The following is a 116,296-nucleotide window of genomic DNA, read 5'->3' on the forward strand; positions in this document are numbered from 1 at the left end:
CATGCATGATCGCTAGCTCCAACTTTAGCTTGCAACAGAGTGCGATAACGATCAAGTCAATTAGCTGGTACTACTACTTTATGTGTCTATCTCATGTAGTTTAACTCCACTGATAAAACTTGTCTTGCAAGAGTAGTAGCTCCCTTATTTCTCAGAACTAGTGGCAAATTAATTAATTTCTACATGGAATCACTCCATGTTTGTTAGATTAACCTGGCCGTTGTGTTAAAGGACTCACAAGACCCAACGTCATATTACTGGTAAATCAAGGCCAGGTTAATCTAAATAAAATATTTATAGATTTATCATCAATTCTCGAAGTTTATACAGTTTAACATCATAATATTTCGTTTTTAAGATTCATCTTTGATAATTATTTTTATAATATATATAATTCACATGTTATTAAATTATATTTTTAATAGAAATTGATGATACATGTTTGATTTGGGACAAAACTAAAATGACAAGTGATTTAAAACGTATAGAGTACATTAGTTCTAAACCAAGCGGAAATAGAAAAATAAACCTAGCAACATGTTCATGACAAAGAAATAGTGTCAAATATTGTAGTACTAGCTATACTTAACTAGTAAGTACCTTACTTCTGAAGTGTGATATTTAGTCTCTACAATTATACTTAGACCGAGGTAATTCTTTAATGGATAATTTATACTTTGAATGCGTGCACAATCCTAGCTTAGTAGTAGTCTTTTTGAAATATATATAGTTAAACCGACCTAGGTTGTGTGGCTTGGTCAAGAAATATATATATCAACTAATCTTCAGGAACGGACAAAAAAAAGTCGGCATGCTTTACAATTTTTGTACAGTACAATGTTATATGATAGGATTGATAGCTAACCTAACCACAGATCGACACACACCAACGGAGCAACACATTTATATACTACTATTATTTAGGTGAAAACAGACGCACAAAAGAACAACATTAGATGATAAATATCTTTCAGATGCAGTGTTTATTTTCAGCGTTCATACCAAGCTACAAAATACATCGTACGTCACAACGGCGCAAAACGCCTTTGCAGGATTCGGGCGATCGTCTTTGATAATCACTCGATGCCACATTCATTCACCTGAAGCAAAATCCAACGAGCTGACATTTGTGTTCTAATTCGCCAAAAAAGTAGCTAGCCGGCTAGTACTACTGTCCAACAGAGCCCGGAAGCAACAAATACTAATGGCCGAGCCCTCAACATCAGAAGTGGTGTAGCGATGCCTTCATTTATTAGTTGAAGGTCCAAACCATAATTAAGACGCCATATGTATTGCAGAGTTGCAATTGGAAGATACGGAGTAGTAGAAGTAGAAAACTGAAGCAGAGGCTCACAATATCGTTCGAATTTCATCTTTGATATTTTGAAGGTACCATATGGTTTGTGTCGAATTTCAATCGAAATTCATCAAATCCTGTGAAATTTGCAAACTTTATCACCTCATGCTGCTGGGCTCGTATTTCAACTCAAAAAAAAAGGGCATGTTCACTTTGATGTCATTTTCAACCTTACCAAATTTTAGTAAAGTTGTCAAAAAAGTGGCTACATTTAGTTTGCTGCCAAATTTTGATAACTATATAAGAAATGCTGCCAAAATTTTGGCAACTATGCTAAAATTTTGATAACTTGCCAATAAGGTTTTTTTTTGGCATCAAAGTGAACATTCCCAAAATTGCAAAATGCTGGACTATACTACGTAGGTAGAAGTGTTGGGCGGGCATTCATTTGGAAACATTTTACTCACTGGGCCCAAAAAGGCCTCTGAAGAATGGGCTTGATCACAAGTCCTCCTCTTCAAGACCTGCTCAAACTCTCCTGGCTTCTAGTTTTACCCAATGAAAAACACACCCTCATGACTAAACATTGAAGCCTGGCGATGAGACAAAATGAAAAATGGAATTGATATTCACTATTCTAGATCCAGTGAAATTAACCAATAATATGCGGGCACTATAGTGCTGACGTTTAGTTAATTCTGAAGGGCAAGGAGAAATAATTTGGAGGATCTAATTCCAAATAACTGAAAGTGAAATTCCACTGACCGTTTGGAGTATCGTCACTGTGCAGAAACAGCTAACAACAAAAAAGACGCAGCTGTATCAAAAGTTACAGAAAAAAGGAGAGGTGGAGAGAGGAGTAGTAGATGCTTCGTGCATCCGACGGAAACTACCAGGACGCCGTCCATCCACCACAGTGAAGACGACGTAGGAGCGTGCACGCGAGCTGCTGATTCTTCTTCATTCTTCTCAGATTATTTACCGGTTTACTGAAACGAATAACAATCCGCTCAATAACCATGTAGACAAATGTACGGGAAGAAATTTTCAATGCTTTTTGACGTACCGTACGTAGGATCGAGCTAGCACTGCGAGCATTTGAAGGCTCCTCTTAATAAGATAGTATATATGTGCAGGTTGGCCCGCAGTACATTCGATACCAGCAGGTTGCGAGCTTGCGATGGTCCAGGCCGAACTGAACTAGATCAACGGACCGGTGCATGTGAGCAATTTGCGTGGATAGTCATTGTCTCTACATCGATTTGTTACTATTTCCTCCGTACCAATCGGTCGCGTTCACGATCCACCGGTCCGGAATTTACCGCGCGTGTGTGCGGCAAAGTGCTCCTGTAAAATAGGATTAACTAACAATTTAATTACGTACGAGGAAAAAAAAAGAACTGAGCGTTACGGACAAATTAAAACGATCGAATCCAAACAAACATGAACCATTATTTGCCGATCTACTAGAAGGTTGTTGCAGTGTAGCTTTCAGGGCATGTCAGTATATCACATACTGTGACATGAAAGTATGGATCGATGGATGGGATGATCGAAAAGACGAGAAAGTAGCAGTCGATGTGGTCATGTGGAATTGTTAAGTTGATTTTTTTTAGACTGAGGATGCATAGCCTGAGAACAGACAGCCCATCGGAGTGTCCTCTACTCCCTTACGTTTATCCCAAGTTCCCAACCCCATGAATCTGACTTTTTTCAAGCTAAATAGAAGTCAACGGGGCAACATTATTAGATGCATGATTAGATCGAACAAAACACCGCGAGAGAAGTGCAGCAGCAAATGCGCCCGCCCGCTCCTGTTTGCATTGGTTGATAGCTAGCTGTGCGCTGGACATGAGAAAGACTTGGAAAGTTCGTGTTAAATTCGTGCAAAACTTCCTACTACGTTAAAATTAGGCTGCAAGCATGCCACGTTTCATCGGCGCATCGATCCAATAATTGCGATTTTTTCCCCGACTGCAGTTGGACAAAACAAATGACAACTAACACAGTTGATGATCACACTGTCGCGCAGTCGCACCGGCCACTAGCAAGATCGAGGAAGCAAACAGTTTTTTCTAAAATCTGCAGGTACATGAGCAATGCATATATGCATTGCAGCTGGAGTTCGACCAGGATATAGGAGTCATCGACAAACACCTCGATCTCCAATTGATTGGCGTGTAAATGCGACAACGATAGATACATAATACATACAGATCCCCTCTGAGGCTGTGACGCATAGTCAGGTTCTCTTCTCACCGACGTCCATGTACTCCTCCCCAGATCGATCAGCTCCCGTCCTGCTAGCTAAGCTACACATACTACTATGCGTTAAGTTTCGGCTCCTTCACTCGTGATTGCATGTGCCACCATGTCCCCAGACTCCCAGAGCGATCGAGGTACAATTTTGTACACGCGTGCAGGTGCAGATGGAGAGAGAGAGAGAGAGAGAGAGGGAGAGAGGGAGAGAGAGAGAGAGAGAGAGAGAGAGATGAGGCACCAACCACAGGTACGCCCGCTGCAGGAGGGAGTGAGAGGCCCCGTGCGGAACTGTGGATGCATATGTGTGTCCGCCGCACGGAAACGGATCTGTGTATCATCCTGTAGAGAGATGGAACCTGGAACCAGTCGAGACTGCGTGGTCTGCGTGTGTGGTGTTTGCCCCTGAAATCGCTTGCCGCTTGGCGTTGTGGCGGTCGGCCGGCATTCGCGGATTGCGCGGTTCGGGGGGGGGGGGGGGGGGGGGGGGCAATCGATCGACAGGGCAAGGGAGCGCATGCCGGCCGTAATCGTTCAGGACACGCACGGAGCGGCACGCACGTACGGCCTACGTGCATCATATCGATCGATCCGTCGATCTCGGACGGTGTGGCAAATGCAAGTGAGGGGCGTACGTGGCACGAAGGCCTCCGCTCGATCCATCGGGTATTCCCGGCTGGTAAATTCTCGGCTAAGGGGGTGTTTATATTTTGGGGGGGGGGGGGGGGGGCTAGCGGTGTAAAATTTTGACGTGCCACATAGATATTATGTAGGGTGTTGCATGAAGTGTTCGGACACTAATAAAAACACTAATTACATAATCCGTCAGTTAACCGCGAGACAAATTTATTAAGCCTAATTAATCCGTCATTAGCAAATATTTACTGTAGCACCACATTGTCAAATCATGGAGCAACTATACTTAAAATATTCGACTCGCAAATTAGTCGTAATCTATGCAATTAGTTATATTTTTAGTCTATATTTAATACTTTATACAGGTGTTTAAACGTTCTGTGATATCCCAGGGCTTAATAGGATTAATAGAATACTCATATCAACGAGTTGCAACTTCTTTTTCGGAAACCGATCTCCAAAGAACTCCAGGGTTAAGCGTGCTTGGCCTGGAGCAATTTGGGATGGGTGACCGACCGAGAAATTCTTCCCGGGTGCGCACGAGTGAGGACAAAGTGTGCAGAAAAGACATGTGTTGGTCTGTGAGGGCATTCTATGACCTATGAAAGCTATCAGATGTAAGCGGGCCCGGCCTGGGGGAAGGCGGGACTTTACAAAGTGGTATCAGAGCCGACTCTCACGGTTTCACGGGCAAAAGCTATCAGATGTAAGCGGGCCCGGCCTGGGGGAAGGCGGAACGTTACAAAGTGGTATCAGAGCCGACTCTCACGGTTTCACGGGCGCGTGTGTCACAGTTGCGCAGGCATGGTGCGCATGGCTGGTGTGGACCGGGAGTGGTCACACAGCATTAGATGTAAGCGAGCCCGGCCTGGGGGAAGGCGGGACGTTACACGTTCGATGTGACATGATGAAAAATTTTAGGGTGGGATCTATACAGGGTCTAAGTAAAAAAAAAAGAAGAAGCAGCCTTTTCTGCTTCTCATCATCATCGTGCAGCCCATAAGTTAATTATTGCAAGAGTATCAGAGGCCTTCATGCTGTCGACATTCTCCTCTCCCCGTAATTTGATATAATCGCGTACTCAGAAAGTCAACCCGTCTTACTGCATGTAGTATAACATAATGTGCATGGGCATCAGGGACTAACGAATGGTTCATGTCAGCGTGTGATGCAGTGATGGCCTCCAGAGTCCTGGGCATATGGAATCTTCAGTGGAAAGATCAGCCTCTCCTTCCTTTTATCTTCTTTAGAACAACCAAACACTGCGTCCCCATGATTTTCTACTATTTTCCTCAGCCCTGCAACAATCTTTTCAGGTGTTCGGCTCACCGATGCACCACGTGCCTTAGATCTACTACCACCACTGGGCCCTGGCTACAGGTTACAAGCATCTAAAATACGGTGTAACTGCGCTACAAATTAAACAATGCACTGTTAAGCGAACTGCTATTTTTCCGGCTGATCATGTCATTGCTGCAGGTGGCATGGCACGGGGCCTACTGGTGCAACAAGATCCGCTTGCAATATTGAACAGTTGTTTCTTTCGCTGGGGTCAACAACCCCTGTATCCATCGCTCATCGCTGGCTTGGGTGGCGGGTAGCTGGTGGAGTACTACTCCTGGTTTTTAATCTGTGATGCAGAGTCCAACGTTTTTTTTTTTTTTTTGGCAGATGGACTGTGTGCTGATCATGTGGCACTGTCTTGGTGTGGTGCCATGACGCAGTATGTAGGGGCGCGTCATTTCACGGATCCGCTGCTTTTCTCAGCTTTCATCTTTGTGTGCATATATGGCGTGTGTGCTGGATATGTACTGTATGTCTACATGTGCTCTGTTGAATGAGATATTTATGTTGGTTCCCTTGTTTCCTTCTGCCTGCGTGCTGCGATTATATATACTTGTTATAAGCAGTAGTGTTGCTGCATCAGGCAGTTGAAATTATAAGTCGTTGGATCTCAGCTGATAGCAGAAGCCATAATTTGTTTATTGGCTTCTTCTTCTTACAGATTAATCAATTGAAACTATCAATTCTTGTGTGACAACTGACAAGGCTTAATTTGGTGGTAGGAAGGGTACTGGTACATGCATGCAGAGAAGCCGGTGCCGGCGATCGAGGACGCCGGAGAAGGTCGGAATTTATGAAACAGTGGCTTGATTTGTCATACAACTCCAGAGCTGTATATGCATAAAAAGCTGGATGGACGAGGACCACAAACAGCTTGAAATGACACGATACCAGATTGCGGTGGAGCCGCGATCCGCCCGATCGTCCCGAAAATTTCAAGATTGGAATGAGGAGAGACCTGTAGTAGTAGTATATGAGCCTGGTTTATTACAAACTTTTTCTTCAAACTTTTAACTTTTCCATCACATCAAAACTTTTCTACGTATATAAATTTTCAACTTTTCCATCACATCATTTTAATTTCAACCAAAATTTCAATTTTAACGTGACCTAAACACACTCATGGTTGGGTCATTTGATACTAGTATTTGTTTGGGACACCAGTCATCTCATCATCCCCATAGGCAATTCGGCGTTCGGCACTGCAGAGAACATTCTTCTTTTCAGATCCGTGACAGTTGTGACATATGCAACAGTACTGTAGCGACTGATTTTTCTTCAGTAATTAAAGCCATGTAAGCTCGGAAACAATTTTTACTGCTTGCTGAGCCACCGTCGCAGGGATTTTTACCCGTCACATCGCAACGTGTGGGTATGCAGTACCGTCGGGCGTCGGCAGTCTCGTTGATCTCGAAAGAACGAAGAGCGCAAACGAGTGCAAGTAAAGAGAAGCGAAGCGACTCACGCATAGTACGCAGAATATAGTTTGCACTTTGCAGGACAGGATTATCATCAGGATTTTAATCGGCTGCGAAAGTGAACAAATAACACGGCCTCACGTACAAGCACTACTGGGAATCATATATACGAAACCTGTAATGGGCGATCGATCGCCCAGCCTACGGGGGTGGCGATCGGATAGGCCCCCCTCTCTTTCTCCACTGGTTTCCTTTTTTGACACCGCATTACTTTTCTATTTTAGTAAATTTATGCATCTAAAGTTTATGGACGTGACTACACAGCTAGTGGTAACTGGTTTGTCTATGATAGACACTATCCATTTATACTTCAAATACAATTTTCTCTAAAACTGCTTATCCGATCTACGATCCGATTATACCGTTGTGTTCGTAACAATTAAATATTTATAACAAGATCTCACATGATTATATTTTGATGAAAAATATAAATTACTTTTATAATATATCTAAATTACTTTTAGATTTCACTAAGTTACTTCTTAGACATATAAAAGTAATTCAATAAAGCCTAAAAGTAATTTACATATACTATAGAAATAACTTATAAAAAAAGAAAGTAACTTCTATAATATATGTTAATTACTTTAAAACTTTATTGAATTCACTTTTATATGTTTAATAAGTAACTTAGTGAAATCTAAAAGTAATTTAGATATATTATAAAAGTAATTTGTGATTTTTTATCAAAATATAACCATGTGAGATCTTGTTGTAAAGATTTAATTGTTATGAACACAACGGTGTAATCGGATCGTAGATCGGATGAGTAGTTTAAGAGAAAATTGTATTTGAAGCATAGATGGTAGGAATATTTTTTCTACTTGCTTGATCAATTAGTACTGTAGTAAATTAAGATTCTTCAAGACACATATCTGGACAATGGCTAGCGTCGCTCGTTATGACTAAATCGAGAGCGCTCTCGATTTAGATTTTGCGAAAGTTTATACGCCTCAAGTTTACACAACTAAAGTTTAGAGACCAAAAGTTTATAAGTCAAAAGTTTATATATCCGATTCAAATTTGAATTTGAATTCAAATATTTTTCATATATAGTATTTCTATACATCTAAAGTTTATATACCTAAAGTTTATTGACCCAAAGTTTATAAGTCAAAAGTTTATATACCCGTTTCAAATTTGAATTTGAATTATATCTGATTCAAATTTGAATTCAAATATTTTTTATATATAGTATTTCTATACATCTAAAGTTTATACACCTAAAGTTTATAGACCTGAAGTTTATAAGTCAAAAGTTTACATACACAATTCAAATTTGAATTTGAATTCAAATATTTTCTATATATAGTATTTCTATACATATAAAGTTTATACACCTAAAGTTTATAGATCCAAAGTTTATAAGTCAAGAGTTTACATAGCCGATTCAAATTTGAATTCAAATTTTTTATATATAGTATTTCTATACATAAATTTTTCTAACTTTTTGTTTTTAATTTTTTTTTGGTGTACTATAATAGAAAGAGAAGAATGGGAGGAGGAAGGGGAGAATGGGAGGAGGAAGGGGAGAATGGGAGGAGGAAGGGGAGAGAGAGGGGGAGTAGGGGGCGGACGGGTGATCGCTCCGCCTATTAGGCGTGCCCTCATATATACTCTTCTGTTTCTAAATATTATTAGATGCCGTTGATTTTTTTAAAATATTTTTGACCGTTTATCTTATTCAATAATGACGGAGCTCGTGGCCCCTCACCGGGAGACCGCGCAGGCCCCCCTTTGCCGGTTCGGCCGGGGGCTTAGGGTGAGATCTCAAGCTCTCTCTGTGTGTGGAAAGATCGCGTGCCAGGAAGAAACGCGAGACACGGACGATGTATACAGGTTCGGGCCGCTGGGAAGCGTAATACCCTACTCCTGTGTTTTTTGGTGGATCTGTGTAAGAGCAAGTTACAAAATATCAACCAGCCCTCTCCTCTCCCGGGAAAATCCAGCCCCCGCTCTTTGTGGGCATGGTCCTCCTTTTATATCTTAAGGGGATACCACATGTACCCTTCCCTTTCCAAACTGGACTTTTCTTCTCTTTATGGACGGAGATTGGTATGGTTGCCGTCCGAATGACACTTCGATGGGACAGCCCACACCTACCTCCACTCCCGGCGGAGACAGGCGCAACGCGGGATCGTGGCTGTCTGATGCTGACGCGACCAGTGTCAGACCGGTCACAGATCAGTCATTCTTGTCCTCTATGCGTCAGTTCAGCGATCTGCATGATCACCCTTCTTTTTGTAGCATCCTGCCTGTAATGGTTGGGATGAAGCCTGGTATTCATCTAACCAGGGCTAACGTGCCATCTCTAAGAGGTAACACGCTAGCTCCGGCTGGAGACGTGTGCCTAGAGACTCTCGTCTTGACGGGACGGGGCGAGGCGTGCGTCAGACCGCCAGTCGCCACCTAACCGTTGATCTGACCGGTCTGTGACTGGTCACAGACCGGATAAAAGATCGCGCTGCATTGCGCTGCATGCAGCGTGACACGCTTGACCAGACCGCAATAAATGCGGTTAGGTGAGCCCTACCGTGTTCACCCAACCTATGTACATAGTGCAAACCCCACAGGGGGTCGGGGCACCTCGGCCCTCGGGGTCGGGGCAGGAGCAACCCGACCCCCCCCCTCGGGGAAATCAGGAGGAGGGCGGACACCTCACCCTCGGGCCCGACGTCCCCGAAGGTGCCAGGCCACGTGGGCGATTCCATCTGCCTCAAGCCTCCGGGCGCAATACCCCCGGTCCCATATCACCGACAAATAACTTTTGTGAATTATGTAAAACTATATGTATATATAAAAGTATATTTAACAATACATCTAATGATAGAACAAGAATTAATAATTAATTAAATTTTTTGAGTAAGATGAACGGTCAAATATATTTAAAAAAATTAACGGTGTCAAATATTTAGGGACGGAGGGAGTATTATGTTGAGCTCGCTGCCCAAGTGTACCACCCCACGGTGAACCGCGCACGTAACACAATAACGCTCTGAGAAAGATTGGTGCCCTCACCATCAAACCGCGCGTGGACACGATTTCTCCCCAGATCCCTGGTTGGAATCGGTCAGGGTCTCTCTCTCACTCCCTCTAGTCCATATCCAAATAAGATGCTGCATGCTGGGTGCTTGCCACTTTGGTAGAACCTAACACATGATTTCTAAACCGAATTCACATGAATCGGCTCAAATTGGGTTAGAAACTGTGAGATAAATCCACATTGATCCAGTAACGAACCAGATCATGAAGACGTGGGTATTGTTCTTTCATGTTTTTTGCGTGCCCACTGGCCGTGGCCGGCCGGCCGGCTAACTTTCGGTCGGGGCGTTGTTGTTGCATGCGTCCGTACGCGCGTGAGGTGTCCCCGGCCCTGACCCTGACACCGATCGAGAAACAACGGGTAGGTGACGCCGTGACGGTGGTGGCCACTGGCCAGTGTAGCTAGCTGGATCGCGAGCATGCATGTACTAGACAAGAGGTGAACGTACGCACGTCGCGTTGTAGCTGGCTAGCTTGAGATCGGGGAACTGGTAACCATTATTCCCCACGTCGCGTAGGCTGAAATTGTAAAATTGGGTACTGAGCCAAACAATCTCCAAGTACCGTGGTACGACACGGGGGCAAATTGCGCGGTCCCTAAGCTAGTTCGAGTTGGACTTGGACGCGCTGCCGGCCGCGGCCAGATTCCGAAGTCCTCTCCTCCCCGTGTTACTGGAGTCTACTAGTGCCAGTCTGCCAGACTAATCGTCATATGTATTCACGGCGCATATGCTCCTGCTCGTCGGCCCGTGTCCTCTCCGCGCTCAACAGCCTCAACTCTCATGTCACTCATACGTACGTAACGCTAGCTAGCGTAGCACACGCCGTCGAACGTCACTACACACTTCAATTCACCAAAGAGATTAAATCTAAAACTCGGTACTTCTTCGGTCCCATAAAACACGTATCCCATGGTAGATTTACATTTTATACGAGGAAAATATTATATGTACTTACAAGACAGCTAGGCTTTGCTATCCTTAATGATGTTGACACCGCGCGATTAGAGACTAGCTAACATCAACGTCACAATCAACCAGTTCGAAATTAATTTGATTGGATGACGCTGGTATATGCATGTTGGCATCCACATGATCGACTCACTATAGCAATACGTACAAATAATCAACTCCTGAAGGTATACGAGCTGTTCGAATTCGATCGGATGAATTCAGGATGGGCAACAGTTTGTTCACGTTGCTCCAGCGCAGTGCGTTATTTCTAAATATGAATGCAATGCAATTGGCTCCCTTTCACGGGGTACAGTTAGGATAAGATTGGAACGCTCTGCATGGTGTGCCAGGTAGCACACGCTGCGCGCCTATCGAAATCCAAAACGTGTGTTTGTGCTTTGCCCGTTTTATCGAGAAGACGAGTACTCGTGTGCACAAAAATATATATATTCAAGACGTGTGGGTCTAGCTCCAGCTAAAGGGGTAGTACTATCTTAAGCTGCTGTTTTAATCCGGAGTTACGTACTAAATTATACCATATCGTGTCCACGTGTACCATTTGGTGCGTTATCAATTTTAGTACGTACTCCTCAATTCACGTGGCCAGCACTGTGCTCTGCGAACCTGCGATGGGGCACTTGTGGAGGCATGTCTCAGTTGTGGCGTTAGCTGATGACATACTTGATGACCGCAGCTTAGTGAGAGAATCATCTCACACGCGAAACTAATTGAAACGGAGTAGTGTTAATTACTCCATCCGGACTGATAATACTTTTTTTTAGACGAGAGTAGGATTAAACTTTAAAATATTTAATTGTAAATCATTTTTAAAATATTTACCTTTTAAATCTGGTGACTATACTCTTGTCTAAAATAATACTCTCTCCGTTTCACAATGTAAATCATTTTAGCATTTACCATATACATATTGATGTTAATAAATCTAGACATATATATCTATCTAGATTCATTAATATCAATATAAATGTGACAAATGTTAAAATGACTTACATTGTGAAACATAGAAAGTAAGTATTATCAACCCGGAGGGAGTATCAACAAGCCGAAGAAAATGGAGGGGAGTAAGGGAATATCGAAAGTAGAAGTGATTAGTAAAAAAAAAATGCAGTTGGGTACTCTGGGACAGCTAGCTGCTTTACAGAGAGAGAAGGGGTTTTGACGTCATGCTGGCATATGTGCTTCTATAAAAAAAATACGTACTTTTATTTTTCGAAATTAGCATATGTACTAATGTACGTCCCCGTGGATGCAGCGCGACGGTGACGTCCGCAAAACTCAATAAGCTTACACTGGAACTATTCAAGTTTGATATTATATCAGCACACAGATTTTTCAGGAGATTTTGTAGGTGCACCATATTTACTAGGGTAAGGAGTAGCTTAACTCAATTATAAGTTCTTGTGACTTTATTAATATTAAAATATTTTTGTAAAGTCTTTCAAAGGTACTTATATAAAATAAATTACGTGTTTATAGAGATTAGTGTACGAGAGTGTACATGATGGTGGCGTACGTTGTGTGTTTTAAAAGAAGAAAACGGTGACCATGAACTTGCACAATTAGCACGGTGAATGTCGCATGCCACTTGTAAAAGTTACAGAAAAAAAAGTTAGCCACTCCTATAATTGCCACCCATAATTCTGTACCAGTTGCGCTTCATCCGATCAATCTGCACTCCACTTAGGTTAGGTACGACGCACACATGTGTCGATCGTTCCAAAAGTCACCGATCGATAATCGATCGATCTTGGCAGATCTCGATCGTCTCGTCTGCGCATGCATGCATGACTCCTCCATGCTCGACCCGAGATCCATCGACACGCTACTGTGCGCCGGCCGGCATCTTCCGGGATCGATCGCTCGCCCAACTGCCCACGCGATCGAGCTCCGAGACAGGGGCGCACATATAATGGCCGGGGACCCGGTGCCATGGCCGCGCGCCGGTGGTCCTGCAATGCCTGCTGTGCACGGTACCCCCCCCCCCCCCCCCCCCGGCTGCCGCCGATGGATCGATCGATCGTTCGCCTCCTGCTGGTGGTAGTACTGGGATTTTCGGCGTTTTCACGGGCAGATCGGCCTAAAAGGCGTCCCCTCCCTCACGCCCCCCGTCCCCGCGCATGGTGGCCCGTGACATGTGAGAGATGAGACGGCCGGTTTTACAGCTCGACCTACCCCTAGCCACGTACACCGGCGCGCGAATCGGCGGCCACCGCGGGCCTCTCGCGGGTCGGTCGTACGCGCGCACGGTCCAGACCGCTGGCAAAGGGGCCAGCCGCGGCCGAACGCGAGGGAGCTAGCGTGTACCAGGGGCTCGCGGCGCCGGATCGTCGTCGGACGCCGATAATTTTGCGCGCGTGGCTGGACGTGTGTTGCTTTGGCGTGGGACGTCATTCGAGGGGCACGAGACACGGCCGGATCCAACGTCGGCTCGCGCTGTGTGGTGTACGTGTCTCGAGCGTACACATACGTACCGGTGAGTTTCCGAAGGGATTCTTTTATTTTTCTTTTTCTCAACTTCGGTAGCTTTTGTGTGGTCCTCGTACGTGACGCGCATGTGGGGCGCGCGTATGATGTGTTTTTCCTCTTTACGTACGTGCTTGGTGTGCTGCCGTGCTGGCATGCACGGCCTAATTTTAGCTTGCATTTTTTTATATATAAATAATGACGTATTAGCTTGCTTGCTAGCTCCTCCCCTCCAAAAAATACAAGCATGTCTACATTTGCAATTTTCCATGGTGTTTTTTTAGAGCAATGCTCCTCCAATTCATCCGAGCAATGTATTTGCTCCCAGGCAGTTGCATTGTAGGGTGTGATATTTCCTAACCAATTACTCACTCCGGTTTATTTTGTAAGAAGTTTTAAACTTTTTTAAGTTTAACAAAACTTATAGAAAAAATTTAGCAACATCTACACCATATTTTGATGTGTTAGAAATGTTACTACGTTTTCTATAAATTTAGTCAAACTTAAAAAAAATTTAATTATGAAAAAAGTCAAAACGTCTAATAATATAAAACAAAGGGAATACTATATTGTTAGGGGCATTAGAATAATTTTATGTCAACCTTAATTTCTGCTAAAACTCTAGTATTTCCTTCATCCTGTAGTAAGTTTATTTTTTCTATTTGTTCCAAAATAAATTTATACTTTAAAACAATCATTGCATTAGAGTTTGTGAGAGTAGAGAATATTTGTGATTTTGATAAAGTAGGGATATTATAGTGTTTTTATTTTGTATTGGTATGTATGAGATGTGTGAGTAATAAATTTTTTTGGACAAAGGTAGTAGTGTTCATATTTATGAATTGATGGCTCTTGGTGCTATCCTAAATCCATTGAGTTTGAACGCACTCTACTAAAAAATCAACCCAAAATCCTTAGGCACATCATAAAAATTTGTCAAATAGTTCGTCGGTACTAAGTCGTAGGTAAAGTTAGTTGCGCTTAATTTCCAACATGTTCTAATTTTTTTCTTTAACCCCATTCCTTTGGTGAACGCTCTCCTTTTTTTCTTTCTTTCTTTCTACCTCAGCCTCTTGCACAATCACTGTCTCCATCGTTGATGCAGATGGTCCAATAATTCGAAGTCAACCTTAGCAAGCACTTCTATCTAGGAATTATATTCCATCACACAACCGACATTATTCCACATTTTATTTGAGAGATGAGGATAACCTCACCAACGCACAACCCCACTCAAAACAACATCGAAACATGGTAGTCGTCATCAATTTTTCTCATAATTCGGCATGATCCTTCTCCTTGGCTGATGATGTATCATAGGACCACGACTTAGGGAAAGCAGCCAAGGGATAGTGATAGGTGTACCATGCTAAGATTTGATCTTAAAAAGGCTATGTGAGTCAAGTAACATAAGTATACAAATAAATTTGGATTGTAAGTTGGAAGTCCCATTCCAAGTCGAAAGTCTATTGAAAATAGCTTGGCCAACGATATGTGTACATTAACTTTAGATGGACACATTGAACGTTGCAATCCAAAATATGCGCACACAAAAAATAACTTCCATCCGGTGAAATTCAATAGCTTCGGCCACTGTTACATTGTACCAGCAGATGCCTTAAATTTCAAGTCCCTCCAGCCCGTTTCCACGTAAGGTTTGACAGCGCAAACGCACAATTCCATCCCTGCTGCGACAGTGTGCAACCGTTTTCCGTCCCCACAAAACGGGAGCAGAAATGACGCCGCCGCGCGGAGGTTGGAGGGAGCAAATCATCTCGTCTCGTCACCAAAAATCCGAAACGCCACAGCAGCACCGGCCCCGATCGAAACGCTAGGCCGGCCGGCCGCCCTCCGAAACGGCGCGAGATACGTTAACTCCCCTGTCGCGGGGAATGAAAATTACCGCCATGTGGACACCCCACTGACAGCCGGGCCCCACAGCGCCAGCTTACATCCATCGGGTCAAGGAGGCCCAGGACGTTTCCACGCATGGCCTTTGCCTCCGGCTTCGCCAGTTTACCGGGCAGCGAGCAGTAACCGGCGGTAACAGCACCGGCCGCCACCACACCATTGGCACGGACAAGCGACAATTACCGCGATAATAACAACGACGGCGGTGGCGGCGGCGGCAGCAGCAGCAGCAGCCGCACCAACCACCCTTAAGTAAGACGAGCGGAGGCGGGCCGCGGGCGAGGGAAAGGAGGAAGCCACGGGTCGCTCGCTCGTGGTAGTGGTGGTGGATCTGACACCCACTTCGCTACGACTTCCCCCATCCCTTCCTCCCTCCCTCCCTCCAGTCCTCTTCTCTTCTCCCCTCCTCCCACACCTCTCCCCTACCTCGTCTCATCGTGCTCTTCGCACCCGCGCGATTCCGCCCCACGAGCGCCGGCCTCCGCTTCGATCTCCGCGACGGGGGCCAATGCCGGCGGCGCGATGAGCGTGGAGGAGGAGGTGGTGGGGGAGGAGGAGGAGGAGGAGCTGTTCTACGAGTCGCTCGATCGCATCCTCTCGTCGTCGGGCTCCTCCACCTCGGCCTCGGACGACGATGGGGACCACCCGCGCCGCCGCCGCGGGTACGACGCGGGGGCGGCGGCCGCGGCCGCGGCGCTCGACCTGTGGACCTCCGAGCCGGCGCCCATCCAGGAGCGACGGCGGCGGCTGCTCCAGCTGATGGGCCTCTCCGGTGACCCGTCGCTCGCGCGATTCGAGAGGGGCCGATCGGCTCCATGCGACGCCGTGGGCCCGCTGCCGTCCTCGCCGGTTGCGCGGTCCAGATCGAGCGGCGCCACGCCGGCATCCGCCGCGAAACCCCCGCTCGGAGGAGGCCGCTTGCGCGGAGCCTCGTCCGATGTGTCAGATGCCACGTTGGAGGCTGTTGAGGAGGACCCAAGGTGCTTGATCAGAAACCTCGACGACGGCAGCGAGTTCCTGGTGAGAGAGGAGTTCGGTCTCCGTGAGGTCGGTACGGGGCGGCAGCTCACCATGGAGGAGTTCGAGTTGTTCATCGGCCGCTCACCCATCGTCCAAGAGCTCATGCGCCGCCAGAGCGTGGTCAATTCCAACTCAAACTCCAATTCCCAAAGTGGCGCTTCCACTCCCATTGAGAGGTCCAGCTCCGGCTCCAGCAATGGTGGGGCGCGCTACAAGCGGCGCAACAGCTGGCTCCGCAGCCTCCGCAGTGCAGCTGGCTCCATGGTTACATACACTCGTGACCGCCGCAGCAGCGACGAGAAGGATACATCCTCAGATAAGGGTGGGCATCGCTCCAGCTCGGCTACGGATGACAGCCAAGATGGTGTTGCAAACCATGGCCCGGACCGTGTTAAGGTTCGGCAGTATGGTAAATCCTATAAGGAGCTCAGTGGCTTGTTCATGAACCAGGATATAAAGGCGCACAGTGGGTCCATTTGGAGCATCAAGTTTAGTCCTGATGGGCACTTTCTCGCAAGTGCTGGTGAGGATTGTGTCATCCATGTCTGGGAGGTGTTGGAGTGGAAGATGATAGAGGAGAAGGGGTTGGAAGAAAATGGGGTCTTTGATCCAGAGTCGATGTTGGTATCCACGGCTTCAGAGGGAAGCCATCGGGAGAAGAAGCTGCGGGCAAAGGCAGTACACAATCAGAGATCAGTAAGCTCAGACCGGTTGATGGTGCCAGAACATGTGTTTGCACTATCAGAGAAACCCGTGATAACCTTTGCAGGGCATTCTGAGGATGTGCTTGACCTTAGCTGGTCCAAATCTCAGGTAACACTCAAAATGCTGCTATATGCTTGTCAATTCGAATATGCAAATATTTGTTTTTTTTGGTATACTCCTGTGATACATACTCTGCTGGATTGTAGTATGTGTGCCATCAGACATCAGGATAATAGTCACAATAATTAGGTCTTAACTCTTTAAAGTTAAAAACTTATGAAGCTATTGCCAAATTAGCAGTACCAATGTCTCATCTAACCTTGAGAAGTCATCTAGATCTCTGGTATACTGCAATGCTACTGAAAAGGGAAAAAAAGGATGTTGGAGATTTGAACAAATTGGAATTACACAAATTGATTGCTCGCAATGTTCTGTTATTCGCAAATAATTCTGTTAGATGGTTGTTTATAATACATCAGTGCAATTGTACCCTTTCCAACCTCTAAGTCATGTTTTATAAAGCATGCAACTTTTTTGCTGCTTCATGGTGACTTAAGTTTTTCATGTTGAGAACATCTAGAAAATCCAGCACCTGTTGGTCAAAGGATAAAACATTTTGAATGTCAGTTCATTCAGTTCCATATAACTACTAATCTGTTGATTTAGGTCTCTCTTTCACTGCAGTATTAAAAACTTTTCCATTGATAAATAGATTCAAGTTTTTTGATCATCAGGTCAAAGGAGATATTAAGTTTTTCAATAGATTCTGTAGTCTACAGTGTACTCCAATCAACAGAAGATATTTATTCCATCACTAATTAGTATCACCCAGAAGTGATTGAATGTCATGAGCTAAGTAGCTAACTATTTTATGTGTTGACATGACATGAGGTCAGTCTTTATTGTTCAAAGGTGTGATTTAATATTCATTATGTTTTTAGTGGAGTTTCAAAAGGTGAAAAAAATAGTGCACAAGAATATTTATGCACGGTTCTTTGAAAAGAAATATGTCCAGCCCCCAAATGCTAGATGCATGATTACAGTGTATAACTTCAGCAAATTTTGTTAAGCAACATAAAGAGTTAATTGAAGTTTGTCGCCTGCCAGATTATTGATGCCAATCTACCAAGCTAGAAGTCAATTTCAATGTGTTGTTTTACCTTTTGCATTAGACAAGTGGGCGCATATAGTATTAACGCAGTAACATTCCTTCAAGATATTGTATGACGTTCATAAGGCTTCTGTATGCTGTTTTAAGCTACCAGTACATGACTTGTGACATGCTCTTATACTGGTCCCCTAATTAGGTGGACATTTAACAGGTTGCTGTTGGGTATGAAATTATTGCTGGTGGGTTTAATGGAGATAAAGTTCATCTAGTACTACAAACTTAAAGCGAGTACAAATGGGCATCTCTTCATGTACCTTGTATAAACTTGTCTGCCTCCAATTCTGCACAAGAAATATAAAGTAGGATAGAAGAGGTCTCTCTTGGAAACAGCATTAAGGTGGATGTAGCTAATTAAGAATTAACCATCTTACTGAAAAACTTAAGGCCTTAAACTGTTAAAAGGTGGACAATCTACTTATAGTATAAAACTTGAACTCAGTCCACATGCAAGGCCAATCAACTCTCCAAGGTTTAGAAATCTAAACTTATGTTATTGCTTATCAGGCTCCGTCACTAAACTTTAGGAGTCTCTTTGGCAGCAAAACTCCGTGCTAGTTTGGCAGTCTGTTCAATTTGTATTTCTGATTATGTAGGCCTGTCCAACTATTTATTAGTGGAAATAGGTTAAGGAGATGATTTGTACCAAATTTTAACACTAGCATATTCCACCTACAAATGTTACGATGGACTCATTTGTCTTCAAAGTGCAGTTTTTCACAACCCAAAGCTAAATTTGTAGCTCAGGGACCTCATCAGACGTTCATGAAAGCTTTAAGGGTGTAGGAATATATTAGCATAATTCATTCATTTTATTATGATTTTGTTGTATTTAACAGTTACCCCAGCACCCCTTATCTCCACTTTTCAATTTCTGTGCAGTACTTGCTTTCATCTTCAATGGATAAAACTGTACGGTTGTGGCACGTGTCAAGCACTTACTGTTTGAAAACCTTCTCCCACAGTGACTATGGTAAGAGCATCGCTTTCAATAGATCAATATCTCTTCCTCACCCCATGTATTGTCCTTCTCTCATATCAATTTCTTGATTCAGTGACTTGCATCCAGTTCAATCCTGTTAATGATAAATACTTCATTAGTGGTTCCCTGGATAAAAAGGTTCGAATTTGGAGTATACAAGAACGCAAAATTGTTGACTGGATTGATCTGCATGAAATGATCACAGCTGCCTGTTATACCCCTGATGGACAGGTTTAACTTGCTTCTTGTTCTACAATTTTTCAGCAGGGGTTTGCTTGCTTTTTTTCATGTTCATTCAAACACCTTGTTTTTTACTCTTTGTGAAGGGTGCACTCGTTGGCTCCCACAAGGGCAAGTGCCATGTCTACGATATTTCTGGTAACCCTCCTCTCTCATTACTTAATTGCTGCACATGTAATCTCCCACATCTTTAACTTATTTATTCCAAGACCTGGTACTGATAGTTGGTACTCCCTCCTTTCCAAAAATATAAACACATCTAGCATTTGAAATTCGTACCAATATTTAAGCATTTCTAGCACTTTTTAGTATTACTTGTCCCATTAATCACCTTCAATTCAATTTTTTCCCATCTTATTTCTTACCCCCCAAGCATCCCTCATTTACTGGGAGGCACTAAAGTCTCTTGTCCTTAACCTTATTATGTACTAAACAACCTAGAAATGCTTATATTTTGGAAACGGAGGGAGTATATGCTATGTTAAGCTTCCATCTACTGCCATTGTCATATTATATAAATTGCCTCCTATACCTTGCAAACTTATTTTATTTTTGTCTTTTGCCTAGATAATATGCTTAAGCACAAGAAACAGATTGATCTACATATTAAGAAAAGGAAATCTAGCCAGAAGAAAATCACAGGAATTCAGGTGCTTACTCTGAAGTAGCATTTTAAATATGATACTACTTGTAGATCAATCTGAGTATGAATCAAATCGCACCAGAATTGGTTTTTCATTTTACTTGTTTTGTACCATTACTTATTAGTCGTTCTTCAAATAGTTTGTTCCAGGGAGTTCTTCAAAGGTCATCATCACATCTGCAGATTCACGAATTCGAGTTATTGACAGTTTTGAACTAGTTTGCAAATTTAAAGGTAATTAGTGTTGATCTTATTAATCCTGGCCACACTATTTGTTATTAAATCGTCTCGTATTCAGCTGGTGGTTGTTTTCATTTCCATGTTTGTAACTCATCTTGTTTCAGGCTTTCGTAACACCAACAGCCAAATTTCTGCTTGTTCAGCTGTGAAAGGGAGATATCTTATCTCTGCAAGTGAGGATTCCCATGTATATATGTGGAGATGTAATGATGATTCCGAACCAAACACAAAGAAGGGCATTGTTTCTATCACAAATACCCATGAACACTTCCACTGCGAGGGTGTGACAGTTGCTGTTTCTTGGCCTTGTGCCAGCAGCACAATGACATCTAGAGAATGGCCTGAGAATGGCCTGTCTGGATCTGAGCTTGATAAAGATCAGGAGATGCCTGATGCTCAGCACCAGAGCAACATCATCAGAAACACCAACCCAAATCATAATGGTGATACATCTGCGACTTGGTCTGAAGAACTCATGACACCAACAAAACAGAGCCCGCGGTCTAGTGCCAGCCATCCTATGGAGGGAGATCAAGCTCCGAGTCATTCGGCCTGGGGCTTGGTGATTGTCACAGCAGGCCATGAGGGTCATATCAGAACATTTCAGAACTTCGGCTTTCCCGTTAGAGTATAGCATATGGACCTGGATGCTGAGTCATCCTGCAGGAGTGTAGTTTTGTGTATAGAATACACGGAAATATATATTCAATGAGATGCACAGCATTGGGTTGGGGGATTGGATTTGGTTGCTCCTTGGTGCGCCTGCTTCAGAATTTGGAATCTTCGACTAACACATGGTCAGTACTCAGGTACTTGTGGTATGACATTCATTTTAGATATTACCTCAAATTGTACATGAAAGTGAATCCCTAGAAAGAGTAATGCTGTCCGCTGGTTGGAGTGACATCTTTCGCCCTCATCTTCAACCTTTGCTCCACTTTTTTTTAATACTCCCTACTATGTATTCTTGTAAGGGGAAAAAAATCAGTGCTACAGAAAAGAGATGCAAAAGAAAATTACGTATTGTGGGCAGTGGGCGTGTGGTGAAATTCTTTACATTGAATTTGTGGTGTCATGGAGTTCTGAGCTTGCGATACTTAACTGTTTAAGCTTCTATCATATGCTATTGGAAATTGGATGCATGCGAAGATAGCTTATAAAAACAGCATAATTTTAGGCCTACCTGGAACGCTTCTCTTGGTCATTTTCTGTTTTCTTGTAGTCGTGAGATTTATATACGGATAGACATGGACTTCCCAAACCTCATGGAAGTATACATGGTACACTTGTTCATATATATTATACTTATGTCTTAAAATATAACAATTTCTATTCCTACTATTATAAAAATTGAAGACATTTTCACAGAAATTTTGGTGCGTCATCTGTGTTATATTTTGTCCGTATCCAATTCGAATTTGTCGTTTAAATTGACAGAGTATTTATCAATTTATTAATTGTGAAAATTATCTTTACCTGTTGCAACGCACATATATTTTTGCTAGTCTAATATTATAATAAAAATATATATCTCAAAATATGACAACTCAATATTGGATTAGGAACAAGCTAGTACTACGAGCTTAATCGATTAAGGTTGGAGGAAAGTAGTCCTCTAACAAATACACAAGGTTAATTAGCAGGTGTAAGCACATGTCGGTAACCGTGGGAGTGAGTCATCCGTGAAACACAGACTCTGGGAGGCATCCGTGAAATTTCAACTAGAATCGCCTGTGTTTTGAGAGAACTTAAGATAAGATTAAGTGTAGGCACACAAAACAAGACAAACATTTAACGTATGATTAATTGAATTTTAATTTTTATACACTTTAAAGTAAATTTATTTAATATTTTTAAAACAACTTTTATATAGAAAGTTTTTAATAAAACAGTTTGAAAATCACATTAATAGGACAACTGAAATTGTGCACGTCATTTTGGGCTTTGTTCTAACCCAACCTATTGTATCGTTTGTCCAATTACAACATTTCTGACAATATTCGTTATGAAGTTCCATACAACCCAAAACGCTTTATATCAAATAGGATGATGCAGACAGGTTACAAGTAGGATTAGAAAAACAGAAAAAGAAAACATTACACTTTAGCATTAGTATTATCTCTCTGATCTGCACTCGTCTTTCCTTTTATTCCTTTTATTTTTTCATTGATGTTTTAGCCAAACAATGATGGGATATCAATTTGATGATCAAACTTCCGATGGGGACGGTGTCGGACGGGGCCAGGTGGCCAACCACCCAACCTAATGCCGAACAATACCGAGAGAGCTCGACAGCCACTATCACACACACGAGACGTGCCAGTCTCGCACTCCTCCGCCGACCGTGGCCCATCATCCCATCCAGAGACGGAATAGGAAAAAAAGTATATATATATATATATATATATATATATATATATATATATATATATATAGTAAATTTGTTTGGTGCTCCATGGTGCCCGGGCACCATTGTTGAAATTGAGTATATACCCAATTCAAATGAGCATGAAACTTTTTTAATTATTTATGTATTAATATTAACTACTTTACTAACTAGTTGAAAGCAAGTTTGAACTGAATTTGAACTTGTTTTTGTTAGATTTTGATTCTAGGTATATAGCATCCATACATATAATTAGTTAGGTATGTAATCATGGATTGTGAAATAAAGTTAAATTTGAGTTGTTTTGTTGATAGGTATAGGTATGAATCGAATTCTTATAACTAGGTATATACTCACAATTTGAAAATTTTGAAAAATTTGAGTGATTTTGTGCATTTGAAACCATGGTGCCCGGGCACCATGGTGCCCCATATGAGTGTCCTATATATATATATATATATATATATATATATATATATATATATATATAAAGCAGAAAGAAATACCCGCGAATTAACGTGGTGGGATAACCGTAGGCCGTAGCCGCGTCCATCTCGCCCTCGCCCCACCACCTACCAAAATTGATGGACACCAAAATAAATCCGCCCCCCTCCTCTCTTCCCCCAATCCGATCCGATCAGACGCCTAGTTTAGGGTTTCAGAGCTTTCTCCCCACCTCTCCCCTCCCCTCCCCCCCCTCTCTCTGTCGTCCTCTTCCTCCCGCTCGCGTCCGCCATTGACGCGGCGCGGCGCACGAGCTCCCCCTCAGATCTGACCAATCCACACCGCGAACCCTCTCACCTGACGCAACCCCGAATCTTGCCTGGAACGGCGAAGAATTCGAACACAAATCTGAAGCACACCGTCGTCACTAAGACCACACACTACATCTGATTTTTTTTTGTTTCTCCACACCCTGATTGTTTCTAGATTTTTTTTTATTCTCGTTTCGGACGCTTCATAAGAACAGATCTGCGAGCGAGTTCGCGGATCTTATCTATCTGTGTGAGAACCAAGACCCTTTTGTTGCCTGTGGACACGATCCGAACGAACTTTGACCTGAGGATTCGTTTGAGATCTGTTTGCTGCTGGTCTCGAGAGAATGATCAGGTCGATGGTATATTTCGGGAACACCTCCATCGGCGAGGTGGAGGTGTGGCCCAGCGGCGACGCGAGCCTGGCAGCGGCAGCGTGGGCTCGAGAGATCCGCGTTGACCGCCTTTCCCCGCCCAGCGAGCGGTGCCAGCCGCTCGCCGTGATGCATACCGTGGCCGTCGGTGCTCGCTGCCTCGTCATGGAGTCCAGGCTGCCCAAGGCAGCGGATGAGCCACCCCAGCCTCTCGTCGCCATGCACGCTGCTTGCCTCAAGGAAAACAAGGTATATAAATTATTCCTGACATAAAAAAAAGGAGATTCACGCAGTGAAAAAAAGGGGACAAATTCAACAAATAATGGAATCTCTCTAATTTTACATGGACATTTTTCAAGGAATCACACTAATTTTACATGATCGGGTTGAAGGAATATTTGTAATCTTACTTGGACAAGTTTACCAGGACATAATCTTAATAATATTTATTGTATTAATAAGCATGTTAATTTTATCTAAACAATCACTCGGGTGTGGACAAGGAATTTTCAAGGATGTGGACGGATGACTGAATGCACTGAAATTTGTTCAGTGCTGATACGGACTTAAAACTTACACAAGGAATCACTTTATATACGTTATGTTCTGTGGACTTGGACTTGCTTTTAATTCATTGTCATCTCATTAATAGAGTTTGAACTTGGCTTTACTGGGATTATTTGAGAGGAGTAGAGATTAAAAAATGCAGAAACCAGGCACTGAATGCTGTAGATTTTGGTGTTTAGTTGCTGGGACTAAAAAGCTGATGGTTGTGAGAGGTGGTTTCTGTTTGATATTTGTGGACTTAAAATGATATTGAGCATAATGCCCATCGTTAATTGCTACTGTTAGTTTTATTCTAACTGAACTGGAATTTAGATCATAATTTGTGACAACAACTTGAAGGAACATATAAGGTTTAACTGGTGCACTCTCAAGTGCTATTTGAATCTTGATTTTCACAAGAATATACTTGAAGAGCAGCTGAGCTAATGGTTTTCTAGATATTTTATTTATCCCTCTCAAGTGCTGTTTGAATCTTGATTTCACAAGAATATACGTGAAGAGCAGCTGTGCTAATGGTTTTCTTGACATTTATTGGGTTTTGTGGTTCCAAATAATTTTGTATTTAATGAGAGCTACTTTTAGTATTTTCAGTTCAACTGATGTTACTTTGGCATGAACATTTCCAACTTCATTTCTTTTTCTGTTTTAAAATTCAGGAGTGTGGTTTACAGCAGAGTCAGATTCCATACTTTAGAACCACAATTCTAACCTTTTTGTAGTTTCTTATACCCCCCTTTTCCCTGTTAAAACGTACAAGGTATATTAGTCTACAGAACTTCATGGGTTTGTTATAAAACTTCCATCTTTGTCTTCTTATCGAAAAAAATATTCATATTGCAGCTTTTAATTCATTCTTGCAGACTGCAGTTGTTCCACTAGGAGAGGAAGAATTGCATTTAGTGGCAATGACATCCAGGAGAAACCTGACAAATCACGCATGTTTCTGGGGATATAAAGTGCCATTTGGTTTGTACAATTCTTGCTTGACTATGTTAAATCTCCGGTGCCTTGGGATCGTATTTGACCTTGATGAGACACTGATTGTCGCCAATACTACACGGTCTTTTGAGGACAGAATTGACGCGCTTCAGAGAAAGTTGAGCAATGAGACTGATCCACAGCGCATAAACGGTATGATAGCGGAGATTAAGAGGTACCAAGATGATAAGTCTATCCTAAAGCAGTACATTGAAGGTGATCAGGTCTATGATGATGGAAAAATGTATAAAGTGCAACCTGAGTTGGTTCCGCCATTATCCGATAACCATCAACCAATGACACGTCCAGTTATACGATTACAAGAGAAGAATATTATCTTGACGAGAATAAATCCTTTGGTATGTGATTCATTAGTTGAATTTGCATTACAACTGTTTTCACGAGCATATATTGGTCAGCAGATAGATACATTGTGATTCCAGTTTATGCTGGATGTCTTTTTGAATTTTCCTTGCACATCATACCTCCTAGGAGTCTTATATTTGTGCTGTCTAGTATGCAGTTGACTTGTTCCTTGATCTCTCTCTCTCATTATCAAGAAAGGTTCTCTAGAATTTACATGCATTCTCTATTGGGAAAATAGAAGTTTGTAAGTTGAGCAATAGCAATGACAGTTCAGCGTGCCTTTTCACATTGCTTTGATGTGGCCTGACTTTGGTTGCATAAGTTTGTACAAAACTTCCAGGCTAAGGCTTTTTTTTTTTTTTTTTGTGTAGATAAGGGATACCAGTGTTCTTGTACGTTTAAGGCCAGCATGGGAGGATCTCCGGAGCTACTTGATTGCTAGAGGTCGCAAACGTTTTGAGGTCTATGTGTGTACAATGGCTGAGAGAGACTACGCCTTAGAAATGTGGAGGTTGCTTGATCCAGACTCAAGATTGATTAACTCTGTTCAACTTAATGACAGAATGGTGTGTGTAAAATCTGGTATGTGTCTCTTTTCTGATTAAGTATGTCATGAACTTAGTACAATGTTGTTTTCAAATGTTCCACAATTAGAGCTCTGGTCATGATTGCAGCTTCAATGCTTCCATCACCCTTTATGCATATTGTTTGATCCATCCTACTGAAGCTAACAGCGACTTTTTTTTTCTAGGTTTAAGAAAGTCCTTGCTGAATGTTTTCCATGATGGATCCTGCCATCCTGGAATGGCCCTAGTAATTGATGACCGACTCAAAGTCTGGGATGAGAAGGATCAATCTAGAGTTCATGTGGTTCCTGCATTCACTCCATATTATGCACCACAAGCAGAGGTAACGGTCATGCTCCATACCAATGCAAATAGTATCTTCTTGCTTGGACACTAAAGAATCTCCTTCAACTTTACAGGCAAACTGTTCTATCCCAGTTCTCTGTGTCGCCAGGAATGTTGCATGCAATGTTAGAGGGGGCTTCTTTAAGTAAGATTATCGGCTCTGCTAATGCGCTTTCCATATTATATATCATGGGCTCATGGTACTCTACTATCAAACTAAGTCGGACTGATTGACATAGAACTTTCATGATTCAATTTGCAGGGACTTTGATGAAGGCCTCTTACCAAGAATTAGCAATGTTTTTTATGAGGATGAAATCAATGAAATCCCATCTGCTCCAGATGTTGGCAATTATTTGATTTCAGAGGTAAAAAAATTGGTAAATGCAATGCTACCATGTTCACCTCTCAGTAATTAACTGTTCTTCTGATCTTCATTAGGATGAGAATGTTGCGGCAGTGAATGGAAACAGGGATCCATTGGCTTTTGATGGTATGGCTGATGCTGAGGTTGAAAGGAGAATGAAGGTTTGAGCTCTTTGCGCCTTTATCTGGATGTTTGATTGTGGGCTGACAAAATCACAAAAAGAAGAGACATCCAAGAATAATTCATAGAAAGCTGTTTTTTTTAACATTGGTTTAGATGTTGAACTCCTGAAGCATGTTGCATTATTTTAAGTAACAATTGTTGAAACATTTACCTAGTCAAGTACCAATGATATAACATATAGATTGTGCTGGATCTGTTCTTTCAGTTTGTTACATCTTCCGATCTTCCTGTATAATAGCTCCACACATCTTCCTTTAAAGCTGTATTCAATATATGACGGTAATAGAGATTGCAACAACTATTAATGTCTATATTTCTAATATTGTCTTTAAAACAGTAAAATGATAAGTTATTTTGTTAATGTGGCATCAACAAAATTATAATTTCAGCATGAGATACGCTTGTCATGAGCTATGTAACATTTAATGAAACATTCTGAGCAGAATATTCGAAAGGAAATTATTTGCCGATAGCTTCATATGCTTCTTTACATATACATCTGTTTTGAAATTTTGCGTCATTTCTCTCACATATTGCACTTGCATCATTTCTCCCTCACATATTGCCCTTCAACTATTTTTCAGGAAGCATCTGGAAATGCTCAAGCTTTTACTACAACAGCAGCTAACTTTGTGATGCCAGTACTCCCTGGTCAAAATTTCGTTTCATCTTCAGTAGCACCAGTAGCCCCATCCCTTGGCATGGTGCCTTTGAGTAATAATCAGGGTCCACCTCCATTCACTCAACCAGTTGCTCAACTGAGTCTCTCAGATCCACTGCAAGGCTCTCCAGCTAGGGAAGAGGGTGAAGTTCCTGAGTCAGAGTTAGATCCTGACACAAGGAGAAGACTTCTTATATTACAACATGGTCAAGACACCAGAGATCCTACACCTCCTCTTCCAGCAGTACCTCCTGTTCAAGTCCCAGTTCCTCCAGTTCAACCTCATGGAAATTGGTTTCCTGTAGAGGATGGCATGAATCCAAATAATCTAAACAGGGGTTCTGCAGGGTTCCCTTTGGAATCTGAAACTATGCACTATGATAAAAAGCAACTACCTCACCCATTCTTTCATGGTGGGGAAAACCCTATATCCTCTGATAGATTTAGTTATCAGAACCAGAGGTATCCCTCCCAGGTAGGCGATTCAACTTTTGTAGTCTCTGCAATTGCTATCAAGACATTTCTATACCACTCTGTAACAAACATTTTCTTGACTCAGCTACCGCATAGTGAAGATCATCGCGTTCTTCAGAACCATGCACCGTCAAGATACAGATCCTTCCCTGGTATTCTTACTATTTCCATTTGGAATTCTGATGTTGATCTTTTAGGGTGGTCCTGAGAATTAGGCAGAGACGTCGTGCATTTGTTGATAAACAAGGTCCTATTTTTTGCGAAAAGGAGTTTCTTAGGTTCAGCCACCAACAGACAAAAATGAGAACTCTTCAAAACATTAAAAGACAATGAAGTTAAGGTTTAGGGCTGTAATTTTGTTTCTAGCACTTGGCATTCTGGCTTGCTATACTATCTGTATGACCATATGAGTTTGTTGTGCTTTACTGCCTGTGATGTAGTAAGTTAACTTTGTTTGTTTTAGATTATATATGCTGTTGACTATGATTTTACAAACTCAAGTATAGGTGCACTCATTAATTCATTATGGCTTGTACACTTTCTCACTTAAACGAGTTCTCAAATATTTTGCCTAGATAATTGTTATGTAAAGTGTAACTTAATTTCCATAGTGGAAATTGCAATCGAATTCCGTAAGAACGTTAAAAAGCTTTTGTTCTTTGCAAAGTTGAGTATAGCATAAAAACTTTACTATGCTTAACTGTATCTCCATCCTGAAGGAGAGGAGCTAGCAACTCGGCATGTTTCTTCAAGTCAGAGAAACAACCAGATAGTACCAGGACAACACTTTGCTCGGCATGCAGGGAGCTCTGCTGGCATACTAGAGGAGATTGCTATGAAGTGTGGTTCTAAGGTAGTTTTGAACATTCAGGTCGCACCATACAATCCAGTTTATAATCATTGACACTTTTCATTGTTTTTAGGTGGAGTACAGGTCAGCACTATGTGATACTGCGGATTTACAGTTCTCAATCGAGGTAGATTGGAACTTCTATTCAATGTTTATTATTGGTATCTCTGCAGTAAATTTAGTTCCAAAAAATCAGAGCTCCTCTCCTGGACTTGTTGAAAATTGTAAGCTTACCTTATTTATATCCCTTTCTTATGTCTATTACCTCTTTCAGGTTTGGATTGTTGGAGAAAAAGTAGGCGAAGGCATTGGCAGGACAAGGAAAGAAGCACAGTGTCAAGCTGCAGAAATCTCATTAAGAAATTTAGCTAGTAAGTTTGTTTTTCCTGCTTAGTCTACAGCCTATTAGTTTCCTTACTGCACATATAACATAATGTTTTGTGCCATCAATCTTGTCGCAACCAAGACATTCGTTTTAAATAAAAGATTGACATGTTTACTTGGGGCATAGGGTGTGTTTTTTCAAAATTTGGGCACATAGCGCATTTCAGCTATTGCCACTTAATAGTGCTGGATTATTCTGTTTACATATGTTTCATTGAAGAATACTTAATCAGGTTATCATAAATCAGAGCCTGTTGACAATATACGGAGGTTCGAGTAGATTCATGAAGCTTACTGTGTAGAATGCTGGAATTTTCATGGCATTCAAATTTGCCTGCTTGCATGTTGTCAGTTTTCCTTTTGGTTTCTGGGATGAAAACATCTGGATGAAGCTATATTTCTGTAATTGATAGGTTGAAAAAAGCAAAACATTGTAACTCTTTTATTGTTTTGCGTCTTTTTGGAACTTCTTGTTTTATACAATATTTTGTATTGATTTGCCATGCCAACAATACTTGCAGATAAATATCTGTCATCTGATCCAAATAAGATGACTGATATGAAAGAAAATGGTTTTGGTAGCAATACAAACATTTTTGGATACCCTGGAAATAGTAGGGACGATGTGTTACCAATTGCAAGTACTTCAGAAGAAACTCGCTTTGTGAAGATGGGGGAGAACAATTCCAGAAAAGCAGGAGGTTCTATTGCTGCTCTCAAGGAACTTGTAAGTATCTTAGATTGTTGGTTGTTTGACACAGCTCTTTTTCAATTAATAACATAGTTGAAAATGTGTTGCAGTGCACAGCTGAGGGATATAACTTAGTTTTTCAAGCTCGGACATCTCCTGATAGTTCAGTAGGCAAAGAAGCTTATGCTGAGGTCAGTTAGCAACTATTTCCTCATTATTTTACTTAAACAAGTTGTTATAATGCTGGGGAGAATGTCTAGGATCATGCCTTTTTCTCAGTATATGTGTATGGTGCACAACGATGTATTAGCAGTATTGTTGTGGGACCTGCAGCATCATAATTGTGTCGCTAACTTTGGCTTTCAGGTAGAAGTTTGTGGGCAAATTCTAGGCAACGGAGTGGGAATAACATGGGAAGATGCTAAGCTTCAGGTTATAAGCAGCCCTCGTACTTAAGCAACTGTTTTCCTTTGTTGCTTTAGTGTTTCCTACTTATGGAAGAATAAGATCATGAAGTGTGTTCAAAGATATTTCTATTTTGCCTTTTGACTGACTGACCGATGTGGAAGTCAGGAGGGTTTTGTTCGTCTTTTCAGTTTACGTAATAACTTGAGTTATGTTTCACATTCAATTCTTGTTCCACTAAACCATTTCTAGCTTTTGGAAATGGAGCCAATTAATAATGTGGTTCTGACTTTGGAGTACATATTTTTTGTGTGTCTGAGGTGTGGGGAATAAAGGTTGTAAGTGGGATTTTTTTTTCTTGTTTTTACGTGCAAGGGACTACTTATAAAGGATAAACATGTTGTATATCTGAATTGATGTTTGTATGTTTGATCACTCTGTAGGCTGCTGATGAAGCTCTTGGAATGTTGAGATCCATGCTTGGTCCACTTGCTCAGAAACGGTCCAGTTCTCCAAGGTGATTGTTACTGGCTTTGTGCATGCAATAAATTTGATAATTATTGGCTATCTATATGGTTAGCTTTGTTTTCCATGGACATGATGGAATATCCTTTTCAGCCCAGATATTACAGCATTGCTAATTACAAGTTTTATGGTAGTGTCAGTTAATTTCCTTATAGGTGCTCTATCATTGTATCCATGTGCCCAATTCACGACATGTTTGGTTTATGCCCCCAATGAGCCAATCAAAATTCTGCGTGTATTTTAGCCTAGCAGATGCCACAACCACAATATTTGGTAAAAAGAAAGATCTTGTGTGAGCAGCCAAAATCTTGCATCTTGTGTGGACCGTTTGATTGATGCAATTTGTAGTTGAATCCCCATTTCTGCTAGGTAAATGGAAAATACAAATTGAGTTTGATAATATTGTCTGCCAATCCATGACCTTGATGGTAACCCGGGTTAATATGGATGCCTAGAGGAAGTGGAGGAAAAAATTATGGTGGCTGGCTTAAGCTTGTAATTTAAAATTAGCGTGACATGTGCAGGGGTGTGACTTTTGCAATACTCACAGATATTCTCCTGTTGTCAGATTGTAGTTTGTTTCTTCCTTTGTTTGTTTAGCCTATCCTTTGTGTCTTCTGTTTTAGTATAATTTAGATATATGTTTATTATTTCCTCAGGTCACTGGCACCCAGTTTTGATAAGCGCTTCAAGCCAGATTTTCCACGGGCAGTGCAAAGGGTTCCTTATGGTAGATATTCCCGAATTGAAGGCCATGTTCCTTGACATTTTAACGGATACATTGGTTCTAAACTCTGGATTTTTTAGCTAGATGAGACGTATCAACTTTGCAGAGAATAAAAACCATGACACCCGGTCATCTTGCGCGGCTTCTACTGGAAACATGGATGGTTGTGGATGCACCAAGAAATTGCAAGCAATTGTGGTGGCCATGTCTTCATGCTGATACTTGCTTTGGGTCTGATCTCACGTTAATTGACATGTTTGACTTGAAGTGTGCCCATCCTTGTGGATACCCAGACGTACCGCTTCCGTGGGGGCTTGTGCAGCTTCTGTCCTGCTTGGGGGAACTTCAATCCGTGGCTGCAGAGGCGCTGCGACCGTTTTAACATTTTGTTTGTAGGATAAGTTTGTAGCTTAGGTTTGGAGTAGGTAGCTAATTTTGTTGCGGTGGAAGTAGGTATTAATCCTACATTAAATCCCGTGTTTATTTTTTTAGGTCAATACTGACAAAAGTTCAGTAGCTAGATGTTTATTATTTGTTTCTTTATGTAGTCATTCTTTATTATGTTCTTGTCATTATTTGTAAAGATCTACGGTTTGTTGATTGTGTTGCCGGTGTAACCTCGCATCGCGGGGTGGCCTCTCGAATCTCTCGTATGTTGTCTCCTGCTGAAAAACTGTACACGTCTGCTGTGGTCGTGACTACGAAGTTCTTCCAGATGACTCCCACCTCCTGAATTTCCCATTATCTTTTACTTCCTCCGTTTTTTTTAATCGATGACGGCTATTAGCTTTTGAACACATATTGATCATTGGTGTATTCAAAAATTTTATGAAAATATATTTAAAAATTTTATGGAAATGTATAAAATATGAATAATACATAAAGGACTTTAAATGATAAAACAACTCACAACACAATAAATTATAATTACGTAATTTTTTTAATAAGACATTGTTAAATGTGTGATAAAAAATGAACAACATTATGTAGTACGCAATTAGTGCAAATATAAAAAAAGATAAGTCATACTTAAAATACTTTTGATAATAAAATAAGTCACAAACAAAATAAATAATAATTCTATAATCTTTCAAATAAAACGAATGGTTAAACATTAAAAAAACAAAACTCAAAACAACAAGTATTTTAAGATGAAGGGAATATTAAAAAGATAGGTAGTATATTTTTCTCTCTTTTTTTTCATTGTTAAGCATTGTGCTACCGCTCTGGTGGAGGCTTGTCCCTTCAGCTCTGGCAAGGTATGCCTATACGGGCTGTTTGCTTATACCAAAATCATAATATCCTGGCCCAATTAGGATGAATCCTGTGTGGCCTATAAGAGTCGTGTGCATATGTTTAGTAAGAGTATAACCAATTTATAAGGACTTATCCTTTCAACTATATCACTCCCAAATTAACCCTTTTACGTGAAGTGATGATGAAAATGTAAGTGGGGTGGTATGTGTAAGTGGGCTCGCCCGTTGGTTGGGTTGGGCTGCGCAGTTTTGGAGGGTGGACTGTTATAAATGGTATCAGAGATGACCCTCGCAGTTGCATGTACGGGTCAGTGTACAGGCATGTGGCCTAACGTAGGATCGGATAGATATAATATATTCTAATATTAATACTAATAATATATCTAGAAATTATGCCTAGATTTATAGCACCAGGATATGTCTAATACAATTGTAGTTGCTATATTTTGGGACAATTGTAGGTTGCTATGTTTTGAGATGGATGGAATAGTAATTTCAAAAATTCACTCTTGAAAACTATATCAAAATTTTGTTAGACTTTAGCAAAGAGTATCTAACGCTTCTAGAATTTAGTAGTGATAACAAAGTGAACATGTCCTAAAAACAAACGTTCATTAATACCACCCTAACAAATTTTGATAGTGTTCCTACTTCCTAGCACACACTTTTTCTGAAAACTTCTATCTAAACTTTCATCTGAAAAACTTCCTTTCAAAAAACTTTCATCAAATAACTTTTATATGAAAAAAATGTGCACTGATAATGCATGTGCGCCAAATAGCAATCATGGCATTTATCCTTTTCGAACCAAATGTATTAGACCACGTGTTAACCATAGGCGCTTACCGGCCCAATTATAATAGGCCGCACATACCACACTTTGGTAAAAGTAAGGTTTAGCTTAATTGCAAGAGCAAAACACCCCTCTTGGCGATGCGTCCCCACCAAGTACTCGTCGTTGCTAGCTACGCGATCACACTGTGCTCGAGCCCGTCCAATTCACGTGTGACAACCAAATAAAGTTAATTTAGTATACATCTCACGGAATCACATGTTTTTTATCACCATCAAAAACACTACTTACAAGTCACCGCGAACCGCGCAAGGTTTTGAGAAGCAACAAATTGCACGCAGCTTGCAAATCAAGCACGTATTAGCTACGTGCTGCTCTACCTCAGAACCTTGCGGTAGTAGCAATAGTCACCCACTGAGGCAGAATGCACGTGACTGAGGCAGAATGCACGGCAGTAGCAATAGTCACCCACACCCACTGCTATAGAACACCTAATAGGGGACGCCCCTATATAGGCCATTTCCCGTCCACCTGATATCTTAGGAAAGGTTAAAAATAAAAACCGGAGACTATAAATGCCAGCACATATAAGGTTGTCACGTTATATGTACCGATTTTCATAAAAACAACGAGTTAGGTTGCCACGTTATAAGGCACTATGGGTGCCACGTTATCTAGGGGTGCCAATTCTTTTTTTGAAAAAAACTAACACATCAGACCGCCGAACCAAGCTGCCTCAGTCCATTCGTGGATTCGCCCTTATTTATCTTTTCCCAGCCCATCTCCTCATTTTGTCTCACTTATCTTTTTTCCTAGCTGAGCCACAATCCATCCTCCGCCATCACCTTCTCGTTCTTCTCCCCCTCCTTCGAACTCAAGAAACGCTCGCCGGCATGGCGGCACGCCCTTCCCTTGGCGGGTAGCGTTGTCTCACGGCGGCGCCCTTCCCTCGGTCCTGCCTCCCCACGAGCTCGGGTGCCACGAGCTTGAGGGTAGCCAAATCCGGCTGCCATGGCCCATGAGCAACGGCGGCGGTGGTCCATATGGCTAACAACTACCTCTTCCCCATTCCCACCTAAAAAAAATTGAGATTACGTCGCCCTTCCCTTGGCCCTGCCTCCCCATGTGCTCGGGTGTGGAACGGCCAGATCCCGCCACCGCGAGCTTGGGGGCCGCCAGATCCAGCCGCCACAAGTAACGGCAACAACGGTTCACATAGCGCATGTACTTCTTCCCCATCCTCACCTAAAAAAACCCTCCTCCCGGGTCTCTCCCACCACCCTTAGATTTAACTATGGTATTTCTAGATCTGAGTGATGGTGGTGAGCGGCAACAGCATCCTCGGCCTCCGATGGGTGGTGGTGGCCTCCAATGGGCGGCGGTGACCTTGGTCTCTGATGGGACGAGACCTTGGAGCCATGTATTAATTTGTGATTTAGGGTTGGTTTGGTTTGTGGCCTAAATATGCCTTACCAAATTTTGTCAATGCCAAATTTTGGTAAGTTTTGGCATGACTAATTTTGGTAAGACAAATTTGTGTTTGAATTGAAGACAAAATAGTCTAAGTTCACTATTGAAATGGCCTATTTTCTTAGGCATACCAAAATTTGGCCTCAAACCAAATAGACACTAAACACTATTGAAATTGCTAAATATTGGTAATTCTAATTTAGGCTTCAAACCAAACCAGCCCTTAGTTTTTTATGAATGTTAAGCGTGTAATTTTTTAGATTAGTCGTGATTCATTGTCATTGGATTTGTGATACCGCTAATATGATGACATTTGGAAAATCTAGCACCTATAACCTATGTGATATTCTCAACCAGCACACATCTAGTGTTCGGTAGTAGTGGTCGTTGCGGTCCCCGTCGGCCACCTCACCTTCGGCGAGAGAGCCGGCGAGACGACCATCACGCCTGGGCTACCGACGGTGTCCGCCGCCGCAGCGTCGTGGGTGTGGCCGTCACCGACGAAGCCCGGGCAGAGCATCTCCAGCTCTTCCAAGCACACCGGCCGCGACAGCAGCTTCACCACCTGCCGCATCGTCGGCCGGCTGCACGGCTTCGCCTGCGTGCAGGCCAGCGCCACCTTGATGAACTTGAGCGCCTCCTCCTCCGGGTAACCTCCCTTCATGCTCGGATCCACCATGTCCAGCAGGCTGCCCTGTTCGTGCAGCATCCACGCCTGCAACAACAAAACATGATCGATGCTGTTCTTCATCAGCAGCGTAGACATGGTGGCAGAAATTATCAGGGTTCAGGACCTGACCTGCCGCACGAGAAACATGCCTGATCGAATGGTCTGCGACATCCTCCTTCCACTGATGATCTCAAGAATGAGCACTCCGAAGCTGTAGACATCTGCCTTCTTCGTCAGCTGTCCGTGCACGACGTATTCAGGTGCCATGTAGCCACTGCATGCAGAGAATAAGGTTTATTTCGATTATGTTGCATGCAGCTCGATCATTGCTGAAGCCTGAAAGAACAGCTTACGTTGTCCCAATCACACGTGTGCTAACATGACTAACATTGTCCGGGAACAGCTTGGCAATTCCAAAGTCTCCGATTTTTGGGATGTAGTTTCTGTCAAGGAGAACGTTGCTAGCCTTGATGTCTCTGTGCACAATGCTTGGCTCGTGCTCTTCGTGAAGATAGCTCAGTCCCTTGGCCACTCCCATACAGATGTCCGATCTTGTGCTCCAGCTGAGGTCAGTTACTCCAGCAGCTGAACCTAAATGTTGCAGGAGATTTGTAAGTACGTCGTTGCTCTAGATAGAGCATAATTGTGGAAATTTAATGGAGATCTCTTACCCTGCAATGCATTGTCAAGGCTGTTGTTCTCGACGTACTCGTAAATCAGGATCCTGTTTTGCCTCTGAACACAGCAGCCCAGCAACCTGACAAGGTTTGCGTGCTTAGCTTCAGTAATGCTCTCGATTTCGGTCAGGAATTCGTTGATCCCTTGTTCAGATTCAGCAGACAGAACCTTTGCAGCAAATGCAGTACCATCTTCAAAAGTTCCCTGTGTCATGGGACAGAGATTAGTTTCTGTTTCCATCCTGGCTTTTCGGCTGCTGATTTACTCCATTTCTTCCTACTCTTCGTGCAGCAGTTCAGATTTTTCAGTTAAAACGAACAAAATATCAAGTGTAAAATACGTAGTAGTATCTTGGCTACCTTGTACACAGTTCCAAATCCACCTCGGCCTATCTTGTTGCCATCGTCGAAGTTGTTTGTTGCTGCTCTGATCTCTCTATAGGAGAATAGCTGGACATTTTTCAAGTTCAGAAGCTCTGTTCAGAAAACAATACAAAGAAACAACGTCACCATTTGGAGTTTTGGACAAACCGCATGAGTTCAAACAAGCTCTCCAGAACTCATGCATCACGAAAACGTCCGCAAACAATTAGATAATCATCTAAAAATCGCCAGCGATGCATGACTAGAAAAGAATTTATACTACAAACTCCCAAGTCCTAACTGCTAGGAACTTGACATGGCTAGCATGAAAGAAACAAATTGTCAAATTGTTACTACCTTTGATATCTTCTTGGGATCCACAGAAGCATCTCTTCATCAGAGCCATCTTTCAAGCTGGAGCTGTGACCTGGATTCCTGGAGCAATCCTCTCTTTCTCAGGCCAAACGGGAGCTCCAAAAGAAAGGCCAAGAATTTGTTGAAGTGAGAGGAACAGGGTTTCCAAGCGAGCATTAAATCTTCAGAGGTGTTGGCCCAAGAAGAGAGCTCTATTACAGCAAGCAACAAGGTGAAGCAATGAAGCAGGGAGGTGCTTGGAAAGTGCCAAACAAACTCTTCACTAAGGTTTAATTAGGGTTCATTGATGGTGTACTGTACAAAAATACAGTTCATCAGTCCATGCGTCCCGATGGATCTTTGACCCCTCCCTGTCAACGAGCCACAACGGCCACTTGTTTTAGCTTAAGGGGTCAGGTCAAATTCCAAGCTGTTGCCTCTAGATGACGTGACAGTAACACTCCTAAAAAGCCTAAAGATTACGTTACCAATCTATAAGTGTCTGCTTGGCTAATCCAAAACTGATATTCAGTTTTTTTTCTTAGGATTAATATTTATGTTTTCATGATCGGAAAAAAATAAAATATGTATTTCGAACATCCTTGAAAATAAAACATAAAATTTAAAACCGTTTTTTTTAGAATTACACAGTACAACGCAGACACTCACAACGCACGCGCACTCACCCTACCCCTATGAGCATTTTCGAAGACTGGCCGACAAATTTTGGAGAGATTGAGGAAGTCACCACAGGCGCCTCGCTGTCGACGGGTACGTCGCCTACCACTGAAAGCACAACGCCGTTAAATCCTGGAAAGTCCGCTCCCAGGGGAGTCGAACCCAGGACCTCAGGTGCCACTGAGGCTCTTGTAACCATTAGGCTACAGGCCCTTTCACTCCCATATGAAGAAAAAAACAGAATGTATGAATAGTAGCGTATTGTTTATATATGAATTTATTTTTTTTCTTCTCAACATCTAGGTTGAATTTTTGGATAGATATTACTATACTATACATTATCAGTTTATTTAAAAAAATTACAAGTATTTGTATCAAATTTAGAAAGAAAAAAAAAGATATATGAGAAGACATCCCCTCAGGGACTAGAATACTCTCCAACTAAAACAGCGAGAGCACAAGATGTTGCCAATGTTTCGAAAACATTTTACCGGTTGTTACTGGCTAGATTTAAGCCATATGTTATTTTCGCAAGAGGTATATTACAAGATATTTCTAGATAAGGCATAACTAAGATATAAAATTGCACACCACAAACCAATTTCAGCACCTTTCGGATCAAATTGATTCAAATGCCAACAAGCACGTACCATCGATGCAGGTCTTGTCACGAGAACGACACCCTCGTCTAGTAGTGAGTGGTGACTAGTCATTTTTCTAGGATGTTAATCGATTAGATTGAGGTTATGTCATTTCAAAAGATCATGTACAATCAAAAAGAGAAAAATAGAGTAGAGATAAGGGCCAAGAGGTGCTAAAGGTGATGTCTCCTAAAATCTGGTGTAACTCTCTTCGACCAAGGGGTAGCTAGATGGGTGCACCTGCCTCGCTGTCGACGGGTACGTCGCCTACCACTGAAAGCACAACGCCGTTAAATCCTGGAAAATCCGCTCCCATGGGAAGTCGAACCCAGGACCTCAGGTGCCACTGAGGCTCTTGTAACCATTAGGCTACAGGCCCTTTCACTCCCATATGAAGAAAAAAACAGAATGTATGAATAGTAGCATATTGTTTATATATGAATTTATTTTTTTTTCTTCTCAACATCTAGGTTGAATTTTTGGATAGATATCACTATACTATACATTATCAGTTTATTTAAAAAAATTACAAGTATTTGTATCAAATTTAGAAAGAAAAAAAAAAGATATATGAGAAGACATCCCCTCAGGGACTAGAATACTCTCCAACTAAAACAGCGAGAGCACAAGATGTTGCCAATGTTTCGAAAACATTTTACCGGTTGTTACTGGCTAGATTTAAGCCATATGTTATTTTTGCAAGAGGTATATTACAAGATATTTCTAGATAAGGCATAACTAAGATATAAAATTGCACACCACAAACCAATTTCAGCACCTTTCGGATCAAATTGATTCAAATGCCAACAAGCACGTACCATCGATGCAGGTCTTGTCACGAGAACGACACCCTCGTCTAGTAGTGAGTGGTGACTAGTCATTTTTCTAGGATGTTAATCGATTAGATTGAGGTTATGTCATTTCAAAAGATCATGTACAATCAAAAAGAGAAAAATAGAGTAGAGATAAGGGCCAAGAGGTGCTAAAGGTGATGTCTCCTAAAATCTGGTGTAACTCTCTTCGACCAAGGGGTGGCTAGATGGGTGCACCTGCCTCGCGCCATCAGGCAACCTCTGCCACTTCTCTCAGCATCTTGCTTATAACATTGAAGACCTGATTGTTTCGCTTTTTCTAAATTGCCCACGCAACTAGCTAAGATGTCAATCATGTCGTAGTCATTTTGTTGTGTCGTGTCAATTAGTTTCCTGCTTTCTCTCCCAACCAATGAATAAAAGAAGATGCATTAGAGGGGAAGCAAGAGGGTTTGTTGATGCCGTTCAAGACCATCCACCATAGTTGCAGTATTTATAGGCAATGGCGCCAAAGGATATGAGCAATTGATTCCTCTTGTTTGTGTCATAGAAGACACACTTTTCGGAGTGAGGTAGGTTATGGCAATGCAGCCTGTCTCCGGTCCAGCATTGGTTGTGAGCGACAAGCCAAAAGAAATACTTACCTATTGTTAATCCGATAATAAAAAATTTACCCTGTTTTAAAATATAAGTATTTTTTTCAAGACTAACTCATTTATAAGATAATGTGGAAGCATTCAATTTAGTCCGACACAACTGTACCAAAAGCATGTTTTGTCTTCCATTTTCATATAGGATGAATTGGAACCATACCATTGCAAATATACCGATTTAGATAAATGTCATTATAACTCATCTATTCGTATCTATAACATTCGAATTCGCACAAAATAAGAACCATGTTATCATTGTCACGTTTTTTTGTCATCATATGGACCAAAATACCCATAAACATGGGATCCACATGTCAGTTTCGTGTTTAGTTTATACCCTCACATAGTATATCTCATACGTTTGGGAATTGGCTTGTAGGTATTAATAAAAAGATCAAGGATCTTATTCTTGTTGGAGCCTCCGCTGCATGTTGGGCTCTCTAGTTTAGTAGAAATGAAATGGTTTTTGATAGACCACCTTCAAAATCTTATTTGCAGGTTCTTTTCAGGGTAACATATTGGCTCCGGGAATGAGCTCAAACAAAGACATGATGATTATATAAGCAAATAAAAGATGCGTAATGTAAACTTGAGTCGACTATCATGCAGCTATTTGCCAACTTCGAGTGGAGATTCACCAATAGAATTCAGTAGTTGCGGGGTCTTTACCTAGTTTGGTTTTTATTAGTTTATTTCTACTTTTGGTTTTATTACTTTGGCTACATACTCGCTGTGTGAGTCTGCTTTTATGTGAACATTGTAATAATTGGTTGTAGCTCTTGAGTAAAGGCCAGGATGTTTCATTCCATTATCTAAAAATTATCTCTCTTATTTCTTCCCTGGGCGACAGTTGTGCTGCTCGTCAGCGTGCTCCGCGAGAACCGCGGACCCGACCACCACGCTCTTGGCTGTGTCGACGGGATCCTTGGCGAACCTCCAGTTGTGGTCGGAGAGCTTGGTGAGCTCGGCGACCATCGCTGCATCCGCTGATTGTATCTCCTTGGCGTCGTAGGGGTGTTGCGCCTGTTGCAGCTATACGTACGCTGCCTTGACTGCCAACACACCAGCGAAGACGCTCACCACGAACGCGTGCGCGGTGGCGGCGGCGCGACCATCTTCTCCACCGCCGGAGACACAGCTGGTTGCGCCGCACCGCCCTTCTTCTACATCGCTCACTCCTGAACAGCTTGAGCGTCGCCAGCGAGTTGATGAAGCTGTCGAGCGATTACTTGTCGTACTCGCTGCCGCCGGAGATAGAGCCCGCCATGGAGCGCTTTCGGCGGAGCAACCTCGCCAGCCTCCGCCCCAGTCCGGCGTCCTTCTCGCCGCGTGACTCAGCCTCGACGCGCAGTTGTCCCACTTAAGTCCTCTGCCTCCGCTCAAATCTTCCGACTCCCCGCCGGCGGATCCGCCTCTCTCTGTCGGCACGTGCCTGAATCGGATCGGCATATTTCTAATGACATGGATCAAATTAACCTTTTCATATAAGAACCAGTTAGACATTTTTACGGTGGTTTCTAGTTCAATCTATGCCTTTTTTTTTCATCCAATAGATTATATCTGTTTATACTGTAATCTCAACTATTTTTAGTAGAATTTTCTACTGGTGGTAGAGTTTAGGTTGTTCCTACACGTAATAATTCTAGTGGAATTCCACTACTATGGAAAGTACTCATAAGAGTAATATTTATGGTCATAGTCTTATGATTTTCTGAGGCTCTATATGGGACGCTGGATTGGGCCTACAACTTTACTGATTGGATTAGGCACAATCCAATTTAGCAGTTTGGTGGTCACCCAAATATAATCGTGAATGAAACAAAATCCAGTTGGGCCAAAAACTGATCCATGCAAAAGTTGCATGGGCTTCCCCAACAGAGAGCAAATCCAATGCCCTCGTGGAAATTAGATTGATGTATCATCCCTCCTGTCAGTTGACTGAAGGGAGAGATCTCAGTCATGTATTAGCACTTGTTACATTTGACTAGCCAAACTGTGAAAGCAAAGGCAACTAGGCAAGCACGATGGTCTTTGAGATAATTCGTTGGAGTTTCAACCTTCAACCACTCTGTTGTGGGCTTGTGGCAAACATACTACTAGTACCAATACTTGTTCAATTTGTCTTTCGCTATAGCAAGCAGCCAAGCAGGTGGATGCAAGAAAAGCCGCACATGGTTGGACTCAGTCACCTGATCAGCTGTGCAAGAAAAGGCACACATGCATGGTTGGACTATTTACCTGATCAGCTGCCACGGCGGACGCGATGGCGAATTCAGAGAAAGATGCGTCCTGTCCCCGTACGACGCAGTAGCGTCCAAATCTCAAAATATCAAAATATTTCTCATACAGATTCACAGATCCAATTCTTTTCAGAACGCGGACACTGGGGCACAGCCCGTGAACAAGCTGTTCAGGAGACGCAAAGTATGAGTATAATCTAGTCATATAGCCCCGTGGTTTTAATTAGAAGAAGAACACGTCGACCTGCCGTGCCAAAAACACAGCTATTATACGAGTTAAAAAAAAGAAAAACACAGCTGTTGTCGCGTCGACGCGCCGTACCTATCGAGACGGACGATGGCAGATCACATTGCGGCGGTTGGGGCCGTATCGCTACGCGACGAGGAGATGATGCACGGCGCCGCAAGATGCCGCCGAATAGCGCGGCTCGGCTCGCTTATCTATCAGTCTATCACTTTCCATGGAACTTCCTGGTCGTAGATCAGGCGTCCTACCTCCCATTCTGTACAGATGCAGATGGGTGGGGTAGCTGTGAAAACTGTTACTCCACAGTAGTACACATGCAACAGCGTTCCAAACATCGCTGCAAAATCTACAGCTCACGGCATACTACTACATCCGCGCACCTGCTTTGCTCGTCGACGATTATAAATACCCTTCACTAGTTCGCTGAAATATAGACACTTCCACCCATTTGCACCGCCATTTCGACCGGCCGGGGCAGTAGTGTACTACGTATACTGTATACAGTTCCCGATCGACGCGTGCATGGCGGCGAGCCTTCTGTCCCACGTCGTGTCCGATCTCTGCATCGGCAAGCCGCCGGCGCGCGTGCTGCCGCCGTCCACTCCCGTCGCGGCCGCCCTCGCCGCGCTCCGCACCGGAGATGACCCCTTCGTCTTCGTCGTCGACGCTGATGAGGCGCTCCGCCACTCCCGCGGGAAGAAGATCGCCGCGGGGTGCGTCGTCGTCAAGGTTAGCGTCGCGGACGTGCTCTGCTACGTGTGCGGCGACGCGGACAACCTCAGCGACCCCGCGGCCGCGCTCGGCCGGCCCGTGTCCGCGCTCGCGGCGGCCGTGCACGCTGGTGGTGGCGATCATCACGGCGCCGCCCTCCGCGTCGACTCGCTCACAAGGTACGCACGTGACAGCCGGCGCCGCCGCTGTTAATTCCGCTGTTGATTCATCAGCCGTGGAATGCCACGACGCAAACCGGGAATCGAATTGAACTGTGTGTGATCTGGTCCAACTTTGCAGCCTGCTCGACGCCATTGACGCGCTGCTGAGCAACGACGCTCAGACCCTGCTCGTCCCGCTCCACGCGCACGCCGCCCGCAGCAGGAAGCACCACCACGTACACGTCTCCGGCTGCTCCCCGGCCAACCCCGCCGCCGCCACTGACTACTGCGTGCTGACGCGGGAAGACATCGTCCGCCACCTCTTCAGCTACTCCATCTCCCTGTTCGCCCCCGTCGCGGCGCGCACCGTCGCCTCCCTCGGCCTCGTCCGCCGGGACGTGCACGCCGTGCACGCAGACGACGACGCGCTCGACGCCATCCCGCTCCTGCGGAGATCCATCGCGGACGGCACCGCCGTGGCCGTCGTCGCCGATGACGACGCCCTGGTCGGCGAGATCTGCCCCGGAGTTCTCGGCTCGTGCGACATCGAGTCGGCGTCCGCGGCCTTCGCCGCGCTCTCCGCCGGCGACGTCATGACGTACATAGACTGCTCGTTGTCTCCGCCGGAGTTCTTGCTTCGCTCCATCAGGGCGCAGCTCAAGGGCAGGGGCATGGACGCCATGGCCGACCTCATGGACGCCGCGGACGACGCTGCCTCGTCTCTGCCGTTATCCCCATCGTCTTCCTCGTCGGCATCGTCCGACGAGGACTCACCTTTTGGGCGTGCGCGGCGCGCAAGGAGGTCGTCGTCGGGAAGCTTCAGGTGGAGGTCGACGAAGGACGTCGCCGCATGCCATGCTGGGAGCTCGCTGGTGGCAGTCATGGCGCAGGCTCTTGCGCACCGAGTCGGGTACGTCTGGGTCGTCGACGAGGTCAGCGGCGCGCTAACCGGAGTCGTGAGCTTCGGAGATGTACTTGCGGTGCTCCGGGAGCATCTCCGTGATGGTGATACGCAGATGAACTGACGAATTAGCAGTTCATTTGCAGTTTTGCACATGTGCAAGTGTAAATTACACGAGACATGAGATAAATTTGGCCCATGAGCCACGGACTTCCTTTTCTCGAGTCCAGCCCGTAAAAGAGCATTTAGGCCCAAACCTAACAAGAACTTGCAGTTCTGCTACCAACAAGGTTTGACACATCGAAATCAGTCTAGAGGCCGCAACTTTGGCCCAGCAGACTGCCAGACTTACTCAGGATGGGAATGGTTAGGATATGGATCTAACCTAAACCGTTTTAAGTAAGTTTATTGATCCATGATTTAATAGGGTCAATCCATCAAGAATATGTTATATCAATAGATTATCTATGGATATCCAAATGGTTCAACTATATTATTGGTAGACAAAAAAACTCGTATTACATGTATGGAAAACTCAGGCCTGAAATTTTTAAACTCACATTCACATTATAAAAACTTATCAAATTTTATTAAATTTTGTAGAGATGATTTATTATATGGAGAAGCAACTTCGTTCAAATTTTAAGCCATTTAGACATGCGTGGCCCACGATGCATTACTAAGATCCAAAAATTATAGTTACATGTGTGTAAAACTCGGTCTCAAAATTTTTAAACTCGCCTTCACACTCTAAAAAATTGTTAAATTTTGAATTTTGTAGGAATGATTTATTATATAGAGAAGCAACTTAGTACAAATTGAAACATTTATATATATAAAGTCATTTTGGGTCGAACCCCTTAAACCTATGTTCTAATGGTTTGAGTCGTTTGGTCAATTTATATTTTTAGAGCAACCTTAAAAATTCATTAGGATAAATTTACGAAAGGTTTAGTGGGTAAATGGATCTACCCTAGCTTTTAGCCCAAAAATTCCTAGTGACAGGCTCGTTACCAGGCTTGGGCCGTGGGCCATTTTTTTCTTATTGTGGTGCGCAAGTTCTTCGTATCCTATAAATCATCTTTTGTAGAGTCCCTTTTGTATCCAAAAGTGTATGCATATGATATGAGCCACGAAAGCGAAACCCTTTCTGCACAGAAACCCTTTGAGAGGAAAGCCCGGCCAGTCAATTTGCGGCTTTGCGTTCGATCCGGCCTCCCTGCCACACCGCATCCGGCACGCCTCATAACACGGAACGCGCGCGTAAAGCCGCTGTTCCCGTCCGTCACCGCCGCTCTTTCCCGCCTACAAAAGGCACGAACCCCCAACTAGCCCCTGTCTCTCGTCTTTGACCTCTAGCCGCATCCCGCATGGGATGCCTGCACGGCCCGACAATAAGCTACTCCAGGATTCACACCGGAGGCGCCGCCGCGCTTTCGGTTAAGCACGAAGAACAAATGCGCAGAACCACCCAGATCCCTCCACATTGTCACCGGCTCATGCGCCTCTCGTTCTCACAAGCGGTGAGAAAACGAGAAAATAAACGCGATCTGCTCGAACGGCCCGTAACTGTACTTGTAGTACATTATTCTTTTCACTTTCTTTTTTGAGATGGTATTAGTATGCACTACTCGTACGTACATTATTCGGTTTCACGTGGAGTCAGGCGATCGTCGATTCGATCGAGCTTAACAGCCCGGAAAGAGAGAAAGGAGAAGAACGTAGTGGAGCATATCGAGTACGTACAGTAAGTTGGGCCCGTGGTTCCGTACTCGGCAGCGTCTGCTCTAAGCAATCTACAGTGGATTAGCGGTTGGTAGGCTCGTGTTTAGCTTAATTAACACACTTTGCGAGTTTAACTGTTTAAGCAGGGAGCTGTGTGCATAGCGGAGTAGCCAGTCCAGCAGGAATGCCACCCAAAATTTACGCCTCCCTCTGAACTCTGCAACCATGGATTAATAATCCATGCAGAGGAAATGGTGGCAATTCGTGGAGCTCTGAGATGAGCTCTTAATGATGTGGACCATGGAAGGAATGGACCTTCGCTGTGCTGGCTTGGGACCTTTCTGGTTCACTAACTCTTGAAACTCTGACAGCAGGTTACCAGTAACCTGTGTAACTGTGATTCTGTGAATAGTTTAGGTAGGTTAGCGTAGTACTACAGTACTTTTAACGTTTTTGTTCTGATTGAATGAACCGCGCTCGGGTCCAAGAAAAATTTATAGCCCTGGTCCCACTGAACACGTGGTGCTTCATTGAGATTACTCAGATTACAGATCACAATAGTGAGAGATCCTGTCCGTTTGTGCCACACCCAAGGTAACAACAGCCCCATGACAATAAACCTGTGTTTGGCGACGCTCAAACGTAATCGAAATCAAAGCAGTGTTAACTTAGCTCACCTAACGCATGCATGGCTCACCAAACGAATACTATAACAGGAAATTCTGCAGAGGAAATCGATCGACCATATTGACCCATGGTGATCGCACGAATCTTATCCTCTAAAGCCAACAAAAATGCAGGCAATATACAAATTAAAGTAGCCCGGCCGGAAGATCAATCACTGATGAAAAATTGGAGAAAGGAACCAAACATGGACTGTCAGATCACAGTGTAGTGGCAATATAAACTGTGCGGACTGAGACTGACTCCAACAAGTAGCCAGCCAATTACAACTGGGTTTACAAGCAAGAAGCAACAGACCGATAATTAACGGACGCAAAATGTACTTTCGGTCTTTCACCCAACTACCTCCCGGCCTCCTTCCCCATGTACGTACGTACTCCTACGAAGCCGGTGCCGCAAAACCGCAACGGTCAATCCATCCGGCGAAGCGAGATCGATCGATACGGCCGCCGCCGCTCCGCTCGATCGATCCGCATCACGCAACGGACACACGCACACGGTGTCGTACGTACGTGTACTCTCGTGGGCGCGGCCGGATCGGAGCGTGCCGCGCGCGCGCACATGGCGAGAGGCCGGGGCCGGGGATGATACAGCGCGGCTTCTGGCGGCCGTGTCCGGCGTTCCGGGCCTTCCGGCTTCGATCGGCACGTACAACATTAAACCGTGGCATCCGTGTTCTTCCGCGCCCCCACCATCTTCACGGCGCGCAGCTTTGGTGCCGTCCTTGATCATCATTACCTTTGCTGAGACAAGAAGATCACCGAGGAAGTAGATCAACCCGCTGGCGTGTTTACGGCCGGGGAGGTCCATATATATGTGGGTTATTTAATTTTTAAGGGTGTTCATTTGGAGTTCAAGGTGACTGGGAGCTGCAACCGGTTTGCATTTTTGTGGAGTTCACACATGCAAACTCTATTTTGTTAGGACTGATGTTAAGGCGTATGATACAAATTATCAAGGACAACAATGTGAATAAATATAATTTGACAAATCGAACAATATTTGTTGCTCAGACAGGAAGAAAAAAATTGTAATTTAACAAAATACAAAGCCAAATAAAAAGTAAGATTTGGAGGAAGAGACGTCTCACCAAACATGTTTTAAGAATAAATTATGAGCGTGTTGGGAATTAAATATAGGACTTTAGAGTTAAAACCACAAATCTCTTACCACTGCAATATCAAATAGGTCTACTATATACCACAGTTATAATCGAGCGTGCAAAGTTACTCATAAGAAAAAAGAAACATATATCAACAGTGGGATTAATTATGGGAGTAGCTATATTTATGGCACCATATTTTTCACCAAAAAATAGTCAGCATGTATTTACATTATAAGTCACTAAATTACATATGTAATTATAGTGTAAGTGCTATGTAAGTACAGTGTAAGTGAATAAATTACACATGTAATTATAGTGTAAGTGCCGTGTAAGTGAATGTAAGTAAGTGGTAATTAGTATATAAGTACTTTAAAATTCATTATTAATTTTTTTTGGCAATAAAGTGAATAGCAATACTGTGCTCGGTTGGTTAGGAGCTGTCTGCGACTTTGAAGGTCTGGGTTTGATTCTCCGTCACGGCGCCTTATGATTTTCTTTTGCACTAGCACGAATCTCGATGTAAATCGTACTGTCACAAAATCGACTATTTTTTGATAAAAAAACTGGCGACATATTTTTAACAAATCTGTTAATTATCGTGGACGACCATAAACAAGCCCCCCCATCAATCATGTGGCAAAAGTCAAGCTCGCCCCATTATAGCACCAACCGAGAAAACGGGCGGCTGGGGTTACCCATGTTGATCGATTAAGCACTAGTCCTCCATATATGCGTGTACAAAAACTGCATGCCACCACCAACTTTTTTCTACCGTTGTCCACACATTATAAATCCAGTCACCACCCTAGTGTACTCTGCAGGCCCGTGCATCCCCCATTCCCCTGTGTCCCGTTCGTGCCATTTGTGCAGCGAGCTAGCGTCCATCCTGAGCTCTCAGAGCTTCGGGGACTGGGGCTTCTCGAAGGCTTAAAAGCGACCCACGCACAGGGGGAGTGAGAGGAGTGAGAGTGAGCTGCTCCTGCACAAACAAGACGGCAGTAGCGACAGGATAGCTGCTTCGATCAGCTAGCTCTTCGCTATGGCAGCCTTCTCCTCGAGCTCGTCTGCTCCCATGTTGATACGCTCCGTGCTCTTCGTGTCTCTCCTGTCCGCCGCGTTCGTCTTCGACTCCGGCGAGGCTGGTGCGGCGCACAGGGTGGTCGACCCGGAGTGGCACCCGGCCACGGCCACCTGGTACGGCAGCGCTGACGGCGACGGCAGCGACGGTGAGCTCTAGCTCCTACCACTTAATTAAACCCTGCAGCTGCTACGACATCATTAACCTGATTCCTTTACCTTCCAAGAGAGTAGATAAGCTTAATTAATTTACGTTCGCGAAAATTAAGCTTCAAGTCTTCAACAATGGCGGCCTTCGGTCCCCTGTGCAGAATGCACGCATTGCGCGCTGCGACTGACGCATCAGGCCAGGTTTTCGTTCTTTTCTCCTTTGATGATTATTCCAGATCACACTTGGTATTAACCGTCAGATTCGCATCCTATAGCTGCAGTGTTTCTAGCTTCCTAAGAAAATGGCGTACTTCTAGCCGTTGGCACATTTTTGGTGCCTCTCCTCTCGGTAGTTGGCCCGGAATTTCGGCGGGCCTACGTGCATTCCCGCACTAGTGTCACGCTAGGACGGGCGCGTCCGGAGCCTTTAAGATTCGTGCATGTTTGTGATTGTGAAAGATTATAAATTTATAATGGCCGGCACACGAGCGTGGAGCCTAGCTAGGGCGTGCCCCTGTGTCGGGTCCTTTAGCTTTGCCGCATTTACGAGTAGCTAGGAACGTACCAACACGGGAAACTGAGGAAAACCCAGCCGCTTTAATCCACCGACACTCCCGGTATATTTTGCGCCGGACACAAGCAAACAAGTGAGTGGGCATACGGCCGGAGAAATTAACTGCTGACAAAATTTCCACCGTTTGTTATCATGGGCGAACTGCATAAAGTGCACACACCTGAGACCTGACAATGCTGAACTTACGTTAGGTTTGTTCTCTGTTACCACACTTAACGCAATAACGCATATTCACAAAGTTCCTGATGTCTTCCTGTCCGTTATATATACAGCCATTCACATCTCGGCTAGCTACCCCCCCCCCCCCCCACCCCAACAAATGATCGCGTTGCCCCGTGGCCACTGGCCAGTATAAATTTTTACCAGATCTGAGTCACCCAGTGCCCACCATGAGGCCACGATGGATGTTTCCATGTGTAAGCTTTCCCTTCCCGTTTTCTAGTATCTGGCACACTACGGCCCAAATTAACGAACTGTTCATTGCGTGTCCATGCAAGCATCAAGCATGCATGCATGTCTTCTTCCTTGACTGTCCATGGGCCTGGTCGGCAGTAAACTTCTATACAACCATCGTCCAAAAATGTAGTAACTTAGATTAGACCAATTTTAAATTACGAATCTCATTTTTAGATGACGGGTAATCACGTGAGCATTTCTAATTTCAGAGTTGTAACCTGTTTGGCTGTATGTATGTACGTTTTTTTTTTTTGCAGGCGGCGCGTGTGGATACGGGACGCTGGTGGACGTGGTGCCGATGAAGACGCGGGTGGGCGCGGTGAGCCCCGTGCTGTTCAAGGGCGGCGAGGGGTGCGGCGCCTGCTACAAGGTGCGTTGCCTCGACGCCAGCATCTGCTCGCGCCGCGCCGTCACGGTCATCGTCACCGACGAGTGCCCCGGCGGCGTCTGCGCCTTCGGCCGCACGCACTTCGACCTCAGCGGCGCCGCCTTCGCCAGGCTCGCCGTCGCCGGCCACGGCGGCCAGCTGCAGAACCGAGGCGAGATCTCGGTGGTGTACCGCAGGTGAGCACCTAACAGTACATTTACTCAGCTTATTATACTACAGTATTGCATAGCCTGGGGGGCAGAGGCAGATCGTGCACGGCGTACGTCGTGGTGGTCCGTATGTTGTTGTTGGCATGCCTGACGTTTACTGAGAGAACGCAGCCACTTGGAACTGAAAAGAAAGCCAGTTGGAACTCTGCCAAAAAGTACGTATCCTGCAGGCTGCAGCTGGTACTACCGCTGTATTTTTTCCCTGCCCGGCAATTGTACAGCATGCTTAATTAATTAGAGTAGGCACGAAGGTTAAAAATGTCGAGGCATAAATTAATGAGGAGGAAGACACTGTCAGATCTGAAGTACAGAGAGGACCATGGTCCATGGTGAACATATGCCTCTGCGTCTGCGCTCGCAGTAGTTGGACTGTTGGAGTGTTGGATCTTGGAGGCGCCATGCGATGCAAGACTCCTCTCGTCACGACCTCCCGGTGTGGACGTGTGGTCATCCATGCCTTCTCTCCATTCACAGATTCACTGCATGCTAGTCTGGATACCGTGAAGAAATTAAAGAGGCCGGCCGGGCAGGGCACACCATGGAAAACGCAATGCTAGATGGAGTAGCTGGTAGCTGCAGAGTTCACGCTTGTCATATTCATATCGTGCGAGGAAACAGTTTTTACGGTTTTACTACTAACGATAGCTGCATGCTCACGAGTTTGTCGTCGTTTTTCAGGACGGCGTGCAAGTACGGGGGGAAGAACATTGCCTTCCACGTGAACGAGGGCTCGACGACCTTCTGGCTCTCGCTTCTCGTCGAATTCGAGGATGGAGACGGCGACATTGGATCCATGCAGCTAAAACAGGTAAAAGAAATGGTCCAACTCGATTGCCGTCAATTTCAGGTCCTGGCTAGTAATAGTACTGCTTCTGCCTTTGCATTCCCAATTGTCGCTCACTTGCATAGTTGCACGCACTCTACTCAACTTGCATAGTACACTTACCTGATAGCAGGGGGGAAATGGTGTTTTAGATGAGTAAATATATTGTACAGTGCTCTGCTTTCATGGCATCCATGCATGTGAGTCAGGGATGGATCACTCTTCTCAGTTCTCACATGTGGTTGGGGGACACGGCTGATGATTTCCTGGACGAACAGGCAGCAAAGGAGTAGGCCCTTTGCTTTGTTGCCCCCTTTTGTCCAGGGCAACAGATCTATAGTTCTAGAATCGCATGTTGAAAGAACTGCGCCAAGCTAAAAAGAAACTACTATACCGATTATCTAATGATAACTTGTAGTACTAGTACTTGAATGTAAATAATTCAGTACTTGCTATATTTTGAGATGGTGGGAGTAGCTCCTTGCAGTTTTTTCTTGCACGTTAAACATTTCTGCAGCCATATGTTACCTACTACACCATTTGTTATACTGTACTAGTATCACCCTTCCAAACCCCTACTGGTTTCAGCCAACTTTTTCCACCATGCATATTGAAACATATCCATTAATCCATCTATCCACCATGGGTGCCATTCTAGTTGACAGCCCAAAACAAGTGCCCTGCTTGGCCCCCTTTTAGGCTTCTTGGCTGTGTTCGGCATCACCTTTTCCCAATCCTTCTCCCACATTTTCTGCGCGCATGTTTTTTAAACTGCTAAACGGTGTATTTTTTATAAAAAAAATTCTATATAAAAGTTGTTTAAAAAATCAAATTAATCCATTTTTTAAAAAAACTAGGAAGGTGGCCCGCGCGCATGCGCGGGCACTTATAATATTAAAAGGTAAGATTTTTATTGTTTGTTTAAAAATTTTGTCTCATAAATTAAGGGAAAACTAAAGTTTGGATACTTTTATTTTGCAATATTTTTTGTAATAATTTAAGGGTTATATTTTTTAAGGTATCTTGAAAATCCATTCACAAACTTTTGAGTAGGAGATGGATTAAGTACTTACGACTTTTGAATCATGTTTTCTTTCTCGAGTAAATAATAAATTATTGCTTGTAGTATGGTTACAAATGAAAAATACGGGAGCAAGATACTCAAAATTTTTGTGATTAAATCATCTCATGAAGACGCATGACATAATAAGAAAGGGAGGGAAGCATATACATGGAGAAAAAAATAAAGGGAAAAATGAAAATGTGGAGGAGAAGCGTAGGTACCCACGTACGTAGGTGCGTACCGAAGGTGGAGAGGTGGGACCTCGTAGTATTTAGTTTGTTATAAGATCAATTTAATCTAATGGTTTATAATATTGGACCCACCGATTTAAGTAAAAATCAAGTAATACATACTTTGTTTTTTTTCCCTTAGAATTTCTAATATTTTCTCTAATTTATTAGAGCAACACGTGGTAGCTTAGGGGAATTTTAAGAAATTTTAATGGACTTACCACATGTGATTAGAATATTAACCATGTAATATATATGTATGGGATATATGTTAATATTCGTTCCAGCTTCGTCCATGTTTATATACATTGCTAGCAAGCCATTAGAAGTCTAATTAATACTAGTACATATTTTGACACCTATTTACAATTGTTCATAGTAGCTCTTACAGATTCATCTTAGGCTCTTGATTATGCGTTGATCACCAATTTACTGATCACCAAGACTCGCATGAAAAAAAAAATACTACTTAGGGTTTAGGACAACTGACATTGATGAATTATCTGATTTATGTGATAGCCATTAGAAGTAGTACATATTTTGACACCTATTTACAATTGTTCATAGTAGCTCTTACAAATTTATCTTACAATCTTGATTATGCGTTGATCACCAATTTACTGATCACCAAGACTCGCATGAAAAAAATATGTACTACTTAGGGTTTAGAACAACTGAAATTAATGAATTATCTGATTTATGTGATAGCTATTTGAGATTATAAACTAATGAATTAACTTCTAAAAAGTTAAAAAGTTGTTTTAAAAAGCACCATTTAGGAACTTGGAAAGCGTGGAGCGTGCAAACAAAAATCCAAAAGATGGAGTCGGAAAAAAAAATACGGCCTTAAACTCCCTTATAACACTCTTTTCCTAGTAAGAGTTCTATTGATATTCACTAATATTATGCTCATATTTATAACATAATAATTTCTTTCAACTGTAAGAACAAATAATTGAAAATCCAAATACGACATAACACAATACATTATAATTATTATGTAATCAACTCTTGGTTTCAGGTTAAATAGAGCTAAGTGCTAGAAAAACTCAACCCACGGTGCTTAATTCTTCTCTTATTGCATCACACCTTTAATTTTATTTTTATGTTATTAACAAAATTAATCATCTCCATATACAATTTGATACGTGGCAAAGCGGTAGCACTGCAGCAGTCGTGATCACCTTAGATGCCTCAGACACGATGCTTTGTCACAAAGTGCGAAAGGCAAAGGTGCAAACGTGCATTGTGCAGCAAGCCAAAAAACGAAAACTTTGGACACTTTATTTATTAACAATAGATCCGATGATGATTTAAATAATGGGTCCACCGGTTCTAGTGGAAATGTAAATTAGTTAATATAGATTTTAAATTGTTAATTTAATGGGTGCACACTATAATGGTGTAGACTTTATTTTAAAACAGTGCATTATTTGAGAATAATAATACAAAGTAATGAGTACACCGATTTAAGTAAAAATTATCTTATATTATTAATTTAATGGGTAAACATATAATGGTGTAAATTTTAGTTACCTGTGTTTATAAGAGTTATATGATGGTATATTCTTTGTTTGTAAAATTATGATTATTTAATATATATATCAATTGTATAAATGGAAAAAAGAAGAAAAAAGAAAACAAATGGAGGGAGCCGTACGTACTACATACCCACATGTACGTACGTGACCACGGGGGAAAGATGAGAGGTGGGACCCATAGTATTTTGTTTGTTTTATGATCAATTTTATCTAACGGGGTATAATATTGGACCCACCAATTTAAATGAAAATTAAGGGCTAGATGTTTTGCTTTTTTATTAGAATTTCTAGGAATTTCTCTAATTTATTAGAGCGCCACGTGGCAACTTGAGAGCGATTGTAGGAAGTTTAATGGACTTTTAGTATATAATAGATAGATAGATAGAAGATTAACTAATACTTAATTAATCACGTGCTAATGGACCACTCCGTTTTTCGTACGGAGACAATAAGTTCCCAACCCACATATGAGAACACAGCCTAATTATGCCGCGCTTTTTTAACGTGATCTTTCCTCCATATGAGCACCAAAGGTAGCATATGCACTATCCTTTTTTGGTCCAAAAGGTCCGTAATAAACTCCACTATCACCACTCACCGGCCATGCTAGCATCTCTGCTTGTTGGATATCAGACACACAGTACCCTACCACCCTTCATTCTAAAGAGCATTTGTTCTGATTTTCTTAGTGAACACACCGCTACAAGAATTCAAAGATTCTACTCGTAGTAGCTGATATTTGGTTAATTACATTCTGGGGTACACTGAGTAATTTGCAATTTTGCCGTGGGTGCAGGCAAACTCGGCACAATGGCAGGACATGAAGCACATCTGGGGGGCCACCTGGAGCCTCACCCCGGGCCCACTGGTGGGGCCCTTCTCGGTGAGGCTGACAACCCTGACCACCAGGCAGACCCTCTCGGCCCAGGATGTCATCCCCAAGAACTGGACCCCCAAGGCCACCTACACCTCTCGCCTCAACTTCGCCTAGAGGAGGCCCCTCCGGCCCATGTTTGATGTTTCGTTGGCTGGGCTCCCCAAGGAGGCCCATACGGCGTGTTTACTTTCGGATGAATTGTGTCGTTCTTGCGTTGCAGATTGGAGTAACTTGTTTTGTGTAGCTATAGCTATTGATGATACCTGCCTAATAGTGCGTGGGACTGGCATGTGGGCCCAGGTAGCCCTCTCCGAAGCGGAGAGAGAGCGTGATTTGGTTGGTGTTTTGCTTGCCTTCCTGGGAGGTTTGGGATCCCATGTGGTTAGAGGCCCCGGTGAAAACATCCTCAGGGTCTATATAGTTAAGTGCATATATACTTGTATGTGTGTCAAGTAGATGAACTGTATTATGTTCCCTAGCTACTTCCCTGTGCGCCCTGAAGTTTGATCTTTGTGTTTGATTATTTTTCTCGTTACCAACTAATGTATTAATGTTGGTCTTAAACTGATGTTTGCAGTTATTTGTTCTGAAACTACGCATACAATCAATAATTGGTTTGCCTTCACTTTTTTTTTTTGCATTATCAATCATCCATAACCTGGCTCTCGTGCTGATTTTGTTAAGTTGTGTTGGTTGTTGCTATGCTGGTAATCTTTTCGCTTATGCTTATGCTTATCAGCCAAAATTTAAATTTCCAACCTTAAATTTAGAGCTGATTTTGAGATTTTTTCATCGAAGTTTATTTTTCAGCCTTTACTTTTAGATCGCTAAGAACACGTATATAAAAGTTTTATTCACAAATTACTTTTTATTTGCAAATATACCGTTTCGCTTATCGCGCGAAAAAAGCGAAAGGATGGCTCCGTCCAATTGAGTCCGAGGCTCCGAGCCAAGGCGGATGTTGGAGCAAGATAGATTAGGGAAAACTTTTGAATATGTTCTAAAGATACTCTTAACACAAATTGTAAGATGGTTTGAACTTAAACTAAGATATATAACTTTTCTTCAAAAATTTTGCCAGACCCGCAACTAGCACAAAACTCACATTATGTGCTCTGATAGTACTCCAATAAGCTCAAGTCTACCAAGGTTTTAGGTAGAGTTAACTTCAAATCGTCACGATCACGGATTCACGGACGAACGGTTCGCCATGTGCACGCTAAGCGACAACCTGGCACGTGAATACGTGACAAAGCCATGTCCTCTCCGTAGGCGGTTAGGCTTGGCACACGGACGGACCAAAACGGCCAGCGCAAGATCTGACGGCCCACATTCACTCCACGCCCATCCCGCCACCGACAGGTGGGCCCAACCCCCACGTTAGTCCCGCATCTTTCACCGCGGCAACAGTCTGGACTGCACCGCACGTGCCAGGTGCGTGCGTGCGTGCGTCTCCTCCCCTTCCCTCCCCCCTCCCCCGCGACCCCGGAATAGCCGAACAGGAAACCTCCTCCCATCTCGGCAGGCGGCGGCGGCCCATCGTATCGGGAAACCGGAGCCCCCCAGCCAGCCACCAAATCGACAAGACTCGTAGTCCCCCCCCTCGTGCGCTCCCCGTCCCGGCATTGCCGCCGCTGTCTCCGAGGAGTGGAGGTAGACGCGCCGCCGTTTGTCGATCGGATCCTTGCTTTTGCTTGCGGTTGCGGGCGGGGGTTTGGGGTGGCAATGGGCGCCGCGGCGGGGGATGGACGGGAGGAGGAAGGGGTGATGGCGACGGACTTCTTCTGGTCGTACACGGACGAGCCGCACGCGACGCGGCGCAGGGAGATCCTGGCCAAGCATCCCCAGATCAAGGAGCTCTTCGGCCCGGACCCGCTCGCCTTTCTCAAGGTGGCCGTAACGATCTCTCTTCTCTCTTGCTAAGTGTATCTCTCTGTCACTCTCTTTTTGTGATCTGCCTTGTTCTAGGTGAAATTTTGATGCAATGCGCGCGTCGTAAATTGCTTGCTTGCTCGGACGACGTGCTCCTCGCGAAGCTTTTGTGTCGTTTGCTGAGTTTTTTCTGCGATGCGTGCGGCCCACTTTGCCAATTTGAATTCGGTGCTAGTTTCGTTTATTCAGAGCTGAATATTTCATGTTCTCTGAATCTAGGAACGACTCTTTACCTGCACATGGTTGATTTATCTATTCGTGTATGCGCCTTGCGCCTGTTTTTAATCAGGCACTGACTACGGCTGAAACTTTTCTCACTTCTCACAATTCATCCGTGGATTTTTTTTTCAGTTCCAAGTTAGCAAGTTTTCCTGCCTTTACAATCTGGGATCCCTTAAAATCTAGCTTTACCTCGAATTATTCTATTCGCGTGGTGCTATCCAACAAGACAAACTTCCATGCTTGAAAACATATAGTTACATTTCCTTCCATGGATATAGAATGTCTTTAGCCATGTGGTTGTCAGTGATGCTTGCCATAATAACCTGAACTTCAAATAGTATATCGGTGAAAGAGTAAATGAGCTCACAGATCTGTGATTAACTCAGGTATTCTAGTGGCAAATTTAGCCTCCAAATTTGAAGATAAACCCTTAAGGTGCTGATCCACAGAATTGTTAGGTTGGTTTCGTAGATCCTAATATTTGATGCTATCTGAGCAGCTCGATTGGCCTCAGAATCTGCTTGGCCTTGCTTGCTGGATAAAATTGCTGCCTCATATCACTAGTTACCGACTTGCTTCCTTTGAAGGCATACACTTTCCCGTAGGCCTGGACAACCTAATATCTCAGGACTTGCCTTGCCTAAATAAGTAAATGTAGTGTGGCTTCCAATTGCATTGCAGCGGCCAGCGAGGCACCCACCATGTAATAGTCTCTGTAAGCTTAGCCATTATTATGCAACCTGCCTTATTTGCACATACGATGCATTCTTGGTGGTGGGGACTGGAATAGGGACTTTGGAGCTGTAGTATTCATCTTAGGTTCTAAACTCATATTAGTCATGAAGAAGTAAGGCTTCCTTTCATAAAAGGGGAATTCTTTGCTACTCTCCAACTAGAAGTATCATACTACCTTGACAGGTGTTAAGGATTGACCTCAATTCCCAACATATCTAATGCTATTAACATGGTCACAAAGTCCCTTGGTTAATAATCTTTGTATCCTATGTAAAACTACATTTTGTCTTATCTAGTATAGTACTCATACAATTGATTTCCCACTAACTGCATTTAATTTTATTTCTTTCATCTCACCACAAGCAACCTCATCACAAATTAATTTAGCCATTGGACCAACCATTCGGACGGAGATTCACAAATAGAATTCAATAATTTTGTGGTCTTTTCTTGTGTTGGTTTTCAGTACTTAGCGTGTGTTTCTGTCCTTTTAGGCTTTTGTGTTTTTTATGACTTTTTTGTCATGCGTTTTTGGTTTGTTTGAATTGGTGTAATAATTGGTTGTAGCTCTTTGAGCAAAGGCCGGCATTCTATCCCATTATCTAAAAAAATTAACGTCCAAGATTTACTGTGAATCATACTCATGCCACTTCCTTTGGTTGCTGTATAGTAAGCTATTACCAATTGTTTACAGATCTCCTCTCAACCGTTCAGAAAGTTCCTATTTCAATTATCCTATTAACAGTTAACTCAACAACAACCACAACAACAACAAAAAGTATGCACATGTTCTGTGACAACACTCTGGATCTCATTCAGATTTCTTTAAATGGACCCCTCCTGCCTCCACTTCCAAAATAAATGTGTTATCACTAACAAGCATAAAAGCTCTTAACATGTCACTTGCCAGGATGGTGCTCCACACAATTGTCGACCTATACACCTATAAAGAGAGTACCATTCATTACACCCCTCTCTAATCTTGTCCCGAAAATAGGAAGAGTACTTAGAAGTATAATGTGTTGCTAATTTTGAACATTCAAGCTCCAGAAATCTATGCACCATGGTTTCATGAATTTATGTTGAGATCAGTGTGCTTGAGAAACCCTAATTGTTATATTATCATACTGCCTATTCTGTATGATACCTGACAAGTTATATGGATGCCCAGGGTGTCCTTTCATAGTTCTTATACCTGTTAGGATTTGAATCGTAATGGTCAGTTGTCTGGTTCTCCACTCTCGCTAACGCAATGCTTTAGCTTCATATGCAAAAGAGGTTCCATGCCCTTTATGGCATTTGCCTTTTAGTTCCTCACTATGGATGTAATACCCTCCACTGAGAATTTGTAATACTTGTGGTCTTATGAAATTGATTGGAGTATGATACCTTTCTATTCAGAGTTATCTTTAAAATATCCATTTAGATGGGTATCAATAAGAAAACATCCTTCCATCATTAATTAATGCTTATACGTTTTCGCTTCGTTTGTAACTTTGTTGCAGATTGCTGCAGTTGTATCACTTCAGCTATGGACTGCCACATTACTCCGAGATGCTAGTTGGGTGAAGATACTGACAGTTGCATATTTTTTTGGATCCTTTTTGAACCACAATCTCTTCCTTGCAATCCACGAGCTCAGTCACAATCTTGCGTTCACAACTCCGAGCTACAATCGCTGGCTAGGTATATTTGCTAACCTTCCTATCGGTGTTCCCATGTCCATTACATTCCAGAAGTACCACTTGGAGCACCACCGTTTCCAAGGTGTTGATGGAATTGATATGGATATCCCCAGCCAAGCAGAGGCGCATGCTGTTAAGAATACTCTAAGCAAATCTGTATGGGTTGTCTTCCAGCTGTTCTTTTATGCCCTTAGACCGCTGTTCCTCAAGCCAAAACCTCCTGGCCTGTGGGAATTCACCAATTTGATTATCCAGATTGCGCTTGATGCCAGCATGGTGTACTTCTTTGGATGGAAATCACTAGCTTATCTGATACTCTCAACATTTGTTGGTGGTGGCATGCATCCTATGGCTGGACATTTCATCTCAGAGCACTACGTATTCAATCCAGACCAGGAGACTTATTCGTATTATGGACCTTTGAATCTGATGACATGGCATGTTGGATACCACAATGAGCACCATGATTTCCCAAGAATTCCAGGAACAAGACTGTACAAGGTAAGGGAAATCGCACCAGAGTATTACAACAATCTGAAATCATACAAATCTTGGAGCCAGGTGATATACATGTACATCATGGACCAAACTGTTGGTCCTTTCAGCCGGATGAAGAGAAAGGCGCCGAAAAAAGATTCATAGATTTATGCATTTAGATTGGTTTGTTTCAGATGACATTTTCTGTGCGCATATGGTCATATATATGGTTGTTAGACATGGTCATGTGTGCTTGTATGCAGTGGGATACAATACTCGATAAGTCGATATTTCTTTGTTAATTGTTACTGATTCATTTTGTTCCGTCCACACTAGAAGCAGCGTTTCAGTGTTACTGTAACTCATGAAACTGTAACCATGGCACCGAATGAAAATTTTGTAGTATCATCAATGTATGGTGTAGAAAAGTGCTGGTGTTGTTTACTTCATTGCCAAAATAAGCCTCACAATTATTATTGGTAAGACAACAAACCAACAAGATTTACTAATGCAACCTCACAATTGCCAAACAAACGGTAAGGTCTGTTGCGGAATGTTGCAACTGGCGACTCCGATGTGCCAGTAATGTTCCTGAAAAAAAGTTTGCCTTAGTTTTTGCCCATACCGTATAAGAATTTTATACTTATTTTTATAATTCATCATTTCAGCATTACTGGCATCAGATTTAAGAGCCTGTGTAGAGAAGTTTCTGATTAGCTACAGTTTCTTACAGAATTAGAAGCTTTTCCAAGCAGTTCAACTGCAGTTTCTTACTCTGAAAGACTGTAATTGTAGAATTTAGAAAAAAAAACTAAAAAGAATTTAGAAAAATAAACTAAAACTATAAGGTAGAAAAACCAGTTTTAATTATCTCTAGTTCTACCCTAATCAAGCTTTGGTTCCACTACTTTTTTGTTTTGCATCAAACGGCTCACATGAGATTAGGGGCAGTTTAGTGCGCGCGCACGCAATAGATTATACTGGTCTTAGGTGATCTCATCCGTACAAACACACAAGAATGGCTATGATTTCACCAAATCCACCGTCTCAACCCTATTATTATATAAAAAAGAAATCCACCGTCTCAAACTCTCTCCAGGGTATCCCTGATCCCTCTTCTCGTGAGTTCGCCCGCCCTCGCCCTCGCCCTCGCCCTCGCCTGGGCCGATCCCCATACATCCCGCGAGCGCGAGCGAGCCGACGCGCCGCCGTTCGTCCTGCTGCTTCCGCCGCGTCGTGGTGAGCACATCATCCGCCGCCGCCGCCGATCCCCATCCATCCTTGCGAGCGATCAGGGGCGCCGTCGTGTTCGTCCTGCTGCTTCCGCCGCATCCTGGTGAGCACATCCTCCTACGCCGTCGCCTGCGCCGATCCCCCATCCATCCCACGAGCGAGCAGGGGCGCTTCTTCCGCTGCATCCGTCCGTTGCGCGCATCCTCTTTCCCATCTCTCTCTACCCACGCATTTTTTTTCTCGAATTTGCGTTAAACCCTAGCTTCTGTTCTAGAAATTTGCGAAAAACCTTAATACGAATAACACTTTGATTGTTCCCAAAAAGTTTGGTGTTAAACTTTAATACCAATAACAGTTTGCTTGTTCCCAAAATGTTTGGGGGTTCAACTGAACCCCCATTTCCCATGTTAGATCCGCCCCTACCCATGTGTTTCGAATGTTTTTTTTGCCATTTTTGATCAGTTGTTCTATTTGATGCCTCCGATTCGCTTGGAAGCTATATTTCGGCTGATACAGGGGCGTTTTGTGTCTGATCGCTTGTCCTCTGTTTGATCTGCAGAGGTAATTGCCTTGAGTAGTGTCGGATTGCAGCTGCATTGCTTCTGTGATGCTTGGGGGCGTTAGAACATGATAGTATTGTGATCCTTCATGTGTCCCTGATTTTCTGTCCTCAAACCGTGTCAGTTATTGAAGAATATTTTTCTACAGTTCTTCCTTGTGTCCACCGCAAATGTTTTGTGTTGATCACAGCATCACATGGGCGCGGATAGAACATTTGTGGGTCCCTAGTTGATTTTTTTTATGGGAACCGGGGTTGAGATCATCTGTAGTTCATACTGGGAGTCGTACCACTTGACCTGCTCTCTCTCTCTCTCTCTCTCTCTTTTTTTTTTGGGGGGGGGGGGGGGTTGTTCTCTTACAACTTTGTTCAGGAATGTTTAGGATGAACCACCTAGCCCTGGATATATTTGAAATATCATTTTGTTATTTTTTTCCTCCCTTTTTTTTTCTGGATTTCACCTTTTCTGTTGAAAGTTCTCAGCAGTTCCTTGTATTCAGTATTCACAGCATAACTCCGAGCATCAGTACTTCGTTTCATTTGGTTAATGCCAGATTTTTTTGGCAGGTTCGACAGCATTGTTTGAGGTTCTTTTAAAAGTGTTCTCACCATGGATCTTCGCCATTCACAAACTCCATCCAGTGATGACGAGACAAGGGCACTTAATGCATTGCTTGATGCTTTCAGTTCTGCCTTTTCGCTTGATGATATAGCTACGGCATATTGCAGAGCAAATGGTGATGTCAACAGAGCTGGTGATCTATTGACTGAACTTGAACATCCTATGGCCAAGAGCAATGAAGTTGACTCAAGTGTTGGGACTATTCATCCCCCAAGTGGTAAGGCAATTGAAGAAAACAGTACAGAGAGTTCAGGCCAAGCAAAATCTCGGGAAAAAATGCAGAAGTCTAGTGCTTCATTTGGCACTGTATCCAGTATGTTAGGAAAGGGATCGACCAGGGCTACAGTACCTTTGATGAATAGAGCATCAGGAAAGGAAAAACCTCCAATGGTTGAGTTACCAGAGTACATGCGGGACGATTTTAATGGGAAAGTTGATAAATCTGATTCTGCACCAAAGAGAGAGACTTTGAATAATAGAGATATAGAGGAATTTCTATTTTCTATGCTTGGAGAAGGATTCAAGCTCAGCATGGACATGATCCGTGAGGTTCTAGGTAAACTCGTGCGTGCTATGTGAGGCCATTTCCCCATATTCCACTTGCTTGTTTCAAGCTGTTTTTAACTATCTTTAATTTCTTATGCAGGCAGCTGTGGATATGACATTAAGAAGGTAGTAATCGATCACTACTGTAAAGATTATGTATTTTTTGTGTTGACACTGATTGTCGTATATGCATCAAAAGGGTTTAGAGTTAGGTCATAGGGTGCATAATTCATTTAATGTACCTTCTCATTTGCACACCTAACAGAATCATGGTATTTTATGCAGAGCATGGAGGAACTGATGTCAGTTTCTACAAAAGATACAAGCAAGAAGGCAGAAGACAAACATTATATAGCACAGGCAAGCTTAAATTTTATTTTTGCTACTTCAACAGTGTTATATGACTTTCTTCTTCCTTTGTACTTATGGATTTTGCTTTTGTACCTGTACATGTTAATTTCTCCATGTTGCTCGGCTGAAATATGGTGAAAATCTTAAGTATTTATGCCCCATTATATATGTTATAGTGCTTTTTTTATGCAGAACTTCCTTTATGCTTATTTTTTCTGTACATATTTTTGTACTGTTCCATTTTACCTCACCAATTGAAAAATTATGGTGCTTATATATTTTTGTACATGTTATAGCTAGCACTCGTGCACTTATTTATTTTAATTTAATGGTACAGCCCTTTCGTAATTACTAATTAACATAGGACTTGATATGCTGTCTCAGTTAAGATGTTAGATCGCTAGTTCCAAATTTCCAATTGGTAACTGAGCAACAGAATTTGTTATTGGTTAATGCTTCGAATTTTTTCAATACAGCTACTATTGTATGTGAAGGGAGTCAGACCACTCTGTTATATTAAGCAACAATATGCATGTTTCATGGGTTTCATATTGTATAAACATTTTAATTATATCCACCCTGTGTCATGTAATGGTGCAGGATGCAGCAGTAGAATGCTCTTCTACAAAGGGAAGCTGCCTAGAATCACAATCCACCTTTAGGTTCTTGCTTCTTCTCTTCATTATTGGTCTGTTCCTATCTTCCCATCATGAAGGCTACATCTATTTTACTTTCATCGACACTCTTCTTTGTAGGAATGGCAGTGCCTATTCTTTGCGAGGCAAGAGACATAGCTCAAGTCAGATTTCTCCAGGAGAGTTGCTAGTGTCAATCTTCACTGTACCTGAAAGATCCGAGGAGGAACCAATAGGAAAACGATATGAACTGGGTGCAAATCGAAACAGAGTACCAGATCAGAAACCAGTTGTAGAACCCCTTGAGGACATCTCATCAGAAACTAACTGTTATCCAGTGAAAGTTATCCTTAGCAAAGGTATATTGTTACACACTTCTGCTTCCATATTTTTCGCTTTTCTCTGAGGAATATACTGGCGTTATATTCTGTCCCTTTCATCTTTTATTGTAATTTCTATGCTTTTTTGCATCAACATTGTATCCTACAACAAAATTTACTGTTTAGACTGCACTATATGAGATACCTTTCAAAAGTAGTTTGCACTCTGAATTACATAATTCTGTTCAGTAAGCCAAACATAAAGTTCAAGATGATATTGTGTGTATAGCCATGTATTCTTAATACATAATCAGGACAAACATCAATACCAAGCTCAGTTATATTTCTACATGATATCACATTTCTTTAGCCTGCACCGAACATTTGTGGTAGAATTCTGTCTCACAAGTCCTCTTTTAACAATCTGTGATGGATGGGTAAAATTGTAAATGTAGTTTACCTACTGTATGTTGAACCATTTGACTTATTTAGAGTTTGGACATAGGAGTATCATGTCCATCACAGTATTAGATCTATATGGTTATTCTGGATGGTTATAGACCTACAGAATGATAGTATTAAAGATTTGCAGTGATGTATCAAATGGATTTTTCGCTATTAGTTGGTTTGTACATGCTTTGCATCTTAGTACTGATGTTAGCAGATTTGTTTGAACTAAGTCAAGGACAACTATGGGAACTGTTTATGTTTTCCTTTTTCTTAATGAAATCTTTCAAACTATGCAAGTCAGAAAGTGATATCCATTGTGTTCTATATTTTCATGAAGGATACAGAGGACACAATTGTGATTACAAGCAGAAAATATAGTTTGAATTAATATAAGCTTTTGATATTTTTTAATCAAAACCTTTTGATAATTTGGTGATAAAAACTGCTAACATGAAGCTTCTAATCGACTGGTCTCTTAAGTCTTCACACTCTGCCTTAATGCAAGATGTTTGTCATAATTGAGATTTTATCATCCTGTATTCCATGAAAAGTTATAATGCATTATTTGTTTTGAAATTGTTTTGGTTTGTATCTAGAACTAGTTGCACATAATGAGGAAGATTACCAGAACTATCGTAGGGCTGCGAAGCAGCATTGGGATATGATGAAGCAATACTATGAGAAGGTATGGGGGCTTCATGATGATTCTTTATGCTTTGATGTTTATTTCGTTTTCTGCAAACAGATCGTTTTTTGTTTTTTCCATGTTGAAGAATTTTCAATGAAAATTCCAGGCTGTTGATGCTTTTAGGGAGGGTAACCAGAAAGAAGTCGAGTATCTTCTTGGGGAAGTAAGTAATCATTTTCTTGAGCAAGAACTAGAGGACATTATTTAATATTATAGTGGGGTTTTGAACCAGGGGTCTTATGCATTTTTGTCAAAAACGAACCTATTGGTATATTGATAGAGGAATACATATATCTTGGCCAGCAGAGTTATTATGTATGACAGTATGAGTGTATGAGTGTGACTATGGGCATCGTCATTACGTTTGAATGTATGATTATTTGGCCTGTCTTTGAGCTGCTTCTATTCTCTAAGTAAAAATGTACTACATAGAAACATTTGCCAGCTTGTATATGCTCATCTGTTGATGTAATGGCCACTTCTAAAAAAACGACTAACTGGCTATTCTTTGTTGGATATCAAGGGGAAACACTATTACATGATGGCTCGACTGGCTGATGAAAAATCTTCTGCGGAGATTGTCAAGTCGAAGTAAGTGCGCTTCCTTTCTGCATTATAGCTGAAATTAATCTGTTACGTTTGTTGTTTCTTTTTAGAAACCTTACATTACCAAGTTTATGGGTCTTCTTGCAGAAAAGTAGAGTCAAAGAATGAGTTGTGTCTTGACCTGCGTGGACAAGATCCAGCCAACGTAGCAAATCTCGTGAGACTTCATCTTAGACAGTTGTCTAATATCCCATGTGAGATGAGCACATAAATCTTTTCATTTCTTGATATATATTTTTTTGCGTAGTCTTATCTAATTTACCTGATGTTGTAGCTTTTGAGTACTTGAAAGTCATTACTGGTGCTGAGGATGGCAGTTTCAAATCGGCACAAAGAAGAAGAAAGGTGATTTTCTCAAAGTTGCTTTACTACTACTGAATTTTCTGCTTCATCTGCTAGTTATCTGTGTGCATGACTCAGATACCAATTATTAGGCTGCACTATGTTCTTTATCCAAACTACAAATATCCACCTAGTTATCTTGGCTAATATAAGCATCTAGTGGCATTTTGCTCTATAAATCTGACATCATTAGTTCATTGCACTATTTAACTCAGTAATGGTTATGACCAGTCCTTTAGCCAAATTATGGATCAAGAAATTCAAAACCACACATGTAAAAATAAAAGAGAATAAAATAAAACAGAAGTACACCAAGGGCATGCTAAACTTTAAAATGAAGTTGTAGGTATGGGCGGTACAGAGTGATTTCCTCAGCTGTTTTAAAGATGTGGAAGCTTGCATGCATTCATATGTTCAGTGTTTGTTGTCCTCTGCTTTGTTCTTGTCCTTTTTTGGCAGCAAGATTTTTAGATTAGTGGACTTGTGCCTAAGTTGAACGGTTTCTTTATTTATCAATTTGCTGGTTGAGTACTCTGTAGGCTTTAGTTTTTCCATTGTGGTAATAACACTGTAGCGTTGTTGGTATGATGCGAAAAGCGTAATATGCTTGAATCTCTGCATGTACTTTTGTTAAGAGCTTTTGCAATTACTACTCTTTGAACTCTGGAATCTTTTGCCGAAGTTAAGACTTAGGAGGCATTAATGCGTAATTCCTTGGTTTGTACTATATGACAAGGAGAGTGGCTGTTTTTGACTGCAACGTGTTGTGCGAAATACCACGACTTTAGAATTGTAACTACGTGCTGCACATACATGGTATTGAACTGTCTTTACGTGATGAATTTGGCCAGGTGATGAAGTATCTGGAGAAGAAATCGATTGTGTGGACTGAAGAGGAATCCAACCCTGGGACCATCCTCATCCCAATTAATCAGAAGCAGGATCAGCAGGATTAGGTTCATGTACAAAGGTGGTGGCTCTCAGTGACAAACTGACAGAAGTCGATGTTCATAGCTGCGGCATCATTGATGTCCATTTTGAACCTTACTACAGTAGTTCTTTCCCTTCTCCTTTTGGGTATTTGAACTGTGGAAGTTACGTGCACTGCATTCGTTTTGTCTGCACATTGCAGACATTTCGAACTCATTATTGCCACCTCGCTAGTGCCAGAAGGAAGAAAGAACTGAGGCCATGGTCCGACAGAAATGCAGCAGTACTAGTACTAGTAGTAACATTCTTGTCATCTCTAGCATCGTGTCACTACTTAACAGCGTCCGCTCGGCAGATGAATGGTCTCACTTGTTTAACACTGATGTGCGCAAAATGGCATGCTGCATCTCTGCAAAATGAGTCATCGATTCACATTGGCCTTTGCTTAAGCAGCGCCCTAAATCAGAACATGCTCGAGGAGTTGCAAGAGGGTTGCTTTGGATGGCACGGCAGTACGGAACTGCTACTGCCTACTGGGCGGCATGACGCACCTTTTTTTTTTTTACCTATGTACACGACCTATGTACACGAAAGTTAGGAGTACAACTTGGATCTCCTGGAAGGTGCAGATCATCTGGTGTGCGCCGCTCTCAGAAGAGAAGCAGGCAGAGCACCGCGAACACGACAAGGAAGAACCATATCTGGTGCAGGGACCTCTCCACCTCCATGTGCTGCCGTCTCAGCCTGGGGCTCATGTGGTAAGGGCTCGTGTAGTACGCGCTCGCCGCCGCCGTCGCCGGCGACTGCCCGCGCGACACCCACGGGAGCACCGCCAGGGCCATCCCTCCGAGCATCCCTCCGGTCGTTGTCGTCGTCGAGTGGAACATGCCCACGCCGCCCACGGCAGCAGGTGGTGGAGGGTAGACCACGTCGAACAACCGCGCCGGCGCCGGCGCCGGCGTGCTAGCGGCGGCGGCGTGGTGATTGGCGTGCCACGGTGACCGGACTGGCGGGCTGGATCCCGTGCTCCCGTGTCGGTGTCCTCCGTCGTCGTCGCCGAGCCGATCGCTCTGCCGCTCGACGGGCTCCCGATGTACGATCGGCCGGCGCGGGATGGCCGAGCCGGATCGGGCCCTCTTGGAACTTCCGCCGCGGCCGCGGCCGTAGAGCGGCACGAGCGTGTCCGGCGAGACCGCGGCCTTGCACACGGGGCAGGGACGCCGCCTCGTCGAGCTCGCGTCGCCGTTGCTTCCGTCGTCGTCGCCGCCGGGGTGCAGCCACTCGTAGATGCAGGGCCAGCAGTAGAGGTGGCCGCAGAGGGTGACCACCGGCTCCGTGGCGAAATCCAGGCAGATGTTGCAGTCGAAGCAGCCACCGCCTTGCGCCTCTGCCGCCGCCGCCGCCGCCGCCGCCTCCGCCTCCACTTCACCTCGGACTCTCACCGCCGGCTCATCGCCGGCCGCCAAAGACTTGTCGCTGTCGCTGCCTCCACTCGTGCAAAGCTGATCCATCCCCACCTCGATCAAACAAAATCTTTCCTTATATCGATGGTTCGCCGGGCTGCAAAGCTAACAGGAATGTCAGACCATTATAAGTTTATAACCGACGACAAAAGAAGATGGATTGATCAGCGAGCAAGAGAGAAAAACAAGCACACTGTCCACACCAATCCCTCACCATGATTGGTCACCGAAACGTGTACGATGACCGGTCAGAATTCAGGCAAAGCAAGTTGTACCGTTTTGTCCGTGCGACCGGTTCGTGTGCTGGTGATAGGCCGCTGGCAGCAAAAATGGACAGTGGAACTAACCACAAGAAGACCAAAACCGTAGGGTTTTCTGTCTGAGGACGTTGTTTAGTCCTAACTAGTCTGTCCAAATCCAGAAGGTCCCACGTCGATCAGACAAGATATTTTCAGATAAAGCAGAGGATTTAAATAAGGCTCCATGCCTCCATACCAAATATAAACAACCACAGGGCAAATTGTATAAGAAAACTACTATTGATTAAATTTTACTTTTTCTAAAAAAAATTGTTCGGTCATACTACTAGTTTAGCTTCGATCTATATGTTGCTATCACATCCAGTCATCCACTACGGTGGTTCGATTGTAGAAATGTCATTGATGATTGATTGCATTGCGGATTTACACGGTCACCGGTCACCACACCAGTCGGTAAAACTAGTCTGATTGCCCAACCTGAAGTGGATACAAGAATCTTACAGGTCAAAACCCGTAATTATCAACCCGAATTTTGCATTTGTTTATCTTTGCAAAAACAATAACAAGAAGAAGAGAGTTTGCCTTTGTTTTTTATAGAAAATAGACTTGCTATTGCCTTGAGAGGAAAGCAAAGAAGAAAGCAATTAAGCAATCCGGCATTTATAATCTGCTTACGCTCGATTTAATTTGGACAACGCCACCAGGTCGCTGAAACACTGACCGGATTAGCACCACTATTTTTTGTCAAGAAAAAATAAGAGATGATCAGTGACCACACAGCGAATTGTACGGAGAAGAAGACAGCTTGCCGACCCCAAAGCCCAACCTGATCTTGCTCCATAAGTATGATTATCTCTGTGTTTTTTTTTCCTTCAAAGAAACTGAGCCGTCAATCGGTTCTTTATCTATGTTAATAAACCGAAAAGCAAACGATGAAGTGGTGTAATAATATATGGAATAACTAGATTCCTGACTCCATATGTAGCACTTGACGTATTCAAGCGACTGAACAAAACCAAAGAGAAAAGCACATCATTTCTTATTATATAGTTTTAAATCATATCTAGTGATCAGGGAAGATGATGATTCAATCTTGTGATAAGATCAGGAAACAACAAATATTCGGCCAACAACTTGGAGTTGTTTTTTCTTAAATAATATTAGCCCATATCCACAGACGATATGTGCAGTCAGAACTAAGGTGCCTATATGCATTTCTCTCCTTTCCTTATCATACATACAGCTCCAAGCACGTCGTTTTTCTACAGTTGTCCAGCTAGCGTTTTTGTGGCCAAGAAACAAAGTACTGATGAATAGTACGAATCATGAAAATGAGATCAACCAAGATACATCACAAAATTGCTAATGGTACCCCAAGGCTACAAATAAAAATGCACAAGCAGAAAAGTTCAGTAGAACTGTGCAAAGCTTAGTTGCATTGATGCAGCTTTTCATTGTCAAATTGTTTGTGTGCCACAATATCAATATGATTAAACTTACACAGATATAGGTTATTCGGATTAGTACCAAACAAGAATCATTCCATCTACACATTTATCAGGTATACTCAATCGACGTGTAAGTAAAGAGTGGAAGCAACATCTTAATTATTCCTTCTAATTTTCCAATAGGGTTAAGGCTGTCAGTTACACTTCCCATCAAAGAAAGGATAACCACATGTAAACGGCCTTGAGATAAATCACAAGAACAAATGGGTGAAACATAAAACTAGTAACAAACTTCTGTTTAGCATGCAAATGAATTAAGATGGAGAAACCAAGGCATATAATTACTACCATGTTTATGAGTTTATCCTAAAAGATTTGGTGACACAACAGGGCTGAAGACAAATCTGGCAAAATGCGCAATTACACCAATCCGGTGTAGCGAGCAGCAGCTCCAATTGATCACCGACATCCTTCGCTGCAAGATAGAGCAATTCCCAATTATATACTTGGGGATACCGCTATCCATGAGAAGACCAACAAAGATGGAGTTGCAACCAATCCTTGATAAGCTTGCAAAAAAGGTAGCTGGTTGGAAGCCAAGGATGCTATCACACGATGGCAGATTATGCTTGATCAAATCAACAATGATGGCCCTCCCTGTACACACAATGTCAGTGATTCAGCTGCCTAAATGGGCGATAAAAGAAATTGAACGCAAATGCAGGGGATTCCTTTGGAAAGGGCAAGAGGAAGTGAGCGGTGGACACTGCTTGGTCGCGTGGAAAAACGTCTGTATGCCAGTGGAAAATGGGGGGCTGGGGATCAAGAATTTGGAATACTTTGGTCATGCATTGCGGCTAAAATGGCAGGTCACCAAGCTACAGCACAAGAACAGACCATGGTCTATGGTGGACTTTCAACTTGGAGGGGAAGTGGAGAAAATTTTCCAATCAATGGCTGAGTTCATCGTCGGGAATGGACAAAACACAAAATTTTGGACTTCAAATTGGCTTGGGGGAGGCAGCATTGCCTGGAGGTGGCCCATTCTATCGACTTATGTGGGCAGATCAAATCTGTCCGTGGCACAAGCTCTAACAGGCAACAGATGGGTGAGAGATCTTCGTGGCTCCCTCTCAAACGAAGCCCTAGCCCAATACTTCGAGCTATGGAGTGAGCTACAGACGATACACCTAAGTCAAGAAGAAGACAGCATTAGATGGAAACTAACGCCAGATGGCCAATTCTCAAGCACATCAGCTTATGATCTGTTCTTCAAATCAATGGAGCTGTGCCCGGTGGGAGAACTAATATGGCATGCGAAGGCACCATCTAAAATTCGATTCTTCATGTGGTTGGCCACAAAGGGGCGCTGTCTAACTGCTGATAATCTTCAGAAGAGGGGTTGGCCACACTCTGACTGCTGCACTCTGTGCACACGAGAATCTGAAGATTGCGCACATCTGTTCAGTAAATGCGTTTATACAGTGAGAGTTTGGAGTTTGTTGCGCAATTGGATCAACGTTCCCTTCCCCATTCCTGGGAGAAGCGAACTTGGGCTCACTGAGTGGTGGATGCAGGCCAGGCTGCGTTTTCGGCACTGCTACAGGGACAACTTCGACAGTGTGTGCATGCTAGTTTGCTGGACAGTTTGGAAAGAGAGGAATGCCCGTGTGTTTGATCAGCGGTCGAGGATCCCTGAACAGTTGGCCGAAGCAATCAAAGAAGAGGTTCTTCTGTGGAAGGAAGCAGGTTATTTTGAGACAAACAATAGTTAGCACATTTTCCTTGTTTGTGGTTTGATTTTATTTCAGCTTACTGGGGCTGAGGCTAAGCCTTGGTCCCATCTCAACAGCCTCCTGTTGTTGTAAGCAAAATTTGTATTTTTCTCCCCTCAAATCTTAATGAAATTCGCTCGCCGGTTCCTTCGGCCGACCCGGCAAAAAAAGTTTATCCTAAAAGAGTAGTAATCGTATCTTGATTGATTAAATGAAAACCAAGAACAAAGATACACTGACATGATTTCCTGTCCTAACACACATACACTACGACGGCTTAAAATTTCGAACCTGCCTACAATGAACAATATTAGTTGACCAAATTAGCACAGTTCATATTTTATAAAGAAACTGTGCTTGGCTCAAAGATAACATACTGCAATCAACTGCATCAAGCCATCAACAAGTCTGAAAGAACACGGGTGCATAATTGACCAAGACCAAAACTCGGCCCATTGGCCATTGCGAATCAGTTTCTCATTTCATTTCTCTACTTTTAAATGATCTAGAAGCATGGCTAAAAAGCAGTAAGGGCAAAGCTCCAACCCTGAATCAACTACAAACAGAATCATATGCACTCAAACTCGCAAGAATTCACCTGATCGATTGAAACAACAGCAGGCACCAGCAAAAGAAACCAGAGGCGCCGACTCAAAAACCAAGAACACGATCAGATGAGATCACTAGTTCATTACACCATCGCATCACCAACAATCAACAAAGCACACGGAGCAATCAGCAAACAGGAGTATGGTTGGTGGCTGACCTGCACTGGCTAGCAAGCTAGCTAGCAGCTGTACTGCACGCCGGACGTCCGCCTCCCCCCTGTCTCTCTCTCTCCCGTCTCCATGCAGAGGCGACGACTCGGAGCAGCAGGGAGAAGAGGAGAGGAGACGAGTGGTTCGCCGTCGACGTCAGTGGCCGGCGCGGAGGCCGAAGTGGGAAGTGGACGGCTTCCTGCCTTTCCTTGCCTTCCTCGCGGGGAGCGACGAGGGGAATGAGAGATTTCCTTTTTCTTTTCTTCTCTTCTCTTTCCCTCGCTCGCCGTGAAGCTTTCGTTGCCCAAGGGAAACCGGTTCCCCTGCTTTTTTTTTTCCTTGTTTGGTGGGTCGCTCTGCTCCTGCTAATTAGACTATTGGATTTGATTCTCTAAAGGTCGTCGCCTCTGATATTTTTGTAAGGATAAACATAACCATCTTATTTTTCTTGACCAAGAACTTAATCGTATTGTTTTCTATAAGACAATGGAGGATAAACATAGCCTTTTTTTTATTCAAAGAATGTGAACAAATGATGATCCTTTGTGGTGGTAGGGGGTGTAGGGTTGTTGGTCCATTTGGCTCAATGCCTCAGAATTGTGGGCCACGGAAGGCAACAAAAAGGAGCGTAAAAGGCAAACAAAAGGGAGTGGAAACAGCAATGAGAATCTTTCTCCTGCACACACGTACGCGCCATCGAAGATTTTGGAGTTTGTTGGCATGAGGTGCGGGGAGAGATGAGATCTTATCCGGTTAATCATCGTGCCCCCGTTTCACTCGCACGCATTGCTAGGCGATGAACTCGCACTTGCGTTACGCAAGTTGCGTATGAAATGCCGATCGCTTTCTTGTGGTTATTAGTACTTGTGAGTTGTGAGGTCACGAGCCGTTGAATCACAACGGCGCTACGCTACGTACGCCACCGTTGCCAATGGGCGCGACGCGGTTGGGGCCGAGAGGCCCAACGGGATCACGGCACGGCGCGCCACGGCCGCCGCCGCGCGCGGGCGTCACGATGAGATCGTTCGCCGTTTCACGAGAGCGACCCCTTCCGTATGCCGCCATACGCTCGCTCGAACTGCCCGGCGACCAAACTGTCCGTGCTTTTCTTGTCGACTTTGCATCGCGGCACTCGTCACTCGTGCCGATCACGACGTGATTGTCGTCGCCAATCGCCGAGAGATTACGGGGCACTGTTGGTCGATCTGAATTATTTATTGCACTAGCTATAGCGATTCCGTTTCGTGCACTCTACACCAAAATCACGAGCCACACAAAGTCACAGGTACAAAGCTATACACGTACTCACCCGATCACTCAACACGACTACACGAGCAGAAGTTGCATCTTTTGCATTCGCGGGTGGCCGCAGCAGATGGACCTAGGTGAGGCCCGAGCAATCATTCCGAGTGCACATCAATCGGCTTGTGTGTCGCGTGGAGTAGATCGCCTGTCGCGCCAGGCAAGAGACGGGCGAATTATTGTGCGTCAAGGACGCAAATCTGCCGAGTTGCCGACGTTTGTTCGCGACTTCACGAGTGGCTATGTCGCGGTACCTGGGGCAGCCGTGCAGCGGGGCAGTACGTTAGTACGTGATGCGAGCTCGTCCGGAAAGAACAGCATGTGCCAGTCCGATCGCAATGGCCCAGCTTGCTCAGCTTCCGTTAGCTTGGTTTGTGATCTGTGGTCACTTTCCCCTGTCCTACATTTCATCAAGTACTGTACTACTGTTCACGGAGAGGAGAGGATCCAGATCCTCTGCTAATGCAGAGGGTGGCATTAGCTCCAATCCTATTCGTCCATCATCATCCAACGGCGGCAGCTTCTTTTTCTCTTCGATACTGGTACCAGAAACAAAAGTCCTCGCCGGTGACCACAAATCCTCTGCCAAATCCTAGCCATCCATCTGAGAGGGAATGGCTGCGATTGCTTTTTCTTATTGATTCCATTTTACTCCCTCCGTCCCTAAAATATTTGACGCTGTTGACTTTTTCTAATATGTTTGACCGTTCGTCTTATTAAAAAAAATTAAGTAATTATTAATTTTTTTTCTATCGTTTGATTCATCGTTAAATGTACTTTTATATATACATATATACTTTTATATATACATATAGTTTTGTATATTTCATAAAAATTTTTAAATAAGACGAATGATCAAATATTTATGGATGGAGGGAATATCGATTTACTCGAATCGCTGGCTCGTGAAGTATGTTGCATCGCCGGCGCTGCAGAAGCTATGGATGAACGAAAATCATGGCGTTGTGCTAGATATTAAAGGGTTGGCCTGTGGCGCGAACTGCACTACGGATAAGCACCGAGAGAACCGATCGTTGCATGCGCTGTTGCTTCATTTTCTTTCGATAATCATGAGCTCGGTGTTACTCTCAGCTTCTCATGGTGGTGATAATATAGGTCAAGGGAAGAGGCGCAGCGGTTTAGATCGCCAAAGCGGACTCATTGCCGTTGTTGCGCTTGCATTGCTGTGGTCACCGGTGAGGAGGACTTGTTTGTTTCTAGTACCAATATCGAAGGGAAAAAGAAGCTGCAGCCGTTGGATGATGATGGACGGATAGGATTGAAGCTAATGCCACCCTCTGCATTAGCTTCTCCAATGCAGAGGATCTGGATCCGGAGTGGATCCGGAGAGGAGATCCAGTCAGGTTCCATATACTGTGGTGGCAGCCAGTTGATTTCCACGTCCACTACTTGTTCAGCCAGGTCTTGAGTGGAAGTCTCTCTAAAAATAAAAAAGGGTCTCGAGTATACGATAGGACTTTATTTCGCTGCAACAGCCGAACAGGAATGGGTGAATGGCCTAGTTGCCCTTGTAGATCAAACATATGCTTGATCTGTTGATCAAGCATTCATGCCCACACTCCCGGCAAACATTTCATCCGTTAAAATCTGATAATGACAATTCGGCCGAATATGGTTATCATATCGGCATTTAGTAGTACTAGTATACAATCCAAAGAATGAAACAAGCAACTCGAAGCAACCTTCCATACCTTCGATCCAGAAGGCCACGCAGGGCTCAGCCTTGAATTGCATTTATTAGCGGTTATCACATTATTATGTACATACAACTACCAAACCGGGGTTCCATAATTTACGATTCTCCTGCCTATTCTCGAAAAGAAATGGAGTTCATAGATGACAATATATCCATCTGGGCGTGAAGGTTGAAGCCCAACTGCCTAGAAAATATTCAACCTGACATTTTACCTCCCGATGTATTTGTCGATGCTGCTGACCAGGGTGCTCTCGGGCACAGCTCCAATCACCGCATCTTTCTTCTCACCGTTCTTGAATATCATCATTGTGGGAATGCTTCTTATCCCAAACTGGGTTGCTATGTCGGGGTTTTCATCAGTGTTGAGCTTGTAGCAGTTCAGCTTCCCTTCATATTCTTTTGAAAGTTTGCCAATGACAGGATCTATCATTTTGCATGGCCCGCACCACGAAGCCCAGAACTCAACGAGAACCGGAAGTTCACTCTCCACCACAAGTGACTGCCATGTTGACTTAGTCACGTCAGGAACTGCAAAAGAATTATGTTAAGAGCATATTAACTAGCATATTAATCACCACAAAATGGGGATATATAAAAGCTGTTCGATGAAATTGAATAGGCCCAGGCCAACATATAAGTTTTCCACAAACTGAATAAGCATGAGTTGGGGGGATGCACCCCTCTGTCATCAGAAAATTAACTGTGCCATTATCTAGCAAATATTGTCATAGCTAATAGAACAGTCCCGCAAACAGAAATGAAATATGGAAAGTGAAACAATGAAGGAAGCATATATTTAGAAACCATACTTGCATAAAAATTGGAGGCTATTTAATTTTTTCAGTTGAGAAGTGTTGACCATAAACATAAAGCCTTAGAAAGGAAACCATTTTTGAGGGTTTAGTGAGGAATGCCTTTTAGGACTCAGTAAGGAATCATTATTTGTGGACTTACAAGGAAACCCTTTTTGTGGACTTACTAAAGAAACTCTAGGTGGTGACTCTATAAAACAGATATCATCTTAGAGAACCTCTTTTACTAGTCATCTAAGCACCCCTGCAGCACTACAAGGCATCTGAGCATTTGCAAGCTAGCTGTTGAGTTTGCTTGCATGGATTTCTATATTCTGTTTCCACCTTGTAAATTTCCTTTAACTTTCTCAGACAAAAACAAATGTAGTACCATACAAGTATAAATCCACCTAAATGACTACTGCAAATTGACACAAACAACATGAACCTTATAATCATAGAATCAAAGTTATAGTACATGTTTCTCGAAAGCCTTGTGTGTATAAGAACATATAGCCAAAAGTTTGGTCTCAATGTCCATACAACATACTCCCTCCGTCCCATAAAAAACCAACCTAGTACCGGATGTGACACATTTTAGTACTATGAATCTGGACATAGTCCTAGATTCGTTTTTTATGGGACGGAGGGAGTACATCAAGATGTAATAAAGTAACTTATTTTTTAAACGATTTACCCTGCAACATCTTAGAGGTTCAGTTTATTCAGGTAAGGTTTCAGTACTTCTACTAAACCACCTTATCCCTCCCATTTTTCAAGATATTAGACCTATATCTAATATCTGGAAAACTCTCCAATCATGCCTCTCTCAATGAAACAGACAATGCTTCTCCGAATAAAGTGATAGTTCAATACGTGCAGCTAGTACTAAGACTAAAATAAAACATCTTTTTAGCCCAACAAAGATGATGCGATCCATATTGCACCATTCAACCATCATTGGAATTTAGAAATAATGTATTCTAATATTTGTGTTGCCTTGTCCCTTTAGTGAATAGCTCATCTGCACTTTTGAGAACAAATCAGTGTTAGGACTACTGTCATAAATTGATGTGTACCACTTTCATTCACCTATATTAGGTGTACAGTCTACTTGCTTTGGGCTAAAAGACAAATTAGAAAATCAAATTTATAAGGATGTCTCATTTGTTGGTCTACTGTGTGTACACACGACAGGTGCAATTGGAAAATCTTCAGTGGATTAAGTTAGAACTTAGCCGCAATGGTGCTGTTCTATCACCGCAAATCACCTTTCATGATCGGTGTCTGTTCCTTAAAGGAGCAATTCCTAAATCCAAAGTGGTTGGTCTAAACTCCATTGTCACACTGACAGCTAGAACAATCTATCTGGAGCATAACAATCGCATCTTTAAACTAACTTTTACCACCTACAGCAGATTTGTAGAGAACATCAAGCAGAGTGCCAACTGTGGAGGGAGGTGGAAGTTATGGTAATTTCCACTTTTCCAGTCATGCAATCAACTTGGTTGTGGACAAAGTCATAGTCTTCAGGGCAGTCTTAATTTGTTAAGCTAACTTATGTTAATGATTTGGTGTATGTGGGTATTGAGGCACCCATTGAATTCTTGTACAAACCATTTGCACATCCTCGGTTTAAAAAAATGTGCATCTCCCTTATATTAAATGCAATATGCATGCTTGTTGAGAACCTCTGTATGTAATAGCAAGCTGCTAACTGTTTTTAAAGTTGGAAAATTAATTACCATGCAATTGATGGTTTATTAGCTGCAACCAGGGATATTAGAGGGAAGAAATTCATTTGTTGCTGGGAAAGATCTGAGTGCCCTATAGTTACAAACAAACAAAAGAAGAAATGCTGTTTTAAAAAGATGAACACAGGAAGCAACTTCTAACTTTCCATACAGCGTACAACAAAACAAATGTTATGTGTTGTTACTAGGTTCAAAGCAACTTCCTCACTTTTGCATACATGCAGATGGAACATGAAGGACATACATAGACACGTCTTAACTTAAACAACATATATAGACAGGCCTTAAGTATGTGATTTACTACTTGTTCGCATGTGCCTTACGGAAGTGTTCGCACGTGCCTTACGTAAGTACATATATTGTTGATCTCCACGCACACAGCACAATTGAGTGCACGCATTGGTGCACAGATTGTCCATCGCGCAAGAACACACGGAGGCAATGCAGCATGCCTACATGCAAAGATGAATGCACTAGAGCAAGCGTAGTTGCGCCTTTCTGCGTCGATTGTTAGTTTGTTACACAATGATACCTTCAAGGTGGTGTCATAACACTGTGCTACGTGCTGCAACACTCCCTTATTATCCAGAAATCCTCAACGCCGAGTTAACTACAGAAACCAGACCTAAGACAAAATAATTCCGAAACCCCTAACTCCACGTAAGGCTCCACAAACATAGCAGATCGCCATCCGAATTGTCTAAACGGATGATCCCGAACGGCAGTAAGCAACCAGCGACCAGTACGACGACCTAATTAGATCAGCACCATTTCACCACCCCGGATCGACGCATGAATCTAACGCGAGCAAGGGCAACAGCTCTAATCTCTCAAAGACGCCGGAGAAATACCTTGGAAGGAGGTCTCCTGGCCCTGGGCGGCGCACACCACCGACACGCCGCGGGCGCGTCCCGAGCGGAGCCGGACGACCGGGGCAGCGCGGACGCCCCGGCACTGCGGGAGGAGGCGACGCTGCGGGGTTACCGCGGCGACGGCGACGGGAGGAGACGCGGCTGGCTTGGCGACGGAGACGGCGAGGGCGGAGGAGGCCATCGGCGCCGGCGGATGTGGACGGGCGGTGGCGGTGGCGGTGGCGGTTGCGGGTTCGGTGAGGAAGGCGACGAGTCTGGTGGGGATGAGACTGAGTGAGGTGGACAGATAAGCTGGGGCCGCGGGTCCCCCGCTGGGCCGAGGGATGATCCGGCCCATTACGGGAGAAAGCCCAAACGGCCCGTGAGCCCATCATCTGGGACGCGGAGCGAGCAAGCCCACCACCCACCCACCCTGCCTCGCTCGTTGCCGGCGAGCGACGCGGCGACGCGCCATTGATTTGCGCGACGCGGAAGCCTCGGCGGCGCGTCGGGTTCTCCTCGTTTTGGGGGCGCATGTGCGCTGGCGCGCGAGAAGCGGCGAGGGAGAAGGCCGATGGCCACCCATGCCATGCGCCTCCTCTATCTTCGTCGTGTGGGGGTGAGACTGAGAGGAGGGGGGGCGCTCCGAGGACGCCGGCGAGCGAGGCGAGCAGCCAACCGCGCATAAGTTTAAGGGCAGCCAGCCATGAGCCACCCTCCGAGATCCGGATCTCCGCGCCTGCGTACCATCGATCTGGCAACGAAGCGGCCTGCAGCGGAGCAGCGCGGCAGGGAGGAAGAAGGGAGGAGGAGGAGATGGTGCACGGGACGCTGGAGGTGCTGCTCGTCGGGGCCAAGGGCCTCGAGAACACCGATTACCTGTGTACGCATCAGCTTATAATTCCTAATCCTTAAACGCATTTGCTTGGTACGAGTAGCATATCCTTAATTTTGGTAGGAGGAATATCAAGATACTTCCGGGTGATTGGGGAATTTAATTGCGTTGCTAATCATGATCGATGCATCGCTTTAATTGGGGCTAACATTTTGTGTTGAGGAACATGATACTAGTACTGCTAGCTAGCTGCTTACTTCTGAGTGATGTATCTGTAATGACTAATGAGGTCCATTCTCTTCTCTATCGATGGGGACCGGGTCATTGGGGCTATTAATTACGCTGCTAATCTTGATTGATCGATTGACCACATGTCCACATCAGATCACTTCTTCGGCAATTGGCACTCCAGTAGTACCTGCCTTATTAGGGAAATGATATCCTGGATTAGATTAGTTATTAGATGTTTAGATATACAGATTTCAGGTGGTAGGCTGGTAGGGCACTCGTCATTCAAGTCCTCAAAAACAAGAAGTCCTAGTAGTATGTTTAAGTGGGCTTATCGTGATCTTTTCGTAATTTGATCCCTGGCATAACATTTGTGCATAATAAAGTTTCATGCTTTGCGGTGTATGTGTGGCTAGTGGTTTCAGCCTTTTTATTTTCCATGAATGTTTGTCGCTACTAACTGTGAAATGGGATGCAATAAATTACCGAATCAGGATGGTATATAGCTTCTGACAATGAGAGTGTCGGAGTGCTTAAATTGGATGCATTTGTTGGTTGCTTTGACATTTTATTCTTGAAGTTGGAGAAAATTCCCGGTTATGATTTTTCTCGTTGGCAAATTGAGTGCAGGCAACATGGATCCATATGCAATTCTCAAGTGCCGTTCACAGGAGCAGAGAAGCAGCATAGCATCAGGTGGATACTCTTATCAGTTTACTTCATTTTTCGAATTCTTGTTCAACCATTCTGCTTATGCATTGTTGGAATGTGACATCTTTTGCACTAGTCTTGTGGTGCATTGCGGATGAATGGAACGATCTGACTGTTAGAATTATACCAAAAGAATGCATTGCCATGTGCAACTTCTGCTATGTGGATTGTGGTATGCTAGAAATGCATGCTGTTCTATGATCGAATGATAAGCACTAATTAGGAATAATGAACAAAAAATGGTGCTCAAATATTTGTAATAACCAGAACTTCTCTAAAGGATTTTTTTTCCTGCTGCTACCTCCTAGAACTGTTTGATTCTAGTGTTATGCGCCTTGAATTTGCCTTAGCGGCTGTAACATGGTCCACTTATGCAGGCAAAGGAAGTAACCCTGAATGGAACGAAAACTTTGTCTTCACCGTGTCTGACAAAGCTACAGAGCTGTTGATCAAGCTCTTGGACAGTGATACTGGCTCAGCCGACGACTTTGTTGGTGAAGCAACGTATGCATATCTACTCATCCATGTCTATAATCCTGCAATTACTGTTGTTAAATCAATTGTTTTGGAATCATTTCAGAGTAAACCCTCTTAAAATTATTGCCCTTACTTTTCCTTATAATGCTCAACTGAACTGATTCTTGCAGGATTCCTTTGGAAGCAGTGTATACTGAAGGGAGTATTCCACCAACTCTGTATAATGTTGTGAAGGATGAACATTACTGTGGAGAAATCAAAGTCGGCCTCACATTCACTCCTGAGGTAGTTTCTAAAAAGGCTGGCTAAAAATATATAGTTATAGTGCATTCTTAAATCTGGCGTTCAAATCATCACTTCGGTTATTAGCGACTGCTAACCAAAAAATAAAAATCATAGTAACATATATTAACCACCTTTCACAAGTTTATGTGCCGAACTATTTGGTGAATGGAACGCAAAATCCACTCGTTTCTTCCTGTGGTGTGTGCATCACCCACAAACCACCAAGGTTCACCTATGTGGGCGGGTGATATGACACCACTCTTCCGTTCTTCTGTTCTTGAGGGCTTTGAGCGTACAGCTGGATGCCAATACTTCTAGTTCTGCAAACTGCAAGCGTCCTCCCTTAATGGCTTTTAAAGAGTAGGTGCTTATGTTCTGGCATCCATGATACAATTGAACCGGACAACGATAATTTCCTACCTTTAAGGTCTAATGCTTAACTGACCATAGAATAAGCTACATCTTGTACCCCCCCCCCCCAATGACATTGCTGGCAAAGTGGTTTATGTTTTGACAGAACTTGTACTCTGTTTTCAAATGCAATTGTACATCTTGTTGGGGACTTAGGATAGAGTTGTAGATCGCAGTAGTGTTAATGGACCATTTGCTTGAAAAATTTCAGTGGGATGTGCATCCTGTTATTATATCAACATGTCTCATTCTACTTCTTTACTTCCTACATTTGGAAAATGCAGCTAATATAGAGGAATCACTGACATGTAGTACTTTTTCTACTCTTCTCTACCATTACCATTTATAGTTGCTCTTACAGAGTAGTGGCTAAAGGCTTGAAGCCTGTTTGGATGGGATTATGATTGTGTTGCTTCAACTTCAACACACTGAAAAACAAATATAGCAGTGCTTTTCAGATAGTCTGTAATTTTTATGCTGTATGCAGGATGTTCGCCAGCGTGGTCTTCCTGAGGACTTTGGTGGATGGAAGCAATCTCGTTAAGAAAAGCAGATGCTTTCAGGTTTCTACAGTACTATCATAAGTTTGTTCATCAAGACTTGAAACCCTGAATTTACATGTCAGTTTATCAGGCTTCGTCAATCATGTTTTTTTAGGGAAAAGAAAAGGATATTTGAGGGAAACTTTGTCAATCATGTTAAAAAAAAGTATTATTTGTCTAAAGATAGCTTTGATTTAGGATGTTGATATACTTTCTTAATTATTACTCGAAATTATATGTAATACGGTTTGTTGCTACTTCTCGTAATAGAAACTGGAAGAACTGTATTTTTCTTGTTCACATGGATGATGCCCGGTAATATTTGCATCTTGTCTGGTGAAAAATCAATTTTCAAGTATCTCACAACTTTCTACTAATTTTCAACTTAATAAATGTGGCTGAGAATATGTTGTACATGCTTGCTAAATTTCAAAAATAAAATTCAGTCTCAAGATACAAAAGATCATTCTTAAATGCTTTTTTTGGGGGGAATTTTCAGAAGCTTACAAGTATGATGAAAATCGGTTTCACCAGATATGACGACTGGTTATGACTTATGACAGCAGAGTAGTTAGTTATGGATTTTTGTTTTACTTTGAATTTTTATCTTATTGAATGCTTAAGGATAGTAAAATGGGTTGTTTACTGTTTCTCCTTTTATTTTTGTGGGGGGTGGGGTGGGGGTGTTGTAAATGGCTGGAGTAATTTTGCATGAGAGAAACAGAATCTCGCAGGTTTGCGGCAGCATCTTTGTTTGTGGTCCTCAAACACTGATGAAGAAATCATAACCCTGGGTTATGATTCGGAATGTTGGTAAAAAAGTAAACGTAAAAATATCTGAAATGGAAACTATGCGATGCTCCTTTACCTTGTGTACGAGGGAACTGGAGCTGCAGGAGGTTGTGCTGCAAAGTATCCATGTCCCCCTCTCCCCTCCAGTGACCGGTGATCTCCTGATCTGTATATGTTTCTCGTGTGTTCAATTCAACATATTGAATGCAGTAATGCTGCCCCTGCCAGCTTTCTTGACTCGCGCTTCAGCTGGTCTCTCATGCAATGTACCTGCTATTGGGATAGCAGTAGTGGACTAAGAAAAGCATTATTAATTTTCTTTTCTTGTGGGTAATTTCTTCATAAGCTTCCAACCCACAAGATATGTGACTCTCAGATGCACCTGCCACTGCAGGTTTAGAGATTGCAAAATCATACCAGTATATCCCTGTAAAGCATCCTTGACCTTTCATTGAGCCCTGAATCTGAACGTATAAATCTTTTCCGGTGATATGATATATGGTATGTTCACTTTGATGCCATTTTCAATCATACCATTTTTTGGTAAAGCTGTCAAAAAATGTCTACGTTTAATTTATTGTCAAATTTAGTTCCTGCTAAAATTTTGACAATATTGTCATCTTAGTAAAATTTGGTAAGGTTTATTTTGGCTATAATATGAACAGGTCCATAATATTTGGAGACGTGAGCCTTCCCACATATTCCTTTCGTCCCATAAAAAACCAACCTAGTATCAAATATGACAGATCCTAATACTATGAATCTGGATAGATGCATGTCCAAATTCATACATCTGTCCAGATTTATAGGATTATGATATATCGCATCCGGTCTTTTTCATGAGACAGAGAGAGAAAGGGGGGGACTTTATCCTTGTAAATTTCTACACATGCCATTTTCACCATAGAAACAATGAAATGCAAAGTGCCAAAGTGCCTGAATTGTAGGATTTAAGGACTCCATCATGGAATAAGCTAAATGGCATATTTGCAAACCAAAAATAATTTGTAAATAAAACTTTTATATACGTGTTCTTAGTTATCTAAAAGCAAAGGCTAAAAATTAAACTACGATGAAAAAAATCCCAATATCAACTTTTAAATTTAAGATTGAAAATTCAAATTTTAGCTTATAAGTATAGGAATAAGAGGAAAGATGATATTGTAAGTCTGCTCAGCCGGAATCTGTCCTTGAACTGCAGGTAAAGGTTACTCGCTTGCTCTTGTGCACAGGGCACTCCATCCCTCATCTGTGCAACTCTTCTTCTTCTTTTTTTTTTTACCCAATTACACATAAGATGTACATGTACATAAGCCGCTATCTATGCACACCACACTCGTAGACCTACGAATGCGATGTCTGATACATTGACATAGGCTCAAAGAGACGGAGGCCAGATGTTTTTATTGAACCACCCTTATGTTCATAATATTCATAGGTATTAGAATTTAAACTCTACCGGATGAAGTTACGTACCCCATAACTTCAAACCACACCTTTATTAAAAGAAAATCTCTAGAACTATTTTTACAACTAAGCACGTCTATCCTAGGCACATGAAAACAAATTTCCTGAATAGTGTGGGAGGCATGCACACGACAGAAACAAAAGGTAGGTTAGTGCATGCTTCCTGGTAACCATACGTGAAAATGACCCCCAAAACCACACAACACATCACCACAAAACAAAAGATTTGCTTCACTGCCTCAGCTCTCAACTCTCTTCCAAACAGTGGCAGTTGTCTGACGGCTGACAACCTTGATCGATGGAACAAAACCTGTTTTTCTCATGCTCTTTGACAAATTTTGGCCAGCATTCTTTCGTTTGTCGGCCTTGTGAAAAAAAAAAGGTACTCAACAGCTTTCAAGTTCTTTTTATTAGTCTCTTTGAAGTTGTTGAAACTTGAAAGAAAGATGAACTGCACTGTTTCCAGCCTTTTCTCCTACTGTGTATTACAATGGCACTAGTACAACAATCTTGTGTTGTTGAGAGAGAGAGAGTTGAGACCTTTGCCGTGCTAAACTAATTACAGCACTGGTCAACTGTATGATACTCTCTCCGTCCTAAAATAAGTGCAGTTTTATACTATTCATGTTTAACGTTTGACCGTTCGTCTTATTTGAAAATTTTTTATGATTAGTATTTTTATTATGATAAAATATGAATAGTACTTTATGTGTAACTAAATATTTTTAAATTTTTCACAAATTTTTCAAATAAAATGGACGGTCAAATGTTGGACACGGATATCTATGACTGCACTTATTTTAGTACGGAGGTAGTATGTGTGTACTCTTCTGCACAACCAAAAGAGAAGCAAAACGAGAACGTAAAAAGAAAAGAAGTGTAGAACTGAGAGAAGCCGTCTGCACGCATGGAAACGTACGTGTTGCAGGGGGTGCAGGAATAGGATGCTAGTTGTGCAGCGGATTGGGGCCCTGGGGAACCAGCCTCTTGGACTCACCGTACATCGCTGCCCTCGACTCGCCGGGGCCGGGCGGCGCCGCCGCTCGCATCAGCACCGTGCCGCCGTGCTTCGGCGTGGCCGCCATCGCGCAGTCCGCCTGTTTGAGAGCTCTGCAGCCGTAGCCCAAGGTCACCACCTCGTTCGCCAACAGCAGCACCACCACCAAGAACATGACCACCGGCAATGGAGCTCCGTCACCGCGTCCTCTCATGGCGATGGCCACCTCGAGGGAACAGAGCAACAGGTTGCGCGCGACGCAACAACCAACAACCAGCTGAGCTGAGATGATCAAGCTAGCTAGCTAGCTGCGATGCGAGCCAGGTGTGCGGACTGCGGAGATTTGAGGACGGAGGGGAGAGTCGTTGGTGTGGGAAGGTAGGGGGGAGAGCTGATCAGCTGGGTGGCCGGCCGGACACGGGCACCCACCTGGCCAGCCAGAGCCAGGGCAGAGAGAAGAGATGCGAGAGATCGATGGGGTCATCATCTGTTTCAAGGGTGAGAATTTATGCTGCTGTCGAGCGCGTGTGATCGAGCTGAGCCACAGGGAACGAACGCGGAATCGGCGGACCCGGGGAAGGGGAGCAATGCAAAAACGTGCTCTTCTTTCTTCTCGCTTCGACGAGTGGATCGGAGTGGCCATTTAATTCTGCTGAATTTGGCTGTACGTGTGGTAGCAGTGGTACTAATAACCACAAAGATTCTTTTTCGGTGATCAGCACGTACCTGCACCACCATCTTGAGTGGAAAACAGTGTAGTTTTCGGGGTGGAAACTTCAGGCTGATTCAGTGCAGCAAACTGTCTTACATATTGGCAAGCACTTTTCTGATCAGTAGACTTCTCTACTGTTCTTAGCATTACTGTTCTACACGTCAACCCTGTGGTCTCTTCTGATGATCAGTGGACTTCTCTACAGTGATGGACACTATGTGATTGCACTATGGGATATTGCCTTCTAGGACACAGAACTCCCATGCGAGGTCTTGTCACATAACGCAAAGTTCATAGATATCCTGCTGATGCAGGTATCCTCTGCAAAGTTCATAGCTAGTAGCAGCACAAACATGTTATTCCTAGCTTGTGCGTGTGTGAGTAGTCAAAACAATAACTACTCTCTGCTTGCTCAAAAGCGGAGAATTAATCGAGTGATTTAAGAAGGACACAGCGGCTTAACAGATGGCTGTAATTGCCCAATACGGTGGAGTCTAGCTAGTGTTCGATGGAGCAGTACTGAATTAGTAATACGTATTGGTTGCTGCTGCTGTCCAATTTATGTGGTTGCCGGTTGATGCCATTAAAATTTCATGTAGTTGCAATGAGCTGGGCGTAACTGGACTGGACGCCCTTCTTGATGGACGCTCAGTGATTACAGAGCCCACATTTCTGTTGGGCATCGTTCGGTCTCTGTTTATATTCTGAATGGAAGTTATTGAAGTTGTATCTGGTGACCCGTTCCATGCGAAAAAGAGAAGGGTGGGGGGGGGGGGGGGGTATGAGAGGAAAAGGATGGAAAACGGGGAGCATGTTAAAATGTTATTAAGGGCTTATTTATTTTGTTTTCGCTTCCGACCCTACCAAATCTTTATAAGGCAACAAAGTAAATATATCCTGAATATTATTACCCTATTAAAATTTTGTATTTTTAGACGTTTCCATTTAAACTCTACTAAAATCTATTAAGGCATAAAACCAAACATATCCCAACGCCATTAAAATTTGGTAATGCTCGAATATGCTAAATTTAGTATTGCTAAAGATTGTTAAGGTTGATTTTTTTGGCAAGAAACCAAATAAGCCCTTAATCTTCCAAACAATCTGGATTAATCCCTGGATTTTTATTTGTTTGTGAAAAAAAAGAATAAGTGGATTTGGAGTTTGGAAATGTCACAACAGAAGAATGAAAAGATAAAAGGACAATTGATGTACCCCTCTGACCTACATCTCTAAATTTGACTCTCCAAATATCCATTTAATCAGCTTATCTTTTACTCAAACAATCTCTCCATTACCTTCTCCAATCTAATAGTAGGTCCCATGTGTCAATGTCTATATTTCTTCTTCATTTTCCCCTCTATATCTTTCTCCACCCCACCCACCCCACGCCCCCTACCTTACCCCTTACCTCATCAGCGAGACACGGTTGACGACAATGGTCCGAATAGAGGTGCTGACAACGACCGCGGCTGGGTTCTAGGCGGTGATGGTGACAACGGAGCTGGCACAGAGATGATGGAGGTCAGCCCAAGGAGGAGCCACTCATGACAACTGACAAGGGCAGAGGACCAGCGGCGGCGCAAGGAGTGGCGGAGGACTAGCGATGGTGCGGGGAGGGGCAAAGAACTGGTGGGGGCGGAGGATCAGCAGGGGCGTGCAATGATGGAGTCGCTCGATCTGGTCAGTGTTGCGAGGTCTATCCGTTTGCTCGGCACAGGGATGAGAGAGATAAAGAAGGGGATACCAGTGTGGGCCCATGATTGGCAAGCCAAATTTGGCTGGCGAAGTTAAACTAGTAAGCAGACGAGTTTGGCCTGTCAGATGGCTTAGCTATCCTATTGCCAAGTTTGTTGGAGATGCGAATTTGTCTGAACTTACCAAATTTGGCTTACATAGTGGATGAATTGGAGTTCCTCTTAGGCTGTGTTCGGTCCAGCGTGTTCCCAACCGAAACAGTGCGCACGGAAAACGGAACGGTTCATTAGCTCGTGATTAATTAAGTATTAGCTATTTTTTTAAAAATAGATCAATATGATTTTTTAAGCAACTTTTGTATAGAAACTTTTAGCAAAAAAACACCATTTAGCAGTTTGAAAAAGCGTGCGCGCGGAAAATTAGGGAGATGGATTGGGAAACTTGGGGTAAGAACACAACCTTAGGGGGTGTTTATATCCAGGGGCGTAAAGTTTTGGCGTGTCACATCGGGTATTATATAGAGTGTCGCATGTGGTGTTCGGGCACTACTAAAAAAACTAATTATAGAATCCATCAATAAACAACGAGACGGATTTATTAAGCCTAATTAATCCATCATTAGCAAATGCTTACTGTAGCACCACATTATCAAATCATGGAGCAATTATGTTTAAAATATCCGTCTCGCAAATTAGTCGCAATCTGTGTAGTTAGTTATTATTTTAGCCTATATTTAATACTTCATACATGTGTCCAAACGTTCGATGTGAAAGGGTATAAAATGTATGTGTGGGAACTAAACATGGCCTCATTATTTCAGCGAAGGCTATCATGAATTCATGATCTCCATTGAAATTTGTTTGACCGACACACTGACCCTCAACGATTTCTATTTGTCCCGGAGAAATTAGAATGCAGATCACTCAACCAAATTAAAAAAAAAGGTGCAATTATAAGCAAATTTGTTGGGTACAAGACGAGAAGTCGAGAACACAACCTACACGTCTGTCCCCTACACATGCTACAACGGACACGGGAGGAAAGTCCTTGAACCTTTTTTCCCCAGGTGCACTGCCTGAAAACTACCTCCGGTTTGATGGGACAAAAGCTATCCGAAGGCTTTCCATGCCGACCGTGCGCACGACACAGCAACACTCTGGCGGCCGGCCGCTGGCTCTCCAAAAAATGTCTCACAGCGTGCGGGCTGTGGCTCCGGGTTCTCACCGTGCCGTCGCGCGGCGGCGAGCCGGCGACCAATGCACGCGGCCGGCGGCCGTGGGATCCTGCGTCTCCAGCCTCGACACGGTCACCTCTCACGCACGCGGGCGCCGGGGCTTACCCGCATTCGGCCCGTTTAAGCGTACTAAACGGGCCGGCCCGTATAAGGCCCATACCTGAATCTTCTCCGATTGAGCCGAGAGGGGGAGAGAGAGACGGGGAGGAGTCGTCGAGGAGAATTTTGGAGGTTTGGACGAAGACGGAGGAGGAGATCCTCGCCGAGACGACCGCCGCTTCCAGCATCCGTGGCGGAGGTTTCGCCCGAGCTCCCACCACCGCTGGCCCAGCGCCGACTCCGAGTTCATCTCCTACCCGGCTTCAGGTGATTCCATTTCCCCACCCCAACACCAGGTGGAAACTTTGCCTACGGTGTCTAATGGAGGAATCCAAAATTAATCCGCCATGAATTGAATTTTTGCTTGTGCTGGAGCAATTAAGTAGTTGGACTCCTTGGTTAATCGGTTCTGTTCGTTATTGCTTCAGTCGATTGATAGGCTAGTTAGGTATGCTGAGTGGCCGCGCGGTGACGTTGCATCATAGAAGTGATTCGGGCGAACGTTTGGTAGGAAATGTGGTACCCGATGAAGCAGAGAGCGGCGAGGAGGCCGAAGCTTCCTCCAAGGTGCTGTACCGAGCCTCGTTTCAGGAGCTGATGCCCAACTATCTGCAGTATGACACGATCATATGGGCCGTGATATCACTGCTGCTTGTTCTGGCATGGGGGGTTGGCCTGCTCATGCTTCTCTACCTGCCGTACAAAAGATATGTGCTGAAGAAGGATATCTTTTCCCGCAAACTCTATGTTACTGAGAATAAGATAGTGTACAAGGTAGGGTTAACCATGCCGTATTGGTTTGCTTATCTTCGCTGCGAGCTTAATTGTCATTTCAGTGCTGAATGCGTGCAATTTCATTTTGCAGGCTAGTAGGCCTTCATATATACCGTTCATGGGCATTGTCAAGAAAGAGATAGAAGTACCTCTTCAATTGGTAGTTGATGTTATAATAGAGCAAGGTTAGATTACTTAAATACTTAAGTGAAACTTAAATCGATTGCTTACAGACAACTCCTTGTTTAACGCTAATTCCTGTTGTTTTGCTATATTCAATCCCCTACCAATTGTAAAATTGCAATTCTCCTGCTTGTTCTGTAGAAATGATTTTAAACTTTGATGTATCTATTATTGATAAATATATATGAATCCTGCTACTGTTAGTTGTATTCATTGTCTCATTGATGAAGTGCACTGTAATAGTTTTCGATCATCTACACCTTGCGAAAATATCTTCCCTTCATAGTTCATAGAGTTTACATCCTAAAATTTGTTCCAAAGACCTTTTTTTTATTACCCTTACGCCTTTGTGCTTTTGAATTTACAAAATGATTGCAATCATGCAGGTTGTCTGCAATCTGTTTATAGCTTATATACATTTAAAGTAGAAAGCATAGCCTCGGGGAAACCTGCTCCATTGGATGAACTACAATTTCATGGTGTTCACAATCCAGATCTTCTAAAGACGGTAATTAATTGCAATCTGTAGTTGCTAGCAACTGACCATATGAAGTTTTTTTTTTGTTGATACATTTTTTTATAAAAAATATAGATATAAATGTTAAAATGAACCTGTTACACCATCCAATATCCATTACTCTTTTATGGTGGAAACTATATATCAATGCTGGGGGTTTCATCAGTCAGGAAATGTTGTACATTCCTTTGCTGATTGTTGGCAGTTTCTGTTCATTATTTTTTGAAGGTTATAATCAGAGAAGCTTCCAAGAGAATCCAAGAACACCAAAGTTGGAAGTACAGAATATACTCTGGAGAAGGCCCTTCTGATGTTACACCAATCGATAGACTTGACTCTCCTAATGCGAAGGTAGTGTTTCAGTTCAACCAAAAACTTGTGTTTGTCTCTTGATTTTCATTACTCCTTTTGGGTGGGTCTTTTGGTCATCTATCATTTGTTTTGCTTGGTTTCATCCCCAAGGACGTATACTAACCTTGTACCATGGTTGCTAAGTTGGGTTATGTTTATGTTTTATACTTTCACTTTTATTCTAGCTCTTGTTTGGTTCTAGAACATGGGAAAATGAGGTTTGGTAGCCTTTTCAGGTACTGCACATATATATTCTAAGTCAGAAGGTTTGGTGTAGTGAGAAAAACAGTCAAATGGTTCAGGTGTGTGTTCATTGCATAACATTAAATGATTCTATGTTCAGGTGACAGCCTCCTCCAGGCATAATTTCCAGGAATCCAAGGGCAGAATTCCTAAAAGTGACAGTATCTTGCTCCATAAGCTTGAAGAAGTTTGTCAATCAGTTAAGGTAGATAATTTTGTTCTTATACTCGGTAACGCCAGACCATTGAATCAAAACATTGTTCAAGGTTGATACTACTCTCCTGTTTCTGTTATTTGTGCAGAATCTTGAATCTCTCCTCTTGGGATCACATTCAAGGGCATGATGAGCAGCTGAAATGTATGTTTTCTTTCATCTTCCATCATACAAATGTGTATTGTATGACCTTTGTTACTGTCTGTAGCATTGCATGCAATGTACCAATGCGGGTAATTAGGAAACAATTGTTGATACTTAGGAAAAACTTGTCAGCGCTTGCAAGTTCTCTCATTGGCAATGTACATAGGTCATCCTGATACCTCTAGTTTCGTAAATCCTAGTACAGAAACAAACCTGTGAATCCAAAAGTAGATCAGTCACACGTGTAAGTTGATACTTAAGCATGTTTGCTATCCGAAACATTTTTTTTTCTTTGCCCACATATCTGGCTTGATGTGAAAGTGTTTGTTAGGCTTCCCATGGATACTAGCATAGAAGCATGAAATTTGAACATGAATTTTGGTAAAAGTTAATTGTACGAAGTGTTGCCCTTGAGATGTTGAACTCACTGCTGAAACTTGTTGCATGTGCATATAGTGTCTTTATGGGAGCTAATGCTATAGCTTGGTCCTGCTAATGTTTCGATCCTGATGATTACTCATGTCCTACACAATAACACAATCAAGCACTCAACCAAACTCATCTACTACCGTCTACTTTAAACTCACATAGGTCCCCAAGGATCAATTTTGCCCTGCATTCACCAATGGGAAGAGAGTACAGAAATGCCGATCAAAACATGTCCAGCTAGGAAGAGTTAACTGGCATAACTGCACCGAAATGCAAATATAGTGGGACCAGCGCAAGCTTATTACATTCTTATTGCATTATAGTGGTATTTCCACACTACACAAAGATTCAACCCAACAGAGCTCACCTGCTGGTTCTCTGTTGATTCAACACTGTATTATGCTAACTACCTGCAGATATTATCACAGCAATAGCCTCAACTCTACGCTTCCTTCGCTTCATGTGACGCTTCCTTCGGCTCATCCACTGCCATCTTGATTGCTGCTTGTATTGTTCCCATCCACATCTGGTGCTTCCTTTGGTTCTCCAGCAACTTCATGGCCGCTTGTATCCTTCACATCAATGTATGCCGTTTCCTTTGGCTTCTCAATTGCGTCTTCCAGACTGCACGTGTTCCTGTCATCTTCATCAGGTGCTCCCTTTCCCTCACCTGCAACTTCAGTGCTGATCGTTTTCTGAACATCTGCATCTTCTGTTTCTTCCTTTGGCTTCCCCACTGCATCTTCATGGGTGCTTCTAGTATCCACACCTGATTCCAGCAGCTCATCCGACTTCTCTACAACATCCTCGTGGTTGTGTGTGCTCACATCAGCATCTGATTTTTCCACTGCATCTGCATGACTTGTAGCTCCATTTTCCTCTGGTTCTGGCACACGGTTGCTCTCTATTGTGCCTACATCGATGCCTCTATCAGATGTCCCACCATGAGTTGCAGCATCTCCCTCTGACACCGGGATGATCTTCTTGATTGTTCCAACCTTCACGTACTTGCTCATGAATTTGCCCTCCCATTCGTGTAGAGCCTCGAGCTCAATGGGGCCTAAGCCAGAAACGTCGCCGGTTAAATCATCCAGCTCGAAGGACATCTTCGCCAAAGCTCTACTAGCATCTCTGCCTGCAAACAGTGCGTATGGGCCACCAGGTCCATAGAACATCCTGCAAAACGGAGATGAAAGATGAAATATGGACGAACATTTTGCAGCTAGAGCTAGTGATTTGCAATGGTCATAGGTAGTGCCATGATCCAAGAAAAGAAAGTTTCGATCGAATTTTTACGGTACCCAAGAAATGAAGGAAGCCTACCTGCTCTGCGTGACATCGTAGATTTGGCCCTTGATGGCCATGAGCAGCGGCTTGTTGGGGTCGGACCCGTCGTAGACCCTCAGCTCCTCCTCCGTCACCTCCCCGAGCTGCACCGGTGGCGGCAGCGGCTGCGACGCCCTCGCCTCCTCCTGTCTCCTAGGCAGCGGCGGCGGCCGCCGCGTGAGGAGACCGGACACCGCGACGTACAGCGCGGCGGCCACCGCCACGGCCGTGAAGAACGCCGCGGGAGACAGCCCCGTGTACGCCGCGATGGTGGCCTCCCACCACTCCGCCGCAGCGACCATCTCCGTGGACGGCGGTGCAATGCAAGAACCGAGAGCCCGAGCCGGCAAGGGGGAGCAGAGCAGAGGGAAGGCCGGAAGAGATAGCAAGCAGCCTCGCCGCGTGCGCGTGTGCTTGTGCGCAGTGGTGGCAACTGGGCACTCGTAGTACGGAGTCAGTGGCAAGCAGAGCAGGTGGGAGACGGGACGCGCGAACTGTACCGCTTTCGGATGGTGTTTGGATGGTGCGGCGGAGATGGACGGCTCGCCTCGACACGGCACGGCGGGGCGAGGCGACCCTCTAGAAACCAACCTGTGCAGCGCCTGCGCCTGCGCCTGCGTCGTGGTGTCAGCCACGCCCACACGCACGGACTTTGCTTGCTGGATGTGACGCTGGTCGGTGTGGTTGAGGCGACGGCAAAGGCGACATGTAGGAAAGGAAATGCACTGTACGCTCAACGCACTGTGAACGCCCATTGCTATTGCAAACGCACTGTGAACGCCCTGGGAAAACGTCGTCAGATGACGGTGGCAGGGTCGGCATCGGAGATGGATGGACGGCAAACAGCGCTCCTGTCGGTCGCCTTTTACCATCCGTACCCAGAAAATGACGAAAGATAAGGTGCTCTGATTCAGACATGTGAAATGTGAGATGCTGGGGAACTGGTCTGCAGTCAAAATCACGTTGATGGATACTCCTACTCCTATGTCGATTGGGCCTCGAAATCGTGTGTGTAATTTGCTCCAATAAATCCGTGTAGCCACGGGCTTCGAACCGGCGACGGCGCTATGGACTTTGGAGTGGCGCCGCGGGCTACTTATCAGTTTCTGATGCAAACAATTTTCAGATTAAGATATAATGCAATGTACGCTCAACAAGGTTCTGATTGCCGTTGGCATTTCATTTTCCCAGGCATCCTGATTCATGAAAGAAAGTGAGCTGAATACTACTGTTGTACTAGAAGAGAGGCAAAAGTGAGCTGAACGGAAAATGGCGCCGCGACGTAGCCAACACTAGCAGCAATCCGCACGATTGTGGGCTGGAAGCCCGGAACGTCCTACGCCCGCTCCGCACTATCTTCATGATCTATCTGGGAATAAATTTACTTCCCTGATCATCACTGAGTCTGAAATTCGTCCATAAACCGTAATACCATATATGACGCATCCCTCAACTTTTAAAACCAGTACAAATAAAATTCTAAGATGGTTTGAATGGTGATTTCAGATGACATGGTGCTTACATGATGTTGACGTGGTACTTAAAGCTGTAAAAAAACATGGGACCTGCAAGTAACTATTCAATTAAAATAGAAAAAAAACAATGAGACCCACGTCTCCTCCCCAATCAAGCGGCCACCGCCGGATGTCCTCTTGGAAGGACGGCACGACGGGCAGTGGCTAGCGGGGAAAAGTGACGGAGCGTGGCGAACGACGGGAGAGGAGCTAGAAGAGGACGTAGATGGCGGCGACGGATGAGTGCTCAACAGCAGAAGCAGCTGGTAGTAGTTTGCTACTCCCTCTCGTCCCAAAATATAACAACTTCTTCATAAACATTCTCTTTCCAACCAATCACAACGCTCCACCATTCACTTTTCCCACCTACCTCCACTACTCCTGCAATCACAACCCTTCACCATTCACTTCTACCTACTTTCTTAATAATTGTGTCCAACTCTAAAACTTCTTATATTCTAGGACGGAAGGAGTAGATTAGATGCTAGCTATCACCTGTGTTGCAGTAGCACAAGCACAAGAGATCCTCTGGTAAACCCAACCAAGCTCAAGTTCTTCTTGTCTTGTCTATGAGAGTGTTTCGACCAGGGTTCATTAAACCGTTTTGGATGGGGTTACCGTCACCCCCACGATCGTTTGATAGTTATTAGGAAAACCGTGCAGTTATTGTGAGGTATACTGTGGTTTTAAAAACTAAAAAGATTACTACGCGTGTTAACCGTGATAATTGCACGATTTTGTAAACCTTGATGTCGACCTAGATACTCCTAGTGAATTCATTCATGCAGGCGGTTGGCCACCACTGTTATGGACTTGACAGGGAAGTGAATGCATGTTGCTGCTGCCTGCATGCCTACCTTTGGGAAAAGAAAGCTAGTGCCCGCCGTGTCAGAGTTAGGTCTCACCAAACCGTTTTAGGTGGGGTTACCGCCACCCCACGGTTTGGCAGTTATAGCGGTAACAGCGCGGTTATCTTGAAAACCGTGCAGTTACGCGAGGTATATCATGATTTTTGTTACCGTACATGATAACCATGATTGACGGAGCGTGGGGCTCCTCACCGGGAGACCGCGCTGGCCCCCCTTTGCAGATTCGGCCGGGGACCCTGGGTGAGACTCTAAGCTCCCAATCTGTATGTGAAAGGTTCGCGAGACCGGAAGCACAGAAGACACCGGCGATGTATACAGGTTCGGGCCGCTGAGAAGCGTAATGCCCTACTCCTGTGTTTTTTGGGAGATCTGTGTATGAAAGAGCTACAAAGTATCAGCCAGCCTCTCCCTTGTTCTCGGCCCCTAATCTGGAAAAAGTCCAGTCCAAGAAAAAACCCCCTCTCAAATCTATCTCCTCTCCCCGTGGGCAAGGTCCTCCTTTTATCTCTCAAGGGAATCCCACATGCACCATCCCCCCTTTTTACTGGGGACTTACCCTACCTTTTCATACATGGACGGAGATTTGCATGGTTGCCGTCCGAGTCTCCTTCTGATGGGACGGCCCACAACTACCTCCACTTTCGCCGGGAGCAGGCGCGACGCGGAATCATGGCGGTCTGCTGGCGACATGACCGGTGTCAGAATGGTCACAAATCGGTCATTCTTGTCCACCACGCGTCAGCTTAGCAATCTGCACGCTGGCCCTCCTTCACACCACATTTTGCCTGTAATGGTTAGGATGAAGCCTGGCATATATCTGGTCGGGACTAACGTGCCATCTCTGGGAGGTAACACGCTAGCTCCAGCTGGGGTCGAGCGCCTAGAAGCCCTCGTCCTGACGGGATGGGGCGAGGCGTGCGTCAGACCGCCTGCCGCCACCTAATCCCGCGATCTGACCGGTCTGTGACTGGTCACAGACCGGATAAATGAGTGCAATGCACTACGTTACATGCGTCGTGACACGCTCAACCAAACCGCAATAAATGTGGTTAGGTGAGCCCCACTGTGCTCACCTACCCCATACACGCGGAGCGAAAACCCATGAGGGGTCGGGGCGCCTCGACCCTCGGGGCCGAGGGGGGTGCAGCCCGACCCCCCTCGGGGGGGCTAAGAGGAGGGCGAACACACCACCTTCGGGCCCGACGTCCCCCAAGGGTGCCAGGCCACGTGGGCGATTGTGTCTGCCTCAAACCTCTAGTCATGATACTCCCGATCCCATGTCACCGACAATGATAACCACACAGTTTTGTAAATCATGGTTGGAGTTGGTCGTGGCCCAGGGATATCGTCCTTGTTTCCGATCCGTGAAGGGAGAGCAATGGTTCCCGTCGGCCGTCACCCTGTGAAGAGAGAAGAAGATAGGGGAGAGGGGAGAGGGGGGAGAGAGGAGAAAGAAAATGCTAGCCACTGACATGTGGGGTTCGCATGGGTCCCACGATGACTCCGTTTGCCATGTCAACTGACACCGGGCATAATACTACATAAGACCTCAAGTAATCCGGCTTTGTAAATTGAGAGATTTGTTATATTTGGTATTTTGGTTTAGGACGAATTTCAAACTCAGGTCCTGTTTAATTCCCACACAAAAATTTTACACCCTGTCACATCGAACGTTTGAACACCTGCATGAAGTATTAAATATAAGCTAAAAAATAACTAATTGCACAGATTATGGTTAATTTGCGAGATGAAACTTTTAAACCTAATTGCTCCATGATTTGACAATGTGGTGCTACAGTAAACATTTGCTAATGGCGGATTAATTAGGCTTAATAAATTCGTCTCGCTGTTTATTGACGTATTCTGTAACTAGTTTTTTTATTAGTGCCCGAACACCCTATGTGACACTCTATATAATACCCGATGTGACACGCCAAAACTTTACACCCCTAGACCTAAACACCCCCCTCAGCGATAAACTGAAGGACCTAAAGCGAACTTATTCCATCTCTCTTCCCACAAGATTGGTTTCAGCACACCTTAGCCCAGTTCCCAAGGCAAGCCCGATAGCCCATCATCCATTAGTTTCAGACTTTCAGGCTTTCAGCGTCGCGGGTCGTGCTTTCGTCTTGTCGAAACATGAATTCGGCAATAATAAAACGGGGTAGCGCACGAGACCTAAAAGTGGATGGATGTGGAGACAAAGGATTTAGACAGGTTCAGGCCCTCTCAATGAGAGGTAATACCCTACTCCTGTTTGGGGAATTGAATCCGCCGGGTGTATTATAGATCTGACGATCTAGTTGTCTCATGCCCCCTAGAGGGCCTCCTGCCCACCTTATATAGGATGGGGGGCAGGATTACAAGATAGAAACCTTAACCAATACGGTATCGGTTTCCTAAATCTACTTTACAATATTATCAAACCAGGACTTTAGGCTGTTCCGTAATATATAAGGAAACGTAATACCCAAGTCATGATCTGTTACATATTCCATATATATAAGTTATCCCCTATAACTAGTCGGATAACCATGCCGTGTGGATATGGGGTACCCATAATCTCCACAGTAGCCCCTGAGACCTTCACAGTCGAAAAGATAATCTTCTCTCGAACCAGATTACTCCAAAGCCGAGTACTTCAATCATCTTTGCCATGGTCTCCCGAGTACTTTTACCAAATCTGAAGACTGTGGAGGGCTGGAAAATAAAGTCAGGTGCACCGACTAGATGCACCTAATAGGTGTAGCCCCCGACAATGTGGTTAATTGAACAAACCAAGCATATAGTCAAGGAATAAATAATTCAACCAACCGAGTGGTTTTGATAATCGTAATCAACCAAGTGACTTGATATCAATATATAGCATATGCGATGTGAATCCTCCAAATAACATGATCCGAGTGATATACCAACTGCTTTGTAAAATATGATGAGTGATATAGAAAAATAGCTATAAAGAAGCTTGTATATTGTGAATAAAGAAATTTCCAAAGTATTGGGCATACGCCATGCGCACACTGCTTTAACAGATGTGCTTAAGTCCCTAGAAGACACATGGTTTCACCACACCTGGAAATATATGGCATATGTGGTGTAAAATCCGAGTAAATAAACTCATAAAGGATTTACCAACCGCCTAGAAAATGACCACAATATATAATCAGCCTAAGCCATAATATTGGTCAATAAAAATGCACACTTACGTGGCGAAAAGCAATGATATTGTATCCAATCAATTGCTTAAAAACCCAAACAGCACCTTGACTTATATATAAAAAAGTCAGCGGGACAGCTATATAAAGCTTTACTGTTTGACACCTTTTAAGATGCATTGTACCAACTCCTAAAAAGTTAAGTAACTGCGGTATAAAAGGATTTTAAGGTATTGGGCACTTGATCACGCGCACTTTGGCCTAAGCAAAAAGTGCCTAAGTCCCTAAAAGAACGTGACAGGCCACACCTGAAAATATGGGTTGCAGACATATTAGGCCTAGGCCAAAAAATATGCCTTCGACACCCTTTAAAGGATGACGCATGTAACATGCTCCCGAGTAATAAATCTTCTGGGTAATATAGACCAAGTGTAGCTCATATGAATAGCTTCTGATCTGAATGATTATCCCTTATGGGATACTCCAAAATAAATATAATAATTGAATCCCGACTGGCGCAAGTATTCGGTTGATAGCCCTTACGGGGAATAATAATTGGTCCAGTCTTTGAGCATAGAAAATAGACTCATGACTATGAATCCATGTGGAATGTATCCGGAACAAGTCCAAATTGGAGATATAATCCTCACGCTTGAGTTGATGAGCCCCTGAGCATATAGCTTGTCCTTCTGTCATAGTCAAAATTGTCTATTGGCAATAGCTGACGCAGTCGGCATGGAGATGAAATGACCAACATGAAGACGAAATTGCTCATCAGAAGTAACGGAAGATGTCAGTGGTAGTAAAAACAGTGACACCAATCAAAGGTAATGAAGTTGCATAACCATGGAGGCGAAGAAACCAGTCGGCAACAGTCAGGTCAGCTAGCAGTGAAGATGTAGGCGCCCAACAACAACGAAAGAACAGTCGGTGATGACAAAAGCAAACCGACGATGAAGACGTAGACGCGCATCAACAGTGATGGCGAAATCCACCAATCATGAAGATGAAGAAAATAATCGGCGGCGACAAACGCATCCAACGGTAATGATGATTAACGGCAACAGAGATAGCCGACTATGATGACGAAGTTTCCCATCAACGGCAGCAGAGTTGGCTATGTTGATGAGGCTTGACAAGATGTTGATGAAGATGACGATGTCGGTGATCCAGTCAATAGCGATGTAGCAGCCGATGATAACGATGAGATCCTCTATCGGCAGTTGCGTAGTAGGCCAACCGTGAAGACAAATAATTGGAGGAGAGTTGATGTTGTTGCCCAACTCGTCTAAACCGAAATATTTGAAGTTGTTGAAGTAGAATGTCTGTTCCGAAGCAAAGATGAAGATAATGACTCCTGGAGTTGACTCATTGGCTGATTAATTGATTTCTTCAGCTTGACATAAAATTTGTCAAATTTTGAGCCTTATATTTGTGTAGCCCCCGACTCTTTGGTTAGTTGAGAAACAACTGAACATAGAGTCGAGAATTATAGCTTCTTGTCGTCGAGTAGTCATTGCTTGATTGAAGATATGTGTTGAAGGTGTCCAAGTAGAAATCCTGAATATTGGAGAGTCACTTGTTGTAGTAAAATATCATGGCATTGCATGCCGAGATGTCGAGGTTCACAAAGACGTCGTGGTTGGTGAAGTAGTAAAACTTGCGAAGTAGCAGCAATAGAGTTTGCCGGTGCCGAAGATAATAAAGATGAAGTCGCTCCACCATGATGACAAATTTGTATTGCCGTAATGAAGTGAACACAAGTCGGCGGCAACAGAAGCAAACCGGTAGTGAAGACGCGTAGTTGTGAAGATAAAAGCACCAATCGGCGGCAGCATAATCAGTCGGCGACGGAAGATGATGATGTCCATCAGTAGTGGTAGCTGTATAAACCAGACGTAGAGGTAAGGGCACTAGTCAGCAGCAGACGAGACGACCGACGATGAAGATATAGATGCCCAACAACAGCGGCATAATAGGCCAATCAACACTGGCAGAATCATGCAGCCATGGAAGTGAAGAAACCAGTCGGCAGCCATGGCAAACGTAGGCAGCTTGTGTTGAAGATACTGATGCCTATTAGTAGTGACAGCGATGTAGCCAGCCGTGAAGAAGATAGCATCAGTTGGCGTTATAACAGGCCAGCCGTGCTAGCGGTGACATCAGTCAGTGGCGGATGCGGCGGCCGGCCGGTGAAGACGTAGACGCCCAACAACGGCAGCATAATAGGCCAGCCGTGCAGGCGGAAACACCAGTCGGCGGCGGTCGAGGTGGCCGGTCGGTGACGACGTAGACGCCCAACAACGGCGGCATAATAGGCCAGCCGTGCAAGCGGAAGCACCAGTCGGCGGCGGACGAGGCGGCCGGTCGGTGAAGACGTAGACGCCCAACAACGGCGGCATAAAGGCCAGCCGTGCAGGCGGAAACACCAGTCGGCGGCGGCGAAGGCAAGCCGGTCGGTGAAGACGTAGACGCCCAACAACGGCGGCATAATAGGCCAGCCGTGCAGGCGGAAGCACCAGTCGGCGGCGGACGAGGCGGCCGGTCGGTGAAGACGTAGACGCCCAACAACGGCGGCATAATAGGCCAGCCGTGCAGGCGGAAGCACCAGTCGGCGGCGGACGAGGCGGCCGGTCGGTGAAGACGTAGACGCCCAACAACGGCGGCATAAAGGCCAGCCGTGCAGGCGGAAACACCAGTCGGCGGCGGCGAAGGCAAGCCGGTCGGTGAAGACGTAGACGCCCAACAACGGCGGCATAAAGGCCAGCCGTGCAGGCGGAAACACCAGTCGGCGGCGGCGAAGGCAAGCCGGTCGGTGAAGACGTAGACTGTCACGCCCAGAAATTCCCGAATAGAATTCCAAGCAGAATGTGCATTAAAATCCCCGTCCAGGACCAGCCGGGGTACACAAACGACAATGTTGACATTCAGATCCACGTCTTACAAACATCATAAAAGTCTTACAAAAATGCAGCGGAAACAAAAGAAACTGGAGCTAAGCCTTGACTAAACTGCAGCGGGAACACCACTCCACAGGCATCCTCGACTGCACGGACGAAGCCTACTCCTCGGGGAAACCTTCATCTGACACATACCCGTCCTCTGGGGTTGGGAAAAGTAGAGCAAGACTGAGTACTACCCACTGTACTCAGCAAGTCATACCGGAATAGGGGTATGATGCAGGGAATTAACAAAGAAGAGCTAGAGTGGTTCATTTGCATAAATACTGGCATTTATAAACAGGAATTTAATGCGAAAACAGTTGTAATAATTAAGCAGTATTAAACATCCGCTGTCCAACGCTAACCCACGTTGCGACAGGCCCAACCATCCACCTAAACTATCCAAATTCATCAGATTACACTAGGGTGAGACTAATCACGGTGAATCTGGTTGACCGCCCATAACCGCGGGCACGGCTATTCGAATAGTTTTACTCTGATCAGAGGTGTACAACTGTACCCACAAGACACAGCCCCACGACACGTTTCCGTGCGCCGGCATGCCACCACGACATACCGGAAAGAGGCCGTGACAGGACCCTTCGCATAACCCCCTCTAGCCAAGCACACCACACCTCAGGTTTCACCCCCGTCCCCAGCGGGCAACGGGCAGTCCCCTCTCGTGCCTAGGTGAATCCGGAAGCGACAGAGGCCGTCGCAGGGCCCGCCCCGCTCCATCACGCCCACCCTTGCCTGGATGCGTCGACTAGAGGAAAGCTACACTACAAGCCCAGCCGTTGCCCACGCTGGCTTGTGGTAAGTACGATAAATTCTTCCAGGGCATCCCGCGAACCGGTCCTTAACTGCCATGGTGCGACCAGCAAAACCATGCACCCACAGCCCACCATGTGATTCATTTTAATTAACCAACACCGGAGCGGTGGTATTGATCCAACATTACCATTAGAACCAACAGTCTAATCATTGATATGATTTTCCCCATTGTGAACTAGTTGAACTAAGCATGGCTAAGCAATTCCTAGTCCAAACTCTAATCATGTTATAACCCAAGCTAACAAAGGAGCATGGTATCAAAATAGCATGGCTGTAACAATAGGTAACCATCCCATATTAATATTGCAAAACCAATGCGGTATTTGAAAGAAAACATTAGGACATTTGCAATATAGGATCAATATGATCAAGTGACAAGCATGACTTGCCTTGCTCTGCTGCTGGAGGGACCTCGGCGACTATCTCGAAGTACACCGGAGCGTCGGAAGAACCGGAATCTAGCGACATACAAAGCAAACATTGCAAACAGGCTATAAGACTACTGAAACAGGGAACAAAACCATTTTTAATGGATTCTACACATTTTTCTTGATTTACTGAGACTTGAATGGGATTAAACGGAGCTCGGATGAATTAGTTATGAATTTTAGAAGATTCACTGTGTTTATTACTATAAAAGAAAAACCTTAAACAATTTATTGCGCAATATTAACCAGGGCTGACGTCAGCACGGGGGAGTGCGGCGCCGACAAGCGGGGCCCACCGGTCAGCGACACGGGAGAGAGAGAAAGGGGCGGCGGCTCGCGGGCCCACTGTCAGCGGCACGGGAGATGGAAGGGGCGGCGGCGCCACGTGGCAGCCGGACCGACGGCCCCGATCTACCCAAGGGTAGATCGGACGGCGGTGGGAGCTCACGGCCGGGGCACGCGGGCACGGCGCAAGCCGAACCGGCGACCATGGCGCCGGCGGCGCAGCGCTCACGCGGCGGCGGTGCGCATGCGGCAGCGGCGCAAGGCGACGGCCGACGGCGACCGACCGGCGGCGGAGAGCGGCGGCTAGAGGAGGAGCGGCGGCTACGCAGCTAGGCGGCGACGCGGCGGCTAAACGGTGCGGGAGAGAGAAAACGAGGAGGAGGGCCTCACCGACAACGGTCGACGACGGCGGGCGACGGAGGACGATGGCGACGGCGGAACGAGCTCCGGAGCCTCCTAACGAACAAAAGGAGAGGGGTTAGAGAGAGAGAGAAGAGTGCGAGAGGGCGAGGGCGCCGGCCGAAGGCGGCGGCCATGGCGTCACTCACCGGCACACGACGGGGATGGGTCTCCGGCGGCGAACCTCAAAGGGGAAGGGGCGGCCGAGGTAGATCTCGACCCCGCGAATCTAACGGCGGCGACGGCGCAAGACGGCGGCGAGCCTAGCGGCGGCTAGCGGCGGCCGAAGTAGCAAAAACGGCGGCGGCGGGTGGTTGCAAGGCGCGGGGACGATTGGGAGCTCGGGAGGGGTCGGCGAAATGGGGAAAAAGAGAGAGGGGGCGCCGGCGATGCTTAAATAGGGGGAGAGGGGGCCGGACGTGGCCGGGAGCGGCGGTATTCGCCGGCCGACGCGGGGGAGTGGGGAGGAGAGAGAGGCGGGATTCGGTTTTCGAATCCCGGCCATCTCGGGCGCGGGCGCGAGCGGGAGAGAGAGGGGAATGGGCGCGGAGGGCGCGGCGCACGCGCGGACGTGGCCGACGTGGCCCGAGGAAGGCGGAGACGTGGGCGCGGCGGCGGTTTCGGGCGCGGCGGCGCGCCGGGATCGGCGGGAGGAGGGAGACGGGACCGACAGGTGGGCCCCACCTGTCGGCGACCCCGAGAGAGGAGGCGGCGGGCGGCCTGGGCTGCCGGACTGGGCCTCGGCCTGCGGCCGGCCCAACAAAGAGGAGGGGGAGGAAAAGGGAAATGGGCCGGCGGCCCATTCGGAAAAAAAAGGAAAAAGGGAGGGAAAAGAAAAAGAAAAAGGAAAAAAGATTTTCCCTGGAATTAACAATATTGCTTGCTCAATTTTAATTGGTTAAAATTATTTCTAGAGCTCTGAAAATTCCACTAAAAATCCTGTTAATGAATTTTGACATGTAGAACTTAAGAAAAATTCCACATGTCGAGTCCGATTATTATTTGCATTACTTTCTTAGGGTTTTCTCCTGATTTCACCTGCATTTTCTTGGGGTCATTTGTAAATTCAATTTTTGGCTTGGGAGGAAAACTTCGGGGTGTGACAAACCTACCCCCCTTAAACGGAATCTCGGCCCCGAGATTCGGAGGAGCTGGTGAAGAGGTGCGGATGGGCGGCTTTCAACTCATCTTCCCTTTCCCAGGTTGCTTCCTCTTCTGAATGATGACTCCACTGAACTCGGCAAAACTTAGTAACCTTGTTTCTGGTTCTCCTTTCGCTGGTATCAAGTATGCGAACCGGCTTCTCCACATATGTTAGGTCCTCCTGGATATCAATGTGTTCCGAATCAGCCTGTTCTTCAGGTACCCTTAAACACTTCTTTAATTGGGACACGTGGAACACGTCATGGATGCCGATCATATTGGATGGAAGTTCTAACTGATAAGCAACTTCTCCCCTTCGTTCCAAAATTTTGTATGGTCCCACGAAGCGTGGTGCCAACTTGCCTTTCGTCTGAAAACGGTGTACTCCCCGGAGCGGAGTGACACGAAGATACACGTAATCTCCTGCCTCAAAAGTGAGCTCCCTTCGACGGTTATCCGCGTAGCTCTTCTGTCGAGACTGAGCAATCCTCAACCTTTCCCTGATGATTCTGACTTTCTCTTCTGCTTCCGTTAATACTTCTGTTCCGAACAGTTGACGTTCGCCTGTCTGATCCCAGAAGAGAGGTGTGCGGCACTTTCGGCCGTATAAAGCTTCAAACGGTGCCATCTGTAGACTGGCCTGGTAGCTGTTGTTGTACGAGAATTACGCATATGGCAAGCTTTTGTCCCAAGCTCCACCAAAATCAAGAGCGCAGGCTCTCAACATATCCTCCAAGATTTGATTGACTCGCTCGGTCTGACCATCAGTTTGCGGGTGATATGCCGTGCTGAAATTTAAACGGGTCCCCAATTCTTCCTGCAATTTCTGCCAAAACTTTGAGGTGAACTGACTACCTCGGTCGGATACTATCTTCCTGGGTACCCCATGCAAACACATGATCCTTGCGAGGTACAATTCTGCCAGTCTCTTTCCCGTATAGGTGGTATGTACTGGTATAAAGTGAGCCACCTTGGTGAGTCGATCCACGACTACCCAGATTGAATCGTGACCCGATGATGTCCGGGGCAGTCCTGTTATAAAGTCCATTCCAATCTCCTCCCATTTCCATTCCGGGATTTGAAGAGGTTGGAGTAAACCTGCTGGTCTTTGGTGCTCTGCTTTCACTCGTTGGCAAACATCGCAGAGTGCGACGAATTCAGCTATTTCCCTTCTCATGCTGACCCACCAAAATTTTTCTTTAATGTCTTGGTACATTTTGGTGCTGCCTGGGTGAATGGAGTACTGGGTCTGATGAGCCTCGGTGAGTATCAGATCCTTCAGTTCCTTGTCGTCAGGTACACACAATCTTTCTCCCATCCAGATCGTGCCATGCTCATCCTCGTGGAAATCCCGAGCCTTTCCGACTCTCATATTCTTTTTCAGCTCTGCTATCTCAGAATCATTTACTTGAGCTGCTCTGACTTGATCCACGAGAGTAGGCCGTGCCTCCAGAGCGGCTACGAACCCGTGTTCAACAATTCCCACGTTGAGATGCTCAAACTCCTGCCGCAATTCCTCACACATGCCCTCGATGCATAGGGCAGTGCAGTAACTTTTCCGGCTTAATGCGTCTGCCACCACATTGGCTTTACCCGGGTGGTAGTGAATACTCATGTCATAGTCTTTGATTAGTTCCAACCATCTTCGTTGTCGAAGGTTTAGGTCCGGTTGGGTGAAGATGTATTTCAGACTCTTATGGTCCGTATATACTTCGCAGCGGTTTCCAATCAGATAGTGCCTCCAGATCTTCAAAGCATGAACCACTGCTGCCAATTCCAAGTCATGAGTTGGATAATTTCCTTCGTGTGGACGCAACTGCCGCGAGGCATACGCAACCACTCTGCCCTCTTGCATTAGGACACATCCAAGTCCGTGACGGGATGCATCACAATAGACTTGGAAGTCTTTCGTCGGGTCGGGCAGAATCAATACTGGTGCGGATACTAACTTCTTCTTGAGCTCCTCAAAACTCTTATCGCACTCAGCTGTCCATTTAAACTTCTCATCTTTCTTAAGCAACTGAGTCATGGGTCGGGCGATCCTGGAGAAATTTTCGATGAATCGGCGGTAATAACCTGCCAGTCCTAGAAAACTCCGAATCTGCGACACGGTCTTAGGTGGGGTCCATTTGGTAACTGACTCCACGTTCGATGGGTCGACTGCCACACCCTGAGCCGTAATGACATGACCCAGAAATTTCACTTCCGTCAACCAGAAGTCACACTTGCTGAATTTGGCGTATAGCTGGTGCTCCTTCAACTTTTCGAGTACCAGACGGAGATGTTGCTCATGTTCTTCCTCGGATTTTGAGTAGATAAGAATGTCGTCGATGAACACCACAACAAACTTGTCCAAAAATTCCATGAACACTTTGTTCATCAGGTTCATGAAGAATGCGGGTGCGTTGGTAAGTCCGAAAGACATAACCGTGCACTCATATAGCCCGTACCGAGTGGTGAAGGCCGTCTTCGGAATATCCTCTTCCCAGATTCTCAACTGGTGGTAGCCTGATCGCAGGTCTATCTTAGAAAACACTCTAGCTCCTTTCAGTTGATCGAACAAATCATCGATCCGCGGTAAAGGATATTTATTCTTGATTGTGACCTCGTTAAGTGCGCGATAATCGACGCACATCCTCTTCGTCTTATCCTTTTTCTCCACAAAAATGACCGGAGCGCCCCAAGGTGAAGTGCTTGGTCGTATGTACCCTTTCTGCAGCTGCTCATCAACTTGCTTCTTGACCTCTGCTACTTCGTTGGCCGCCATCCTGTATGGTCTCTTGTAAATTGGAGCGGTTCCCGGTGCCAAGTCAATCCGGAATTCAATCTCTCTCTTGGGTGGCATGGTAGTGAGGTCTTCGGGGAACACTTCTGGATACTCGCAGACTATGGGTATATCTTCCAACTTCCGCAAGTTCTTCTCTACGGTGTCCACTGGGATTTCCGTCTCAATCTGATTCAACGAGACCCCTTTCTTTGGTGAGACTAGAGATTTGTACACCACGGTTTCTCCCTTCTCGTTGGTCAAGGTGACTGTGCGACTCGCACAATCGATGACTCCCTTAAACTTGGTCAGCCAATCCATCCCAAGAATGACATCTAGGTCTTTGGATTCGAGAAGAATGAGGTTGGCTAGAAATGGTGACCTTTGAATTTCTATTGTTATAGAAGGGCTGAATTGAACCGAAGTGGAGCTATTCCCTGGGGTATGAACCCGCATCGGTGTGCTAAGTTCCTCTCTTATTAACCCATGCATCCCGACAAATTTCTTTGAGATGAAAGAATGCGTTGCACCAGAATCAAAAAGTACTGTTGCAGGGATTGAGTTAACAGGAAACGTACCCAGTACGACCTCTGGTGCTGCTTGTGCCTCCTCCGCAGATGCGTGGTTGACACGAGCCTGGATAAACCTTGGTCCGGCACGCCTGGGCTTCGGGCATTTGTCAGCGAAGTGGCCAAGCTCGCCACAGTTGAAGCAGGACCCTGGTTTTGCTCCCGTCTCCTTCTTGGCTTGTGCGGGCTGGCCTGACTGTGCCGGTGCCATCGGTGGGCGTGGAGCTGTACCGCGGTTGGGCTGACCTCCATGGTGGTTCTGACTGCCACTGGTGCCCTGGTGGAAGTTGCTAGGGTTGAACGGGCGGTGCTGGCGGACGATCATGGTGGTAGGTCCACCCTGCTGTCCGGGAGTGAGGCGCGGCCTCTGGTGACTTCCCTGAGGTGCCCTGAACTGAGCGGCCTTCCTCTTCCTGTCCATCTTGTTGCGTTGGTCCTCCTGACGGATTGCCTTGTCGACCAGCCTCTCAAAGTCAGCGTAGTCCCCAGATATCAGTTGGTTGGTCAGCTCATCATCCAGACCCGCCATGAACTTCTCCTGCTTCTCGGCGTCGGTGCGGACATCCTCTGGTGCATATCGCGCGAGGCGATTGAACTCATGGAGGTACTCTGTCACAGTCCTGTTGCCCTGATGGAGCGCACGGAATTCCCTCTTCTTTTGTGCCACGACCCCATCTGGCACCTGTGCCTTCCTGAAGCTACGGCAGAACTCTGCCCATGTGACTTCAGTACCCGGTGGGCGGGTGGCCATGTGGTTGTCCCACCAAGCTGACGCAGGACCCTGAAGCTGGTGTGTGGCAAAAGCGACCTTCTCCTGATCATTGCACTGCAGGAGATTCAGCTTCTTCTCTATTGCATGGAGCCAGTCGTTCGCCTCCATGGGGTTGGTGGTGCTGGAGAAGGTGGGTGGCCTGACGCGTAGAAATTCTGGCAACTTGGACTGAGGGGGAGGGGGACCAAACTGCTGGTGCTGCTGCTCGGCGTGCTGCATCATCCTTTGGTGCATCTGCTGGTGCTGCTGCTGCATCTGCTGCATCATGGCTGCCATCATCTGAGTCTGATGTGCCATAACTTGGGCAAGCGTCGGATTCTCGGGAAGTGGTGGCGGACCATTGCCAGAATCACTGTTGGGGTGCACACCATCAGCGCGTTCTTCACCGTTGCTGCCCTCGCCTGTCGTGCGGTTGCCAGTCCTGGTGTAGACCATCTGGAGGGAAGAGCAGACGGGGAAAAGAAGAAAAACAGATGCTCAAGAACTAAGCTTTATTATAAAGGAATTAAAACTGCAATTGTTCTGATCTGAATTAAAAACACTTAAAAGAGCAAGCAAACATCCTTATTAAGACAGCCATATCATAGGCACATGATATCGACCGTCAACTGACCCCAAACAAGCAACCTAAACACACAAACTAACAACTAGAAACTAGACAATCGATAAACTAATGGGAAAACGAGCCTAATGCTCGGAACGGCTCCTGCGGTCGGTGGAGTCGAAGGCGTCCTCCTGCTCGTCACCAGGTCCCTCTGAGCGACTCCTGGAGCCTGACAGATCAGTCTCGCCGCTGCCACTGGGAGTAGCAGACAACCAACCTCCGGTACCACTGGCTGGTCCTCTGGCGGCTGATGCTGGAGCGAAGGAGAGAGTGAACGCGGGAGCTGGAGCTGGAGCTGGAGCTGGAGCTGGAGGAACTGCCGGAGCTGCTGCTGCTGGAGGTGGGTTCCTGGGCGCAAGCTGGATGCGCACGGGTGCAGTCGTCCTCTTACGGGGCGTAGTGCGGATCCGGACTCCTCCTGGTGCTGGAAGACCCTTCAACTGAGCATTCTCCTTCTTCAGGCGCGCTATCTCGTCCTTCAGAGCGACGATCCTCATGAGCTTCCCATCATTCAAGGCCTTGGTCGCCTTGTGCAGGTCCGAGTGCATCCGGTCCAATCCCCTCATCACAGCACACATGTGACCGAAGGTGGTGTCGTTCTCGCCAGCTGTCGGACGGAAGGAGCTGACGCCATCACCATGGGCTCGACGGGGGTGGTAGCGGTACGCCGTGTCGTGGAAGATGTAGTCGTGGCGCTCCCGTAACCTGGCCATCATCAAGTAGGCTGCCTCCTGACAGGCATGATCTGCTGTGCCTCCTGACGCCTCAACCGCCATGTTAGCGAGGCAAGTCCCCACGTAGCCATGGACCTCCAAGCGGACACGGTGAGGAAGCTCGCCACTGAGCGGTGGGATGGTCGTGTACTCTGGCGCGTTGGGGTAGCCCACCACCAGTGTCATGCGTGCCAGCTCTGCCACGAAGTCGATCATGCCTTCTCCGCGGTGGTTGGGTGGGTGACCGGCCATCTAGAGAAGACAAAGGAGTAGGATCAATGCATGCTCAAATCCAAATTTAAATAAAGCAATAAAAGACTCAAATAAGAGAATCGAATAGAAGCGAAATTTTATGCATATATCATTTTGCATGAGAGCGAATAAATAAGACATACTCACATAACGACAAAATAATGAGAAATTAGATACATATTAATAATAACAAACGAAGCATAAACACCTTGCAACCCATGTTATAGAGCTAGGACCTAATGCATTTCACCCATCAAACCCCAACTGACTGACGAATAAATCCCAATAATTTTACCAAAACTCTAGACTGACTTGTTTTGAAAAAATCTCACTTAAACCAGCGACAAGATTTTTCCCTCGAACCACAACAGCAGATCCCAATTTTCCCGGAACAAATCCAATTGCAAAGAACATATGCAATGAAAAAGGATTCAGAGGGCTCTTAGGTTTTTCCATTTGGCTCGTCCTACGGTCAAGGTCGGCTCTGATACCAACTTGTCACGCCCAGAAATTCCCGAATAGAATTCCAAGCAAAATGTGCATTAAAATCCCCGTCCAGGACCAGCCGGGGTACACAAACGACAATGTTGACATTCAGATCCACGTCTTACAAACATCATAAAAGTCTTACAAAAATGCAGCGGAAACAAAAGAAACTGGAGCTAAGCCTTGACTAAACTGCAGCGGGAACACCACTCCACAGGCATCCTCGACGGCACGGACGAAGCCTACTCCTCGGGGAAACCTTCATCTGACACATACCCGTCCTCTGGGGTTGGGAAAAGTAGAGCAAGACTGAGTACTACCCACTGTACTCAGCAAGTCATACCGGAATAGGGGTATGATGCAGGGAATTAACAAAGAAGAGCTAGAGTGGTTCATTTGCATAAATACTGGCATTTATAAACAGGAATTTAATGCGAAAACAGTTGTAATAATTAAGCAGTATTAAACATCCGCTGTCCAACGCTAACCCACGTTGCGACAGGCCCAACCATCCACCTAAACTATCCAAATTCATCAGATTACACTAGGGTGAGACTAATCACGGTGAATCTGGTTGACCGCCCATAACCGCGGGCACGGCTATTCGAATAGTTTTACTCTGATCAGAGGTGTACAACTGTACCCACAAGACACAGCCCCACGACACGTTTCCGTGCGCCGGCATGCCACCACGACATACCGGAAAGAGGCCGTGACAGGACCCTTCGCATAACCCCCTCTAGCCAAGCACACCACACCTCAGGTTTCACCCCCGTCCCCAGCGGGCAACGGGCAGTCCCCTCTCGTGCCTAGGTGAATCCGGAAGCGACAGAGGCCGTCGCAGGGCCCGCCCCGCTCCATCACGCCCACCCTTGCCTGGATGCGTCGACTAGAGGAAAGCTACACTACAAGCCCAGCCGTTGCCCACGCTGGCTTGTGGTAAGTACGATAAATTCTTCCAGGGCATCCCGCGAACCGGTCCTTAACTGCCATGGGTGCGACCAGCAAAACCATGCACCCACAGCCCACCATGTGATTCATTTTAATTAACCAACACCGGAGCGGTGGTATTGATCCAACATTACCATTAGAACCAACAGTCTAATCATTGATATGATTTTCCCCATTGTGAACTAGTTGAACTAAGCATGGCTAAGCAATTCCTAGTCCAAACTCTAATCATGTTATAACCCAAGCTAACAAAGGAGCATGGTATCAAAATAGCATGGCTGTAACAATAGGTAACCATCCCATAGTAATATTGCAAAACCAATGCGGTATTTGAAAGAAAACATTAGGACATTTGCAATATAGGATCAATATGATCAAGTGACAAGCATGACTTGCCTTGCTCTGCTGCTGGAGGGACCTCGGCGACTATCTCGAAGTACACCGGAGCGTCGGAAGAACCGGAATCTAGCGACATACAAAGCAAACATTGCAAACAGGCTATAAGACTACTGAAACAGGGAACAAAACCATTTTTAATGGATTCTACACATTTTTCTTGATTTACTGAGACTTGAATGGGATTAAACGGAGCTCGGATGAATTAGTTATGAATTTTAGAAGATTCACTGTGTTTATTACTATAAAAGAAAAACCTTAAAAAATTTATTGCGCAATATTAACCAGGGCTGACGTCAGCACGGGGGAGTGCGGCGCCGACAAGCGGGGCCCACCGGTCAGCGACACGGGAGAGAGAGAAAGGGGCGGCGGCTCGCGGGCCCACTGTCAGCGGCACGGGAGATGGAAAGGGCGGCGGCGCCACGTGGCAGCCGGACCGACGGCCCCGATCTACCCAAGGGTAGATCGGACGGCGGTGGGAGCTCGCGGCCGGGGCACGCGGGCACGGCGCAAGCCGAACCGGCGACCATGGCGCCGGCGGCGCAGCGCTCACGCGGCGGCGGTGCGCATGCGGCAGCGGCGCAAGGCGACGGCCGACGGCGACCGACCGGCGGCGGAGAGCGGCGGCTAGAGGAGGAGCGGCGGCTACGCAGCTAGGCGGCGACGCGGCGGCTAAACGGTGCGGGAGAGAGAAAACGAGGAGGAGGGCCTCACCGACAACGGTCGACGACGGCGGGCGACGGAGGACGATGGCGACGGCGGAACGAGCTCCGGAGCCTCCTAACGAACAAAAGGAGAGGGGTTAGAGAGAGAGAGAAGAGTGCGAGAGGGCGAGGGCGCCGGCCGAAGGCGGCGGCCATGGCGTCACTCACCGGCACACGACGGGGATGGGTCTCCGGCGGCGAACCTCAAAGGGGAAGGGGCGGCCGAGGTAGATCTCGACCCCGCGAATCTAACGGCGGCGACGGCGCAAGACGGCGGCGAGCCTAGCGGCGGCTAGCGGCGGCCGAAGTAGCAAAAACGGCGGCGGCGGGTGGTTGCAAGGCGCGGGGACGATTGGGAGCTCGGGAGGGGTCGGCGAAATGGGGAAAAAGAGAGAGGGGGCGCCGGCGATGCTTAAATAGGGGGAGAGGGGGCCGGACGTGGCCGGGAGCGGCGGGATTCGCCGGCCGACGCGGGGGAGTGGGGAGGAGAGAGAGGCGGGATTCGGTTTTCGAATCCCGGCCATCTCGGGCGCGGGCGCGAGCGGGAGAGAGAGGGGAATGGGCGCGGAGGGCGCGGCGCACGCGCGGACGTGGCCGACGTGGCCCGAGGAAGGCGGAGACGTGGGCGCGGCGGCGGTTTCGGGCGCGGCGGCGCGCCGGGATCGGCGGGAGGAGGGAGACGGGACCGACAGGTGGGCCCCACCTGTCGGCGACCCCGAGAGAGGAGGCGGCGGGCGGCCTGGGCTGCCGGACTGGGCCTCGGCCTGCGGCCGGCCCAGCAAAGAGGAGGGGGAGGAAAAGGGAAATGGGCCGGCGGCCCATTCGGAAAAAAAATGAAAAAGGGAGGGAAAAGAAAAAGAAAAAGGAAAAAAGATTTTCCCTGGAATTAACAATATTGCTTGCTCAATTTTAATTGGTTAAAATTATTTCTAGAGCTCTGAAAATTCCACTAAAAATCCTGTTAATGAATTTTGACATGTAGAACTTAAGAAAAATTCCACATGTCGAGTCCGATTATTATTTGCATTACTTTCTTAGGGTTTTCTCCTGATTTCACCTGCATTTTCTTGGGGTCATTTGTAAATTCAATTTTTGGCTTGGGAGGAAAACTTCGGGGTGTGACATAGACGCCCAACAATGGCGGCATAAAGGCCAGCCGTGCAGGCGGAAACACCAGTCGGCAGCGGCGAAGGCAAGCCAGTCGGTGAAGACGTAGACGCCCAACAACGGCGGCATAAAGGCCAGCCGTGCAGGCGGAAGCACCAGTCGGCGGCGGACGAGGCGGCCGGTCGGTGAAGACGTAGACGCCCAACAACGGCGGCATAAAGGCCAGCCGTGCAGGCGGAAGCACCAGTCGGCGGCGGACGAGGCGGCCGGTCGGTGAAGACGTAGACGCCCAACAACGGCGGCATAAAGGCCAGCCGTGCAGGCGGAAACACCAGTCGGCGGCGGCGAAGGCAAGCCGGTCGGTGAAGACGTAGACGCCCAACAACGGCGGCATAATAGGCCAGCCGTGCAGGCGGAAGCACCAGTCGGCGGCGGACGAGGCGGCCGGTCGGTGAAGACGTAGACGCCCAACAACGGCGGCATAATAGGCCAGCCGTGCAGGCGGAAGCACCAGTCGGCGGCGGACGAGGCGGCCGGTCGGTGAAGACGTAGACGCCCAACAACGGCGGCATAAAGGCCAGCCGTGCAGGCGGAAACACCAGTCGGCGGCGGCGAAGGCAAGCCGGTCGGTGAAGACGTAGACGCCCAACAACGGCGGCATAAAGGCCAGCCGTGCAGGCGGAAACACCAGTCGGCAGCGGCGAAGGCAAGCCAGTCGGTGAAGACGTAGACGCCCAACAACGGCGGCATAAA

General features: G+C 44.9%; 12 protein-coding genes across 21 annotated transcripts; 8 read left to right on the forward strand and 4 right to left on the reverse strand.

The window, feature by feature from the left end:
* Nucleotides 1-15,788: 15,788 nt before the first annotated feature.
* Nucleotides 15,789-21,434, forward strand: LOC4330099 (uncharacterized). The gene is made up of 7 exons (XM_015771333.3): nucleotides 15,789-17,237; nucleotides 19,180-19,270; nucleotides 19,353-19,510; nucleotides 19,606-19,657; nucleotides 20,087-20,169; nucleotides 20,303-20,396; nucleotides 20,507-21,434. Exons 1-7 carry the CDS (start codon nucleotides 15,927-15,929, stop codon nucleotides 21,034-21,036), a joined length of 2,319 nt encoding a protein of 772 aa, XP_015626819.1. The 5' UTR covers nucleotides 15,789-15,926; the 3' UTR covers nucleotides 21,037-21,434.
* Nucleotides 21,435-23,493: 2,059 nt separating this feature from the next.
* On the forward strand, nucleotides 23,494-32,650 carry LOC4330100 (RNA polymerase II C-terminal domain phosphatase-like 1). Its single transcript, XM_015770792.3, has 17 exons — nucleotides 23,494-24,166; nucleotides 25,345-25,821; nucleotides 26,200-26,410; nucleotides 26,580-26,737; nucleotides 26,814-26,884; nucleotides 27,002-27,107; nucleotides 27,181-27,267; nucleotides 27,874-28,425; nucleotides 28,510-28,576; nucleotides 29,144-29,277; nucleotides 29,348-29,401; nucleotides 29,549-29,645; nucleotides 30,180-30,385; nucleotides 30,460-30,540; nucleotides 30,716-30,781; nucleotides 31,198-31,271; nucleotides 31,939-32,650. Exons 1-17 carry the CDS (start codon nucleotides 23,891-23,893, stop codon nucleotides 32,042-32,044), a joined length of 2,823 nt encoding a protein of 940 aa, XP_015626278.1. The 5' UTR covers nucleotides 23,494-23,890; the 3' UTR covers nucleotides 32,045-32,650.
* Nucleotides 32,651-34,268: 1,618 nt separating this feature from the next.
* Nucleotides 34,269-37,962, reverse strand: LOC4330101 (cold-responsive protein kinase 1). Of its 2 annotated transcripts, none has more exons than XM_015768525.3 (6): nucleotides 37,593-37,962; nucleotides 37,233-37,348; nucleotides 36,867-37,077; nucleotides 36,549-36,786; nucleotides 36,325-36,469; nucleotides 34,269-36,240 (listed from the first exon to the last, which is right to left on the reverse strand). In XM_015768525.3, the coding sequence occupies exons 1-6, from the start codon at nucleotides 37,639-37,641 to the stop codon at nucleotides 35,890-35,892; spliced, it is 1,110 nt and encodes a 369-aa protein (XP_015624011.1). In that variant the 5' UTR covers nucleotides 37,642-37,962; the 3' UTR covers nucleotides 34,269-35,889. The 2 variants fall into 2 exon arrangements, with proteins under 2 accessions (XP_015624011.1, XP_015624012.1); XM_015768526.3 differs by having other exon boundaries at nucleotides 36,549-36,780; nucleotides 37,593-37,848.
* Nucleotides 37,963-43,292: 5,330 nt separating this feature from the next.
* LOC4330102 (CBS domain-containing protein CBSX5) lies at nucleotides 43,293-44,848 on the forward strand. Its single transcript, XM_015768420.3, has 2 exons — nucleotides 43,293-43,750; nucleotides 43,872-44,848. Exons 1-2 carry the CDS (start codon nucleotides 43,383-43,385, stop codon nucleotides 44,755-44,757), a joined length of 1,254 nt encoding a protein of 417 aa, XP_015623906.1. The 5' UTR covers nucleotides 43,293-43,382; the 3' UTR covers nucleotides 44,758-44,848.
* A 4,087-nt stretch (nucleotides 44,849-48,935) lies between these two features.
* LOC9267660 (expansin-B16-like) lies at nucleotides 48,936-56,160 on the forward strand. 2 transcript variants are annotated; one of them, NM_001416763.1, is made up of 4 exons: nucleotides 48,936-49,373; nucleotides 50,662-50,968; nucleotides 51,680-51,809; nucleotides 55,455-56,159. In NM_001416763.1, exons 1-4 carry the CDS (start codon nucleotides 49,187-49,189, stop codon nucleotides 55,647-55,649), a joined length of 819 nt encoding a protein of 272 aa, NP_001403692.1. In that variant the 5' UTR covers nucleotides 48,936-49,186; the 3' UTR covers nucleotides 55,650-56,159. The 2 variants fall into 2 exon arrangements, with proteins under 2 accessions (NP_001403692.1, XP_025878513.1); XM_026022728.2 differs by lacking the exon at nucleotides 48,936-49,373 and adding an exon at nucleotides 50,255-50,364 and having other exon boundaries at nucleotides 55,455-56,160.
* An 800-nt stretch (nucleotides 56,161-56,960) lies between these two features.
* Nucleotides 56,961-61,024, forward strand: LOC4330104 (sphingolipid 4-desaturase DES1-like). The gene is made up of 2 exons (NM_001416764.1): nucleotides 56,961-57,425; nucleotides 59,930-61,024. Exons 1-2 carry the CDS (start codon nucleotides 57,261-57,263, stop codon nucleotides 60,749-60,751), a joined length of 987 nt encoding a protein of 328 aa, NP_001403693.1. The 5' UTR covers nucleotides 56,961-57,260; the 3' UTR covers nucleotides 60,752-61,024.
* Nucleotides 61,025-61,677: 653 nt separating this feature from the next.
* On the forward strand, nucleotides 61,678-68,294 carry LOC4330105 (putative nuclear RNA export factor SDE5). Its single transcript, NM_001416765.1, has 12 exons — nucleotides 61,678-61,922; nucleotides 62,946-63,556; nucleotides 63,647-63,672; nucleotides 63,832-63,906; nucleotides 64,498-64,559; nucleotides 64,653-64,891; nucleotides 65,899-65,987; nucleotides 66,097-66,153; nucleotides 66,514-66,581; nucleotides 66,684-66,790; nucleotides 66,871-66,941; nucleotides 67,790-68,294. Exons 2-12 carry the CDS (start codon nucleotides 62,989-62,991, stop codon nucleotides 67,892-67,894), a joined length of 1,467 nt encoding a protein of 488 aa, NP_001403694.1. The 5' UTR covers nucleotides 61,678-61,922; nucleotides 62,946-62,988; the 3' UTR covers nucleotides 67,895-68,294.
* On the reverse strand, nucleotides 68,254-73,813 carry LOC4330106 (E3 ubiquitin-protein ligase RMA2). Of its 7 annotated transcripts, XM_066307986.1 has the most exons (5): nucleotides 73,581-73,813; nucleotides 71,595-71,696; nucleotides 71,388-71,514; nucleotides 69,546-69,738; nucleotides 68,254-69,428 (listed from the first exon to the last, which is right to left on the reverse strand). In XM_066307986.1, the coding sequence occupies exon 5, from the start codon at nucleotides 69,377-69,379 to the stop codon at nucleotides 68,519-68,521; it is 861 nt and encodes a 286-aa protein (XP_066164083.1). In that variant the 5' UTR covers nucleotides 69,380-69,428; nucleotides 69,546-69,738; nucleotides 71,388-71,514; nucleotides 71,595-71,696; nucleotides 73,581-73,813; the 3' UTR covers nucleotides 68,254-68,518. The 7 variants fall into 7 exon arrangements, with proteins under 7 accessions (XP_066164083.1, XP_015625693.1, XP_025878515.1 ...); XM_015770207.3 differs by lacking the exon at nucleotides 69,546-69,738 and having other exon boundaries at nucleotides 68,254-69,436; XM_026022730.2 differs by lacking the exons at nucleotides 71,388-71,514; nucleotides 71,595-71,696.
* A 2,660-nt stretch (nucleotides 73,814-76,473) lies between these two features.
* On the reverse strand, nucleotides 76,474-80,360 carry LOC4330107 (thioredoxin M1, chloroplastic-like). Its single transcript, NM_001416767.1, has 2 exons — nucleotides 79,988-80,360; nucleotides 76,474-77,119 (listed from the first exon to the last, which is right to left on the reverse strand). Exons 1-2 carry the CDS (start codon nucleotides 80,343-80,345, stop codon nucleotides 76,800-76,802), a joined length of 678 nt encoding a protein of 225 aa, NP_001403696.1. The 5' UTR covers nucleotides 80,346-80,360; the 3' UTR covers nucleotides 76,474-76,799.
* Nucleotides 80,361-80,409: 49 nt separating this feature from the next.
* Nucleotides 80,410-83,776, forward strand: LOC4330108 (elicitor-responsive protein 3-like). Its single transcript, XM_015771992.3, has 5 exons — nucleotides 80,410-80,870; nucleotides 81,681-81,746; nucleotides 82,139-82,265; nucleotides 82,409-82,523; nucleotides 83,422-83,776. Exons 1-5 carry the CDS (start codon nucleotides 80,522-80,524, stop codon nucleotides 83,476-83,478), a joined length of 714 nt encoding a protein of 237 aa, XP_015627478.1. The 5' UTR covers nucleotides 80,410-80,521; the 3' UTR covers nucleotides 83,479-83,776.
* A 6,794-nt stretch (nucleotides 83,777-90,570) lies between these two features.
* Nucleotides 90,571-95,029, forward strand: LOC4330109 (uncharacterized). 2 transcript variants are annotated; one of them, XM_066307988.1, is made up of 8 exons: nucleotides 90,571-90,742; nucleotides 90,904-91,249; nucleotides 91,341-91,434; nucleotides 91,819-91,940; nucleotides 92,178-92,300; nucleotides 92,644-92,748; nucleotides 92,846-92,901; nucleotides 93,493-95,029. In XM_066307988.1, the coding sequence occupies exons 2-7, from the start codon at nucleotides 90,926-90,928 to the stop codon at nucleotides 92,885-92,887; spliced, it is 810 nt and encodes a 269-aa protein (XP_066164085.1). In that variant the 5' UTR covers nucleotides 90,571-90,742; nucleotides 90,904-90,925; the 3' UTR covers nucleotides 92,888-92,901; nucleotides 93,493-95,029. The 2 variants fall into 2 exon arrangements, with proteins under 2 accessions (XP_066164085.1, XP_015622572.1); XM_015767086.3 differs by lacking the exon at nucleotides 93,493-95,029 and having other exon boundaries at nucleotides 92,846-93,200.
* On the reverse strand, nucleotides 93,492-95,832 carry LOC4330110 (uncharacterized). Its single transcript, XM_015767085.3, has 2 exons — nucleotides 94,654-95,832; nucleotides 93,492-94,506 (listed from the first exon to the last, which is right to left on the reverse strand). The coding sequence occupies exons 1-2, from the start codon at nucleotides 95,526-95,528 to the stop codon at nucleotides 93,810-93,812; spliced, it is 1,572 nt and encodes a 523-aa protein (XP_015622571.1). The 5' UTR covers nucleotides 95,529-95,832; the 3' UTR covers nucleotides 93,492-93,809.
* Between the last annotated feature and the right edge of the window lie 20,464 nt (nucleotides 95,833-116,296).

The sequence above is a fragment of the Oryza sativa genome, chromosome 2 (assembly GCF_034140825.1).
Source record: "Oryza sativa Japonica Group chromosome 2, ASM3414082v1".
NCBI classification, from domain to species: Eukaryota; Viridiplantae; Streptophyta; class Magnoliopsida; order Poales; family Poaceae; genus Oryza; species Oryza sativa.

Coding starts and splice junctions, on each gene's coding strand:
- LOC4330109 (XM_066307988.1), top strand. CDS start 90,926: ATGCTGAGTGGCCGCGCGGTGACGTTGCATCATAGAAGTGATTCGGGC. Junction 91,435..91,818: donor TGATGTTATAATAGAGCAAG/GTTAGATTACTT, acceptor GCAATCATGCAG/GTTGTCTGCAATCTGTTTAT. Junction 92,301..92,643: donor TTGACTCTCCTAATGCGAAG/GTAGTGTTTCAG, acceptor TTCTATGTTCAG/GTGACAGCCTCCTCCAGGCA.
- LOC4330107 (NM_001416767.1), bottom strand. CDS start 80,345: ATGGGCCGGATCATCCCTCGGCCCAGCGGGGGACCCGCGGCCCCAGCT. Junction 77,120..79,987: donor CCAGGAGACCTCCTTCCAAG/GTATTTCTCCGG, acceptor ATTCTTTTGCAG/TTCCTGACGTGACTAAGTCA.
- LOC4330105 (NM_001416765.1), top strand. CDS start 62,989: ATGGATCTTCGCCATTCACAAACTCCATCCAGTGATGACGAGACAAGG. Junction 63,557..63,646: donor CATGATCCGTGAGGTTCTAG/GTAAACTCGTGC, acceptor TTTCTTATGCAG/GCAGCTGTGGATATGACATT. Junction 66,942..67,789: donor CGGCACAAAGAAGAAGAAAG/GTGATTTTCTCA, acceptor GAATTTGGCCAG/GTGATGAAGTATCTGGAGAA.
- LOC4330104 (NM_001416764.1), top strand. CDS start 57,261: ATGGGCGCCGCGGCGGGGGATGGACGGGAGGAGGAAGGGGTGATGGCG. Junction 57,426..59,929: donor ACCCGCTCGCCTTTCTCAAG/GTGGCCGTAACG, acceptor ACTTTGTTGCAG/ATTGCTGCAGTTGTATCACT.
- LOC9267660 (NM_001416763.1), top strand. CDS start 49,187: ATGGCAGCCTTCTCCTCGAGCTCGTCTGCTCCCATGTTGATACGCTCC. Junction 50,969..51,679: donor ATCTCGGTGGTGTACCGCAG/GTGAGCACCTAA, acceptor GTCGTTTTTCAG/GACGGCGTGCAAGTACGGGG. Junction 51,810..55,454: donor GATCCATGCAGCTAAAACAG/GTAAAAGAAATG, acceptor CCGTGGGTGCAG/GCAAACTCGGCACAATGGCA.
- LOC4330110 (XM_015767085.3), bottom strand. CDS start 95,528: ATGGTAAAAGGCGACCGACAGGAGCGCTGTTTGCCGTCCATCCATCTC. Junction 94,507..94,653: donor TACGATGTCACGCAGAGCAG/GTAGGCTTCCTT, acceptor TCCGTTTTGCAG/GATGTTCTATGGACCTGGTG.
- LOC4330099 (XM_015771333.3), top strand. CDS start 15,927: ATGAGCGTGGAGGAGGAGGTGGTGGGGGAGGAGGAGGAGGAGGAGCTG. Junction 19,658..20,086: donor CCATGTCTACGATATTTCTG/GTAACCCTCCTC, acceptor TCTTTTGCCTAG/ATAATATGCTTAAGCACAAG. Junction 20,397..20,506: donor ACTAGTTTGCAAATTTAAAG/GTAATTAGTGTT, acceptor ATCTTGTTTCAG/GCTTTCGTAACACCAACAGC.
- LOC4330108 (XM_015771992.3), top strand. CDS start 80,522: ATGTGCGCTGGCGCGCGAGAAGCGGCGAGGGAGAAGGCCGATGGCCAC. Junction 80,871..81,680: donor CGAGAACACCGATTACCTGT/GTACGCATCAGC, acceptor AATTGAGTGCAG/GCAACATGGATCCATATGCA. Junction 82,524..83,421: donor GCCTCACATTCACTCCTGAG/GTAGTTTCTAAA, acceptor TGCTGTATGCAG/GATGTTCGCCAGCGTGGTCT.
- LOC4330100 (XM_015770792.3), top strand. CDS start 23,891: ATGATCAGGTCGATGGTATATTTCGGGAACACCTCCATCGGCGAGGTG. Junction 28,577..29,143: donor AAGATACAGATCCTTCCCTG/GTATTCTTACTA, acceptor TCCATCCTGAAG/GAGAGGAGCTAGCAACTCGG. Junction 29,278..29,347: donor CTATGAAGTGTGGTTCTAAG/GTAGTTTTGAAC, acceptor CATTGTTTTTAG/GTGGAGTACAGGTCAGCACT.
- LOC4330102 (XM_015768420.3), top strand. CDS start 43,383: ATGGCGGCGAGCCTTCTGTCCCACGTCGTGTCCGATCTCTGCATCGGC. Junction 43,751..43,871: donor CGCGTCGACTCGCTCACAAG/GTACGCACGTGA, acceptor CCAACTTTGCAG/CCTGCTCGACGCCATTGACG.
- LOC4330101 (XM_015768525.3), bottom strand. CDS start 37,641: ATGGCTCTGATGAAGAGATGCTTCTGTGGATCCCAAGAAGATATCAAA. Junction 36,787..36,866: donor CCTTGACAATGCATTGCAGG/GTAAGAGATCTC, acceptor TGCAACATTTAG/GTTCAGCTGCTGGAGTAACT. Junction 36,470..36,548: donor ACACGTGTGATTGGGACAAC/GTAAGCTGTTCT, acceptor CTCTGCATGCAG/TGGCTACATGGCACCTGAAT.